We start from the raw sequence: 144,179 nt of genomic DNA, 5'->3' as shown, positions 1-144,179 counted from the left end.
AGTGGGAAGGTAACGGCGTTCCATGCAGTCATGCCGACCACATGACCTTGGAGGTGTCTATGGACAACGCTGGTTCTTCGGCTTAGAAATGGAGATGAGCACCAACCCCCAGAGTCGGACACGACTGGACTTAATGTCAGGGGAAACCTTTACCTTTACCTTTTAATACAAGACAGTTTGAGACTATGTATAACATTTTACACTAACTGTTGAAAGTATTAGTATGTTTGTAAAATTATATAGTTCATGTTCATGTACCTTTAACTGGTAGTATGCTTGTACCTTGAGCTTTGTCAATTAGATACAGGTGGAGCTATGTTTGTCATTTATATATTCTTTGCACTCTGCCTGTATTCTCTCTCTCTGAGTTTTGTTTTGTTCCTGTGTTATGTTTCTGTTATAGCATTAAAGTAAGTTGCTTTTATGCTACAATGTAGTTTTTATTTTTGACCACATTACTTTGGGGCTTTGTTTCTGCTGACTCTGCAACTTAAGGTTTTTACTTTTGCGAACAGGTTATGGGCCCAGAAAACTACAAAGCCAATGTGTTTGTGGTGATGTTTTATTTTGAAGTATGTGGTTTGAAAAATTGAAAAGTTTTTTTTATTGAAGGCAAGTTTTCAGTTTTTTGCTCCTGTTGTTTTGAAGAGCAGCGAAGTTTAAAGCGACAGCTTGCTGCTGAATGCTGAACCTTGGGAGAGACCTGGAGGCATGAAGAAGATTTATAGCCTGCTACGGTGGAGTGTTTGTTTGTTTTGCCTTCTACGTGCTTGTGCAACTAGGGCCAACTTTTTGTTGTTTTCTTTTTATGCCTTGCATGGAAAGTTTTTTCTTCAGTAAATATTTTGGAAGCTGAAAGAAGAAACTAAAAGTCTGTGAGTTAGACCCTGCTTGTATTCCAGAGAAATACAGCGAAGTTTGGAAGAAACCAGTAATTTCATGGAGGAGTGAGTATAGACTGGCTGGTCTGAAATTCTTTTTCTGGAACTTTGGAGCCTTAAAGTAAAAGAACACAATGGCCTTGCCGCCTGTTCAAGTGAGTTCACTCCCGTTTGAGAGACTGAATGATAAGAATTGGCTGAGCTGGAGTGTTAGATTTAAAGCTTATCTGGTTTCTCAGAATTTACGGAAAATAATTGAGAATTTGCCAGCTCAATTAACTCCTGCTGAGCAATACCAAGATGAAAGAGCATTGGTGCTGCTTCAGTTGTCTGTGACGGATTCTTTGTTGGTTCACCTTCATAATATTACTCATGCACAAACTGCATGGAATCTGTTTAAAGATATGTTCCAAAGACAATCAAGTGGCTCAAAGATAATTCTTATGCGCCAGCTGTTTAACCTCAAACATGAGGAAGGCACTCCAATTCAATCTCACATTACAAAAGTTGTGGCTCTTTTTTCGGAATTGAGAGCAAGAGATATTATTTTTCCTCCTGAACAACAAGCATTAATTTTAATGGGGTCTTTATCTCACTCTTATTATGCGTTTATTGACTCTCTTCATGGAATTCCAGACACGGATCTCACGATACCGTTTATTTCGGGGAAAATAATGGAATTTGAAGCTCAATGAAAATTGAGAATTGTTGCTTCTATACAGAAGAATCCGGGAACTGTTCCTAATGACACTGCTTGTAATGACACTGCTTGTGTTGCTAAGTCAAAATCACAAGTTGTATGCTATAAATGCAAAAAGAAAGGGCATTATGCTAAGAATTGCTGGCAGAATCCAGGACAATGGAAAAACAAGCAAGTGGAGAGACCTAGTTCTTCAAAGGATTTTCAGCATGCTTTCCTGGTGATCTCTAAAATGGATACCATGAACTCTTTCATCATTGACTCGGGCTGTTCTCAACATTTGGTAAAGTGTAAGAAACTGTTATCAAATGTGAGAGACTCTGATATAAATTTTATTTCTTTGGCAGATGATAGAAAAGTACAAGTAATTTCTTGTGGTGATCTTTATATTGATCGTCTGAAATGTACTTTTGAGAATGTGTACTATGTAAAAAAATTGTGTATAATATTCTCAGTGCCAACATACTTTTGGATGAAGGTTTTGAGGTGTCTTTAAAGAAAGAAAAGTCTATGCTGGTTGATCCTCAAGGTAACGAAGTGAAACTGATACAAGAAAATGGATTTTTTATTTTAAAGTCATCTGATAATGCTAATATGTCTGCTTGCATTAATCAGATACCTGATAATCCCAGGCCATTACATAACAAATGTATTCATGAATTTCATAGAAAAATGGGTCATTTGTCATGGCAGTATCTAAGGCAGACAGCTGAGTTGTGTGAGATTCCTATTCAAGGATGTAAGAATTTTCTAGATTGTGAAATTTGTGCATCAGAAAATCTTAAGAAAGCTCCTATTGCAAAATACAGTACTAGAGTTTCAAAAAGGATTTTAGAGCTTGTTCATATTGACATATCTGGTCCTCACCCTACTTCTGTAGGAGGGTTAAAATATTTTTTGATTTTGGTAGATGATTTTTCAAGGCTGAAATTCACCTTCTTTCTAAAAACTAAAGGTGAAGTTTTTCAAGAACTTTCTGTTTGGCTGAAGTTAATGCAGACACAGTTTCCTAAGTACCCGGTAAAAGCTTTTCAGAGTGATCGTGGTGCTGAGTTTATGTCCAAACAAATGCAAAATTTGTTTAAAAGGTTTGGTATAGTCCACAGGTTAACAAATCCTTACTCACCCAGTGAAAATGGTGTTGCAGAAAGGTGGATAGGCGTTGTAAAGGTTGTGGCTAGAAAAATGTTAAGAGATGCTAGTTTATCTGATGGATTGTGGGCTGAAGCCGTGGCAAATGCCACCTATGTGCTCAATCGTTCATTTTGTAGAAGTGTTAATAGTATTCCTTATGTATTGTTTTTTGGGAAAATTCCTGATTTGAGTTCAATCAGAGTTTTTGGAAATGACTCATTTGTCTTAATTCCTTCTCAACAAAGACATAAAAAGGATGCTATCTGGAAGAAATTGAAATATCTTGGTCCTGCATCTGAATCAAAAGGTTGGAGGTTTTGGTGTGGTGACAATCGAGTGATTGTGTCTAGAAATGTGAAGTTCCAACAATATAGTGGTTGGGAAAGGATACATTCAAATAAGGAAGTGTTTGTGCCTTTTGAAACTGCTCAAATGCACACACCTCAAGTCACACAGCCAACTACACAACAAGTTTCACATCAGACTGCTACACAAACAAATACACAGGTGCAATCAGTGTCACAACAGACTGCACAGCAAAATATACAACCAAGCACTTCTCAAGATACACAGTTGGGAACACAAGTGCGAGTGAAGCAAGAATCTACTACTAGTCAATTACAAGTTAGTAGTCCTGTGAGTAAACAAAGTGAATCTCAAAAGAGAAAAGCTGAAGTTTATAGTTCAGAAAGTACTAGCTCTAGTAATTCTGAGAACGATGAGACTAATGGAGGAGATAGTACTAGGACCATTCCTAGGCGCAGTTCTAGGAAAAACAAGGGTATTCCTCCAAAGAGGTACCATTGTGAAGTTGTGAAAATACAGGAACATGACTGGTCTGAACCTCATAGTTATAAAGAGATGTTGAAAAGAGATGAAACTGAGAGAAATTTTTGGTTAAAAGCAATGCAAAGTGAATTTGATTCTTTGAAAGATTTGCAGGTCATGGTGAAGTCTGAAACACCTGACAATGTAAAAGTTCTAAGTTGTCGTTGGGTTTATAGACGTAAACAAACGAAGGTTGGTGGTTTTTTGTATAAGGCCAGATTAGTTGCCAGAGGCTTTGAACAGATATATGGAGAAAATTTTAATGAAATATTTAGCCCCACAGTGTCTGGGGAAGCACTAAGAATATCCCTTGCAATCGCTAGCAATAGGAATTTAAAAGTTAAACATTTTGATGTGAACACTGCATATCTTCATGCAAACTTGGAGGAGAAAGTTTATATATCTGCTGTCCCAGGTTTTGAAACTGACCTTCCTGAAGGGTCTTATCTTCTCAAGAAAAGTCTTTATGGTCTCAAGCAGAGTGTGCGTAACTGGAATTTACATTTGGACAAAGTGTTAACAAAACTGGATTTTGTTGCTAACAAATTTGATCCTTGTTTGTACTCAAAAGGAAGTGGAGACACGCAAATTTTTGTTGTAATATATGTGGATGATGTGTTATGCATTGGTTCTGAGGAACAAATTCAGGAAGTATTTCAGAGTTTGAACAAAGAATTAAAAATTAAAAATCTTGGAGATGTTAATAAATATCTTGGCATAAATATTGTTAGAAATGAAGGAGGTTTTGAGTTAAACCAAACTGACAAGATTTATGATCTTTTGAGAAGAACAAGAATGGAAAATGCAAACACTGTTAATACACCCATGGCACTTCAGTTTTTACAACATGTAGGTGGAGAAGTGTTCGATAATAATTTCATTTATCGTTCAGTTATTGGTTCTTTATTGTATATTGCAAATAACACAAGGCCTGATATTTCTTTTCCTGTTGGTATTCTAAGTCAAAGGATTCAAAATCCTTCACATACAGACTGGGAAGGAGTGAAAAGAATTTTGAGATACTTAAAGCAAACAGCTGGAAAAGTTTTCAGAATTTGTCCAGATGATAAAAAGTCTTTAACAATACATTGTGATAGTTCTTTTGCAAATTTAAAGGAAAATAAATCTATTACTGGTTTTGTGATAAAATATGCAAATACACCAGTGTGTTGGAAGAGTAGAAGACAGAAAATTGTAGCACTAAGTACTGGAGAAGCTGAGTTCTCAGCTTTATCTGACGCTTTGACATCAGCAGAATGGTTAGAATCTTTAATTAAAAGTCTTAACATTGATTTAGAATTGCCAATGCAAGTTTTTGTTGATTCTCAAACTTGCATAGCTTTGAGTAACAGTCAAAATATGAAAACAAGGTCCACATATATTAATGTCAGATATTCAAATGTACAACAATTTGTTAAAGACAAAAGAATTGTTCTCAATTATATTCCTTCAGTTGAAAATGTTGCTGACATTTTTACCAAACCTCTTTCTTTTGAAAAACATGAGTTCTGTAAGAAATTGAATTTATAAATGTGAACTAATATAATTTTGTGGAGGAGTGTTGAAAGTATTAGTATGTTTGCAAAATTATATAGTTCATGTTCATGTACCTTTAACTGGTAGTATGCTTGTACCTTGAGCTTTGTCAATTAGATACAGGTGGAGCTATGTTTGTCATTTATATATTCTTTGCACTCTGCCTGTATTCTCTCTCTCTGAGTTTTGTTTTGTTCCTGTGTTATGTTTCTGTTATAGCATTAAAGTAAGTTGCTTTTATGCTACAATGTAGTTTTTATTTTTGACCACATTACTTTGGGGCTTTGTTTCTGCTGACTCTGCAACTTAAGGTTTTTACTTTTGCGAACACTAACTGTTAGCATCATTGCTGTACTGCCCCATAAGACCTTGCAAGGCAGCCAGCTGAGGCTCTGAAAAGACTTTTGTGGAGATGCTGGGGATACTGCGTGGCTGGCAATAATGTGCTTTTTGGCATCTTATAGTCCTTTTATTAAGGCTGGAGCTGTGAATAGAGGCACGACTTTGTACTACTGTTTACTTGTAACAAGAAGCATGTATGTGACAAGTGAACCAGAACATTATTCAGCCTGCGGTCTACTTGTCTTAAATTAATGCCTTCTGTTTGCACTTTTATCAACTAAAGCTAATTTACAAGTTTATCTCCACATTTTTTGCATTCTAAAAGTAGATGCAATTATTTCACATATTTCACAAATTTTAACAGATGACATGATCAACTGATACACTAAAATACAAAATATGATAAATCCCCAAGATGAATTTGTACATTCAAAATATCATATGTCATAATTTTCAATTCAGTTAGTTCCAGTGTAATATGATACTCCAATGAGTATCTGGCAACCAGAGTTCAAAACCTTGTTCAGGCTGTTGAAACCCATTGGTTGACCTTGGGCAAGTCAGACACTTTTCAGCCTGAAAGGAAGGCAATGACAAATCTGCCCTGAACACATCTTGCCATGAAAGTCCTATAACAGGTTTGCTTTGTGTATGTATATAGGTGCCTTCAAGTTGCTTGTTGACTTATGGCAACCCTATAACTTTCATAGGCAAGAATATGTAGAGCTATGGTCACTATAAATTATAACAACTTGAAGGCACACAATACTTATTTGTACAGTGACTTATTTGAATATAATAAATAAATTTCATGCCGGATGATAGGAATAGTTCTTTTCCCATTCCTTCACTTGTAACAAAAAATATTTACGTTACAGTAACAAGGGACTTTGTGTTCTTCAGTATACGTTTTGCAAACCTAATTTTAAATAATTGCTTAGAGAAATACTATTTAGTGGAGTTGGCAGACGCTGATCTAACCAAACTGCCTGTAATGCTATCTCAGAGTACTGAGCTTGAGTAACCTGTGTTCATTCTCTACAGCAGTGATTCCTAAAGTTCCAACTCCCAAAATTCCGGATTGTTAGCCAAATGGCTTCTGACAGTTGAAGCTCAAAACACCTGAACGACCAAAGTTTGGGAACTACCATTCTAGGGGATCAGTTTGGGACTTCAGGGTCTCCGTGGTAACTATTAAACTACCACAATGGTTCCCAACCTTTGTTCCCCCAGTTGTTTTGGACTTCAGCTCCCAGAAATCCCAGCCATTTTACCAGCTGTTAGGAATTGTGGGAGCTGAAGTCCAAAACACCTGGAGGATCAAAGGTTGGAACCACTGAACTGCCAGAATCCTGGTTCATGTGGAAGACTCTTTTTTGTACAATTGTATATATGGAGACCTTCCCTCTGGAAATATCCACAATCCATGTGCAAACAGAACATTGGGGGTGTTCTATGTAATCCTATCTTACCTCTTTGCATTGCCTCTTGTTGAAAACCCAAGATAATTAATATTAAGTGATTCCAGCTCCACAAGAACAGCAGGTTTGGGGCCTGGTGTGTCAAGCTCCCAAAGGGCTGAACTAGGCCCCTTCCACACTGCCATATAAAATCCTGATTATCTGCTTTGAACTGGATTATATGGCAGTGTAGACTCATATAATCCAGTTCAAAGCAGATAATATGGATTATTTACTTTGATAATCTGGGTTATATGATAGTGTAGAAGGGGATTAGGACACAGATGGGATGAAGGCGAAGAAGAGACGTGTTTATTCATTCACCCTGGCCAAAGTGGATGTCAACAGAGTCCATCGCCATGGGACTTTTGTTGGTTTGGTTTGCTTAGAAGACGACTGTGCATGAATGTATATGTGGAGATCAGTGCATAGCAACCAACACTTAGTGCCCTTCCACACAGACCTATATCCCAGAATATCAAGGCAGAAAATCCCACAATATCTGCTTTGAATTGGGTTATCTGAGTCCACACTGCCATATATTCCAGTTCAAAGCAGATAATGTGAGATTTTATTCAGCTGTGTGAAAGGGGCCTTAGTCTTCACAGAAAGCAGTTTTGATCCAATGATATGGTTACCCGGACAATTGGTGGCCTCTTATCTGTTACAACCTTCGTTCGCCTTCACAGTCATTGTAACCATGTCATTGTCATTGTACCATGTTGTCATCTGCCTGCTACACCGTTAAGGTCTTCAGATTGTTATTCATTTGATTCCTTCCCTATGACTCTGTTTCCATTGGTGCCCCCATTGGGAGTACGTGACTCCCAACAGTTTTGCTCGTAGGTTCACTGGGACACATGAGCTCACTCACCACAACAAGGTGATGATCCAGTAAGGAAAGTGTGGAACGATGACTCCGGAGACTGTTTTAATCCCAGCTTGATCCTGGAGACCTACTGGGGTGACTTTAAGCAAATCACCCTCTCTTAGCTTCAGAGAAAGGCAAAAGGAAACCTCCTCTGAACAAATCTGGCCAAGAAATCCCATGATATGTTTATGTTAGGGATACACAACAATAAAGGACAGATCAGAATGCATAAATAGGAGGTTGTTAGCAATTTGATGCCTGTGGTCATGCAGTTAATATGATGACTATGTCCATTAAACACTTACTCACAAGTATGCCAATTCTAGTTCTGGCTCTGGAGAAACTACTATTGCATGCATTTGTGTGTAAAGTTGTGTTGCATGGATTTGCATGTGAGAACCTATGTGTGCTGAGGGAGGGAGGGAGGGAGGGAGGGAGAGATGGTGCATGTAAAATTGACCTAAATACAATTGTTTGTTCAACTAGAATAGACTCAATCAATGGGATCGAAATACATGTATCAGTCTGTAAACAATTTAATGGCTCTACTCTTAAATAGCAATTCTATTTAGGCTAATCTTATACCGTATATGCCATTTGTGTTAGATATGTTGTGTGTTTGGCATGCAGGCTTGCATTTTTAACATTTCACTGCCTTTGAGTAAGTGACAAGTTAAAAAATGTTTATGACAACTTCCTGGATCACAGTCCAACATCTGGTTTTAACGGGAAAAAATCTTGAAATCATTGTTCATGGCTGCTAATAAGTCATTCAGACGTATGAATATCCTCTAAGCTTATGAGGTATGATGCAGACCTAACTGCTCTTCCTTGCTTCTGACCAAACAAAGGCCTCCTGAGTGTACCTCTTAAGCTGCAGTCCATGGTTAAAACAGTGGTCTGTGTTCCAGAGATATCATAACTAAGTAAGAACTTCTAAAAAGAGTATTCATAAAGTTTTGCAATATAATCCTGGTATCAGACTTGCCACTTAAGGGTAAAGCAATATGAGTGAGATGTGATAAAATGGCACTGTACCTATGTTTCTTTTCACATATTTATCCTATTCAAGCTGTGTGGAGATTTACTAATAGAAAAATAACTATGCCATGCCATCTCTCAGTTCACTGTTCCAGCCAGATTTGTTTTGTTCCTGGCTCCCTTTTGGTCTTGGAACTGAGAATGAAGAAGAGTGGCCAGATCAGCCAACTGTACAAGGGTCAGGAATGGCTTAGCTTTCTCCTATGCACTCATTTTACTACTGAAACTCCCCCATGTCACCATTTATGGTGGACTGCATATACATAAAAAAGAAAAAAAAAGATAACAAGGAAAGCACAATTACAAACAAAATAAAAGTTACAATGATTTCCAATTTTCTTTACAGAGGCTATAGGTCTTAATACCTGTATATGGAATTTAGCTTATTCAGCTTAACATAAAAGTACTTCATACACTTTTTCTACCCATTCAAACCTGTGAAATTATTTAAACCTATAATTATATTTTCTTTTGTCTGCAAATAGGCAGTGAAGAATCTTTGGTCTTTTAAAAATGCCCACCAATGACTTTTATTTGATAAAAGTGGGCATTTAAAAAAAAATAGCCATATCAGTTAATTTTGAGAGCCAGTTCTTTTTTGTTGATATTAATTCACACTTCCACTTTGTACATATAACAGTCTTCCTGCTGTAATCATATGTTGTCTTCCAAATTTTCTTTCAATTTACTCTTCAATCAGTCCCAATAAAACAGTTCAAATGTAAATTGAATATTAACTTTCAATATCTGTATTAAGGTATTATTTGGACTCAAAGGTTTTAATTTTTTTCACAGATCTGCCACACATGATAAAATGTCCCTACATGATTCTCACATTTCTGACATACATTTGAAACATCTTTATACATTTTTTCTGTAATTATATACCATTGATTCATTATTTTGTAAAGATTATCCTTAAGATCATAACAAAAAGCAATTTTCAAACCCTTTGACCACATCTTTTACCATAGCATCTATATCCAATATCAGATATTTATCTTCCATACCACAATTTAAGCAGTTTATAGTTTTACCAAATAAATGTTCATCATAAATACATAATAGTAGTTCAAATTCTGATTAGTTTTCTTTGGTGAGGCACCAGCATTATTTGGGGAAAAATGCTAAAAACCTTGTAAAACTACAACCCCTTTGATTCCATGGTTTCAAGCCATTACAGTTAAAGTGGTGTCAAACTGAATTAATCCTACATTGTAAATGCAACCTAGAGCTCTGAGAAACCAGGGTTCAAAGTCCCACTTGACCTTGGAAAACCATTGGATGACTTTGAGCATGCCACATTCTCCCAGTGTAAGAGGGAGGCAATGACAAACACCTCCAGAATAAATCTTACCCAGCAAACCCCATGCTAAGTTCACTTTTTGGTCCCCGTAAGTCAGATGAGACTTGAAGGCACCTGACATTTGCCCCTCATATCTACAGGATGCTTTGGAACAGTTGCTGCAGACTCTGCAAGGAGTCTTCCCTACTAACTACGTTCCTCATTTTAAAGTTTCCTAAAACAGAGCTGAATGGGAGGGACAGGTCTGCATGGGGAAATAGTGAACTGCCTCAATATTTGCTCCCTTGGGAGACGCTGACTACAGCACTTAAGCATGTTGTAATAAGTGCTTGCAAAGCAGTTAAAAAGAGATCTGGGGGAAAGTCTGTTTTTTTCTGTTCAAAGAAAAATATAAGAAACTTCATGTGATTGTACTTTAATGTGTTATTAAAAAGCAGCACTCTCTAGGGAGTTAAAAACAAAGCTAGAAAAATGTGGCTTTTTCTTTAATGCACAGATTGGAAAGCCTAACACTTCACCAGATAAATATTTTCTAATTTGTTTGAAAATATTTATCTGGTATTTCCTATAGGAATGAAATACTGTATCATTGATGCTTTGTGCCCATCATGACATCACCAAGGACAACACCCTGTAGCATCATTGGGGCTGTCCTTTGGCCTTGAAATCTAAGGGCTTTGGGATGCTGGGACTGGCAATGTATCTCTGAGCGTGACCCTTAGAGTGGATCACTGCTTGGTCATTCATTGTTGTTGCCTAACTATGTACCCAGTAATTAACAACATAATCTTTTCTCCAAGCTGCAAAACCTATTTCTCACAGTTGTCTCTCGCTCTCTGTATGTATATATAGGGTGAAGCAACAGTCACCTGGTAGATGCATTTATTAATATAAATTACATGCCTGTAATTTAATAACAAAAATAAAGAGTTAAACTACTAGGGAAATCAATTTTAAATCAATTAATACCTACACTGACATGTTATCCCAGTCTTTTCAATGGATGTTCAGCATCTATCACTGTCAAGTGTATTGTGGTTCACCCTGTGTATATATAAAGAAAGAGAGAGTGGTTTGTGTGTATGTGTGTGAGAGAGAGTTGTGATAGTTGTAAACATGGATAACTCTGGAGAGCTGCCTTGCTCCAGCTGAATTTTCCTATGACCTAAGGAATCAGAAATGTCAGTCGTTTAAAAAAATAAAGAAAGAGAAAAGGAAGAGCAACAAAGTTAAACAGAAACTTCTAAAAAAGAGTGGTCTTTAGGGTTATTATACAGACTGACCTCTTGCAACCTGATGCTCTTGGAATACATTTTCCATCATCCTTAGACAGGTCTACCACCATGTCTTAAAAGCACCAGTTTGGAGACACTTTTTCCTCCATGGTGATCATCTTTGGCTGAGGAAAATATCTATTGGATTCCTTAGACAAAGTACTGTCTTTGTTTTCTGTGACCAGTTTTTGCCATCTTAATTTAAAGAGAAGCTTTGGTTCTAAGAAAAGAGAGGACATTACGAGGCATTTTCTAATAAAGCTGATGCAGACTGTAGCATGTTTCTTTGACAGAAATTGCTTTAATGTTGGCTTTAAAATAACAATAGCAGCAGCAGCAGCAACAGTGATTGTACAAGGAATTCCATTTGTTGCATTGCTTTCTGGATTTATCCAAATAGGTTTTCTTGTCAAAAGTAGAGGCAGTGGATATCAAAACAGAACAGAATGGACTCAATCTTTTAAAAGACATGCTATGTGAGCTGTCATGGTCTGAATGCTGGATATCACTCTGGAGATCATGATTTGAATCCTCACTTGACCATGAAAACCCACTGCATGACTTTGGGCATCAGTCTCTCAAACTCAAATAAAAGTAAAGGGGAAACCCCTTTGAATAAATTTTGCCACAAAAACCTAATTATAGGTTTGCTTTAGAGTTGCCATAACATGGAAACAACTTGAGAGATACAATAACATTGTGATAACCATGTTTCAATAGATAATCGGTAAAAGGCAAGGTAGTTTCAAAACCTTTTCCTGTTAGCCATCAAATCAGATCTTCACTGTTCAGACACATGTGTTTGGCTTTCATATAGAGTTACGTTTTCAAACCTGCAGTGCCTCCTCACAATATTTTTTGGCTACATGACCATAACTAATTCCCATCAGACATTTAATTTTCACATTAGTTCTATATATTAGATTGATTTGACAATATGCTGGAAATCTGTTAGAAAATGTGTTGCTCCACATAGAGCCCAACATGGTACATTATCAACCATGTTTTAGTCATTCTTGAACCTTTTGACATTCATACCATTTGGATGTCGATAAATGCTCCTATTGGATTGGCACTGTGTGCCTTTTTCCAGCTGTACCTATAATAATATATTCCTGAATTATATGGTAAATTAGGAAATAATAGAGGAAAGAATCACACTTATTGCAAGTTGCCTGTAGTCATCTTGTTTTAATAATAGCGGCAACAACATCAATAACTGTATTTCTTTCCCACCTCTCCTCACAGTTTGAGGTGGGATACAACATTACCAAAACACACGATCAAAATAAACAATCACTCAAAAACACTCCATAGAATACACATATTAAAACTTTCGTAAAATATATATTAAAATACACAAAACAAAAGTTAGACATAGAGTGGAAGTTTAAAATTCATCATTAAAACTGTCTGGATAGACTTGCTGGAAGAGATACGTCTTCACTTGTGTCTCAAATTCCGACAGCTGATTTAGCTGTCAGAGCTCTACTGGCAGGTCATTCCACAGTCATGGGGTGGCCGATTAAAAGGTCCTCTGGGTGATGGTTTCCGGTCAGGTTCTGGCAGGCTGGAGCAGATGCCCCTTCAGTTTTCGGGATGGGTTGTACAGGAGAAGGCGATCCTGTAGGTAGCATGGACCCAAACCATGTAGGCTTTAAAGGTCAAAACCGACACCTTGTATGTTATCAAGCAATTTAGAGCAGCATTGGATAGTGAGATCCAAGCAACTGGGTTAAGCCTGGTGAGAAAAAAGAAGCCAATAATTTCTAGAATATATTTCACCAAGGAGAAGCAGAAGCCACTGAGACATTTTATTTAATTTCAGCAGAAAGTGATGCCACCCTGCGATAGTTCGCCAAAATAAGCTGAGATACATAACATAGCAAAGCATGTACTTTTATACAGTTTTCAGGTTCAAAATTCCCACCATCCCTGGCTGGACCCAGCCTTGCTGGGATTGGCAGGGGCTCCCTGGAGAGGTGGGAGTTTGGCTTGCCTTGTCCAATGAGAGAGCGCCACCTGCCTTCGATGCAAATTCTCCCTCTGTTCAATGATGAAGGAGGGGCTGGCAGGTCTCTAAACAATGGGGGAGGCGATGGCTGATGATGGGATTAGGTGATTCAGGATGTCCAAAGGTTGCTCAATTCTTACATGGTCTGGCTTTGCCCTCTGAAGCTTAAGAAAGAGTCAATTGAGTTATTGCAGATGGTGATCATGATATGTCCAATAAGCAAGAATGTGTACCTGGGGCTGGCTGGTGGCACCCAAGTCAAAAGGACTGCTGGCCAGAGTTCACAACGAGGTCACTTGCTTCACTTTATAAGACATCATAAAATATAATAAAAACATGATAAAATTGATATAAGACACATATAGGGTCCATAATGGAGGAGAAAGGGTATTCAGCATCTCCATCATGGTGGGAGACAGACGCAGTTTCATCCAAGGTGCTACTGGGGGCTCCGATCTCCCCTGCGCTTCCCATGGGGGGAAACGTGGGGGATCACACATAAGGAATCCATAGGGGCTGAGGGGGACCCAAACTTGTGGAGGCCTGCCCCTGTGGAGATCTGGGATTACACACAGTTGGGGCCCACAAGGGCCTTTAAGGGGCTCCTACCTCCCTTATGCCTTCTCATGGGGAAGAAATATGAAATTATAGAAAAGGATAGTAGGGGAAGTGTCCCTGGGGTCAGAGGCAACGCGCCCACAGATGAGATGGGATAGGAAATCTGGCACAAGGGGATTATGGGTTAAGTAGTTAGAAACAGAGAGAGGAGGGGGAAATGAATGGCAAGGGCAAAATGGGCAATAGAGTCTAGTCTAAAGGAGCAGAAAAATGTGTGTCAAAAGTGATACAGAGAGGCAGAAAGATAGGCAGAAGAATACATTTCAAATTTTGAGAAATAAGGGCAAGATTGTAAAGCATATTGTTTAAAATTGGCTTTTTTCCTTTGCTAACCTTTAGCCTAGATATGTCTCAACTCTAGACAAAAGGGAATCCTTTTGCTTGTGAGTCATTGACTAGTGTAGGAAAGGATTAGGAGAGTTGTTAATTCTTGCCTCAGGCTAAAAGGTCAAACACCTTTTGTGCCAGGGTTTTCAGTAAATTACAGTAAACTCCAGTAAAATATCTCAGTTGCCTTCTGCTATAAATATATGAAATGTAAAATATAGAATATAACCCTTGGTCAAAAGTACACAGGTTTAACATGGGAAGCGTTCCTTGTAATTGTCCAAGATTTAACTCTTATTACCCAGCTTGGTGTCCTTGGCAAAACTATAAGTTCCCCCAATTAGAAACTATCTTCTATTGTTGGGGGGGGGGGGCACCTTCGACTTCATGTACTTTGCCTGAAAACTAATTGGCAGCCAGTGAAATGACTTCAGGATAGGTATAATATGCTCACTCCTGTATGTTCTTGTAACCAATCTGGCTGCTGTATTTTGACAGCTTACCTGTTCTGAGACCTGGGTTCATCTACTCAGAGGAGAGCAGGGCAGCCCGGACCAGAACGAACATGGATATAAGGTAGCCCAATGTAACTCGCATTGCAGAAATCCAACCCTGAGGTTACCAGCACTACCATCTAGGAAGGGGCGCAGCTGGCATATCAGCCGATGCACTGCTATATTTCATCAACACTGTAATTTCTAAATACAGTAGAGTCTCACTTATCCAAGCCTCGCTTATCCAAGCTTCTGGATAATCCAAGCCATTTTTGTAGTCAATGTTTTCAATATATCATGGTATTTTGGTGCTAAATTCCTAAATACAACATAACATTACTGCGTATTGAACTACTTTTTCTATCAAATTTGTTGTATAACATGATGTTTTGGTGCTTAATTTGTAAAATCATAATCTAATTTGATGTTTAATAGTCTTTTCCTTAATCCCTCCTTATTATCCAAGATATTCGCTTATCCAAGCTTCTGCCGGCCCGTTTAGCTTGGATAAGTGAGACTCTACTGTATTGTGAAAGTTTTGGGAAGCATGGTCTGTTCCCTCTCCTGATTACAAAGGGATTAAGGGATTTCTGACACAGCAAAGACTTCTGTATGTAGAGCTATCAGTGTGAATGCCTTGAGGCAATGTCTTTCAAGGGTTGATTGTAGCCAAACCTCTGGTGATATGGCACCTAGGATGCCACAAGAAGACATAGGCGATGAGTGAAAAAATCAGGATCTTTCTTTCCCTTCCCAATCCATTGACAAAGGAAGAGGATAGCTGAGGTGTCTTGTATAGTAGAGATTCAGCCTGTGGTGGAGCTGGATCCAAAAAAGAGAAAAGGGGCAAAGTGCTAATGTTGGTCTATGAAGGGAATTCTGCAGAATCATGAATTCCCCATTTATATCATGGGCAGTAGATATATGCTGGAGTTTTAATGTAAGTTGTGAATGCACATCTTATATTTAACCACTCCATTACTTGAATCATAATATTAACTAGAGTAGGCTATTGGATTTATCTACATTTGGACCCACAATTCAACCATTGATTCAATTAGTCTGTTCTAACCGGGGAGAGCGTGGATGAGCTCCCTCTATCAGCTCCAGCTCCATGCGGGGACATGAGAGAAGCCTCCCACAAGGATGATAAAAACATCAAAAACATCTGGGTGTCCCCTGGGCAATGTCCTTGCAGACGGCCAATTCTCTCACATCAAAAGCGACTTGCAGTTTCTCAAGTCGCTCCTGATACACAAAAAAACACAAAAAACTGGAAGTAACCAACCAAATTCCAGTCTTTGTGTGTAAACAATAAATATTATAAAATAGAAATACCATAACATGGCAGTCAGATGATTTTAATGAAGCTGAATACTGGGTAATCCTCTCACATTGGAAAAGTGGGGTGCATACACATAAGAATGTGCTTTAAAAACTAATCTGTTTGACAACAGTTGAGAATTTATCTGTCTGCCCAAAATAATAAGTTTAATGTACATTTTGCAAGATTACTAATTTGAAAGGAAAATGTGAAAATAAATACAGTTGATTTTTAAAATCAATCAGTTTATTTTCACTTTACGTACATATAGAGGAATATACTATGGGTTACACCAGGAAATAACTAGCTAGTTATTATGGTGCAAACAATAGTGAAAGGGATTGAAACAGACTCAAAGGTGCTTGAAAGATAAGCGTTTTAAAAATTCAAACTATTTTTGTGTGAAGATGTCTTCATCTTGAGCTGAAAATGCCACACTCTGAGGTATACGCCAGTGAAGATAGAAGACTCCTCAGTTTGAGAGAAATTTGAGGGGGAGGGGGCAAGTTCCAAGGTCTTTTTGGATTCCACAACTGGACAAATTATTTAGAGTTGCAAATTGCATGACAGCCTGGTACTAAGGATTTGCCAGTTTACATGGTGTGCCTCTTATGCACATCTATTGTAACAGGAAAAATGCATTTCAGATTAGAATGAGATGCATTGTATTTAATCTGGAGCATACTGGACAGCAGTCAGCATTGTGAAATCGTCATGAAAGAGCTTATTGTAAACCATATTCCTTAGGGACAAAATTACTGGTAGCTAAATGTGAGGTCTAAGCAATTAGCTTGTATTTACATCCTCTCTTCCATTTGGTTCAACTTGGCTCTTTGAATAAAGAAAAATATAAAATGTCAAAATAAGAAATGTCAAGAATATAACTTATTGCCTAGAGGTCCAGTGGCAAGAAATACAAATGGGAATCCCAAGTGTTGTTGGGATCAAGGCAGTGATCTGGGATCGTGGCAGGAGAGACTCCATTGGATGGTGCCTTGGGTAATGTGCCTGCAAGTCCATGGTGGATCTATTCCCACGAAATTATGTTGAGATATAAATATATATGAGGAGCCTCTGGTGGCTCAGTGTGTTAAAGCACTGAGCTGCTGAACTTGCAGACCGAAAGGTCCCAGGTTCAAATCCGGGGAGCGGAGTGAGCGCCCGCTGTTAGCTCCAGCTTCTGCCAACCTAGCAGTTTGAAAACATGCAAAAGTGTGAGTAGATCAATAGGTACCACTCTGGCGGGAAGGTAACGGCATTGCATGCAGTCATGCCGGCCACATGACCTTGGAGGTATCTACAGACAGCACCGGCTCTTCGGCTTAGAAATGGAGATGAGCACCATCCCCCAGAGTTGGACACGACTGGACTTAACGTCAGGGGAAACCTTTTCCTTTTTTTTATAAATATATATACATATATTTATGGGTGGAGATAAACTAGATAATGACCTATCAATGTCAGAAGAAATTATTTGAATAAGAGTGAAAACACACATTTTAAAATGTTAAATATGGTACAGACAGAACATTTATGTATTACCTCCCAGCCCAAAAGGACTCCCAAGATAATGAACAAATAAAAGCTAGTTAAATCAATATAAAGATCAAATAATTTAAAAACACATCAAATACTTCTTTAAAACTCCTTAAAGCAGTCTACAAACTGCTACCCTAAAACCCAGTTTTGAAACAGTCAACATTTCAAACATTTGACTGCCACACAGAACAACATTGGTTTGGCTGCCTGCTGAAAGCTTCGAAGAGATGGGGCCAGCTTATCTTGTTTGAATGGAGTTCTACAGTCGTGGTGTTGCTCTAGAGAAAGCCCTGTTACATGTGTTCACCAACCTAACTTCATATGGTTTTGGGACATGCAACAGGGACTCCTCTGAAGATCTCAAATTTTTGGCAAGCTCATATTGGAGGAGGCGGTCCTTCCAGTATGTTGACCCCAAGAGATTTAGGGCTTTGGAGGTCAATGCCAGCACTTTGAATTGTTCAGTGCAGCATGGTAATACCCAACAAAACAATACCCAGCAAATGGAGAGTCACTACAGTCCTTGTATGTGTGTTTCTAATTACAGTTAGAAAATGAAATGAAAGCTATGGGACCAATTCAGGCAAGCCATTTTATCTTGAAATGTATTCTAATTAAAATGAAGAACATCTTGTCATTAAGCATAACATAAGACATGTCGTGGCTTGAGGGAAAGGGCAAGCTTCTCCTTATCATTTTTAGTATAGAAACTGACCGGAGTGGAAATGTGAAACTTCCTGGTATTCAGACAGAATGCTTCATCACACCAGAGCATGGATCCACTTTAAATCTAGTTTCTACCTCCTGCAAAATTCTGCAGTTTGTAGTTTGGAGAAGCCCAGGACCTGTCTGGCTGAACTGTTTAAAGGCACCTCCCTAAAGTGGATTTAAAGTGGGTCCAAACTCAAGTGTGATGAAGTCCATCAATTCCTCCAGAAGCAGGAGACTAATATATTAACTATAGGATGGGTTGTAGGGAATTCAGGTAGAAATGCTGTGAGAATGAATTAGCTGCCTGAGGCAATTTCCCTGGTAAGGTTGTCTTCCCATTACTGTTCTCTGTCAGAGAATGAAATCTTTTCCCCCATTTTTTTGAAGCTTCTTCAAGAGTTCGACTTGTTAAGGCACAGTGTTGTCATTTTTCTGTTTGGAAAAAAAAGTTCATTTGGACTTAATGCTATGTTTTCTGGAGGACACAAAGCAGGAATTCATCTCTGGTCATTTCCAAACATGACCACTATAGTACACTGCTTTCTTTCACCACTGAAGAGAATGTTATCTGAAATAAGTCACCTTCTGCCTTATAATGTAAATTAGTTGATAAGAATATCATTAGCAAGACAATAATTAACAGAGTGATGAGAAACTGCTGCTGGAAATCAAGTACAAAGTCATAAGAAGACATAAAGGATGTAAACGTTTCTAATTTTAGTTAAAGCTTAGATAAATATAATGGAATTGCCAAGATGGTGAAACTTCTCCTTTCTCCCCACAGCAAACAGTCTCTGGTCTGTAGCACACAAAAATTCCCTTTCACACCTATGTCATAGGATGGTGTGGGTTTTGTTCAACTGCAAAGCCCAGCACGCCTAGCCAACATATTCAGTGATGATGAATTCTGGATGCTGCATTTGTTTTATCTATTTTACATGTTCAGCTATTGTAATGCTGTGTGGATTCTGCATGTAATGCTATCTGGCTACAATGTGTGTCATAATTATTGATAAAAAGTGATGCATCTCCTTCCAAATCTATTGCTTCTTCAAAGTGTTCTGTACAAAAAAGAGAAAAATAGTAATTTTATTCTAATACAATATGTAATCCTGTCCCACATTCTCCTCATAACCCACCCCATGTAAATATATACTAATGTGTTTTCTCAGAGAATTTCAGCACACAATCATAATAGAAAAAGTTGGGAAGGTTACTTTTTTGGACCATAGCTTCTAGAATATCTAGCAGACATAGCTGGGGGATTCTGGATGTTGTTTTAAAAAGCAGTTTCTCTGTTCTGCATTCATGTTTCTATTTAGCATAATCATTTATGGTTGCATTGTTCATTTGCAAATGGCTCATCTTAACAGAGTTCTGAACATATCTCAACATACATTTTGTGATTGGCTTCACAATGTTGGCCCCATTTTAGGAGGCAACCCCTGGCAATGAGACCAGGGAGATGCCTGTTGGCAGAAACCCAGGCAAGTGATTTGCCTGAGCTGCCCATTTTAGTGAGTTCCTGCTATGGCGAGCATTCAAAGTAGGCCTAATTGAAATTAGCCAGCAAGCAAGGAGAGAAGGTAATTTTCAGCCAAGGAAGATTTTATTATCTGCAGATAAGATGCTAGCTAGTGATACATTCACAAAGTAGATAGCATCCAGAATACAGTTTCACAGCCCTTTTTATACACAAGTTGGCAAGCTGCAGCCAAGCCTTGAATTCTGACCAATCGCAGAGAGGGGCTTGGCTCACATGCCAGCATGGGCTGGGACAAGGGATAATTAAGTGTCGATGAATGGGGTTCCTTTTACTGAACAGAAAAATAACAAAGTGATTGAGGGCATTTTCTGGCCCTACCCAGGAATTCTATTGTCTTATGAGATGAACATGGCATGGCCCCTTAATAGGGCTGGGCTGGCAGTTCCAGACCCCAGAGAAACAAAACATCATATATTAATACAATCATGCAAAAATGACAGAGGATGGGTTTGGCTGTAGACATACAGATTCCTTCCAATGCGAAAGGTCCCATTTATCAAAGGCGCGGGTGGTGAAATTGGTTCTTCCCCAAGGGGTCAGGAAGAGGTGATTGCCCTGCCCGAGTAAGCTATTGTGTTGCAATGTCCAGGTAAAGTCCAAGAGATTGGGTGAGGCTGGAAATTGATGAGGAAATTCCCAGCTTGGTTTCTTTCCCCCAGGCTATGCAATTGTGTGGGATGCAAGACGTCTTTGGGTTCAGGAACAAGGTTTCCCCCAAAGGGAAGGAATGGGGTCTCAGGAGCATAAAACATTATGTTAACACAACATATAGACAAAATAGGAACACATAGGAAAAAACATGGAGCATTTAGGGCAAATTATATACACGAGAGACATAGTTTTCCAAAGTACCTTTAACAAGCCAGGCTTCTCAGAGGGAAAGGGGGAAGGAAGGCAGGCAGAGTGGATGAAAAGGAGGAAAGGGGGGAAAAAGTGAGAAAGGAAGGAAAAGAGGGAGGAAAAGAGAAAGAAAGGAAGGGAAGGAGGAAGGGGAATAAGAAAGAGAGAGAAAAGGAGACTTCAGTGAGTGGGGACCTGGCCCAAGTAAACTAGACATCCCAAGGACCCAGGGTTTTCTCATGCAACAACAATGTAGCCAGAAGCTCAGAAGGCAAGAGAGAGAATTGCCGTGAATAACCTTTGCTGGTGGTAACACATTTTATTTGAGACTATAATTAACTGAATTACATCTATATGCCAATGAAAAGCTTTTTCCTGATATAGCAACTACAGAGACTTGAGAAATTCAATTTATGTGGCTTCATAAAACAAATAGAGAAATTCTGGCTCCAAAAGGAGTTAACTGTCCCTAATGGAGCTTACATTTTACTGTCACTTGTTTTGGTCTTTACATGGTTAAAAAAGGGAGCGTGATCTCCATCTGCATTGAGATTCCACCAGACCAACAACAGAAATGACATCTATAATAACAGAAACAACATCTAATATAAAATGTAGGCCTGTGACTCTAACACCATCGATTTTATTTTCTTCTCCTGTATTTTAACATCCTTTGCTTGATTAAGCCAGTGAAGCTTTGAAAGCTTGCATGAAATGTCTGGCAAAATTTGATTGGCCAATAATTTTTTTCCTTCTTTGTTTCTGATTTAAGTAAGCTTTGTTTGTATTTAATTATGTATTTAATTAAATTTAATTATTCAAAGCTATCTTTATTCCAATGCAGCTATAAAAGATGGGCCCCAACTACACTGTCATATCATAATAATAAAAATAATAACTCTATTCTTATAACCTACACCCATCTCTCAGAAGGGACTCGGGGCGGCTCACATGAGGACAAAGTCCAGCATAAAAACAAAGAATACAAAGATACATAATTAAAACATGTAACAATAAACAATACAATTAAAACAGTTAAAAAGTAAACATCATAATATAACATCAATCAACATCAAAACAGTGCTGGAAAAGTGTGCATATTCAGATATTAGGGGGAAGGGGCAAGGCTTGTACAAAAACGATGACCAAAAGGGTTGGGGCTGGGAATAAAGTGCTGGGAAAAAAACCCCATTAAATTAGGGTTGGGCAGCCAAGATCAGGAGCTAAACCATTATTCAAAGCCACATTGGAACAGCCATGTTTTTAAGTCTTTACGGAAAGAGGACACGGAGCTTGGAGCTGCATACGGTCAGTGTAGACTCATATAATGCAATTTAACTGCACTGAACTGCGTTGTATGTCTGCCCTGACCATATAATGTAATCTGAAACTGCATTATATGGCAATGTAGATGGGGCCATGATTAATTCTTGATCTCTGACACTATATCAATTAATGAAGTCTCCTGGAGACTGTTAATCTGATTTCTCCTGTATTTTCCCTTTTTGTTTATTGGCCTATGTTGCATCTGCATATTGATGTTAACATTTTGAGAAATCTTCAAACAGCAGCTTATGAGTGTATCTTACTTACATGTAATTTAACATGAAATTAGATCAAATACTTTTAGAGCAGCTAAGGACAGAAGTATATGGGAACAGACAGCAGGCATAGGCTCTCTAACTACTTTTTCTGTTCTCCTCCATCAGTTTTTCCCTTTCCATGTGTGTTAGGCCAATGATTGGGGGACTTGCAATGCCTTACTGCAATATGTCTAGAGGGCACAAGGTTGGGGAAGGCTGTTTTTTGTCATGGTATTCCATGCCATGAAGAACTGCTCCACCAGGATTTTGCATGGCACAGTAGGTAATAGTGGTAGAATGGGAAGAAAGTGACAATTCCATTTTAAACACAATCGAGAACTACAGAAAGAGTAGTTCTGTACAGAAGAGTGTACACTTCCTCCCACCCATGCTGTCCATATACAGTGTTCCCTCACTTATCCCGGGGATTACATTCCAGGACCACCAGCAATAAGTGAAATTCTGCAAAGTAGGGGCACTTTATTTATTTCAATATTTACACATTATATTAGTAGTTGGATGGCCTTTCTCCCCTTTGCAAGCCTTCCTGCGCTTCTTCCTCTCTGGCGCCTGCCAGTTTCCCTTTTGCGCCTCCCTCTTGTCGGCATCCAGAGTGGCCCGGCTAGACATTGACAAGAGGGAGGGCGCATGCACAAAAGGGAAACTGGCACCTTTTGTGCATGCACACCTCTAAAAAAAACCGTGAAGCAGTGAGGGAGCAAAAAGCGAACCGCAGAGTAGGGAGGGAACACTGTACCCTGGAGCACCTCAGCTATCTCTAAACAAAGCTCAGAAACATTATTGGACTACAATGTCCATAAGTGGAGTTTGCAATTTTCCCATGGTCTGTATCTAAAGAAATAACTTCTCCATGCAAATGTTTTGTCTGACTAGGGATAATCACATCTTGAAGTGCTGAATCACTGTTTCCATGGACACAAACAGCATGCTTCTGAATTTCTCAGAATAAACAAAATAATTTGGGAAACTCTTAAAATAATTTCAGTTCTTAAAAAGTATTTGACCTGTCATATGGCATATAATAGCTTTAAATTGTTAAGTAAATTAATTCAATTATTCCTGCAGGATAAATATATGATTACTACTAAATCACCTTTTGCCAGCAGAATAAATTGTTAACCCTGGCATACTCAGTTTGCAGTGGAAACGCTGTTACAGTATTTTGGCAATATGCTACGTCTGAAGAGCACTGAATGGCAGCCACTTCACCACCTGCCAGAGCAGATTACAACTAAGGATCCCACCTGAATTAAATGACATTTGCCTTTCAAAGCACAACAGAGGGACAGAAGTATCATCTGTGTTGTCGAAGGCTTTCATGGCCGGGATCACAGGGTTGTTGTATGTCTTTCGGGCTGTTTGACCATGTTCCAGAAGTATTCTCTCCTGACGTTTCGCCCACATCTATGGCAGGCATCCTCAGAAGTATAATCTCTTCCATAGGAGTTCCTGGCATCCAAGATATTCTGTTCTGCTTCCATTAAATCTCCAGATCCAAGAGAAGCTGTTCCCATGAAGAATTTGTGAAGGTTCATATCGAAGAGTAGTGCCCGTTTTGTCTATTCTCCTTGCTTGCAGACTATAATGGGCTTGAACCCGATTAAGTGGTAGTCTGAAAATAGAGCTGGAGAAGCTGAAAGTTGCATGTGTGTTAGCAATTGTTCTCCAAACCACTGAGTTGTGGAATATTCCAAAATAACAGATTTGATTATGTAATGGCACCGCTGTCAGAACTTTACACTGCCCACAAATGAGTACAATTTGATCGCCATCAGTACCCACAATTGTGACTGGTGAATCTTGCAGAGTAGCCAGGATTGATATAAGAATCTTTGTTGAAGTCACTATCTTATTTCATTAGGATTTTTTCTCTTGTTGTTCTATCTTTATTTCTGCTGGGAGTGCATAAAGTTATGGCCATGTTATGCTAGAGTTACATCAGCATAGTTGCGGTGATGTAACTGTTGACATAGAACCACTAGCAGATCAACCTATAAGCCTCCAGTCAAGAGTTTTATCTGGTTCCCTGTACAACCCAGTTTCAGCACTGATTGGATAAGTGCAAGAAAAGGAACACTAATTTTGGTTATTGCTAACAGTAGTACTTGAACTAGCAGTCTATAATATAATGAAAAGACATCTAGTTTAAGAGAACAGACTCACAATATGCAAAGGCAACAAAAGTAACCAGAAGGCTTGAAAGAAATTGAACATCACTGTTCCCCCAATAGCCTCTTGCGCTGAGAAACCAGTGAATTCATTTCTACTGCATCCATCTGCTGATGATACAAGACTCAAGGATTCTTCTACTCAAGGAAGAGTGCTGGGGGAACTGGGACAACTAATTAACAAGGTCTTCAGTTACTTTCATTGTTACTTTGGTGTCCAACACTTGGAAGGGAGTGTTTAAGGATTCTAAATAAAGAAACTAAAACAGCTGCCCAAGAATTCTGGCAGGTCTTTTCCAGTCCAAGAATATGAGACTCCTTTAGCTGAAAGTGTAGAAGTTGAGCATGAGATTTAAATACAAACACCAGTGATCTCAGGCTGAGGTATAAGCTCTCTTCTATTATTATTATTATTATTATTATTATTATTATTATTATTATTATTATTATTATTGACACAACGATGTTGTATGACACAGCAAACAAGATAGACATGCTGGATTTCGTTTCACAAAACCACAAGTCGAACACTTCCCAAGTGTCTAGGACTGTGTGATGTATTTTCGGATGATGCGTGCAGATCCCAGCAGGGTGGCCTTTTGCAGTTGGCAGATCGTAATTTTGTCAATGTCTATTGTTTCCAAATGCCGGCTGAGATCTTTTGGCACGGCACCCAATGTGCCCATCACCACCGGGACCACCTGCACTGGTTTCTGCCAGAGTCTTTGAAGTTCAATCTTGAGGTCCTGATAGCGGCTGAGTTTTTCCTGTTGTTTTTCATCAATGCGACTGTCACCTGGGATGGCGACATCAATTATCCAAACCTTGTTCTTTTCCACAACTGTGATATCTGGTGTGTTGTGTTCCAGAACTTTGTCAGTCTGGATTCGGAAGTCCCACAGTATCTTTGCGTGTTCATTTTCCACGACCTTTGCTGGTTTGTGATCCCACCAGTTCTTTGCTGCTGGCAGGTGGTACTTGATGCATAAGTTCCAATGGATCATTTGGGCCACACAGTTGTGCCTCTGTTTGTAGTCTGTCTGTGCAATTTTCTTACAGCAGCTGAGGAGATGATCAATGGTTTCGTCAGCTTCCTTGCACAGTCTGCATTTTGGGTCATCAGCTGATTTTTCAATCTTGGCCTTAATTGCATTTGTTCTGATGGCTTGCTCCTGGGCTGCAAGGATCAGGCCTTCTGTCTCCTTCTTCAGGGTCCCATTCATGAGCCAGAGCCAGGTCTTCTCCTTATCAGCCTTTCCTTCAATTTTGTCAAGGAACTTTCCATGCAATGTTTTGTTGTGCCAGCTGTCAGCTCTAGTTTGTAGTGTGGCTTTCTTGTACTGGTTTTTTGTCTGCTGTGCTTTGAGGAGTTTCTGATTTTTGACTTCAATCAAAGCAGGTTCTTCACTTTGCTTTACATATTCTGCCAGGGCATGTTCTTCTTCTTTGACTGCTTGTTTTACTTGTAAGAGTCCTCTGCCCCCTGATCTTCTAGGCAGATAGAGCCGGTCAACATCACTGCGAGGGTGCAGTGAGTGATGAATGGTCATGAGTTTTCTTGTTTTTCTGTCCAAATTGTCCAGTTCCATCTGTGTCCAGTTTATAATGCCAGCAGTATATCTTATGACAGGCATGGCCCAGGTGTTTATGGCCTTGATGGTGTTGCCTCCATTGAGCTTGCTTTTGAGAATTTTTCTGACCCTTTGTGTGTATTCTTTACTGACCACAGTCTTCACATGTTCATGCTTGATGTTGTCCAGCTGTAATATGCCCAGATATTTATAGGCCTCTGGCTGGTGACACTTTATTGTTTGGCCATTAGGCATATTTATGCCCTCACTTTCAATGATTTTCCCCTTCTTCAATGCCACTGTCGAACATTTGTCCAAACCAAACTCCATGTTGATATCAGTGCTAAAAATTCGGACAGTGTTAGTCAGAGACTGGATTTCAGTTTTCGTTTTTCCATACAGCTTCAGGTCATCCATGTACATCAGATGAGAAATTTTGTGAGAATTCTTAGATGTTTGGTAGCCGAGATTTGTTTTTTGTAAGATTGTTGACAGAGGGATCATGGCAATAATGAAAAGCAGAGGGGACAATGAGTCTCCCTGGAAAATTCCTCTCCTGATGTTGACAAGTCCATAGCTTTCATTTCCAACAAACAGTTCAGTTTTCCAGTGCTCCATCATGTTTTCAATGAAGGTGCCAACGTTTTTACTAATCCCGATGGCGTCCAGGCACTTGATGATCCAGCTGTGTGGGAGTGAGTCAAAGGCCTTTTTGTAGTCAATCCACGTCATGTGAAGATTAGCTTTTCGGCTTTTACAGTTCTCCAGAATCATTTTGTCAATCAATAACTGGTCTTTTGTGCCCCTGCTTTTCTGTTTGTTGCCTTTCTGTTCATCTGGCAAAATGTTTTTTTCTTCAAGATAGTCTTGAATTCTGTCAGCTATGATGCCAGTCAGTAGTTTAAACATAGTGGGCAGACACGTTATTGGCCTGTAGTTTCCTGGTGCTGCTCCTTTTGCTGGATCCTTTTGTATCAGGTAAGTTCTTCCAGTTGTTAGCCATTCACTGATACTTCCTTTCTGCAGCATCTCATTGAATTGTTGGGCCATTTTTCCATGTAAACTAATCAGATGTTTGAGCCAAAATCCATGAAGTTGATCACTACCAGGCGATGTCCAGTTCTTGACTTTTTGCACTCGTTTGCTGATCATTTCAGTTGTTATTTCCATCTGTTCCATTTTGTTCTGTGAGAATTTTCCTTCAAACTCCTTTATCCACCCAGCGTTTTTGTTGTAGTTCTTATTATTTTCCCAAAGCTCTTTCCAGAACTTCGTTGTTGCAGTTTTCTCTGGCTTTATGGTTACTGTGTCTGTTGTTTGGTTCAGACTCTGGTAGAACCGTCTTTGGTCTGATTGAAACAGTTGATTTTGTCTGTACTGGATGATTCTGGCTTCATATCTTTCAATTTTTCTGGCTGTTGCTGTAATTTGTTCTTTCACAATTTCCAAAGCTTCTTCAATTTTTCTAGTGTTCAGCCAGTACTTTCGGATCAGGTATTGCTTGATTTTGATTATTATTATTATTATTATTATTATTATTATTATTAGTATTCTGCTTTTATCTCTGAGATAGAGTTGCAAAATGGCAAATATTTGATCTTCTACAGGCTTTAATATACCTCCTTTCAAAGTAGTAACAAATAAAAAAAATCCTTCCATAATAATTCATTTTTAGCAAAACTGCTTTCTGACAAAGCCTTTCTATATACAGTGACATTTTTAATATGGAAGAAAATATAAATATATGCACCCTCACCTGCACTCTGAAATTGTACCATCTAGACAAATTCATGTATGTGAAAACAAATTAAATTAGGGCAAGATGTGGTCTGCTTTAATGGAACAGAATTACTGCCACAGGCCAAATCTTTAATTTTATTTGCAATAAAATGATTAAATGTTACAATGTGTGGAGCAGCTGAAGGAAACAAATGAAGGCATGAAAGAGTTCTGTAAAAGCATCCACGATGTGTCAAAATGGAGTTCATCATACTAGAATTAGGGTCATCAAATTAAACTGATAGTAAGAGACACAGGACAAATGAAAGTGCGTTTCCCCATGCAATACACAGTTAAACTATAGAATTTCCTTCTGTTATATTGCTAGCTTTGCTGGATTAATAAGAATATTGGATAAAGTCATGAACTGGCTATAACTGGCTATTAGTCACCATGTCTGTATATCACTTATAGTACCACATAGCAGGGAATAAGCACATTAAGAAGCAATTGCGTTCATGGGCTTGGCATCTAGTTGGCCACTGCAGGAATTCATTGCAGGACAAAATGGACTTTTGGTTTAATTCAGTATTTGTCTCTTTATCTTCATGTTCTACAGATTGGGAGTAATGATAAAACTGGCCAGCGTCCTTATCTTTGTGCTGAACTGTGGACAAAAAAATACATGGTAACAAATACCTAAATCCTATATTCGACAGAACTTACAATGCCTTGCCCTAGAACACATACCAAAGAAGGCGGTGGCACTTGGAAGATGCAGCACATTTTACATCCTATAAACATTTGGCAAGCAGGCAGGAAGCCATTGTAGCTTATTCCAAATGAAACTTATTGGGCTTTACGGTGTCAAATTGAGTCTTTGCTTTACTTCAGAGTAGATGATACAATTGAATGGTGCGAGTCTAAGCTTAAGTATGTTTTGACTATACAAAATGATCCCACATGTAAAATGCTCCTATATTCTGAATTTCTCTAGAACATATTAATCTTAAGTTTATCTTAGGCCCTTTCCACATAGCTGAATAAAATCCCACATTACCTGCTTTGGACTGGAATATATGGTAGTGTGGACTCAGATAACCCAGTTCAAAGTAGATACAGTAGAGTCTCACTTATCCAACACTCGCTTATCCAACATTCTGGATTATCCAAGGCATTTTTGTAATCAATGTTTTCAATACATCATGATATTTTGGTGCTAAATTCGTAAATACAGTAATTACTACATAGCATTACTGCATATTGAACTACTTTTTCTATCAAATTTGTTGTATAACATGATGTTTTGATGCTTAATTTGTAAAATCATAACCTAATTTGAAGTTTAATAGGCTTTTCCTTAATCTCTCCTTATCCAACATATTCGCTTATCTAACGTTCTGCCAGCCCTTTTATGTTGGATATGTAAGACTCTACTGTATTGTGGGATTTTCTGCCTTTATATTCTGGGTTATATGGCTGTGTGGAAGGGCCCTAAGATATGGACCAGATTCCATGCAATCTTGAAAGCCAAGGACCAGCTCTGCTTAATATTTGAATGGGAAATGGCCAATAAATACCAGGCTGTCTTTCAAGAACAAAGTGAGATCAACCTGTGTTACATCTACTGTGTAGCCAGCCAGGGTTTGCCAAGTGTAGGCATTGCAGCCTGTCGAATAAGGACTAAAGAGCAACAATTCTTCTATATCAGATTTCCAAACATTTTATGTTGATGATAGCACTTTTTAGTTTTACTAGCAAACTAGAGGTTAAACCAGGCATAGGCAAACTTGAGCTCTCCAGGTGTTTGTGGCTGAAGGGGAAAAGGAAGGGGCTTGAGGCTGTTAGGAATTGTGGGAGTTGAAGTCCAAAACATCTGGAGGGCTCAAGTTCGCCCATGCCTGGGTTAAACCAACAAACCCTTATAAGATACAGACACATACATTGAAATAAGGAGCCCCCGGTGGCGCAATGGGTTAAACCCTTGTGCCGGCAGGACTGATGACCCACAGGTCAGAGGTTCAAATCTGAATCGGAGAGCGCAGATGAGCTGCCTCTGTCAGCTTTAGTTCCCTTTGCGGGGACATGAGAGAAGCCTCCCACAAGGATGGTAAAAAACATCACAAATCTGGGCGTCCCCTGGGCAATGTCCTTGCAGGTGGCCAATTCTCTCACACCAGAAGCAACTTGCAGTTTCTCGTTACTCCTGACATGAAAAAAAGTAACTTCCTCCAGGGGAAAACCAAGAATGAGCAACTTGGATGTTCCTAAACAGATTCAGAAGTGGAGTGGGCAGATCAAGACAACCTGGCAAATGGTACTATCTAGAAGAATCCTCCACCTTATGCGTCTATGGAGCAGAACAAACAACTCTGCATTTGTCTGCTTGCTCACAATGCCCTGCCTCATGCACAGAGGAAGAACTGTTTAAAGCTACAATGCGGTCACTGTTGCCCGTTTTTGGTCAAAAATTATTTAGCTGCTTGTGTTCCCTCTATTTTATCAGCTTTGTACTTATTTATGCAATATTTTTGACATAAAATAAATTGTAATGACAAAATGTATGGGCACATAGCATACGTCATGAAAAGCTTCCATTAATTTATTTTTAAAATAATATGATTTATGGCTTATTTCACATGGACGCAGAGGTTTCTCCTTATGTTTGTGCGACACACTTAACCAACCTCCATCTCCCAGAAGGACTCAGGGCGGCTTACATGGGGACCAAGCGCAGCATAAACAGAGAATTCGAAGTTACAAAATTAAAAACACATAACAATAAACAATATAATTAAAACAATTAAAACCAAAAAAGTAAAAACATCATAAAATACATCAATCAACATCACAAACAGGCAACTAGAAAAAGTGGGCGAGTTCAGATTTGAAAGGGAAGGGCAAAGATTGTGCACTGAATGGCCTTGCATCTTCAAAGTCCGTCTGCTTCCTGCCTGGGGGACTCTTTTGTTGGCAGGTGTCAGCAGGCCATGATGGATAGTAATAGTAATAATAATAAGGGGAAGGTGTCCTCTCAGTCAGGCAGAAATTGTTCCCACCCCTTTATACCAGGCATGACTGGGCTCTCTCCAGAGCCACTTCCGGCGGTTTTGTCCACCAGAAAGAGCAGCAAAGGCTGACTTCCTCTGGCGAATAATAATGGTGCGCAATGCCTTTCCGCTCTCTCTCTCTCTCTCTCTAGGCTGGTGCTCCAGCTGACCAGGCCATAGGCCTTTCGATCTTCCCGGCTCCAGAGTAACCAAATGCCGTACCCCCCACCTCCCTCCGCGCGCTCTTCCGCCCCGACCCCCCCCCACCCCCGCGTCAGCCTTTGGCTGGCCCCTGGGACGCGGAGGGGGGGCGCGCGCGCGACAGAAAGAGCGCGCAAAGGAGGGGAGGCTCTCGTGCTGGCTCCCCCTCCCTCCCGAGCCCTAAAAGTGACGTCATTATCCGGGCTCTCCGAGGCGGCGCTCTTCGCCTCGCAGGTCACAATGGAGCCCAAGCGGAGCCCAACCGCCTCAGAGGGAGAGCCCAGGCCTGCTCAGGGCCTAGTCTGAGCCGCAAAGCCAGGCCCCGCTTGGCCGCCCACCGTTAACTTTCCCTTTTCCCTACTCGCTTGGCCTGGCTGAGTCGCCCTCACCCTTGACACTGTGAAGCAGTCACGAAGCCCCCCTCAGTTCGCAAACACAGAGCCCGCGCTCCTCCAGGGAGGGAGGGAGGGAGGGAGGGAGGGAAGGAAGGAAGGAGGGGAGTCCGCGCGGGGAGGGGAGGAGGGGGTCACGCTCGCCGCCGCGGACGCTGTTTGGGTGCCGCCGCTGCGTGGACACGGAGTCTGCGCCGCCGCTGTTGGCCGAGCCCTGCTGCCAGAGCCGCCATATTGCCCGGCACACAAGACGCCGCTCTCCTCCTCCTCCTCCTCGTCGCCTCCGCCGCTGCTCTTCTGGCTGCTGCTGCTGCTGCCGCCCCTCCTCATCGCGACGCGCCTTCCTGCCTCGTTGCTTGGACCGAGAGAGAAGGCAGAAAGAAAGGGAGAAGAAGCGACGCCTCCTCCTCCTCCTCTGGAGAGAAGGGCAGCCACGCAGGCCTCACGGGAAGGGGAAGAGGAAGGAAAAGGGGAAGCGCCGGTCCTTGCCTTTCTGCGCCGGTGACGCAAAGCGAAAGGGGAGAGAAAGAGGAGGGCTCGGCCTTGGAAGAAGGGCTTCTCGAGTCGGAAGGAAGCTGCCGCTGCGGGAAGCGCTACCACCACCGCGGCCCGGCATGAGACGCGGCCCCGCTGCTGGCTGGTGCCGCTTGGGATGAGAAACTCCTGGGCCACACCCGCCTCCGCCGCCGCCCTCCTCCTTCGCCATCACCAGCAGCAGCAGCCGCGGCGCCCCGGAGCGGAGAAGGCCTCGGCGCCTCGGGAAGCAGCAGCAGCAGCAGCGGGGACAGGGGACGCTGTGTGGCGGTGAGCGAGCCAAGCGAGGGCCGGGGCTCCTGCGGCCTAGCGGGGAAGGCACAGGGAGCCCTGTGGGGAGGGACGGGGCCGCAGGGGAGCCTTATGCGCGTCGGGGTTTCGGGCAGAGACGGGAAAATGGCTGACGACGGGCGCCTCCTCGTCCTCCCTCCCTCCCCGCCCGTAGCCGCAGAGCCGGCGAGGCCTGGGCCGCTTCCCGAGCCTTCTCACGCCCAGCGCCATTTCTGAGGCGAGGCTGTAGGCCCGGGCGAGGCCAGGAAGCGAGGCCCCGCTCGGGCTTGCCTCCCCCCAGCCCGCCCGGCCCCCGTTCGTTGTCAACAGGGCATTGTCATGGCCTCGCCTTTCCAGCTAGGCCGCTTTCTTCTCGGTGAAGCCGGCCTAGGCCCCGTTAGTTCGCTATTTGGGCCCTCTGTGGTGCTTTCTGGCCCCCTTCGCCAGTGGAGGTCCAAAATGTGCACTATATACGCACTTAACATTATGCAAAAGCCTCCCGCTTTCTGTCTCCATTGATTGCACGGTTGGACTACTTTGCCTTTTAAAGAGCGTTTTCTGTCATTGCGGAAATTATAGAGGCATTTCTAATTCGTCGACACACTGCCTCATTAACACTCAGGGGCTCTTGGTAAAATACTTAAATGTCTTTATAATACTTTTAAAAATCTTTATAAAGCTACCACTGAACTCCAGTTGGTTATGATGAAATGTGCACATACACATAACAACAACAACAACATAAAACTTTATTTCTATTCTGCCCTATCTCCCCGAAGGGACTCAGGGCAGATTCCAGCATACCACGGCAAATATTCAATGCCTTCATAAAAACAGACAAATACTGACCTAAAATCCTAGAAAAACCCCACCTATGAAAACAGCATTAAAACCTAACATCAAATTAAACCTAACGTCAATAAATTGAACCAACAAGGCCAGACAAAAATTATATAATGCCATAAAATCTGAACAAATGTCCACGTTAATTTACAGAAGCCAAATTGAGTTCAAAAGTTGTGTGGGTTGATTGTGTGGCCTATGGTGGTAAATTGGGCTGACGGAGCCCAGATACAGAATAGTTTTCAACCAGGACCCGATAATAGTCACATATATAATTGATTGTCAATACAGTCATGGCCTTATTAACACTCAGGATTTTCTTTGTAAAATATTTATCTTTTAGAATGCTTTTTATCATCATAAAGCTACCACTGAACTACAGTTGGTTATGATGAAGCAGGTTTGCCAATATGTCAGCATTGTGGAAGTGTTTTCTATTTTAATGTTAATAATATTAAAATGGAAAACACGTAAATAATGCTGACATACTGGCAAACCTGCTTCATAATACATAATATCAGGGCCTGAACATCACCCCATCTGTGATATTGGAAGCCAAACAGGGCCAGCCCTGGTTAGTACTTTGGTGGGAGACCAGTAACAAATACCCAGTGCTATATTTCAGAAGAAGGAACCTGCAAAACCACCTCTGAGTATTCCTTGCCTTAGAAAATTCTATGAAATTCTTGGGGTTGCCCTAAGTCGACAGGTGACTTGAAGGCACATACGCAGAGTATATAATAATGTTTATTAGCTGTCAGTGAAAAGGGAAATGTAAGGCTACAGTTTTTATACACTTCTATAACCCCCTTGAACTGTATGGGATTTATGAATAAAATCCTGATTATATTTTACTCAGATTGGATTGTACGAATAGCAAAAGTATTTTGTGAATATTTGGATTGTAAAGTAATTTAAAAATTGATTTTAATGATCATCTTTGACTTAGCTGTTTTGTCTGTATCCCACTTTTGTACAGCGTGTTGTGAGCTGTGCTTCAAATATAAGTTCTGTTTGGATGGGCCTCTGTACTGACGTAGACTTAAAATGTGGGGGTGTGGTTCTGTATAGTTGGCAAACTAATATAGAGACAGGGAAGGCTGTGTGTCATTTAAGTCTATCTAGCATAGCTGGTGTCAACTTAAACTTTAAAATGTCTGTTAATCAGTTCTTGTTTTAATTCAAGTGCATCACACAGTTTTTTATCTGGAAAGGATTTTTGGAATTATTGGTTTCATTAGTAAAATTCATCAGCTCCATACGATTCTGTAAGATTTAACTCATGGGTAAATTATCAACTTGTAAGTCTGGTATAGATTGCTTTAATAATTTCTTAAACTGTTGGTGGGGTAGATGCTTGAGGTTTTTCTTAAAATCTTTCATCCTGCCCCCTTAAAGAGGGCAAGGACTTCACTTTAAAAATTAGATTTGTGTGCTTAGTTACCAAGTGGAATATTTCTGGCCATATCTGAAGCTACAGAAGGCATTCAACTGAAGAATTGGGAATAGCTTTGACAGAGTCATTAGTACGATATATGAATATAACTTGTTATAAGGTGTCATTCACTTTCCTAATGTACTTGGTGATTGGAAGCTCCTAATGTATAATCTTATTCTAAACATGGAAGTGGGCACTATAGAGTCAAAATATGGTTCTCATTTAAGTAAAGGAGTATGCACACTTGCTTTGATGTTGAAATCACTGGCGCATGTGTTCAACTAGTATGTATAATGAACTGGTAGATAATTCTTAAAACAAGATAACTTTTTCAGTCTTTGAATTTACTTTATTTCCCCTCCCTGTATTTCTCATAATTATAGATCAGTGATGTGGGAATGTGCTTTGCCCCATATGTCTTTAGATTGCAATTCACATTATCCTTCACTAGTGGTTATGCTGAATAGGTATTGTGGTTATTACAATGCAGTGACATCTAAAGCATATAGCTTTTCCCATCCTCCACACCAATAATCACAGAAATGTTATCTCTGTCTATTTGTTATTAGATAGCTTCCAGCCTTTTCGGTCTATTACTAAATGTATCCTAATAAATATTTCCTCTTAACTTTACAGCAATATGGATCTTCAAAGAACCAATCAAGGAAAAAGAACAGAGTGCTTTGTTCTGTAGAACATCAACTTTACAAGAATTATAATATATGCCCAGCACAGTATTTATTTATTCTCTTCACCAGGGAAGGCAGTATACAGATCGCAGAAAAACAAGACAGTAATATATACATATTTGTTTTCAAAATTCCAATAAAGTTGAAAAGCCAGTACTATAAACACCTGTGCTAGGGGAAAGAAATAGCTAGCTATCTTGTCAAGATCATATTCTGTAATTGAAATGTTACACGGGGCTTTGTGTAAGGATGACTAGGTAACATTTACATTTTTTAAAATGGAGCACTTTTTGGAATTCCTTGGAGGAGTAACCAGTCAAAAAATTTCTTGAAGCAATTGAGAAATAGTTACATGCACAGTGGTTCTCAACCTGTGGGTCCCCAGGTCTTTTGGCCTACAACTCCCAGAAATCCCAGCCAGTTTGCCAGCTGTTAGGATTTCCGGGAGTTGAAGGCCAAAAACATCGGGACCCCAGGTTGAGAACCACTATGCGAATACAAAAATATTCTTGGTTGTGATGCTTTAAAATCTAGTGTTGAAAAAAATACTGTTTTGAAATGGGCACAATAACATAGTTTCTTGTAGATTTCTTCTGTCTTGCATTGGTTTTTGAGATATCTTATTAAAATTGCTTGGTATTTTGTCATACTCAAATGTACAGCTTTCTAGGGAAGGGTGACATCTTTTGGTATTTTTGGAATGCTGTTCAAACTTAGATTATTAATTCACATGTACTACATCAAATTGTCAATCTCTTACAATTTCCTGTTATGACGGGAAATATGTGTCTGTGGAGTCCCAGTGTATTTTTAAAAGTTTCTTAGTTAAAGGAAGGGATCTCTGAGAGTATAATTGTAATAGATGTTCAGTTATGTGTCTTCTGACATTTATGTGTATGCATACAATTGCATTCTATGTTCAGTAGATGTCTGTGGAATTAGGCTTGCCTGGTTTCAGTGTGGGTACCAATTATTTCTACTGATACTAAATCTGGAATGCAGCATGATAAAGGCATGAGTTAAACAGTTGTTGGAGCAAGGGAGAAACAAAATAGAAAACTGATCTGTACCCCCCCTCTCACCCTGTCTTGTTTTTGAGTGTTTGGTTGCCTTGTCATGAGACTAAGACAGAACATTTCATATTTGTTTAGAAATAGGTTTACTTTAACTTAATGTAAATTGCAAGGAGTAGAACTGATTTTTAAACAATTTCCAAGTTTTAACTTTATTAATAGTGTCCTATTGTACTCCTCAGGAGATGATCTTGTGTTAAAGTTAGTCTTGCCATTAACAAATAATACATAAAAAGAAAACCATATAGCAAAATATAAAAGATTGATACCGCTTTCCTACATAAAATATATATTTTAAAGTTAAATCCTATTGCTTTTCTGGGAAGGACTGCTGATTCACTAATACGTATGTGTAAATGATAACTGGTTGTTACTTTGTTTCTGGTTGTCATATGATCTCTAGGTCTTTTTGTTGTTTGGTGCTATCAGCTTGTATTTCTTTATCAATTTTGCCTTGTGATCCATAGCTATTTGAGTACATTCTCGTATTTTGTCTGGAGCTGTTTCTTTTATAGGCCTTGCAATGGTGTTTTGATAATTGCACTTTTAAGCCTATATAACAGACATGGGCAAACTTCGGCTTCCAGATGTTTTGGACTCCAACTGGCTGGTAGGACTTGTGAGGGTTGGAGTCCAAAACACCTGGAGGACTGAAGTTTGCCCATGCCTGATATATAATCTCGTCAGTCATATTATTGTCTTTTGTATTGTGCCAGTTATTACTCTTCTGTTCTTCTGTCTGGTTTTTAGTTTTGTGAATTTAACTTCTGCGATTCTTACAACCAAGCTACAGTATACAGTATTTGCCCATTCAGATGTTACTATATGTATACATTGCCTTCTAACACCTTGATTTGCTGTTCACAATTCAGGAAAAGTTGATGTAAATTTTTCTGCACTTTCTATATTTTGATGTTTAGATACTTTGATGTATAATGTCTGCAGTAATATTTTTAGCCTTGCTCAGAGGATTTCTTTTGAAATATTTAAATTATGTCTAAAATATATTCATTTATATGAACTGAACAATGCTTTACTTGAGCAATAACTATATGCTTCCAAGAACTAGATTTTTCACCTTCCAAAATTTTGGTATGATGGATTTTTTTTTCCTCAGCGTTTTCTGTTGCAAGAGGGCATGATTTGATTTTGACATGTAGCCTAAATCATCAGGCAGACATACTGGGGAGGGATCTGGTGTAGAACACTATTTTTTCTTGTTGTTTGTAGATGATAAAAAGGTCTTGTTTCATGCATGACTGTGGATGATTGAATATCTTGGCGGTTTGGGTCTTTTTACAATTTCATGCAGCAGAACTTGCCTATTTCAGTAATACTAATTTAATAACAGTGCCAATGTTTGGCTCAGCTAATGTACTTAGAATGTTTTATATGTGGATGTTTCTTTTTCTGCTTAATAGTGTTGAAATGGAGCCTCCGGTGGCTCAGTGTTTTAAAGCGCTGAGCTGCTGAACTTGCAGACCAAAAGGTCCCAGGTTCAAACCCAGGGAGCGGAGTGAGCGCCCGCTGTTAGCTCCAGCTTCTGCCAACCTAGCAGTTCAAAAACAGGCCAATGTGAGTAGATCAATAGGTACCGCTCCGGCAGGAAGGTAACAGTGCTCCATGCAGTCATGCCGGCCACATGACCTTGGAGGTGTCTACGGACAACGCCGGCTCTTCGGCTAAGAAATTGAGATGAGCACCAACCCCCAGAGTCAGACATGACTGGACTTAATGTCAGGGAAAACCTTTACCTTTAGTGTTGTAATATCTTCAGAAGTCTTTTGTCTCCATTTTATTGGGGTTTTTTTTTTGGTTAAAACTTCATATCTTGTATTAACAGCAGTGGTTTCAATTTAAGCACTGCTACAGATACTGAAAATACTTTGCTCACATGATGGGGAATATCACTAGAAGCATGTGTCTTGCCCACTGTTTTGTTATTGTTAGATGCCTTCTAGTCAGCTCCGACTTACTTTGATTTGTTTGTTTATTGAATTTATAATATGCTTTTCTCTCAAAGTGAGCTCTTGTCTATCCATTCATCTTCTGAGGAATGCTGTCTTCCTCTTTCTAGTGCCCTCCATCTTACCAAGTGTCGTCATCTTTTCTAATGAGTCATATATTCTCATGATTTGACCAAAATTCAATAGCCTCTGTTTAGTCTTCTTGACTTCCAGATAGAGTTCAGTTCTAATTTGTTCTAGGACCTTCTTAATTGTCTTCTTAGCAGTCTACAATATCCTGAGAACCCTTATCAGATGAATGGATTTTCTTCCTATCAGGTTTCCTTGCTGTCCAGTTTTCACAATTATACATAGAAACACAATGACACAGACCATCCTAATTTTAGTATTTGGTTGACTATCTTTATACTTCAGGATGTTATCTAGTTCCTTCATAGCAGCCTTTTCAAGTGCTAGTTTTCTTCTGATTTCTTGATAGCAGTTAGCACTCTGTTTAATGATTGATCCAAGATATGGAAAATTTTGAACTATTTCTGTGTTTTAAAATTATTTAAATATTCTGTGATTATTATTTTTGTTTTCTTAATATTTAACTGTAAACCCATCTTTGCACTTTTGGCCTTGACTTTCCTCAGTAATTGTTCCAAGTCTTTGCTATTTTCTGCTAGTAGTATGGAGTTGCCAGCATATCTTAGATTGTTGGAGAATTTTCATATCTCTTTTCTCTAAATCCTGCATTATGTGTGATATTTTTGACATATAGGTAGGGTGATAAAATGTAGCTTTGACTGACCCCCTCGCCAGTTAAAAACATTTCCTCATGTTCTGTCCTAAGTACAATCTCTTGTCATAAGTAGAGGTTACGTATCATGACAGTCTGGTATTGTGGCAACTTCACTTCTTTAAAATTGATCCAGAGCTTTTTATTATCTATTGACTTTCTTGTAGTCTATAAAACACAGACTGTTTTTCTGTTGAAATTCTTTGCTATGCTCAGTTATCCAGTGTTTATTTGCATTATGATCCCTACTGCCTCTTCTTTTCCTGAACACAACTTGGATATCTGGCATTTTTCACTCCATATACAGTAGAGTCTCACTAATCCAAGCCTCGCTTATCCAAGCCTCTGGATAATCCAAGCCATTTTTGTAGTCAGTGTTTCCAATATATCGTGATATTTTGGTGCTAAATTCATAAATACAGTAATTACAACATAACATTACTGCGTATTGAACTACTTTTTCTGTCAAATTTGTTGTATAACATGAAGTTTTGGTGCTTAATTTGTAAAATCATAATCTAATTTGATGTTTTAATAGGCTTTTCCTTGATCAGTCCTTATAATCCAAGATATTCGCTTATCCAAGCTTCTGCCGGCCCGTTTAGCTTGGATTAGTGAGACTCTACTGTATGTTGAAAATTTTTGTTATGGAGTTTTCATAGAATCATAGAGTTGGAAGAGACCTCATGGGCCATTCAGTCCAACCCCCTGCCAAGAGGCAGGAAATCGCATTCAAAACACCCCCAATAGATGGCCATCCAGTCTCTGCTTAAAAGTCTCCAAAGAAGGAGCCTCCACCACAGTCCGGGGCAGAGAGTTCCACTGCCGAACAGCTCTCACAGTGAGGAAGTTCTTCCTGATGTTCAGGTGGAATTTCCTTTCCTGTAGTTTAAAGCCTAGTCTCCAGGGCAGCAGAAAACAAGCTTCCTCTCACATATTTATACATGGTTATCATGTCTCCTCTCAGCCTTCTCTTCTGCAGGCTAAACATGCCCAGTTCTTTAAGCCTCTCCTCATAGGGCTTGTTCTCCAGGCCCTTTTTCATTTTAGTCGCCCTCCTCTAGACACATTCCAGCTTGTCAACATTTCCCTTCAATTGCGTTGCCCAGAATTGGACACAGTATTTCAGGTATGGTCTGACCAAGGCAGAATAGAGGGGTAGCATGACTTCCCTGGATTTAGACACTATAGTCCTGTTTATGCTGGCCAAAATCCCATTGGTTTTTTTAGCTGCTACTTCACATTGTAGGCTCATGTTTAACATGTCCATGAGGACTCCCAAGGTTGTTTTCACATGTACTGCTGTCGAGCATCACAGTGCAAGCATCACTTTGCTTGCACTGAAGATAAATGCAGTAATCTTGTGATTACTGCGATCCCTGATGTCCCTTTTCAGGTGATTGAGATGTTTTATGGACTTCATTAGGTTCTCTGCTAGTGTCCTCCACAGAGTTTTGGACTTGCCTAACAACTGAGGGAAGATTTGCTGACTACTGATGGAACTCAGTGTGACTTTCTTTTTCAGAGACCTCAGGATGTGTACAGAACCTGTGAAAATGAAAAACCACTATTACACGAAAGAATAAATTATTTAGGAATTTCTAGGTTTTCAGCAGGTCTCTGGTTGACTTCCATTGGAAACTGACCAAATCACACCGAACGACTTTGAGATTCCTAGAGGACTGCTCTCTCTAGAAATCTCTAGGTCCTCCAGTATGACAAGAGGAATTGACCATAAAGATTCATACAGAGAAAACATTTTATCAAATCCATGAATAATAGAATCTATAAAAGTCAAAACCACAAATGTGGGAGGACAATTATACTTTTCTTTTGTGTTAATAGTATCAGTTAAATACTTTTGAGTACTATTGTTCTGGACAACTGAAACAAATATACAACCGTGGAATTGTAAGAAGCAGATTCTGGTGTCCATAGCTCAATAATCCTGGTCATAAGGAAGAAAGAGAAGGGAAATAAAATGGTCTTTGACTGATCAGATCCTTAAGACAGTTTGGCTGCCATCTGAGGAATTAGTAATAGTGAGAATTTTGTAGATGTTTGTCACAAGGAAAGAAGTACTGCCAGAAAAACTGCACTGTCCAGAGTAAAATTGCATTTGAACCTTCAGTGTTAGAGCTTTGCTTCTCTGATGTCTTACTTAATGACCATTCTTTTCGTAATAGATGCCTATTTGAAGGCAGCTACAAATAGAAGTAGATATGCTCAGGAAATCGTTTAAGACTCCCAAGACTTCCATAATTTAGCAAATAATATTTGGAAGTAAGAATTCTTTTACTGGAAAAGTGATACTATCCCTGATGTGTTAGTTCCTCGGCTAATTTCCGAAAACCATATTAAAAGATGAGCAGTCAATGTTTATTGCAGGAAAGCTAATCTCTCTTTTCTAGTTGAAGTTGACCTAGTGGTAAATATTTGCTTTATATTCTAAAGACACATGAAATACTGTGTTGTGGGCGCTTTTCTTGAGGATATTCTTAAAGGCTGAAGAAGAAACAGAATGAAGTAGACTTTCTTGTGACTTATTGAAACTTAGGCTGTTATTTGGCATAAACGTGTTATTCTTTTCATTGTGATATGAAACTTCAGACCTCACTATATATCTGACAGTATGGATTTCTATTGTGTTCGTTAAAGGAGATTTAGCTCTATATGTCAGAGGAAGGTCTTAAAATAACTCGTTTTATCCATTCATTTAATTTACAACGTATATGCCTTTTAAATATAACACTTTTTATAGTTAAAAGGCTCTGGTTCTGGCCCAGCTTACCTGTCGCCCACCTCCTTCACAGGCACGACTGGTGGGGACGAGAGACAGGGCCTTCTCGGTGGCTCCTTGACTATGGAACTCCCTTCCCAACGGAATTAGATCAGCGCCCTCCATTCTGGCCTTCAGAAAAAAGTAAAAATTTGGCTATGGAACCAAGCCTTCGGGCAATAGGCAATAAAAGGAATGATCAGCGATTATGTGCAGTAGAGATTGATATTGGAACAGCCCTGGACTATGATTTTCGGATTATGTGATTTTAATGTTTATATTAGTATGTTTGTAACTCCATGATTTAATGTCATTGTGTTTTATGATTTAATTGATAGTTGTATGTCATTATTGTTTTATATAGGCATTGAATTTTGCCATAATATGTTTGGGAACCGCTTTGAGTCCTCCACTTGGCGTGAGAAAAGCGGTATATAAGTGAAGTTAATAAAAAAAAAATTAAAGCAGTTCATAAAGATGAAATCAGATTTCATACTGCTGGAACCTATGAAGGATCCAGATACTGAAGAAGTTTTTTCTGAGATTAACAGTGTACTGTTCAGAAGGCCTTCCCTTAATTCTCAGAAAACTTGAAAGAGGAGAATCTGTATTAGGGTTGTGCATTTGTATGAAATCGTTTATTGTTCGTTTCATTCGTATGACACCATTCCGTCTGCCGTTTACGAAACTGTTCATACGAATGAGCTCTTTCGTTTTACCATCCAATTACACAAATGCATTTGTCCTATTGGTGGTAATGGACGAGCTGCCCACACTCTCCTCCCACTCAGTTTTAAGGCTAGAGGGGTCAAGATTTGCCACACATGGAGGGCATATCAACCAGTTTTAGCCCACTAACTCTTGCAAGGTTTGGGTCATCCCCCAAATTTTAGAGATTTGTTTTCTTTCTATAAATCTCCTTAAAAACATTCCATTTTTCCCCGCTGGTCCCGCCCTCTAACCTAAGGGCTTAAGATACCAATGATTCTGAGACCTCTCGATCTGTGAGGAGATCTGGGCTTAAAGGCAGGAGCTTAAGGCACCACTGATTCTGAGATGTCTCCCTCTCGATCTGCGAGGAGACCTGGGCTTAAAGAATAAGCAGGCTGCAAGCACTGAGACAGGCAAGAGGCAACAAGCGGCAAGCAGGCAGAGGAACGAAGGGCAGCAATGCAAATAGTTTTGTGTTGCTTTCACTCTTGTTTAACTACTTCATCCATGTGGTGGCAGCTCTGCTGTATCATTCAATATGAATGAACGGTACAGTACAGATACATGCATGAAACATATGAGACAAATACCGAGCCCAACCCTAATCTGTATTCACTTCAACATTGTAGGTGGATTTGTAAAAGAAAGCTCTGGGGTATCATTCATTTCTATACTTGGAGGGGTACTACTGTCTCTGAATGAAGCTGAAGAGCTTGCCAATTTCAGATGGTAGAGAAAATAAGTGGGGTAGGGGATTCTGTATGGTTTGCTAGTTCTTAGATATTCATGTTTGCTTTGAAGAAATACTTTTTAGAATTCTATCCCATCTGATTTCAGATGAATTCTGGGCAGCTTGCTGAATTTAGTCAGAAATAAGTTAAACAAAAACAGCCCCTTTATTTTACTAATACATTAGTAATAACACAGCCCCAAAGTCCAGCAATAAGTTGAGGTAAAACATATGAAAATCATGTTCTGATTTTAAAAGCAGAGACGAGTAAAATGTAGCTTAGATTGGTTTCCTTGGGTATAGAACTCAGACACACTTTTGGCTAAAACAGAGAAAGCTGAGTTGTGCAGAATATGCATGTAGGAATGAGTAAATTTAAAACAAGGCCTTCTCTGCTATCTTGAGGGAAAGATACTCTCAGATATCCAAGCAATATGCAGCCTTGGCCACCATAATGCCCTTTACATATAGCTATTGGACACTAAGAAGTATTGGTTATAATTTCATTCTAGGAATTCTGCTATCATGCTAAATAGACTTCGCTTATGATTCAGTATTGTTGGGTGCCTTCAAGTTGTTTCTGACTAAATGGTAAACCTATCATGAGACTTCTTTGGCAAGATTTGTTTAGAAGGGGATTATCTCTCTCTGAGGCAGAGAGAGAATGGTGTGCCAGAGGTCTCCCAATGGGTTTCTATGGACGAGCAGGGATTCAAATCCTCATCTCCAGAGTTGTAGTCCAACACTCCACTGTATGATGTAGTACAGAAGATATTTTAAAATAAATGTTTAATCTCATGTTATGTTCAAAAATCATAGAGCAGCATCTTCATCTTAAAGCAACTTTATGAAGTAACTTACATTGTTTCGATGGCATTTCCTGACTTCATGGTGCTTGAAGTGGCAAACTGAATTAAAAATTTTCACATTGGAAAAAGAAGAAATTTTCTAATGTAACAAGGTACTTGTTCTTAACTTTCAATTGATCCACATTTCTCTGACATTGACTTATGATGACCCAGTCCTTGGTCTTTCTTTGCAAGATTTCTTCAGAGAAGCTTTGCCGTTGCCTTCCCCTTGCAGACAGTTAAAACAACACTGAGAGCCACTGACCTGAACGAGTCTTTAATACATACCCATTTACTCAAATCTAATGCTTACCTTTTTTGGCTAAATTATCTTGCCAAAATTGTGTGCGTTGCATTCACAATAATATTTGGTAATCTTAATCCTGAGCAAAGGGGAAAGCTGTTCAGAAGCGCCTGGAACTCCTATTTGGGGGACCTGTAATTGAATTTCCATGGCCCAATGTCATACTCTCCTGGGATTTATAGTTTGGTTTGAGGCATCAACATTCTTTGGCAGAGAAGGCTCAAGGCCTTGCAAAACTACAGTCCCTATGATTCCATAGCATTGAGCCAAGGAAATTCAAGTTTTTAGAGAAGGAATCGTAAACAGGCAGCAACAGTAATATGCATCTTTTTTGGCCAAATTCTAAGGAGTGCACTTTTTGCCACTGCACGTTACATTGAGCAGCAAATACTTTTTTCGGTTTCACTGTTTTGAAAATTGAGGTGCAAGTTAGATTAAATGGCGCATTAGACTTGAGTAAAGATGGATATATTTGCAGTCATGCCTAGGCTCGGCCACTGAGGAAAGGCCCTCATTCTATCATAACTACTACTGGTGAGGCCTCGGAGGTAGAAAAACAGCCTACATCTGCTGGACATAACACACTCCCTCACTGCCATCCTCTTTTGGATTGTAAAGCTGGGGACAGGGAAGTGACAATTGTAGCCCGCTCATGAAAATCTCCATGCACACTGAAGACACTATATGAAAACCATTATCATCATCTACACAGAATTCAAAAGTTCACATATTACAAATTCTGAGTTCACAAACTTGTTCTCTCATTTATCAGAAGATGTCAGATGAGCATCTACTGCAAAATTCTCTGGGAAAGAAATTCTAAACTGTTACTGGGTTGGGGATTTTCGTACTTTGATTTCAGAGAATAAAGAGTTTAACAAATAAAAGTTGTTTATATTGATGGAAAGCAAATAGAACATGAAATGTCATATGTTTTTACAGGAAAATGTGTGCAGAACTTGTGGACATATTTTGTTGCTTTAGCCTTTTCCTCTCATTCACATTTTCAGATCTAAGTTTAATTTGAACATTTAAAGATTGATCAAACTCTTTCTCTACTACTGTTAAGACGTTGGTAATTGAAATGATTAGTGACGTTTTTCATATGTGCAATAATAATGATCCATATGAACAGATCAATGACTTGTGGGACTCCACACAATATTATATTTGTTGCCCATGGATGCATTTACTCAAATGAAAGCATTTACTTGTATGACTGTGGAGGACTGTATTATTAATAAGTAAAAAGCTTTTTAGGTTTTATCTTTTTGTTAGTTTTGTTTTTGTATACCTCCTAACTTGTTGATTTCAGTTATAGGAGCAGGAGTTGGTTCCAGTGTGGTGTAGTGGATTGATCACTCTGGGAGACTAGGGTTTGAATCCCCACTCAGCGATGAAATCCCTCTGGGTGAATTTTGGGCAAGCCACACTCTCTGCCTGAGTAGAAATCAGTGGCAAACCTCTTCTATAGAAATCCTGCAAAGAAAACCATTAGGATAGAATGATTGTATGTTGACGTTGGCTTGAATGCATAATACAATAACAGTGCAAAAATCTTCTCAAATACAAAAGTCATGAAACAGTCATTTTAATAACTGGGAAAAAGTATTAAAATGAACACTGTGGTTGTTAATGGAAGCAGCTGATTCACAGTTGCAACTGCTTTGAAAATTAAAGCTTCCTGCACAATAGAGCAGAACAGGTGGCCTGCAGTAAAAGGTTGCATGCCCTTTTCTAATGTTCCATTTCTCAGTCCCATTTCTCTGTCTCTCCCCTCCCCCAATGTCTTAGTATTCAGTACTCTCTTAACATGCTAATTCTTTGTAATATTGTTTTGCAGATTTCCTTCTCAGTTTCCCCCTCTCAAGATTTGTGAACCTCCTCAATCTTTCAAGTTTCCCTGTAGAGAGGGGGAGGGGGACAAGGTAAACCTATTAAATGAAAATGGCACAATAGTATGTCCGTATTTGTTTGCATGTATGTCTTTGCCTTCAAGTCACCTGATGATACATGGGAACCCCATGAATTTCATACTGTTTTCTTAGGCAAGAATCATCAGAGATGGTTTTGCCAGTTCCTTTGTCTGAAATATAGTTCATGTCTCCTAATATTCATTGGTTGTCTCCCATTCAGGTACTTACTAGGGCTGGCTCCACATAGCTTCCTTTAGCAAATGGGATATGATTTCTTTAGGGTATTTAAATCATTTTAATGGAGTGGATTGTTATGTGCTTCAGGTTGTTTCTAAGCTACGGTGACTCTTAAGTTGACCTTATCATAGATTTTCCTGTTAAGAGTTGTTCAGAGGGCTTTTGCTTTTCTCTAAGGCTGAGAGTGTCTGACTTGTTCAAGGTCACCTAGTGGTTTCATGACTGAGTGGGGACTTGAACTGTGGTCTCGAGAATTGTAATCAAAGCTAAATTAATGAAAATAAAGCTAGCAAAGATTATTATTTATGAAACCCTATTTTAGTAGGGTGCCATTATTAAAGTAAATTGAAATTTGGGAATGCTAGCACTTACTTCTACAACATCTTAATATTTCTGCTTGTTTAGTTCAGGAACTGCTTATTCTATTTCTCACATGTACCAGCTAAAAGAAAAAAATTGCACCAATAATTTTTTTTGCCTCGCTTGGTAAAGTGCAGTAATAAGTTGTTCATGTATACCAAGTAATTTCCAAAAGGGTTCAGGAAGAATAGTGTTGAAGTGCTTTGAGTTGTGACCTGCTCAGCCGTATTCTAAATTGACACACTCAATTGTAAGTAATGGATAGAATTTGAAGGGTTCTTTTCCATTATATTTGTCTTCTATGAAAGAAGTTTGCCGCTTATGGTTTCTTCCAACTCTGATTCTAAGTAAACTGTCTACATCTTAGTAAAATATTCAGCAGTATTTAGTCATCAGAAACTACTGTTCATTAGTTTGGGGTGGGAATGAAGACAAGATCACATTAGCGTTATAGACTGGAGGCTTCCATATCTCTATTGCTCATGCAGAATTTTGGGAAATGTAATTTAGGGATGCTGTGGGCTTTTCTAGCTGAAAAGGAAGGCCCTAAACTATATTTCCCAGGAGCAAACTGGGAGATAAGGAGACAAAAGCCTTCATTTTAACGCTAATGTGATCTTGTCCTGAATCTGTAATGTGTCAGTCTCACTTCTAAAATGGTTGTTTTACGAAAACTTCGCTTTTTCTAAATTTCAATGTACATTTTATAGTTCTGGGATGATTTCCCAGAAGACACGGGACAGATAAGAATTTCCTTTCCAAGATTTGAGATAGTGCTTCATTATCAGAGATCTGACATCAGAGAGGGGAACTCTTGTTTGAAACAGACAGAGCTCCGCAGTGCAGTGTCTAAAGCCCTCTTCACCCTCTGCCATGCCGCCAACACCAGGGTAGGCTTAAGTCAGCCAAGGTTATTTAAATCTTTCCCACCATTGTTTGTAGTGGGTGTAATTTTTTAATACTGGACAAATAAAAATAATAAAAATATAATCTAGCAGGAAGGGAACAGCGAAAGAATATTCTTTTCTGCCTTTCTAGCAAAAGTTGAGTGGGGTTTTGGAAATATCAGTACAGAGGACCTTTTCATTGGCTATCCCAAGACTGGAACGACTTGCCGAAAGAGCTCCAACAGCTAAATGAGCTGTCAAAATTTTAAAACCATCTAAATACCTATCTCTTCCAGCAAACCCACCAAGCCAGTTTTTAAGCATAAATGTTAAACTTGTGTCCTTTGTTTAATCTCTGTTTTGTGTATTTTAATATGTACTTCATAGAAATGCATTTTAATATGTATCTTTTATAGAAATACATTTTAATATATGTATTTGTGATATTTTTACAATGTTGATGTGTTCCAATTATTCGGTAACCTGCCTCGAGCCACGAGGAGAGATGGATAAGAAATAAAATGATAATAATAATGATAATAATTATTATTGTTACTCTGACCAAGCTGTTAAAGTAATTGCTCTGCTGATCGTTATAAAAAACGTGAAAGCTATGTGACGAGTCTGAGTAACAAGCCTGCCTAATTAGACTTTTTCTTCTAAAATATTGATAACTTAGGTTAACTGTAACACTGCATTTCTTATCAAAACATAAATATATTGCCTGTTTTGGGGTTTTAGATACATATACTTCCATTATAGGTTTGTGGCTTACACTAAAATACTGGAAATCCAACTATTTCACGAAATATTTCACAAAATATTAAAGTATAAATGGCCAGCCAGTAACTTAACTTGTAAAAGTCTCTGTTACCTTCTCTTGTGAAACTTTTGGTAAAGTAACTCCCTCATAGTGGCCTTCCTTTAAACAGTTGTTTACCCTAATAGTTGGCTTACTCATAGATACTGAAACAAAGTGTGCAAGAATTAGGTTAAAAAAACCAGAACGTTTAGACAGTTGTTCTTTGAACACGTTCAACTCTTTCCATTATGTTAACTGTAGACTGTCCGGTTTTAGAAAAGAATTTCATTCAGAAATACATGTCCTTAAACACAAAGTCTATTACCCCCCCCCCCCCAATTATTTCACACAGATGTGCTAGTTTTCTTTCTGACCATTGATATTTTGGATGTCTTACTTCCAGTGCAGATACTGCTATACTTACATTATTTGTTTTTAGAAGTATATATGGTGATTTAGTGCTGATTGTTTTCACCTCTAAATAAGAGAAGGTTTTACAATTATCCTTTTCTGTAAAGTAAGAGTTAAGACGTTTGTTTAAATAGTTGCAGTGGGAGCTCAGTTGTAGAACACATACTTTATGCAGAGGTCCTTGGTGTGGTCACTAGAATAGAGGTTTCCAAATATAGGTTTCCACATGTTGGTAGACTTTGACTCCCCAACTCCCTGGTTGGAGACCAACAACTTCTCAGACCCATATTTGGAAAGCACTAGCATCTCCTTTTAAAAGGAACAAATAATACATCTGACAGGAAGTACTGCTAGGCAAGGACAACTTTTATCTAGAAGATGTATAGCCTACCTTTCAAAGAGACACATGCATAGTTGATATAAGGCACTTTCTGTATATGCTCATATGCTTTATGTATGAAGCACACTAAGGAGAAAATTGATGAAGTAAATGAAGAAAGAACTAAGATGGATTTTCTTTTGTATCTTACTTTATATGTCTTTGATATAAATTCCAGCATTTTTTTATCAGTTAAATTATTGGATTGATTTCACTTCTTCAATGACTGCCACTAGAGGGAGTTCTCTGAATCTTAGTGTGCTTGCTACTCTGATTAGTAAGAAACAACTGCTGAAAGATAAGATAACTTGGTAATATTCCCTTATTCTAGTCGCTAGAATAAATATTCACTAAGATTTGTTGTAGAAATACACGGAATATTTGTATTTTTTTCTTTCTTGCACAGCATATTTTGTAATAATTACATTGAGAAATATTAAAAGAATAGATAATTTTATACAGTAAATGACCCCTAATATTAACCTAGAAATGTATAATCCCAACATAGACCATATTTGAGAAATTTTGTTTTACTAATACATTTTCCTGTAGGTGGATAGAAATGCATCTATAAACATCATCCTATAATGCCGGTTATTAATTTGTGAATCAGACCTTTTCCAAATATAAATTCCAAAATGTATATGTATTTGTTTTGCCTTATAACACTTGCTAGAGAATTTTTATACTGTTCTGTTTGTTTCTTAATATTGTTGTCACTCCTCTAATTCTTCTCTTACAAAAATATATTCATATCTGTGGTTGTGAACTTGTAATTGTATTTCAAGAGTGAAAGCTTTAAAAAATTGGAAGTATGGCAGGAGTAGGGGAAATACAAGTAGCAGTAGATATAACCTATGAAATATTTGGAAGTGACATAGAAGTTATTGGGCAATTGTAAACTGTGGTTATAAATTGGTTATAGTTTAACATACACAAATAATTTCCATTAGGATGTATGAAAGACGTTAAATGATGTATTTTCCCACTCTTTAAATCAGGGTTGGCGAATTGCATCTCTACAGAAGTTGTTGGACTGCGGTTCTCATCACCTGAGACAACTTTACCAATGGTGAGGAACACATTTAGTTAGCAGATATAATGTGGGTTACTGGTAGGTTTTCAGTACTCCAGCTGTAGCTGTTTATTTGCCCACACAGAGTGCAGAAACAGTTAATGAGTGGATCTGTCACTGAATTAAATAAATCTTATTCTTGAGTTCATAAGCACGTGGAAAAAAGATGGTAAGGGGCATCTCCATTAGTGTATTCCTTCTGATTCCCACAACTTCTGCCATAATCAATTATCACTCCTACAGCACTGTCTACATTTTGAAAGCCCGTGGAGCAAGCAGGAAGGGGAGTACCCGTATTTCATCACAATAGTAATCGCTATCACGTAGTAGTCTCAAACCCCTTCCCCCCAAGGTGGGTTGGCAACTATTACCACCATAATAGTCGTACTCTTTGTTCTCTTGCTTGGGTGAGTGCATCTGCGTGCGGTTTGGTAATGGCACAGTGGAAGACAGGAAGGGACTTCAAAAGGTCACCACTTCTTCACAGAGAATCATTGGTTGCCTTCTCCCCTCTTTGGAAGAGCTTTATAGGTCCTCAGCCTTAAGAAAACTCAGAAAATTCTTCGGGATACATCTCATCCAGCATATTCTTTTTTATTTTTTAAATTATTGCCATCTGGCAAACAGTACAGAGTGACAAAGACAGAGAGACAGAGAGATAGCTTTTATCCTAGAGCTATGGCTATGTTGAACTCAGTGGTTTCGCATTGATGTGGCATTGGGGGCTGTATGGTGGTGGTTGGGGTGTGGAGGAATGGATGTGTTGTTTTGTGGTGTGTGCTGGGGAAGGCGTTTCATTTAGCACAATCACAATAAAGCTATTCCTTTCTATTCTAAGTGTGAGATTCCCCATAGAGCTGGGAGTTTAGTCAAGTCCTGCAATTCCAAGGAAAGGGAGCAGGCGGGCAGGGGAGTGAGTTCTCTTGCCCGATTGTGAATCTTGGTTAAAGAGAGAAGCATTTAACTATTGTAAAATTAACACAGATTATTGTGCAAAAGCATACCTATCTGTTTTCAAATAAGTGAAGATTTCAGTGCTGCAAATGTTCCCAGCTGTATAAGAAGTACAGTATATATAAATATTTCAAAGTGGACAGGGGCTGCTTAGATCATCTGGCCAAATGATGCACACCAGAAGTAGAACAAGAAGATTTTGTTGAGGAAAACCTTTCTGTGACTTTTTATAGCATTGGTCACAATCTTCTTTTGAAGTATCTTTCTGGGTTGGGACTTTGAAGCATTACTGAGGGGTGATTTCAGAAATTCATGTGAGGGTGTCATGCTGCCATGTGTCCCATGCTACTTACTATACACATGGGACAGATAATTTTGTGGTCTTCTGGGCTTCAGTGTTCACAGTATGTTAATGATGCTGAACTTTTAAGTCTCCTTTCCATTTACTCATCCTTTGCTTTGTCCTAAATTAGTGTCTGATGTCCCTAATGGTTTTATCAAAGGCAAATAATTCAGCCTTAATCCAAATAACAGGTGTTTTTGGTGAGTTGAAAGGAAGAGCAGGATTTAGGGATTCAAACTGTTGTGGATAGAATGAGACTGTCCTTGAAGAAAAAAATGCTGTTAGTGTGCACACCTGGGTTATATTTGTACAGTTAACTCTAGTGTACTAACTCTGCTTGTTACTAGAGATGTCTTAGCTACCGCTGGTGACATATGCCTCACTTACATTGTATCTGGACTGCTATAATGGTCTTTATGTAAGGATCCAAAATAAATCTGCATATACAAATGTTAACAGATTTTATCCAATTCATGGTTTGTTAAACTATTCACGAACAAATATTTCTGTCTATTGGTTTGAGGCGCAAATATCCACTATCCACCATCACCACTATTGCTTGTTGTTGTTGTTTATATCTTTTCTTGTTCCCAAGTCTGGGCCTCAGGACAAAGGGTAAAACAGTAGCAGCTTTAAAACTTGTGTCATACAGATACGAAAAATATACCATATTATCCGAATCTAACACTCACCTTTTTATGGCTAAATCACCTTGCCAAATTAGGTTGCGCATTAGATCCGCGTAATATGGTATACTTAGTACTGAGCAAAAGCAATAGGAGAAGCTGTTCCAGGAGCACCTGGAGCTCCTATTTGAGGGATGTCATCTGTAATTTAATTGCCATGGCTCAATACTATGTAATTCTGGGATTAGTTTAGTGAGGCATCCACACTTTTTGGCAAAGAAGACTCAATGCCTTCTAAAACTACTGCCCCCATGACTCCATAGCATTGAACCAAGGCAGTTAAAGTGGTTTCATTCTACAGCGGAGAGATGCATCCCAAGGTTTGCCTTTCCATTGCTGGAAGATTTGGTTCTAAGCAAGCAGCAACTGTAATGGCCATATTACAAAAAGTACATATTTTACTGCCACACATTATATCCGTAAATACTTTTTTTTTGGTTGCAGGGTTTTTAAATTTGAGGTTTGCATTAGATTTGATGGTGCGTTAGACTCGAGTAAATACAGGTAATAAAACTAAAAATTGAACTAAAATCCCATTAAAAAGAAAACGTCAGAAAAAGAAATAACCACTTAAACATTAGGAAGAATGTTTGACAGTTGAATATGCTGCTTTAGGGTGTGGTGAAATCTCTGTCTCAAGGTTTTTAAACAGAAGCGGAATGCCCATCTGTTGGGAGTGCTTTGATTGTGTATTCCTGCATGGCAGATTGATATTGGACTGGATGGCCCTTGTGATCTTTTCCAGCTCTGCGATTCTAGTACAGTACATTTTGAAAAGCCCCTTTCCCCCTTGAGCAATCAGCCATCAAAGGCATGCTAAAACAAAATGTCTACGCCTGCCTACAAAAGCATAGCAAAGTGAATTCCAGTCTGACCTCTGCAGCAGGGCAGTTCCAGATCCTGAGAACAAACATAGAAAATACCTCCTCTCATATTCCCACTGTTAAACTTTTGGGCGACTCTCTCCAGGCTACACTCCTTCTCACTAAGTCATTAAAAGCATAACCTCCTTGCCTGAATCTGGAACTTCGTCTTATTTTCAGGAGTCCCTTTAAGGCATTCTCTTGGTGTTGGCATACTGACTCTTGGGATCATGGAGCTCTTACAGGAGAATGGTTCATCCAACTGCTGTGAGGCAGAGTCAGCCCTATAAATGCAAGATTGTTATAGGCACGAGGACCTCAAATTCTAGGAGTGTTCGGCCTCACTGGCTCTAGAATGTTGTCCGTTGTGGGCTCAGAGGAGGGTCTTACAATGAGTAACTTTACTGTTGGCTTCTCGGTCTCTTAATCTTTGTTCAGACCATTACAGGGCTACTGCACAACCTCTATGCTCCATATAGGATCCTTCTGATAACAAACAAGACTATTTAGAGATGTCTGGTATGTGAGGTGATTGCTGCAAGAAATGTTGACTTAAAAAAAAACAAAATAGAAAAAAATCAGTTGTACCTATTTTTGTTTGATCGTGCTACAGTAAGGTGGTATTTGTTGGCATTCCTTTATTAGATTTATTTATATATATAAATGTAATGTGGCACTTTATTATGGAGTAAACAGCAAAACCACTGAACCCAATCACACCAAATTTGGCCACAAAAGACATAGTCATCCAATCTATGTCTTTCAATAAAAAATCCCTAGAAAAATAGTCCAAATTACAGAGGACGAGGAAGAGCCTTTCTTCCCCTTAACTCCCAGTCAGAAAGGTAGACCCTGCTGCCTTTAGCCCCTCCCCCCGGCTGTGTATATGGCAGTGTAGACTCAGTGCCCTTCCACACAGCTATATTACCAGAATGCCAAGGCAGGATAATCTACAGTATCTGCTTTGAACTGGATTATCTTGAGTCCACACTGCCATATAATCCAGTTCAGTGTGGATTTTATATAGCTGTGTAGAAAGGGCCTCATATAATCCAGTTCTAAGCAGATAACATAAGATTATAAATATAACATGTAATAATTACTGTGGTATAATAATACAGAACAATATAATCTCTAAAACCAGGACAGTAAATAAAGAGCAACACTCTGAAAGCAGGGAAATTGGGAATTTCAGAAAGGAAACAATCAGGGCTAGCTAACACCTCCCAACAAAGAATTCCCCCAGGCAGGAAGCATGCAGGCTTTGAAGCTGCAAGGCCATTAAATGCTAATCAAGGTGACTAATTGTAGCATTCATACTTGCCACACCGAGACTATTAATTGCTATTCAAACTGGCCAACCAAGGATTCCGCAAGGTGGAAAGCGGCCAGGCTTGCAAGCAGCAAGGTTATTCAGTGCTATTCAACCTGGCCAACCAAGATTTCCCCTAGATGGAAAAACCCCCAGGCTTTGAAGCCACGAGGCTACTCCGTCCCATTCAACTGGCCTAGCAAGGATGCCCAATGTAGAAAGTGGCCAGGCTTTTAAGCTGCAAGACTATTCAGTGCAATTCAAGCTGGCCAAATAATTATTCCCCTACAAAGGAAGTAGGCAGGCTTCACAGCGGCTCTTTGATTGAGGTTGCTACTCCAGCTATTTCAGAAAACGGCTAGGCTTTGAGGCTGCAAGGCTATTCACTGCTATTCCACCTGGCCAACAAATGATTACCATATGCCACAGCAAAGCGTGGCCGGGCACAGCTAGTACATTATAAGTAAAGAAAGTTAAGATGCAGTTGAATTTGAAATTTGCCTCTGACGAAAACAAATGATTTTGGTCCTGGTTGTGAGTCACTGATCAGGGGAATTAACTTAACTATTAAATTACTTGATAGTCAGAGAGTATATTTCAGTCCTACAAACTATGGTAGGATATTAGAAACATACAATGTTTCCCTCTTTCATAGTTTGCTGTAACATTTATATTAGGTAAACTATGGTTAACAGTTCCTTCTAAATGTTTGCTTTGAAACCTACTAGTTTAGAGGCAACCTTAGTTAACATTAATTATAATCTTCTTTTGAACAAACTAGTAAAATGTGGACTAGACAAGATGACTGTTAGGTGAATTTGTAATTGGTTAAGTGACCGAACCAAAAGGGTGCTCACCAATGGTTCCTTTTCAACCGGGAAAGAAGTGACTAGTACAGTACTGCAAGGTTCGTTCCTGGGCCCAGTTCTGTTCAACATCTTTATTAATTACTTGGATGAAGGTTTAAAGAGCATACTTATCAAGTTTGCAGATGACACCAAATTAGGAGGGATAGCTAATACTCCAGAGGACGACAGGATCAGAATTCAAAACGACTTTAACAGATTAGAGAAGGGGTTCTCAAACTTTTAGGTGCAGAGTCCTTTTTGAAGCAAAGATTTCTTGTTGAGCCCCAAGAAATGTTTATAAATTATATTATATATTATATGTAATGTATATATATATATCTGACATGGGCAAACGTTTTGACATATTGTGTATTAAAATTTGACAGATAGTCTGTGTCAGTGACAGATGGATGAAGAGTGTGTGAACTAATTTTAAAAAGCATGTAATGCAAAAAAGGAGAGAAAGAACAATACAATATTTAAAATGAAAAACAATTTTAACCAACATAAATGTAACAGTATTTCAGTGGAAGACCCCAGGGACCATCCACGCCAACCCCCTTCTATCCATGCAGGAAAAGCACAATCAAAACACCCTCTGCTTCAGAGTCTGGTGGAAACTCCTTTTTTTGGAGGCTTTCAGACAGGCTGGATTGCCATCTGTCAGTAGTACTTTGATTGTGCTTTTCCTGCATGGCAGGGGGTAAGACTAGATGACCCATGTGGTATCTTCCAACTATGATTCTATGCTTCTAATTTGAGCGTTTTTTCCCCTAATATTATTAAATGTATGCTACAGGAAACCCAGAAATAAATTAGGGAAGTGGCAGATGTGAAGTTACAGGCTATACAAACTCACTACACACTTTTGCTATTCTAGACCATTATTTGAAGATCTTTGAACTTAGCTTTTCTGATTTGAGTAACAACTCTTTGTTTAGGATGAATGTCTGATATTGGAACATCCTTATGTTAATATTTAATTTCAAAGGAAAATTGGAAAAAAATAGCTGAATTGGGACATATGCACACATTCCAGACTATCAGTAAAATGCATAAATAAGAATACTGGTTTCTTGGGATGCTACATATATTTAGATCTTCATAATTGCACAAGCAACACAACTCTTTAAGGATTTACGGTCACAATTTATACCTTTCTGTATCCTATTACATTCTGATCATGTCCCCACAACAGTGTGACTGCTAATATACTTATGGCTTTAATGTTGACTCAATGGATCTCTCTGAAGAAGTGGACTAAAATCCATGCTAATTCATCCTTAAAGCTCATGCCAAAATAAATCAGTCTGGAAAGGTGCTGCTACCTTTCTTCCAACCATTTTCTTTTTTGTGTCACTTAAGTAACAGTGTTTTCACATTTTAACTGTCTCATACATTCACTATTGGACTGTTGAAAATTAAGATCTAGTCATCCTGAAATAAAAAGTTTTCAATTAAAATGTGGCATGTCAAATTGGGAATAAAATTTATTGGACCTAACACTCCAGAAATTGTTGAACACCCACTTTCAGCATTTCTCACCATTGATACACTGACTAAGGTTGCTGGGGTTGCAGTTTAGTAGTATCTATATAGGCACACTGTTTACTCTCTGAGGTAAATACATTTTCTTCCAACTAGAGTAGATCTGTTGTATCAGTGGGACTTATATAAGTGTTGATTTTACAAGTGCCATTGATCCATTATGGCCTGTGATTGCGTTTTGCCCCTAACAATAAATAGCTGTAAATATTCCCTTGTCAAGAATTCCTAGTAATCAAACGAACAGAGTCCTCAGATTAGTGGATATATATATCATAAAATCAAATCAAACAACCAACATTCAATGTTGACAGGCATTCCATTGCTTATTCCACCATGAGTAGATCTGTGAATTGAGATGGAGGCAGATTCTTTTGATTGAACAGGTCTGCTCTGGTTAGGACTAAACAAGTACAGTAGAGTCTCACTTATCCAAGCTAAACGGGCCGGCAGAAGCTTGGATAAGCGAATATCTTGGATAATAGGGAGGGATTAAGGAAAAGCCTATTAATCATCAAATTAGGTTATGATTTTACAAATTAAGCACCAAAACATCATGTTATACAACAAATTTGACAGAAAAAGTAGTTCAATACGCAGTAATGTTATGTTGTAATTACTGTATTTACGAATTTAGCACCAAAATATTACGATATATTGAAAACATTGACACAAAAATGGCTTAGATAATCCAGAACATTGGATAAGCGAGGCTTGGATAAGTGAGACTCTACTGTATAGATACCATTATTTTCTTTTTAATCTTAACTACATTAGTTTGGATAAATTAACCTAATATGTGGATCCAATTCTGTTAGCCACATATTCCAAAAGCAATAAATCTCTAATCTTAGAAGTTCGGCAGATTGCTGAGGAATACCAGGTGTTGTAGGCGATATTTCATAAATCTGCAGTGACAAACCACCTTTGAGTATTCCTTTGCCCAAGAAAAAAACTAAAATACATCAGATCACCTTAAATTAGCAGTTAATTTGAAGGTCTGCACATGTGTGTGAATGCACCTGCATTCTAATTTGGTTAGGTTTTATGGCTGTTATTCATCTATATGCTTTTAAGTGAGATTGCCAGTCTTGTCTGGAGGGGATATTGGGATGAGTGCATAATCTTAGGTGTCCCAAACTTAGCAAGGGTTAATTTTTTGAAGTATAGTATTGTAAGCAGTAGAGTATGTTCATCATTGGTATGGAATCCTCCTATTACCAGTTTCACAATTTTTAAAGCCTGAAGAAGGCTTCCTATCTTGATAAAAGAGACATTTAATTAGGTCACAAGATTTGTGTCCATCAAATGTTAGTCTCTGTAGAAGTAAAGTTGTTTAGATCATATCTGATATGAGGAACTGGGTTTATGCGTGTAATGTTCAAGATTGGGTTCAAAGCAAAATTAATCATTTATATCGAATGTATCTTTTTCAGGTTATGCAATGGTCTCTGCAAGATGGCTTGTTCTTGAGTTGGAGCTTTTTAAAACAGACATATGCTGGTACTTCAACTTTATTAAGCGGACTATAAGTTTTTCTCTCTCAACAACTACATAAGCAGACAAAATTGCAAAAATCTGCCCAGTTTCGAGTATGACAGCCACGACCCGTGGCTCTCCAGTTGGAGGGAATGACAGTCAGGGTCAGGCTCCTGATGGACAGTCCCAACCTCCTCTCCAGCAGAATCAGGTATGCTATATACTCATCCCAGTAATCAAATTACAAATATTTTGACTGAATTATATTGATAAAAATCATGGTACATTGTAATTCGTTGATAAAAATAAATTCCAGTAGACATATATTGCTAGAGATGACACTTACTGCTGGGGTGGGCAGCTGACAGGTGTTAGAAGGCTGTATTTGCTCCCCCAAGGGACCTCAATTTTTAAAAAAAGATCTTAAGTTTTTTGTTAAAATATTTATTTATTGATTCCAGAAAAAACTTCTCCTGGGTCTAAAATTGTAGATGGTTGGAGAGGATGCAATCTCTCCAATGCCCTTAGGGTGTAAGGCAGGGAGTTTCCTTGTCACTGACTTACTGCATGAAATATTCTCTTTAAATATTTATTGTCATAAACTACAGTCCTCTGAGATTATCAACTTTTGGTCGGCTTTCCTAAACAGACATTTGTGCTTGCTAGGACTTTGACCTTCCTTTTGTACTATTGTTTAAAAGCAGCTATCTTACAGTCAGTAGTGTTCTTGAAGAAAAGATCTTTAGAGACAGTGTGAAAGAAGCTGAAAATCAAGAGGTTCATCTCTTGTAGGAATTTGGAGGAAAAACTTTTATCACATTACTTTACTATTTAGCTCAGCTCTATATAGGCCTGTTTATCGATGGCATTATTATTAATGCTAATTATCACTGTTTCAGTGGCCATCAGTTCCCTCTAATCTCCAAAATTTTCTTATTCATATAGATTTGCCAAACTATTTATATCTCAGCATGCACCCAGTGAACTCAGGGTAGCATGTAAGAAAATAAATTTAAACAATTTAAAATGTGGAGCAGTAAAAATATAACATGTATTAAAATATGTCAGTTGAAACCACTTCTTGCATCGAATGGCGTAGGCTGTTATTCCCGAAAGCCTATGTGTTTCCATAGTACTGTTATTTGTGCAGAAATCCAGTCACTTATGAAGGAGATTTTTTTTAAAAACGGTTATACTTATTAAATGGGTACCCCAGAATACTGGTGCTTTGATAAATTTTTTATTATGCAACAAAAATACTTGTATTTCTGCCTGACTCAGAAAAAATAATTGTAAATTGTTCAAAAGCAGAATGAAAATATTAAGTTAGACTGAAGTCTCAGAAGCAAAAATAAATACTTTCACAGCAATGTGTGACAGGATTTGGGGTTGTTATAACACAGAAGATATAACTTGATTTGTGGTGTATATTGACTCAACTACAAATAACTGTACATACTTTCTCTGTGTACACTGAAAAGGTAGTAATTTTGCACTGTTGTTCAGTAGGTTGATTTCTTAGCAATTTTGTCTTTGGATTGTTGAAGGAAGCAAACTTTCTCAATATCCCGTTTTCTGTTGGTCCTTGCCTTCACACTGCTTTCTGGTTTTTTAATTTTTCTATTTGCATAATTTTTATCCCCTTGTGACAGGTTTGAAGATATACATCAGAGAAAGCTTACTCCGTAAAATAGTGCAGTATTTAAAGTTTGGCTTTTACACCTTTTGGAGAACGTTCTGTCGCCTAAGCTCGGAAGATTGATATTGTGTTATTTTTCTTTCATCTTATTTATTCCTTTTTAAAACAATTGCATGAATCTAAGATTGAAATTATAGAAAATACAGAAACAATTGACTTTTGTTTAAATAATATAGATCTTGAAAGGAAACACTTAAAAAGAAGTCCTTTTTCTTGTTGCTGCTTTTCAACAGTAGTGTAAGAAAAACCGGATGGTGAAAAGTAGTTTTTCCCTCAGCAAGTAGCATGCTTGGAATGCAAAGTGATTGCCCAGTTGAATGCGTCAGACTACTTTGGATTGATCCTGAATTTTTAAAAAAGGTTCCCAGATTATGCTAGATGGCAACTGTATGCTTCCATATGTTAGAATTTGGGATCTAGTTTTGCAGGGACCATATTAAAGATTTTGATTATTTTTGAGATAACTTGTATGTTTAAAACACAGAATTAAATTTAATATGTTCTCGGGAAGAGGGAATGTGAAACTGCTATATTAAATTATATACTATAAACAAAATGTAGTCTAAATGTAGTAAAATAAAAAGCATAAGAAATGTCTTTTGTGCCAAAGAAAGTAAAGGAAGAAGTGAAAAGTAGGGCAGAAAGGAAGTAGGTCTATCTTATTACAAAGGCACGTAAAAAGTTTTTTAAAAGTATACATAATATGAATCAATAATTCCAAAAAAAAGAAAGAAAAAACTGAGTAAGGAAGAAAACACAAAACTACCAGAACTGGAAATCTTGTACAGAAAAATAGGATATATTAATATACACTACTTTTGCATTTGGCTTAAGTACACATGTGTCTGTCTTCATCTGTTTAAAAAATGGATTTGATTGATTTACTGAACTGCATCAATTTGAATTCAGACGTCTTCACCTGATTCTTCAAATGAGAATTCCCCAGCTACTCCCCCTGATGAACAGGGTCAAGGTGATGCCCCACCTCAACTTGAAGATGAAGAGCCTGCATTTCCACACACTGACCTGGCCAAGTTGGATGACATGATTAACAGGTTAGTTCTTCAAAGGCCATGATTCATTTTTTTCTGTTTATAGTAAATTATAAATATTTGCTATCCATTTCATCCCTTGTGGTATTCAAAATGTCTCTCTTGTACAATTTTTGGAAATATAAAATATTTCACCTTTAAGGATTTCTAAGAAGTATAGTTTTTTTCCTGAAGCAGTGCTGTAATTTGTGGTTCAAACTTATTCCATCTTTTCTAGATAGAAACACTGAAAATTGACAGTTTTTGGATTTCATGTAACATTGAAATATTATGTCCTACTGTTTTCTTAGACCTCGGTGGGTTGTTCCTGTATTGCCTAAAGGGGAATTAGAAGTGCTTCTAGAAGCTGCTATTGAACTTAGTAAAAAAGGTAAGATGAAAACACTTTAGAATAACAATTCTTAAGAACAGTATCTAACACCTGTTCATATCGACTAACTTTACCAACTACTATATGTAGGATAATTTTCTAAAAAAGATAAGTGTTTATAGAAGAGAAACTAAACATCTCCTCCCCCCCCCCCCCCCCCCAGTATGTTTTCTCTTGATTGTATTTAATTGGTATATCCAAGGTTCAGGAATTCTAGTACTATATTGGATGAGATTCCACATGCCATGAGTTCGCTAAGTGGCCTTGAAACACTCCACCTGAGCATCCAAATGCTATAGGTGGGCACTAATAATGACCTAAGAAAATGTGTTGTAAGATTTGCATCCAGATGGACCCCTGTTGTCTAGAATGGATTGAAGGTTCTAGCCAGGTTTTATTTATATTTGTCTGCAGAGACTGGATTGGATGGGTACATTAGCACCCGGTCCCAGCTATATTAGAGTCCTTTGTTTTTCTATTGATTTTGGTAGGCAGTTCTCATATTTCTTACCAAGAAAAAAACCTGTCTAGACAGTGATAGTATTTTGTCTACCTTTATCTTTTATCACATCCTTCATTCTCCTTTTCCAGCCACTTAATCCTTTCTCAACAAATCTGGTTATAATCTTTTTCTCCCATTTTTCTATTCCATTAACCTTCCCATCCAACTGTCAAGACTTTCCACCCATCCAGCAACATTACTATTATTCAGTTATCATTGGGCTATGCAAGGGGTTCCCCTTTAAGATTATTTCCCTACAATGTTTCCATCCCATCAAACCTCAGATAGATGTATTGTCGAAGGCTTTCATAACCGGAATCACAGAGTTGTTGTGTGTTTTCTGGGCTGTAGGGCCATGGTCCAGAAGCATTCTCTCCTGACGTTTCGCCCACATCTATGGCAGGCATCCTCAGATCTCTTTTTTGTGTTGGGATGACAGAGATTTAGCTACATCCACATAAACATGGGAAAACATGTTAGCATTAAGAGTGATAATGTGTGAAAGAAAACTGTTTTAAATCTTGCATATGTATGTATGTATATCTGTAGACATCCATGCAGTTGATAATTCTTCAATTTAAACATCGTGGGCTTCTGAGGCAACTATTGACTAGATTCAGTTAGTAAGCAGCAACTCAGATGAAACTGAAGCAAAAGGAGACGTGCAAGTAATAAGGTAGAGAGAAGATCTAAAGAACTGAATATAGGTCAAGACAATTCAGACAATTTTAAACAATAACTCAGAGAAACCCTTGGCCCCCGGTCCATTGTCTTGTGGTTTCCACTACAAGGGGGATTATTCTGTGGACATTTTTTTTCTAGTAGAAGCAAGCTGTCAGGCAATTTGATGGTCCAGTGGGTGCCTGATTTTTCTGAGAAACAGGACTACTTGCCCTGTGGTACCAGCCAGTTTTGCTTCCTTGTGACTTCCTTGTGTCCGGTGTGGACCAAATTAGCATATTGTTTGGTGGGCTGATAGGAGCCCAGATCTGCCAGGTAGCAGGGCACACTTGGGTCACCAGCCCTCAAGCAGTGTTTCCCAAAAGAACTAAAAGTAGCTATGGCCAATTACAATATCTGACTGACCAGGATTTGTGAATGTCTGTTAAGTGAAAGCCTTTTTAAAACTTGTAATCTCACTTCTGAGATGGGGTGTTTTCTCAACCATTAGCAGGAACAAGGAGTCCTGGTGGAGAAAGTTGGGAAGGAGAAGGGCTGCCATGTTCACCAAACCTTAGGTCTCAGTGGAAGTGGAGGAGGACACAAAGGTCAGAGGTGGTCCTCCTAATGTTTCTGACATACAGTTTCCAGCAGTGCTGTCCGACATAAGTGATAAGAGATTATGGGTATTTCAATTTAGAAATATTTGGAGGATTACAATTGTCTACACCAACTGTACATTAACACAGAATGTCCTTGAACTCTGAACATTATCCACCTCTGTCATAAGAAACGCAATGAAGCCAATATGCTGCTCTCTTTTATCACAAGTACACAGCCAGGATGTAGCTAGCAGATCTAGCCTAATTTATAACCACAAACCTCTCAGGATTTATTAAGACCTGACCTTGCTGTGCTTTACTGTGTATAAAAGCCTTTGGTCACGACAAAGCATAGCAAGATCAGAACTTAGAAAGTCTGAAGAAGTTTATGATTGTAGGTTAGGCTGAATGTGATAGCTAGATTATTGCTATGTACCTGTGATGTAACAAAATATTCAAATGACAAACCCCTTGGCTAATTTAGAAGAAAAACAAAATCTGGGTGGTGTTTTTGAGATAAGGGAATATGCAAAAAATTCACCCGTATAGACTTTTTTTTCAAATAATTTTTATTAAAGTGATTTTATTTTGAGGATTTTTTTGTCATAAGAAAATCATAAATGGAGAATTGAATGAGTAAATTACTTCTAAGAGGACTGGAATATATTGAGCTATAGAGCCATCATTGCAATCTTGCAAACATTTTAATTTCTAAGACCATATTTAAGAATTTTACCAGTGGCAACTTTCCCCAAATTTCCCAGCTCTATGGTAAACCTCAAAGGATTTTAACTCTCAAAATTCTTAACAACAAATCATCTTCTGTCTTTTCATAATGTAATATGATGTCTGGTTTGAATATTTGATGGTACTCATAAATAATGACCACAACAAGAAAGAGAATAGTAGTTAAGTCCGCTTCTAAAGAGAGTGACGTTCCCTCAGAGGAAGGGGAATAAGTAAATTAGAGTTTTAGTTCAGAGAAGTAAATCTTAGGGTTTGAAAAAAGATGGGAAATTGTATATTGTCTCCTGATAAGACAGAGGTCCCCCAGGTCAGTCGCAAGTCTGATCGGGGTATTGGGTGGCAACCTGTGCTTGGCGGGGTCGCACTCCCCCTGAAGGCGCAGGTCCGTAGCTTGGGGGTCCTCCTGGATTCGGGGCTGACGCTTGAAGCTCAAGTGTCGGCTGTGGCCGGGAGGGCCTTTGCACAATTAAAACTTGTGCACCAGCTGCGACCATACCTCGAGAAGTCTGATCTGACCATGGTGGTCCATGCCTTAGTTACCTCTAGACTGGTCTATTGCAATGCGCTCTACGTGGGGCTGCCTTTGAAGACTGCTTGGAAATTGCAACTAGTACAACGCTCGGCAGCCAGGTTTCTAACTGGAGCAAATTACAGGGCACGATCAACGCCTCTGTTTAAGGAGCTCCACTGGCTGCCATTTACCTTCCGAACCCAATTCAAGGTGCAGGTTCTTACCTACAAAGCCCTAAACGGTTTAGGACCCGCCTACCTTAGAGACCGCATTTCCCCCTACGAACCCGCACAATCTCTTCGCTCGTCGGGGGAGGCCCTTCTCTCGCTTCCACCACCCTCGCAGGCGCGGTTGGTGGGGACGAGAGAGAGGGCCTTCTCTGTCGTGGCCCCCCAGCTTTGGAACTTGCTCCCTAGGGAGATTAGGCTGGCCCCCACCCTCCTCTCCTTCCGGAAGAACCTGAAAACCTGGCTTTTCCGGAAAGCCTTTGATGAGTGAATTCTGTTGGTTCAAGTTGTCTGCCTACATAATAATAGACCCACTGATTCGCCTTCTTATTGTCATTTCTAGTACTTTAATGACTATGTCAATTACGTAACTACCTTCCCCCGATTTGACACATTCGCCCTTTGGCCTAGACTTGTGTTTTATATCTGTTTTTAACGCTTTTTCCTGTAATATTGTTTTTATGATGGTTTTACTGATATTGTTGATTTATTGTTGTAAATTTATGTGTTTTGATTTGTTTTATATTGTGATGTTGGGCTAGGCCCCATGTGAGCCGCCCCGAGTCCCTACGGGGAGATGGGGCGGGATACAAGAATAAAATTATTATTATTATGTGCAAGTTTTATCTACTGTCATTTAGGAACTTCCTCATTTAAAAAATGTAATGGATGTAAGGCCAAAACATAGTGTTGCAGCTCCCCTCTGTCCTAGCTATTATTTTTATGTATTTATGTATTTATTTTTATCCTACTTTTCTCCCACAAGTGGGATTCAGTATTGAACACTGGAAATTATGAGGTTGGAAATATCTAGAAGGCTACATTTGTCCTTCCCCTGGTTACATCAGTTGTATTGTTGCTAACCTAAAGTTAAGTAATGTACTAAAAATAGTCTTCTTTTAGAACTGTGGATGTATGCATATAGAATCTTTATTGATATTAAGGAACTTAACTAGCATTTATGCAACCTAACAAGAATATAATTGATATTCAAGGTTTGTATTCATAATAATTTAAAACTGCTTTCTTCTGAAGCAAAATTTGAATGGTTAGTGGCACATGGTGACTATTGAATTTACAGAAACAAACTAAGGGTTTTTATTGATCTTTTTTTTACACAGGCCTTGATGTCAAAAGTGAAGCATGTCAACGATTTTTTCGAGATGGCCTAACAATCTCTTTCACAAAAATCCTTACGGATGAAGCAGTGAGTGGTTGGAAGTTTGAAATCCATGTGAGTTTGTTTTAGCTACCAACTTTTGTGAGCATGATATGAACAATTTCAGTCTTTGCAAAATTGATTTGAATAGCCAGATCTGTTGAGAAGGCTATCTTCTCACTCCCTTACTATACAACTCCTGTGGTTTAATAGCATTTTGAAATAACTTCATACAACTGGAGTCTAAATAATTTTCTTTGTTGTGATAAGAATTAAAATACCAGTATCAGGATTTCAGTCTCAGACAAAACTAATAAATGATTTTGCCCCTTAACAGAGATGTATAATTAACAACACTCACCGTCTAGTTGAACTCTGTGTGGCAAAGCTGGCCCAAGATTGGTTTCCTCTTCTTGAACTTCTTGCTATGGCCTTAAATCCTCATTGCAAATTCCATCTTTACAATGGTACACGCCCCTCTGAAACTGTTCCTGCTGGAGTTCAGTTGGCTGAAGATGAACTTTATGCTCGTCCTCCAGACCCACGGTCACCGAAGGTGTGTTGATTGAATTGTTGAACCAACAGTGAACATTTGATGCGCCTGTCTAGACACCTGTGGACAGCTGCTTCCTGGGGTGTCAGTTTACCTTTTCAGTTTTGGCTAAATCAAATGTATAGGAATCTTGTGAAGCAGAAAGTGGTTTTGTTTTTGTTTGTTTTGCTGGTCATTCTAAATAATTTATAAGGACAGCATAGCTTATTAAACATTTGCTACTGCTAGCATTTTGCTTAGTCTGCACAGGATGGCATTAAAATACAGTTTGTCTCTAATGTCATTGGCAGTTTGAAACTGTTTTCATAGCACATCTTCATGTGTATTCTAAGTAGTATGTTTCCTGGATATTATTAAATGTTCAGCATTGAATAATGATGACTGTGGATACTTGAATGTAGGCAAAAATTGTGAATACAGCCACTTTTAAGTTGGCTATTCTTAGTGAAATTCAGTACTCTTGATTGTAAAGTAGTAATATACAGCTTTGAAACTTGGTGATTTCATTTGTGAACATTAATTGAATATACCTGTTGCCTGAATTTAAACATGGCCTCAAGGAGCCAGAAGCAAGGAAGTCCGTGAAATATCCATTGCCTGTGCACATGGATCACTGCCTAAACCTCACTCTATGGTTGAGGAAGCAGGCCACGTAACTGTGCAGCCATTTCCCCAACCTATCTTGATTAGCATAAATTATGTTCCCTCTTCTCATCTTTAATCATGGTTATTTGTTAGGTTGGTGCCAAAGTTAAACTTGGTCAGTGCTAACAATATGGAGTTGATTTTTTAAAAAAATCCTGTGGCTGAGTCAGGCCTGAGAAGCATGAACTATGATAAAGTTGCTACAGATTCATAATCCTCCCCAGTGTAAATTAAAACTAATGAAAATTTTATAGCCTCTTTGTAACATATGTATTGGTATATCTGTAGCACTTGCTTGTATGGAGTCTCAAATATGGAGTGTCTTAGTTCATAGGTTCATATACTTGAGTTCAGTATAGCTGAGTTTATAGAAGCCCGTTATGTTCTTTTTTCAATGACTGGACACATGGAAGTCTTGTGCCTAATTGAGCAATATTCAGAACATGCTAGAGTAGAAAATTCCAGTTTTGAGTTGTAGCCCTGTCCCTTACTCTACCTTAGCGTCTTCACATCTGGTACAAAAGAAACCTTTTGCTTTCTTCTCTCACAGGGTAACCAACTATTTTAATTTAATGTATATAATGTTACTTTTCTAAAATTTTGTCAAATTCCGATTGCATTATATTTTTTTCAAATGAGAAAGGATTTAAAATTAAAGGTAAAAGCACAAAAAGAACAGTCAATGTTTAAAGTGCAGTGAGTTCTGAGCAAAAAAGATGAACAGAGCTTATTCTTTACAACATAAATCTTTGTTTGGTGGTAGAAATTACTTGTAAAGCAGGACAAATTGTTTTTCAGGGTTGGCTAGTAGATCTCATCAACAAGTTTGGCACATTAAATGGGTTTCAGATCCTACATGATCGTTTTATGAGTGGATCAGCACTGAATGTTCAGATTATTGCAGCTCTCATCAAGTAAGTTCTTTTTCTAAGTAAGTATTAGGGATGTATCAGCTGAATAACAGCAGAATCCTTCAGGTTGATTGAAGTCTCCTCTCATTATGGATCTTGGCACAGTTATTACTATTTGTAGTTTACATGTATGTACTTTTACTTCTTTCAAAATGTGAAATAGTTTTCAGTTTTCTACTAAGTTTTGAAACTTTATTTCTCATATCTGTAAGAAAATTTAAAAAGATGAAATAATGGTTTATATCAGATGGTGGCTTTGATTTAGGGCAAAGGTGGATGATATATCATTTTAGATATTTTTCCATAAATCCATAGAAGATGGTGGGACTTATAGTCCAAAAGTATCTGAAAAAACTAAAAAAAATTCTCTCTCGACCTAGCAGATAGTGCTTCTACTTACACTTACTTTTTCCCATTCTGTCATGGCAAGATCCCCAACTTTCAAAGGCACTTTTTCATGGCGGGAGGAGAGATAGAGGTCTTAAGTGGATAAAATTGGAACCCTTAGTCACATAAGCTGAAATGTTTTCTTCTCAACATGGGTAGGGAATGTTGAATCCACAAGCTGCAAATATTCCCCATAATTTGTGTTGTCATAGGCTTTCATGGCCGGGATCACAGGGTTGTTGTATGTTTCTGGGCTGTATGGCCATGTTCCAGAAGTATTCTCTCCTGACGTTTCGCCCACATCCATGGCAGACATCCTCAGAGGTGGTGAGGTATGGAGAAACTAAGCAAGGAAGGTTTATATATATCTGGAAAGTCCAGGGTGAGAGAAGAACTCATGTCAGTTGGAGGCCAGTGTGAATGTTATACTTGATCACCTTAATTAGCATTTATTTATTTATTTACAGTATTTATATTCCGCCCTACTCACCCCGAAGGGGACTCAGGGCGGATCACATTACACATATAAGGCAAACATTCAATGCCTTTAACATAGAACAAAGACAAGACAAACATAGGCTCCGAGCTGGCCTCGAACTCATGACCTCTTGGTCAGAGTGATTTGTTGCAGCTGGCTGCAGCTGGCTGGCTGCTCACCAGCCTGCGCCACAGCTTGGGCCCGGGCATTGAATAGCTTCATCTCCTGGCTTCTTCTTGCCTGGGGGCATCCTTTGTTCAGAGTCATTAGTTGCCCCTGATTGATTCATGAGTTCCAGAGGAGTTCATGGAACAGAGGAGTTGCAGACATGAATCAACCAGGGGCAACTAACGACTCTGAACAAAGGATGCCCCCAGGCAGGAAGAAGCCAGGAGACAAAGCTATTCAATGCTAATTAAGATGATTAACTACAATATTCACACTGGCCTCTAACTGACAAGAGTTCTTCTCTCACCCTGGACTTTCCACAGATATATATAAACCTTCCTTGCATAATGTGTTGTCGAAGGCTTTCATGGCCGGGATCACAGGGTTGTTGTATGTCTTTCGGGCTGTGTGGCCATGTTCCAGAAGCATTCTCTCCTGACGTCAGGAGAGAATGCTTCTGGAACATGGCCACACAGCCCGAAAGACATGCAACAACCCTTCCTTGCATAGTTTCTCCATACCTCACAACCTCTGAGGATGCCTGCCATGGATGTGGGCGAAACGTAAGGAGAGAATACTTCTGGAACATGGCCATACAGCCCAGAAAACATACAACAACCCAGTCCCCAGAATTGTTTTGGAGATCTTCAAGAGCACACTTACCCCCTTCTTTAATTTTTTAAATAATCAAAATGTCACATTATGCTTTCTAGGGCCGTTTGTTTTTCATTTCCTTCTTCTAGTCCACTTTCAGCACAGGTGATTTTGTAAAAGCAGTAGGTAAACCTGGAAATATGAAGACCTTTTATAAGGAAGTAAACAACATCCTTCTGTTTTTAGAGCAACTCAGTTCCTTAAAAAGCCCAGTGAGAGAAACAAAAGATATGTTCAATTTGCTCCCATGTCCCCAGAAAGCAGATGGATCATTTTGCGTAAAAATATTTTTAGTTTTAAGTTTTAAAATTCAGATGTGAGACCTGATGAGAGGGGGATTATAACCACTGGACCTCAAGACTGTTGTCTATCCCACTCTTTAACACAAAAGTCACTATTGTGTGCAGATAAATATTCTCAGAAGTGTGTAAAGAAAAGAAAAGAAAAGAAAAGAAAAGAAAAATGCAATCCAAAAATAACACAATTGAGAATAGATATCTTCTTTTAAAAACTAAATTCTATTGTATGTCCTATTTAACCTGTATGCAAAAAGAATTATTAGATTTTTTAGATCTAAAACGGTCAGATCTTGAGCATTTTAGTACTCAGAAAACTGAAGGCAAAGTTTGAAAGCTAACATTTGGGATTTTTCTCAGTAGAAATTTATCATTGGGATAGGAATGCAAAAACAGCTCCCCAAGGCTATGCTTTTGCAGAAACAGCATTCTTTCTGAGTCATGTACTTCCAGTAGTGTTTTTTCTGGCATAGAAAAAAATAGTACATCTGGATTATATAATCTGAGTTGGGCAAAAGATTATATTATAATGCAGTATAATGTTTGTGACACAGTGATATGTAGATGTGAGAAACTTCACATGAGAGCTCTTACCTCTTGTAAATAAATTTAAATAAGATATGTATACACGACCCAACAAATACTATTTTATTAACCATTCAGAGGTTTTCTTGCTGCAATGCCTTATCTGTATTGATAGATAACAGCAATAATATATTGACTAGCCATCCTGAAATATATGTATTCTGCACCATTTGTGGTTGTTCCCAATTTTAGGGTAAAATTTATGGTAATTAAACTGAATGGAAAGGGGTCCCTGGTGGCACAGTGTGTTAAAGCGCTGAGCTACTGAACTTGTGGACCTAAAGGATCCAGGTTCAAATTCCAGGAGCGGATTGAGCGCCCGCTGTTAGCCCCAGCTCCTGCCAACCTAGCAGTTTGAAAACATGCAAATGTGAGTACATCAATAGGTACCATTCCGGTGGGAAGGTAACAGCGCTCCATGTAGTTATGCCGGCCACATGACCTTGGAGGTGTCTATGGACAACGTCGGCTCTTCAGCTTAGAAATGGAGATGAGCACCAACCCCCAGAGTCTGTCACGACTGGACTTAATGTCAAGGAGAAATTTAAAAAAACTGAATGGAAGAGCTTGAGCAGCTCACAGCAGCATCCATATTTTTACTCCCTCAAAAGCTGCCATGGAGCAATGCTATGTAAAGCTGCATGGTTGCCTGAGAAGGGCTTCTGTGTTGAATTGCAACTTTCATTAACCACTCCTATCTAAAGAACAATGTGTTAGCATATAACATTGCTATATTGGGTGGAAAGAAATGAATTGCGAGAAGCTGAAGTGATGGTTGTGAATCTTGGCTCTCAATTTCTGAATTGGTTTTCTAAGTAGTAATAGCAGCAGGTGTGCCAACCTCCCTTTTGTTTCATTACTGGTGAGCTGGCCAAATGGAAACATTTCAGTTTTAGCTTGATTTTGATATCTTGCTTTTGATATCTTGTTTTCCTCAATTTTCCTAATACATAATGGAACTGTTCTATTCAGTATTGCCTAAAATATAACTAAGTCTTTTCACTGATCTTTTTCCTCCCATAGACCATTTGGACAGTGCTATGAGTTTCTGACACTGCATACAGTGAAGAAATACTTCCTCCCCATTATAGAAATGGTTCCACAGTTTTTAGAAAACTTAACTGATGATGAACTCAAAAAAGAAGCCAAGAATGAAGCCAAAAATGACGCATTGTCAATGATAATTAAATCATTAAAGAACTTAGCCTCGCGAGTACCAGGACAAGAGGAAACTGTAAAAAATTTAGAAATATTTAGATTAAAAATGATTCTTAGGTAAGATTCTCTTCTACAGTTTGGAGGGTGTGGATTTGGGGGAAAGTATCTTGTACAGTACTCCTTTTCTGATGCGTTATTTTCCTCACAGGTTGTTGCAAATTTCATCTTTCAATGGAAAAATGAATGCACTAAATGAAGTTAACAAGGTAATATCTAGTGTGTCATATTATACTCATCGACATGGCAATCCTGAAGAAGAGGAGTGGCTTACTGCAGAAAGAATGGCAGTAAGTGTATTTACACACATCTGCATGCAATAATTTATACCTTCATTTATTTATTATAAATATTGGAAAATCTCAAATAACATTGAAGCATGTTAAACAGCTTAAAACATTATAAATAATTTAAGATAAACATCATAATGAATTAAAAACAGATTTTAAAGTGTTTAAAAGCTTTAAAACTGAGTACAGGCGGTCCTCGATTTACGAACAAGATAGGTTTTTTGCATAAGTTGAATTCATAAGTCAGAATAGGTACATTTTTTCAGTGTAACTCCAGCCAAATACATATATTAGCTTTAGATAGCATAGGGAAGGGTGAACACCCTTGTGATGTTTCCTTTGCTGTCTGTGCCCCAGTTCAGAAGATTTCACCTCACTTTTTGGCCCTGTGATAATTAGATTTTGAAAAATTTGGCTTGTTGTGGAAACAAAGATTGGTCAGAAAGCTTCAGTGGAGACACCTTTTCCCCATGATAACTCTTTCAGGAGTTGATTTCCCTTCCGAGGGGTAGATTTCTCTCCCTGTTGTCTCATCCCTGTTTGTAAGTTAGATATTTGTAACTTGGGGAGTGCCTGTACAGAAGTATTTGGGAAGAATTAACAACTTCGTTGAACAACCAAGTTTACACTGGGAACTAGAATGGAAAGGAATATTGGTCACAATATGTCCTTTCCAGTATGCCAGATGAGTGTCATTCTACAATTGGCTGAGAAAGCCCTTTCCCATGTCCTAGTTTACGTATTGACTTCACTGGTGGGACACATAGGATGCCCACCACCACCAAAGCTCCCTCATCAGGCAGGCACATACTGGGAGAGTTGATCCTTCAAGTTTCAAGTATCCAAACCATTTGGGACTTTAAATGTCATTATAACTACAGTACCATCAATTAAGACCAGAAACGTATTAGCAATCATTGGGATTTGTATGACATATGCTACCAGTGTGGAGTGTTTTGAATATTGTACTACAGTTCTGGAGACCAAAATTTAAATCCCTGCTTAGCCATGGAAACCCACCGGGTGATCTTGCTAACAACACATTTTCTCAATACCAGAGAACAAATCTTGTCAAGAAAACCTCATAATAGGTTTCCCTTTGACTTGCCATAAGGCGGAAATGAAATGAAGATAACACAATGACAGTTAAACTTTTGCAGTATTGTCAGTTTCCAAGTCTTTCTCAGGGACAGTCCCACATAGTGCGCAATACAGTAATCTAATAGAAGGTTTAACAGTGCATGGACTAATACTAAATTATCTCTGTCCAGGAAAGAGTGTAGCAAAATTATGTGAGATACAGAGTATCCAGTGTCAGCCAATATTAGGGGTACAGTTTTGGTGTTATTCCTGTAATATGCATTTAAAGATAAATAAACCAAAGGTTGTTTTTTTTAAAAAAGAAAGAAAACCTAATACTTTTCATCTTTAAATTTAGGAGTGGATTCAGCAAAATAATATATTATCGATTGTGTTAAGGGATAGTCTACATCAACCTCAGTATGTAGAAAAATTAGAAAAAATTCTTCGTTTTGTCATCAAAGAAAAGGCCCTCACTTTGCAAGATCTTGACAACATTTGGGCTGCACAGGTAAAAACTAGACAACTTGAATAATGAGAGGAAGTTGGCCTTACATTAACTGTAACATATCTGTTGGGATTTAAGTTGTTTATGTTTTGCAGCACTAATATTAAGCTAAAATTTGAATTTTCCGATTAACTCTTGGATTTTGAAATATGTTGCTGTTACGTTTTGCTTGATGATGGTTGGGGTTGCATGTTGGTTCAATGTTTCTTCTTCTCCTCTTTCCTCCTCTTTCTGCCAAGTTGATCCTTGTTCCTCCTCAGCTCCCCAATCTTTGGTAGGAAATACTTTTCCTTTTGGAATGGAGAGGGAGCCATTCTAACTTGACTTATGATTTTCCTCTCAGGTACTTCAGTGAGAAATCAGAGAACTGAGGGTTAGAAGGTGGGGTTCTTTTGTTCTAGTTTCTGTATGCCATAGTTTCACTCTCTGGATTTTTACTGCTAGAGAGCCAGGAAGTACAATGGGCAAAGGACAGCTTAATCTTGCCTTCCATTTTCTGTGGCTTGCCTCTAAATAAAAAGATAAACCACAGCAAATTATGGGCTAAACCAACCATTCTAATCTGCTGTCTTATCAGGACAAGCAAAGAAAGCCATCTCAGAAATGTCCAATATATTTTGAGTAAGTCCTTGTCTGAAGAAAACATTTTTCTTGTTCCCAAATAGTGTGTTATTTTATATGTGTTATTTCCTGATATTATTTTCTTTAAAACATTTCTAATGATCACCACACAATCTTCTCTGTTCTTCCGTTCTATCGTTTTCGTATGCTTATGTTTATCGAACTCTCTTCTGCCAAAATTATTTATCTTGCTTATCATTCTGACAATGTGACACTGCTATTTTAATGTGACTGTCAGCTTTTTTGCTGCACTGGTAGCACATGCTTCTTAACCTTACCTTGAAAATCTGTGGATTCCTTCTCTCTACATTTCTTTCTGTTCTTTTATCCTAACATATTGCCTCTTTAAGTCCTTCCTCAATCTCACCTTTTCCAGCAAGTCTTTGGATTATATCCTAGACTTTTATACTTTATTGTAACTTAGCTAAAGCACATGTAATTTAAACAAGCACATATTATTCATGGTCTCTGTGAATCATATAACTGGGTAATCTGCGCCTGCGCAGAGCACTGTTCAGAACCTTCTAGAATCACTAGGCAGAAATCATTTGGCCATAACCCCGCCCACCATCCTGAGGCTATATAATTGAAATAAGCACATATTGTAATTGAAACAAGCCCATATTCTTTCCTATTCATTTGTGACTCCATTCTCTCATTCCTCTGCTTATTTTAGATTGTAATCCCCATTAAAAGGGGAATATAATAGTCTTAAAAACCTCTGATTTTGACCTACTACACCCCCCCCCCCCCAATGAACCCGCACGATCTCTTCGCTCGTCGGGAGAGGCCCTCCTCTCGCTTCCACCACCCTCGCAGTCGCGGTTGGTGGGGACGAGAAAGAGGGCCTTCTCCGTCATGGCCCCCCGGCTTTGGAACTCGCTCTCCAGGGAGGTTAGGCAGGCCCCCACCCTCCTTTCTTTTCGGAAGAGCCTGAAAACCTGGCTCTTCCAGAAGGCCTTTGATTATTGATCCTTGTAGGATCGACTTACTTGCCTACTAAGCAATAGACCCTCAGGTATGCTGTCTCAGGATTACACTTAGCACTTTAATTAATACACTTACTACCCCACCCTGATGACTTGCCATTTTTTCTGCACCTTGGCCCAGATCTTTTGATCCAACTCATGATTTTAACATTATTTTGTATATTGACCTTTTATGACTGTTTTATCCATGTTGATGTTTTACTGTTGGCTGATTTGTTTATTGTTTTTGTTTTGATTTTGTGCTGTTGCGTCCGGGCATAGCCCCATGTAAGCCGCCCCGAGTCCCTTCGGGGAGATGGGGCGGGGTATAAGAATAAAGTTATTATTATTATTATTATTATTATTATTATTATTATTATTATTATTATCAGTGCTAGTCAGCATAGCCAGATATAAGAAATCATGGGCACAGCAATCTAAAAACATCTGGAGTAAGACCTACCTTCCTGTGTTTTGTAATGTGCTATGCATATAGATAACAAATGAGAACGAAGAGTTATATCAATATTTAACAAATATTAACTTATTAATACTCATATATTAAAATAGCAAATAATTACATGAACTCATTGGTCATTAAAGTATGCCTCAGTTCCTCTCTGTAGGATACTTTGTGAATAAATTGTAAGAGAAATTGAAATTGTTTATAACACGTATCTTGTTACAAGGATAACAATGTTAACATTATTTATAATCAAGGCAGGGAAACATGAAGCCATTGTGAAGAATGTACATGACCTCCTTGCAAAATTGGCCTGGGATTTCTCTCCTGAACAACTTGACCATCTCTTTGATTGTTTTAAGGTAATTGTTTACATGTTATTCTTCTTCTGGTCATTAGTGCCCTATGGACAAAGTAGAATATAAATTTAATCCTTTAATTGCTGTAATATTTAAATTGGACAAAGATAATGTGAAAGTTTATTGTGATGTGAACATTTCTTGTGCCCAAAGATCAAAGTTCCACCTTGTAATGGAATATTTTTGCAGGAATAGTTCTTTAAAAATCCAAATCGCTGAAACGGGTGTAGAAAATAAAGACGTTACATTTCATTGAGGATTATAGCTTGTTTAGCTGAAACATTTGTAGGCCTTTAAAAACATATTTTTACATAATCAAATAATTCATTATTCACCCCTAACTTATATAGAATTTTCCTGATTTCAATTTAGAGGTTGCTTTATGTATATTCTAATTCCTCATTATTTCCACTGAAATAATGAGGAATTAAATATAGTAGAGTCTCACTTATCCAACATAAATGAGCTGGCAGAACGTTGGATAAGTGAAAATGTTGAATAATAATAAGGAATTAAGGAAAAGACTATTAAACGTCCAATCATGTTATGATTTTACGGATTAAGCACCAAAACATCATGTTTTACAACAAATTGACAGAAAAAGCAATTCGATACACGGTAACGTTATGTAGTAATTACGGTGTTTACAAATTTAGCACAAAAACATTGCAATGTATTGAAAACATACTAAAAATTGACTACAAATAAAGATAGAATTGCATAAAATGAACTTACAGTAACAACATTGTTGGAAGTAAAATCCGTTATAAGTTCAGTCCTGTGAAGATTTTAAAAAATCTGTGATCCTTGCCTGCCTAGAGAAACAGCTGTGAATCCGGGCAAGAGGCAGACTGCATTGGATAATATAGAACGTTGGATGAGCCAAGGTTGGATAAGCGAGACTCTACTGCAGGGGTCCCCAAACTTTTGAAGCAGAGGGCCGGTCCACAATCCTTCAGACTGTTGAGGGGCCGAATTATCATTTGAAAAAAACAAAACAAATTCCTATGCATACTGCACATGTCTTATTTGTAGTGCAACAACAACAACGAAAAAACAATTCAATATTTAAAAATGAAAACAATTTTAACCAACATCAACCTATCAGGATTTCAATGGAAAGTGTGGGCCTGCTACTGGCCAATGAGATAGTCAAGTTAATTAGGATTGTTGTTGTTGTGTGCCTTCAAGTCATATCAGACTTTGGCCGAGCCTAAGTCTAAAATTAATTATTTATTTACTGCATTTATTTACTACATTTACTACACCCTTCTCACCCCGAAGGGGACTCAGAGCAGCTGTATGTACATACAATATATTATATTATTAGCATAACACAATATTAGCATTATATATTACTATATTGAACTATACCACTATACTACTATATAATATGTAATATATAACATATACTTAATATTATTATAAGGTATTACTATTAGTATTATATTGTATAACATAATATTATTATCAATATTATATGTATATACAATATATTATATTATTAAAACAGATATAAAAATATATTATAAAACTGAGGGCGGGGGCCAGGTAAATGACCTTGGAGGGCCGCATCCGGCCCCCGGGCCTTAGTTTGGGGACCCCTGCTCTACTGTATACATAAAGCAACCCCTGAAAATGATCTAAAGTGATCTTCCCATTTCATTGTTCAGTATCTGTATGTTAATCAGTGCTGGTGAAGTTTACACTTACATCTGTATACATGATTTAAATAGTTGAATGTATTATTTTTATGGTAATTGTAATAATGTTGTTTCTGTTATACTCGCTTTTACATACCATTGATTTTGGGTGGCATTTTTGGATGGACTGGTGATTTCCCCTTGGTTTTTAGGCAAGTTGGACAAATGCAAGCAAAAAGCAGCGTGAAAAGCTACTTGAACTAATTCGTCGCCTTGCAGAAGATGATAAAGATGGAGTGATGGCACACAAAGTACTAAACCTTTTATGGAATTTAGCACATAGTGATGATGTTCCAGTTGATATCATGGACCAGGCTCTCAGTGCCCACATTAAAATCTTAGATTATAGTTGCTCTCAGGTAAATAAATATATTTTACTGTCTGGCTGTTGATATTGTATTAATTACACTTTGTGTAAATCTGCTTTCTCTTTCTGCTGTCTCCTTTTTCTCTTGCTCTGTTTATATATTTCTACAGCAGGAATCATTTGCTGTTACATCTGTATCAGCAAACTGTGATTTTTATTTCATTCCCTTTCCCCAACCATTTATTTGTCTTTTCTCTTCCGCATTGGGTAAGGTTAGTCATCTTGTAAAAAAACGAGTAATTCATCTTAGCAAGCACCCACAAATTCCAAAAAGAATCTCAACCAGATTTTCTGATTTCACTTTAAAGGGCAAGCTTTTACTATATGGTTGGGCGAGTAGGTGCAAGTCTTTTGGATTGTAGCTTCCGACCACACTCCCAAAAATTGTAGACCTAAACATCTGGAGAGCCATTGTTGACTTCCCCTCTTTAAAATAATAGTTCAAGTTGAACCAGTTCAATGTTCTGTTTGTTGACTATTTCTTCCTACCTGTCTTAACTCCACCCCTCCATTGAATATTGTGTTCAGCAAAGATGGACTCAGTTTTCCAGTCTTTTAATCAGATGTTTTTAAACATGTCTTAGCTGATAACTCAGATTTTAAATGAAGTCATTGATTAAATAGACATATGAGTAATTTTTATAATAGATTTGTCTTGGAATCCCTTCTGATGGTTCTTGTTCGCAGGATCGTTTTTGAAGAAAATTGATTACAACGTTGTATACATTTGCCTTCAGGTCGCCTGTTGATCTATGGCAACTACATGAATTTTTTAGGACTTTCTTAGGCAATGCACTCAGAGGTGGCTTACCATTTCCTTCTTTTGAAATATAGCCTACAACATGTTGTTGTTTTTGACTGTCGCTTATCAAAGTACTATGACTTTTGTTGCAATCCCCTTCAAATATGAAGGCAGGGTCGATCACTCCCTTGAATAGACGCTTAATTAATATGCATTGCTCCTAAATGCCTGGGTTTCTTTTAGCTATTGGAGAATACACATGATTGTACTTGGTAGAAGACACTCCCATTTATCTTGCTGTGAAAATATCAATACAGCCAAGTGAATATAGATGAGTTGACAAATAGGCTCCAATGAGAATGCCTTGAAAAATTCCTGGGGAAAGGTTTGTCTGCATTTTTAAAGCCTCCCCCCCCCCCCACTTCTTAGAAAAAAATGGGAAAACAATTTATAGAATATTTTCTTTTAGAATGAAGAATAAAATATTCAGGGCAAGACGTTCATGTATTTATTTCCCCACATTCTTTCAAAAATATCCTAAAAGCACCAGATCTTATCTGATCATGTAAGCTAAGCAGAATCTGCCTTGGTTAATGTGTGAAGGAAGTCTACTAACAAATGCCAGATGCTGTAAGCTATATTTGAGACTAAAGAACTGGCAAAACCACCTCCAAATATTCCATGTCTTAGTAAACTACATTAATTTTTCCCCTAAAAACACTATATGAAATTCATACGTTTGCCATTAGTTGAAAGGCAAACTTGAAGATACATATATGTGCAGTATTTCACATCCTTCTTAAGCCTAGTGTTTGCTTCCTTTTTCAGTCCTTTTTATGGGGATGAGTGTTTTCTATTTCGCTTTGAAGGAGTTGGTGGATGATAGAATAATTTTCTTTGTTTTACTAATGTTTTCTTCTGTTATTATTAGGGTTTTTACCAGTTCCTCATAAACTGTCAAAAGCAAGTAGATTTCTTATAGCGCATATAGTTTCTGGGGTGGTGCTTGGTTTTTTTTCTTTTTTTTATGGTTTTTCGATTCTTAGCCCATTCACCCAATTGATAGAGCAATTACACTGTAATGAAAACTGGGAGCCAGCAATGGGCTAAACTTAACTTATGCTAAAACTTATTAATTTGTTTGGCACTATTTTTTTTAAGGATCGAGACACACAAAAAATACAATGGATAGATCGTTTTATAGAAGAGCTTCGCACAAATGACAAATGGGTCATTCCTGCACTGAAACAAATTAGAGAAATTTGTAGTTTATTTGGTGAAGCTCCACAGAATTTGAGGTGAGCAATTAAATGTGTAACTTCTTTAATATTTTGAGTTAGACAGACTATATTTGAAAGCCAGCATGGTGTGGTGTTTTGAATGTTGGGCTATGGCTCTGGAGAACAGGTTTTGAATTCTTGTTTAGCCATAGAAATTCACTGGGTGACCTCAAATGTCAAGGTCCCAAGCCATTGGGAGCTTTATATGTCATCATAACAGCCATCCCCAAAACCTGACAAGGATATGTAATATTTAAGAACTTAATAGGATGTTAATAGCATTCATGTAGTTGAAGTTTTTAAAGATAAGAATGCAGAGTAATTCACCTGATTCACTGGACCGGTTATTAGGAATTGTGGTGTCCAAAACACCTGGAGGGCTGAAGTTTGCCCATGCCTGTTCTAGAGGCACCTTCTGCCTTGGGGGAAAAAAGTATTAAAAGAACCATACATTAGGCCCAGTGCCTTAGTGTTTTAAGTTAGCTTATTTTTGAGATCCTTGAAAAAGTGGAATGTTATTGAATTCTAATCTGAATTGACTAGCTCAATGAATAGCAATGCAAAGAAAATAATAGTTGTGAACAATGCTGATTTTTTTGAAGAATATAAAGATGTTTGTTTCTTTATGTATTATAAACATTATTCTATGTTATAATTTTAATTTTAAATAGGTTTGTTCTATATATGCTCAATTTTGAATGGATTTCCAGTTTTATATATGGCTTCCACTCTGCTCATATTGTTTTCCTTAAAGGAACTGGAGCAAGAAAGTAATCTAGCAGCATCTTCAAGACAGATTTATATTTTAGCATGAACCCTTTATGGAAACATTCTACTTCCTTAGGGGCAATGATAGAGTGAAATGAAAGGCAAAGGTTTCAAAGAAACTGTTGTGGGAAGAATTGGATTAATATATTTGAAGGCTCATCTAAAATATAAATGCCTTATTCAGCTCATGCTAAAATATACATTGGTTATTCTTAAAAGTATTGCAAGGTTCCCTTTTTCTACCTCTTTTCCCCCTTTCATGTTGTAACAGATTAACACAGCTTTTTCTTTGAAAAGATTGTACAATTAGGACAGGACTTCTTTACCTATTCTGGGTTTTTTTTAACTACAGTCAAACTCAGCGAAGCCCCCATGTGTTTTATCGCCATGACTTAATCAATCAACTTCAGCACAATCATGCTTTAGTAACTTTAGTTGCAGAAAATCTTTCAGCATATATGGAAAGCATGAGACAGTATGCTAAAGGTGAGTTCCATTTAAATTTGTTTTGAATTATTTTAAGAAACCCATCTATTCCACTCTTAAATGTTAATAAATACTGGAGGCTGAGAATAAAACCATGATGATCATGGTGGTCAGAATTAGTTTTACAAAGGCAGTGAAGAAGTAGCATCCTTCAGTTTGTGTTTTGTAAAATTAAAACTTACACTTTTCTATTCAGTGTTACAAAAGTCTTTTAAGTGTGTAGGTGTGTTTACACACATTAATTTATATTTGAGTACATGATCATTTAGAATAGTGTCAGGAGACAGCATCAATTCAGTCTGTTATTACTATTGAATTTTATAACAACGTGTATTTGAATTTATATCATTCATATATTATTAATAATTATTAGACATATTTATGAACAAAAATTTTAGTGTTGTAAAAACTGAACACTTGTGAACTTTTTTGTATTAGGTTTAGTATTCAGCTAATAATTTTTTTAAAGAAATCAAAATGGTTACTGTAATATAAACCTTTACAAACATATTTTTACAGAAATAAGAAATATTTGTAAATACAGAGAAATGTATCATTTTTTGCAGCTGATAAGTCGCTAATATGGTATTCATTGCCCTTCTAATAAATAAGGCACTTGTGAGATTTTAAGCCCACTTTCCTGACAGTGAGCTTCATTAAACACTGTAGAATTTCATTCTGACAAAAGGTGGATAAGGGGCCCTTTTGTTTCCATATTTAACACAGTAATTTTTATTAAATTTTCAGAACATGGAGAATATGATCCACAAACTGTAAGACCAGGGAGTAGATATAGTCATGTGCAAGAAGTTCAAGAGCGGCTAAACTTCCTACGGTTGGTTTAAATATATATATGTTTACTTTGAATAAAGATATTAAATAAATGTTCTTTGAAACTTAAATATAAATACATTTTACTGTTGTCTGCAAAATAGTATTTGTCTTCTATGCTGATTTTATTTCTAGGTAATGTTGCAACAAGAATTTCAGCTAGAAACAAGTCCCCTCATATATCTTACACATAGATATTCCTTTTGTATGTAGTATGTTACCTGTTCCCATAGGACCAGTACCTGCAGTTTCACCTGCTTGCATCTGACAAAATATGTCCTCTTTAGGAATTTTCTAAGTCCTTCAAGGCAACTCTGTGATTATTTCTGGAGGAAGTCATGCATTTGTTTGTTTGTTTTTATCCATGGCTTCCTGTTTCCAGTGTAAGTTTAGGACTGTATTCTCTATGTATGCAGTGGTTGTACTGTATTTGTATATCAGCAGCCAACTAAATTCATTTAATCCAATACCAGTTTTCTGATTTCACCTAAATGAAGTACTGAAGCCCTTCCTAAGTAATGTAAATGTTACTGGTTCATAGCTGTACTGCACACAGAAGACTTGAAGGCATATTCTTGTGTTTTGTTTTGTTGTGAATATAGTCTCATAATAAGTATGTTTCCTGTTTTACCAGTTAACTGTTTTTAGAATGTTTTATTGTGTTAAGAATTGAAGCAAAACATGCAGTATAGGGGACAAGGGAAAGGGATCATGTATAAATCCTGATTTTCTTTATCTTATCTGATAACAAGCAGTCTGAAAAGATGTCGATCAGCATTCCTAAAGAGATGTCTATTTGGTGGATATTATGTTCATCACAAGTGTTTCCTTACAATTCTTCCTGTGTTTCTTTTATATTAGTACATTACAAATTCATTAGAATAGAATATTTAATAATTATAAAAAGCACATAAAGGATTAAAAATAGCTGTGAAAGCCAAAAAAGAAAGAAAGAAGAGCTAGGTCAAAGTACCTTTTCCAGTGCATTTCAATTATATCTTCATTTCGATTTTTTTTGCTTGCTTCAAAATTACCTGCATTAATAAAGTAATGCACCTGTTAACTTCTAAACTCCCACACTGTTTTTAGTAATGTTGCTGGATAAAGATTATAATATAAGATGAAATAAGCTCATCCAGTAAAATAAAAACACACATTTCTAAAGTTGGATATATTATTTTAACACGAAATATAAATTTGGAATGAAACATAAAAAGCAAACAGTTGCCTCTGAGTAGTGTTAACTGACATGGGTAGATAACTGACATGGTGCTGGTTTTGACCTTTAAAGCCCTAAAAGGTTCAGGTCCAACTTACTTATCTGATCGCATCTCCTCATACTAACCTGCCCGCTCTTTAAGATCTTCTTGTGAGGCTGTACTCACACTTCCACCACCGTCGCAACAGTGAGGGAGAGGGCATTTTTGGTGGCCACCCCGACCCTGTTGAACACCCCCTCAAAAGAAATTAAAACAGCCTCTCCCTTTCTTCTTTCAAGAACCAATTAAAAACTTTCCTGTTTAGACAGGCCTTTAGTGAAGGCAACTAAGCTGGAATTATAAGAAATATCATAATGTTTATGGACTGGGACAAAATGCAATATAATCTGACATGTTTCACAAGAATGTGAATGTATATTATTGTTGTTTTAAACTGTTTATTTTATGATGCTTTATATTTATTAATGTATTTGGATTGTTGTTTACATGATTTTAATACGTTGTAGGCGTATTCCTCCCCTGTGAGGAGGAAAGCAGGGTATAAATGAATTATTATTATTATTATTATTATTATTATTATTATTATTATTATTATTATTATATGCATATCTTGGCTACAGGATGTCCATACCAAAGAACTGCTAAAATATCATTGGATAACTTAAGGGTAATATTCTTGACAGTGTTTCCACACATGTGGCTTTGAAATAGGCTGCACTTGGAGAAGAACAGTGTTTATTTAGGCCGCTTGGCATTAGACCAAGATAGTTTTCTTGAATTTTATAGCAATGTTTCTGATACCTTCTGACTGGTTACTGTTTTTCTTATAGAATCAATATGTTGCAGATTTCTGTGAGTTAAAAAAGTCAGAGTAAAGAAAGATCAAGTACACAAAGTACATATTATGAAAAATACTATCTTCTCTCTCCTGGTGCGCTAGAAGAGATCCCAGACTATTTGAATGCCTTTTCTGAATGTAGAATTATGTATTATTCCTAACTCTAATGTGTTGTTTCTCTTTGTTTTGTAAAAGATTTTTACTGAAGGATGGTCAGCTATGGCTCTGTGCTCCTCAGGCAAAACAAATATGGAAATGTTTAGCTGAAAATGCAGTCTACCTGTGTGATCGTGAAGCCTGTTTTAAATGGTATTCTAAACTCATGGGAGATGAGCCAGATTTAGACCCAGACATAAATAAAGACTTCTTTGAAAACAATGTTCTTCAGCTGGACCCTTCACTCTTAACAGAAAATGGAATGAAATGTTTTGAACGTTTCTTCAAAGCTGTAAACTGTCGAGAAGGGAAGCTTGTTGCGAAAAGACGGGCCTATATGATGGATGACTTGGAACTAATTGGATTGGATTATCTTTGGAGGGTATGTGGCTTGATGAGTGGAAATGCATCTAACTTCTAACCACTCATAATTTTTAAAAGACTATTTTAAGAGAAATGGGGGAAGCTAGTCTTTAAGCTAGGCCAATTAAAATAAATTATATGTACTTAGAAATTGTATTATATATCATACTTTAGCTCTTCATAATGAAGATTTGTCGTGTATCATCAAGAGGGAGAGAAAGAATACATGTGAGACAGAATATTTTGAAGAGGGCTTGTTCAGAGTTTAAACCAATACTTGCTTGTAAAAGACCTCAAATATCAACAAATAAAAATACAATCCCTAAATATTATTGTCAGTAATAACCGAAGTGGGGAATGAGTCAAGATGAAATCTTGTTTCATTTTAATGTATTGACCTTCAGAAATAATCCTAATAATGAAACAATTCCTCTCCATGCATGAAAGGCCAGGGTCAGTTCTGAACACAAATAATGGCCAAATACTCAGGACCCCCTAAACTTGTAAATATGAACAGTATCATACCCTTTTTGCTGAAATGCTCACCTTTTTTGGCTAAATGACCTGGCCAAAATTATGGTACGCATTAGATTTGCATAATATGGTAACCTTAGTGCTGAGCCAAAGCAAAAGGATCTGTATCTGGAGCCCCTATTTGAAGGACGCCATCTCTAATTTAATGGCCAGGGCTCAATGTTATGCAGTCCTGGAATTTATAGCTTGGTGAGGCATCAGCATTCCTTGCCAGAGAAAACTACAGTTCCCAGGATTCCATGGCATTGAATCAAGGCAATTAAAGTGGATTCATTCTACAACATAGATGCACCCCAAGGCTTTCTTTTCAATTGCTGGAAGTTTTGATGTTCTAACACTTTGGTTTTTAAAGAATGAATTCTAAGCAGACAGCAACTGTAATGCCAAATTACAAAGAGTGCACATTTTGCCACTGCACATTACATTCAGCAGAAAATTGGTTTTGGGATTTTGAAAACGGAGGTGTACATTAGATTTGATGGTGCGTTAGACTTGAGTAAATATGAGTAATCTAAATTAGTTGACTAACCATTCTGTGCTTTCATGTCTAGCTTCTAATATGGGTTTTGCTAGAATGTACTCAGAATGCACTGGGGGAGCTGACATTTTTCACTATACCGTAGATTAACAGTAATGATTTTAATCTTAAATATTTGGCAAAAATATTCCCAATAGGTAATATTTAAATGGTCATTGACATAGAATGTGTCTTCTAAGCAATGTATTTGGACTTCCAAATGTTTCTTCATAGATTATGAAGGATAAGGTTAATGGATTGGCTGCACTGCAATTAAGTGCAATAAAGACATCTTGTGCTGGTCTACTGAAGTTAAAATTGCACAGTTGAATTGGGTAATACGTTGTTGCCAAATAGTTTTCTAATATTTATCTTAGGTCTTCCTGTTTACTTCTCATGCTTCTATGTTATGTGTTTATCTTTTCCCACATAAATCCTATGGTGTATCATTTGGATCCTGAAAGTAAACTTAGGGAATGTTGGTAGACAATATGTGTGTTTTATGTCAGATTATCTTTTGTGAAAAGATTGTTCGGGGGAAGGGGAGTTTACACATTTACTAATTTGACTAGCACTTAGCCAAGAGTCTGACTGGGGCCATTTCTAGTGTTCAAATGTATCTGAAATTAAATAAGGTTTTGTTTAGAAATATTTGCTTATCATTAGACCTGGCAGCTTTACTGAAAATAGTGGATGCCATCCAAACCACCTCTTCTGGACAGGCACCAGAAAACTCTTGTGGTCAGTATTGGGAAAAAACCCTCTATGCACTCTTTTTCTTCATGTTTCTTCTGTATAGCTAGTGAGGGGAACTTTTATCCAAGGTTTTTTGTTCTAGGCAGCATCTTGGATATTTATATTAGAGAGGCTGCTACAGAAGCTACAATAAGTGAAAGATGTAGCATTAAACCAATATATAATCTCTCTCAAAGGGACCTTTTCTCAAACCGTAGTAGTTTCACTTTAAAGTTTAATATGTGACATGATGAAATCTAAGAATGTACTATGGACTATTTTAAGTAGAACACAAAAATATATCCTTTTCTGCTGTAGGTTGTCATTCAAGGAAGTGATGATATTGCTAGTCGAGCAATAGATCTACTAAAGGAAATCTATACCAATCTTGGCCCAAGGTTACAAGTTAATCAGGTAAAAATATTTAAAATTCTCAAAAATAGATGACACCTGTCATGTCTATACATGAAATCCTGCTTTCATGGCAATCATATTAAATGTTAATTGTTCTTGAGGTGGAAGTTTGCTCAAATGTATTTCTTCTAAAATGATTAGCATTAAAGTTGTTAGCTGCCATGTTTTTCCAACTGTCAAACAATCACTGTGTGTGTTGTGATAAAATAGAAATATGTGTTAGAAATACTAGGATTGCTTGTATATTTTCCAGAATTCTGCTAGATGCTAGAAGAATTAACTGATTTCCCCATTTAACCTGTGTGATCTTACATAAAGAAAACTGTACTCTGATTCTAAGTATTTCTACTTGCTCTGATTTTAGTGAGACTTTATTTTAACACATATGTAGGGTTTGCAGATACAGTAGTTGCAGACAAGATCCAGAATATTTAGGCTATTTACTCTTCATATCAACTGTAGTTCCTCAAATATGTCTATTGTAGTGTTGATCAAAACTAAATATTTTAATGGTCTTTGGAAATGGGCCAGTTATTTTATTTTTGCAAGTGTCTGTTTGATTTGCCAAAGTAATCACACAAGACTTGACACTCTTTCATATGGTTCTTCACAGATAGAAGAGGAAGCAGAATTGCTCTGCTGACTCTGTTCCAACATTGAGTACTCGAGGAATTGTGATGAAATGAAGGGCCTCTTTGTGAAACCTGTTCATACATCATTTTTTAAAAAGCTATGCGCATGGAGTTGTAGGGCTGGGTGCATGGCATGTGTCCTGGTCACCTTTCCTCCCATAGGTATCCTTCATGGGAAGAACATGTGCAGAGGGCTCCAGTTGTCTCCCATTTACTACTTAATGATCTGATGATCAAGTCCAGCTGCCCATACTTTCTTTCCATTTTTGTAGGTAGTTATCCATGAAGACTTCATTCAGTCCTGCTTTGATCGTTTGAAGGCATCTTATGATACTCTATGTGTTCTGGATGGAGATAAAGACAGTATTAATTGTGCAAGACAAGAAGCGATACGAATGGTGCGAGTGTTGACTGTTTTAAGAGAGTATATAAATGAATGTGACAGTGATTACCATGAAGAGCGAACAATTCTACCAATGTCAAGGTTTGTGGCAATCTTAAAACTACTGTGATTTAGAATTTAGTCTTAAGTGTAATTCCTAATAAGATTAGTCTAAATTGGTGCACACAGTCTTCCAAATAGGGCATGGTCTAAATAGCCTAAAGACACTAGATCTTTAAGTAAGCAGCATCAGTTTTGGATGAAATATGGTCAATGAATACTAGGTGCTGCAGGCTATATTTCAGGGGAAGGAATTGGTAAAACTACCTCTATGTATTCCTTGATTATGAAAATCGTATTGAAATTGAGAAAAATCACACACTTTCCAAAAATTCATATGTGTATCATGTTTTAGAACCACAAATGTTGTGCTTCTTTTTTTTCTTTTTTTCTGCTGCATGCATATGAGCAAATGTGTGGAGGAGAAGCCAATATATAGGCAATATGCTATAAATAACTTTTACAAATGTAGTTCTTTTCGTCTTCTCAGAGAGATATCAGCACATTTTCTGATCTGTCATCTGCTTTGGAATGTTCATAAGCCTTTTAAATGACTACACTTTATTCTGGTGGTATTAAGTTATTTAAACATAGAAAGTTGTTACAATTATGTTTTCCTTTCCTGTATTGTCAGGGCTTTTCGTGGAAAACACATCTCTCTTGTAGTTCGATTTCCAAACCAAGGTCGGCAAGTGGAAGATTTGGATGTTTGGTCCCACACAAATGACACCATTGGATCTGTGAGGCGTTGCATTCTCAATCGCATTAAAGCAAACAGTGCGCATACAAAAGTAGAATTGTTCATTGGAGGCGAGCTAGTAGATCCTGTAGATGACAGAAAATTAATTGGACAGCTAAATCTCAAAGATAAAACGGTAAATACAGTTGAACACCCAGTATTGATAGACTTTTACTGTTTTCCGTGCTCTTGCTTGAAAGACAAATGATAACATAAATCTGATTGGGAAAAGTGGATAAGCTTTCAGTTTTTGGTTTAATACATTCAGATAACCTTGAAGCTCACAAATTGACAGTGCGTTACAGTTCTATATGGCATACACATTGACAAATGTTTCCTGATTCCCTCCTCAGCTAATTACAGCCAAGCTTACACAAATAAGTTCCAATATGCCTTCAAGTCCTGATAGTTCTTCTGATTCCTCTACTGGTTCTCCTGGCAACCATGGCAATCATTATAGTGATGGTCCAAATCCAGAAGTTGAAGGTTGTTTGCCTGGAGTTGTAAGTAAAAGAATGCACACAAGTTAAACTATAACACTGAACAAAAGTAGAAATTTGGTGTCAGGTGTTAATTGCTAGTAACTCACAGTAAGTTTTTACTTTTTTTTTTAGATCATGTCATTGCATCCTAGATACATCTCTTTCCTTTGGCAAGTTGCAGACCTAGGCAGTAGCCTAAATATGCCACCTCTTAGAGATGGTGCACGTATCCTAATGAAATTAATGCCACCAGGTAAATTTTAATTTTATTAGTTTATATAGACATGTGGTTTAATCTGTTGTACATCCTGTTTAAACTGGATCCACTGAAATGAACAGAATATATTACTTGATATTAGTGGATTAGAAATAAATTTCCTTTTATTTACATGGGTCTGCTTTAGGCAGAATAAGTGTTGGTTAATCTGTTGGTTTCAAAGTAGACTTGCAAAGTAATACCCCATGTTTGTTCCCATAAGTAACCCCACAGAACAAACCACTTCTTAAAGTATGACAGAAAGTTAATGTGGGATTTTAACACAAGTTTTTATTTGCTGCTGTATCTGTTGTATTCAGCTCATGTTAAAATTCCCAAACCACTCCTTTATTTGGTTTGTTTTGTAAAACAAGCTTGTTCTGGAAAACTTTCTGGTGTGTACCATGACTTGATACTGCAGATTCCTTGGAACAAAAGCACGATTTGATCTTTTAAGAAAGAAGATATACACATCTAACAGTATTTTGTCTGTGTTAAATGAAAATTAACTGTACTTAACTCTTTTGATGTATTTCAGTCTCTAAAATGGTGTACTTCAGAAATCTACATTGTGCTGTTTATGGGAAGAAACATCTTTAAATTGTGCTTTTTTTTCAGATAACACAACTGTAGAGAAGTTAAGAGCTATATGTTTAGACCACGCAAAACTTGGTGATAGCAGCCTTAGTCCATCCCTTGATTCTCTTTTCTTTGGTCCTTCTGCCTCACAAGTGCTATATCTGACAGAGGTTTGTAATACCTTCCTCTTTTTATTTTGAGATTGGATTCACTGAATTCAGGGATCACAGTACTCAGAGCACTGAATTTGGGGGATATTGTTCTGTGTAAATGTACACCTGTTCTATATACCTTCTGTGCAGCATAAAAATAATAATTACGTGGAACCATCTTCATCTGCAATAGTCCAGTAAAATTAGTTTAAAGGTATAGTGACTATATATCCTTGTCTCCTTTTTTCTTTCTAGGTAGTTTATGCCTTGTTAATGCCTGCCAATTTACCTCTGGGAGAAGATGCTACTGACTTTCAGTTTAACTTCTTAAAAAGTGGTGGTTTGCCTCTTGTGCTGAGTATGCTGACCAGGAATAACTTTCTGCCAAATGCAGATATGGAGACAAGAAGAGGCGCCTACTTAAATGCTCTAAAAATAGCAAAACTGTTGCTAACTGCAATCGGCTATGGCCATGTGAGAGCTGTGGCAGAAGCATGTCAGCCAGCTGTAGAAGGCACAAGTCCAATGTCACCGGTAATGTCAATTTGTGTTTTAGCAGCAACTTTGTACACGTTTTGGTTGGCTGTCAGCAGTTTGCAATCTAATGACAACTAGTACACTCTCACACAGAATAAGCAGTGCTTAGTTTTTTGAGAACCTATGCTCATCATGTTTTCACTAATTTTGTAGGAGACAGATTAAGATACTCTTTCCACTTTAATTTTCATGTGTGCAATTGAACTGAGTTCCCTCATCTTGCAGCTTGAGCTCCTAAAATTGAAGCTGGAAGTGGTTTCTAGACAATTTTTAGGAGGCACTACTAGGATGACACAGGTGAAAGTTGGCCCCCGATAGTTGCCTGCCCCTGATATCACTAATGAAGTTCATTATGGACTGATAGAAGGAAATATAAATTACAAAGCAGTGCTAACAACAAACACAGAATACATGCAAAATGAAAACCCTGTGGAAGACATTACAAAGAAAAATGAAGGCGGTAGAGTAAGAAGATCTTTAAACCTTAGCCTGTTTGGGAGATTCTCTTCTGTAAATGATGTCCTAGCATTTTTTTAATAGATGCAAGAATATTATATTATACTTGAAGTTCAGAGGTTGCATAAACTTTCCTGTTTGGAGTGGAATGTTATTCTGGATGATAAAACAGAGAACTATATCGACAAACCTTGTTTAGTTATTTTATTTTTCTATAAACCTTCACCTGTTAAAATAATAGAGGATGCTAACTTTAATCATAGCATTTTAATTTGTGTTTTTCTACAGTAAAGTATAGTGGAATTTCATCTCTCTAGCTTATTGACCTTTAGTATTGAATAGAGGTTTCTTTCTTTTAAAATATTCAAAATGAATTATTCCAGATCAATCAAGCAACTCATGACCAAGCAGTGGTATTGCAGACTGCTCTCCAGAACATTCCCAATCCAACATCAGAGTGCATGCTAAGGAATGTTGCAATACGTCTTGCACAGCAAATATCTGATGAGGTTAGTGCCATCTTCTGTTTCTGTGACCATGTTGAAAAACGTTAAGCAGATAGCATTCTCTTCTGACGTTTCGCCCACATCAGGAGAGAATGCTTCTGGAACATGGCCATAGAGCCCAGAAAACTCACAGCAGCCCAGTGATTTTAGCCATGAAAGCCTTTGATGACAGGTTAAGCAGATTTCTTCTGGTTTGGTCCTGTAGATGCTTTTTTCTTTATATAAAACAAAACAACAGAGTATGATGTGTCTAGTTTGAGTCTTTTGATGATTGCACATGGTCATTCCCTTTGTACTTTATAGTCTTGTGGTTGCTATTTGTAATAATTGAACTTGCAACGAGGGAAGGTGTGTCTATAAAATGAACCATATCTCAATCAAGACCTTGTATTTAGAAGTTCTCAGGGTCTTGGTCTGCTATATGCAATTAGACAATCACAGAAAAGACCTCCGAACTTGAAATATTTGACTTGGTTAAAAAAAAAAACATTTTAACCAGGTATAAGAGAGTTTCTTATTTCCTATTTGTTTAAGGTTCCTGTGAACCTTAAGGAACATAAACATAAACTGCTAAAGAACATAAACAGTTACAGGATGGGCTTAGAGTTGTATTTATTAAAAAATACTAATTTCTTCATTTTTATTTCATGCTCACATTAATGCCGAAAGTATAATTTGTAGACTAATAATAATACCATGTATCTGTTTGTAGGCTTCCAAATATATTCCTGATATTTGTGTTATTAGAGCAGTGCAAAAAATAGTTTGGGCTTCAGGATGTGGATCAGTACAGCTGGTATTCAGCTCAAATGAGGATATTAGTAAAATCTATGAGAAGGTAAGAAATGTTAAGCATCTTTTTCTTTCATACTAGTGATCAATAAAAGTATTAAGACATTTGACTTCAAATTGTTTGTTTTCAAATTGTAAATGCTTTAAGTGATATCAGACATTGCAGCAAAGTATCACTGGTCTAACTACTCTTAAAAGCTGGCACAAACTCAATGATAAATATAGCCATTTAGAACAAAGTCAAAGGATCAGACAAAAAAGGATTATTGAAAGAAATAGATTAAAGGTGTCACTCTAAACCAGTTTGGCTAAAAGTAGCCACTGCCTACAAGACATTCATCCAGCTGCAGATAACCTGAAAAACACATGGCTGAGGTTCTTCAAGTGGTCATCTGTGCCCTCACCCAAATGGATGTTTGTGCCTGTGCCAAGGAGCCATTCGGAATGTTCTATATCTGAGTAGTTCAGTGGGAAGACTGCCCCTTCTTTACCTACTGCATATGTTCAATACTGCCAAGTTACAGAGACCGGAATCCAAGGATACACAGTATTCGAAAACATAGCTGTATTAGTTTGGAATATCAGTATGTAAAGGAACTTTGTAGCAATTTGGAGGCTGAGAGAATGAAGTTGATAGCATTTGTACCCTTTCTGCTTTCTCAGTTGAACTGTGTGAAGACTCTAGAAACAGACCTTTATAGGCAAACTGTTTATGTCAATAGTATACCCATAGAAATGCAAAATTTGTTGACAGTGAGGCAAGGAGTTCCGTTTTAAAGCTGGTCCTAGAGGAACAAAGACCGAAGGTAATATATTGCCTAAAGGATAACCATATGAATGGTTTGAATGTAGTGTGACACTAGCTGGAAATAAATGGGAATGTGACAAGGTGGCCAAGGGGATCCTCATGAGGCTGGGGTACTAACTAATGTTATAGTTTATGCAATATACCAGGACCATTGCCTCTGTTCAACCCACTATCAATGGACTGGAGTTTGTGGATATATTTGAATTCTGTTATTGCTCTTTCTAGTCTTTCTTTGTGCTGCTGTTGTTCTTGTCTAAGGAAGTTGTTATAAGGTTAGCAAGAGGATACCCAGCAAGACTGAAGTGTTCTGCAATTGTTTTTTGTGTATTTCCTAATGTCTGCTAGCTGTCTAGTTTATCCCCTGGCTCAGAGATTGGCCTGTTTGCCCAATGTATAGTGTGATAGGGCATTGCTGGCGGGGGATAAACTATATCATATTAGAGGACTAGCTGTGCCCGGCCACACGTTGCTGTGACGAAGTCTGGTGGTATGGGAAATAAAGTATTGAGGAATTAGTGGTAGTTAAGGTACAGGGTAAAGGTTTTCCCCTGACATTAAGTCCAGTCGTGTCTGACTCTGGGGGTTGGCGCTCATCTCCATTTCTAAGCTGAAGAGCTGGTGTTGTCCGTAGATTCCTCCAAGGTCATGTGGTATGACTGTATGGAGCGCCGTTACATTCCCGCCGGAGCAGTACTTATTCATCTACTTTCATTTGCATGTTTTTGAACTTTAGGGTTGGGAGAAGCCGGGGCTAACAGTGGGGGCTCTCTCCGTTCCCTCAATTCAAACCTGCGACCTTTCGGTCCAGAAGTTTAGTAGCTCAGCGGTTTAACATGCTGTGCCATCAGGGGATATTATTTGTTAAAGGTTGTGAATATACAATATTTCTGGGTTTTTTGTCTGTTGGAGGCAAGTATGAACGCTGCAATTAGGCAAAATGATTAGCATGTAATGGCCTTGCAGCTTTAAAGCTTGGCTGATTCCTCCCTGAGTGCATTTTTTGTTGGGAGGTGTTAGCTGGCCCTGATTGTTTCCTGTGTGGAATTCCCTTGTTTTCAGAGTGGTGTTCTTTGCGATGTTTTATGTGCTCCTATTGTCTGTGGCCCTCAGAAAACAGAGGATTTGCCAGAGTTTGGTGATGGGAATACTTTGTTGGGAGGTGTTAGCTGGCCTGGATTGTTTCCTGTGTGGAATTCCCCTGTTTTCAGAGTGGTGTTCTTTATTTAGTGTTCTGATTTTAGAGATTGTATTGTTCCGTTTTATTATACCACAGTAATTTTTATATATTCTGATTTTAATGTTTTTGAATACTGTATTCATTTTCACGGTTCACAGCAACACAATAATAATAATCATAATAACAGTAATGATAGTAATAATAATGACTTTGGTAATACACACTGCTTTATTCCCTTCTCAGCTTCCTTTCTGGAATATCCTTTCTTGGGAGGTGTTAGCTGGCCCTGATTGTTTCCTTTGTGGAATTCTCAATTTCCCTGCTTTCAGAGTGTTGCTCTTTATTTACTGTCCTGGTTTTAGAGATTATATTGTTCTGTATTATTGTATCACAGTAATTATTTCACATTAGAGTAGATTCTCAGTTATCCAATATTCGCTTATCCAGTGTTCTGGATTATCCAATGCAGTCTGCCTTTTAGTAGTCAGTGTTTTTGTAGTCAGTGTTTTAAATTCATTGTGATATTTTGTGGTAAATTTGTAAATACAGTAATTACTACATAGCATTAGTGCGCATGGAACTACTTTTTCTGTCTAATTTGTTGTATAACATGATGTTTTGGTGGTTAATTTGTATAATGATTACCTAATTTGATGTTTAATCAGCTTTTCATGAATCCCTTCTTATTATCCAACATATTCACTTATCCAGCGTTCTGCCTTCCTGTTTATGTTGGATAAGTGAGAGTGTACTGTATATTTATAATCTTATATTATCTGCTTAGAACTGGATTTTATGAGGCCCCTTCTACACAGCTGGATAAAAAGCACACTGAAGTGGATTATATGGCAGTGTGGAGTCAAGATAATCCAGTTCAAAGCAGATACTATAAGATTATCAATGGGTTATATAGCTGTGTGGAAGGGCCTTGAGTCTGCACTACCATATAATCCAGTTAAAATCTGATAATCTGTATTTTCTAGGCCTAAGTGAGGTCTAACTCTACCTGTCCCCTGGACTGAGTGGGTTGCTAGGAGACCAAGTGGGCGGAGCTTAGCCTTCTAACTGGCAACAATTGGATAAAAACAATTATTCCTCTCCCTCTAATTAGGACTTGATTTTTCTTTTTGTTGTATCAACCTAGAGGCATGGATGATGGGTTGTGTTGTCAAATTTCAAGGTTGGGGGGCCTTTAGTTATGTTGTTTTGTTGGTCGCCAGGATTCCATCACTCTTTTATATATATAGATGAGTAAGTGCAGATACCTCTAATACTGTGGGTGATTTAATTAGGTCCTTTGGTGACATTTCCTAAGAAGATATATGGACAGAGTTGGCATTTGGTTTGCTGCAAGAACTTGTATCCATTTTGGCATCCATGTTGTGTGTTCCTCCTGGAACTAAGTGTTTTAAGTTGGGAGGCTGTTTGTAGGCAAGTAAAGGTCTGCCACCAAGAGTGTTTGAGAGGGCAGCATTATTGTCCAAAATAGGTTGTAGTTCCATTCATTTGCATGGGTCTGCTTTAGGCAGGATCAGTGTTGCAAAGTAGACTTGCAAAGTAATAACCCATGATACATCTGAGTAGTTTCATTGGGGAGCTGTATGTGAGTACTAGTGGGATTCTGTGATTTCTTGTCCTCAGTCTGTTCTGTAATAGATTTGTCTCAGTACAACTCTTGCCCTTGTTGGTTTGTTTCTTTTCTTACATATGATGGGTTTGCCTAGTGAAGAGGTAAAGGATTCCCAATACAGTGGTAGTTGATGGGGCTGACACCAGTGAATATTGAGAAGTAGAAGAAATAGCCAATGCCAAGAGCACTGTTGATCCCGTAGAAGGCTTTGTCTAGATCAATGTCATTATCAGTATAATTTTTGGTATAAAACTATTGATTTCTTGTGGACAGTGGGGACCATACAAGATTTTTGTGGTTTGGATGCAGTTGTAGAAACAAAAAGAGGCTTGTTGATAGTAGCCTAACTTCAGTTTGAAGTGACTATTCCCAAGAGTAAAGTTTCCGCTGCAAAGCTCATTTTTTTAAAGCTTGAGAAGTGAAGCTTCTACAAACAGAGTATTGTTGAACCAAGTGTCCTTCACCAGGACACTCAGAATGTCCAACAGACCAAGAAACTATGTGGATTCATGCGGAACAAAATTTAAACAAAGAGATTGAGGCCATAAAAAGAGGAATGAGGATATGGGGTGAAGTGATAGAATCATAAAGAAAATAAAGAATTAGAAAGTAAATAGATGAAGCGTAAGGTAGGAATCTACTTGTCCACACAGGAGAGCACTCAGAAAAAGCAATCTGTTGTCAGACAAAGAGACTGAATGAAGTAGACTAGTGATCTTGGACATATGCAATAGACACGGAGGGGGTGAGATTCCTGTCAAGATACGCAGCTCTAGAATATTTTCATTGGGTGCAAAAACTCATTTGTGTGAGGCACAGAGATGGTAAAGAAGGGCAAAACATTTCTGCTAGTGCTACACTTACTTTACATAAAAGGTTTAAAGTAAAATCATTATGAATTTCCTACACCCCCCTCTCCAGTCTATAAACAGACAATTCACAGTACCACATGTGGGAACTGTACTTGTGAAGGGAATGCTGGACAATCTATGAAGGTCTTGCTTCCTCGAATTGCCCAAACCAAGTGGAAGATATTCAGCACCTAGAAAATGCTAAAAATAAACCAAGAAAAGAAACCCAGGTAGAAGAAGAAACAATTGATCAGAAATCTAGGTAGTTGCAGAACAGAAAAGAAAGCTATAGAAATGAGAGTTGTTTTCTAGTTTTTGATGTTATTATGGTATTACTTGCAATTTCAGAACTGTTTCATAATATGGCTTTAGTTCAGGCATGGGCAAACTAAGGCCCGAGGGCCAGATGCAGCCCCCTGGGTACTTACCTCAGGCCCTCCTCATTTTCCCTGTCTTCTTGGCAGAAGTACACAGCAGCCCACTGTGTCCTTATGGCAAAAAGATGGGGTAGGAAGGCACATAGCAGCTGAGAGCCCCCCAGAGCACTCTCAGCTGCTGCTTGTCTTGCCCTCCTCCTGGCATAATGCCAAAAGGACAGCTGAGGATTTTTGGGCGGGGGGAGGGTTGGTGCAGTCGCCGTGTGTTTTTAATAAAATTTAGTGCATTTTTATAAACTAACATACAAATATTTTTTTTATTTATCATTGTTCAGAGTAGGGGTTGGCCAATTTTACTAGATCCTGAGGAATAGGAGCTATCAGAATCACCCAAAAACACCCCCAAGCAAAACATGAAATGATAAAAGGCCAAGTTGGGGTGGTTTCAAAAAGAGGAAGTACCGTATATACTCGAGTATAAGCCAACCCTAATATAAGCTGAGGCACCTAATTTTACCACAAAAAACTGGAGAAATTTATTGACTCAAGTATAAGCTGAGGGTGGAAAATGCAGCAGCTACTGGTAAATGTCAAAATGAAAATAAACCCCAATGAAATTATATTGAGGCATCAGTAGGTTAAAGGTTTTTCAATATTTACTGTATTTCAAAGAAAAACAGTAAACTAGCTCTGTAAGTGGAAAAGTAGGCTCAACAAAAACAATATGATATTAATAATAATAATAATAATAATAATAATAATAATAATAATAATAAAAACTTCATTTGTATCTTGCCCTATCCCCCCATGACCAGCTTCCAACCATCTTCACCAGCTTCCAACATAGTATCAGGCAAATATTCAATGCCTACATAAACAATGCAGAGCTAGATATAGATCTATAATTATATATACTAATTTCACATATGCATTTTGCCCTGAAATGCTTGCTAATCCTCTCTCTATATATGCACATTTCCCTCCAGCAATATTTGCAAGCCCTTTATATTTGTTTATATCTATCTAGAAATCTCTGTATATGTGTGCATTTCCCCTGCAATATTTGTAAGCCCTACATATATATATTCATATCTATCTATCTAGACATCTCTCTATAATATAGATAATTATATCTGTATAGGATTTGCAAAGACTTGCAAACATGTGAGGCAAAAATTCATATATAAAATAATGTATACACATGGATACAGATATACAGGTACATTAAAATCTCTAAATATCTATATGTTTATAGGATTTGCAAAGACTTGCAAACATATGAGGGGGAAATTCATATATAAAATTAATGTATATAGATAAGATAGATAGAAAGATAGATAGATACAAATATAAAGGTACATATGGATTGGAAAGGCTTGCAGGGGGAAATGCCTATATATCTATAGCAGAGATTAACAAATATTTCAGGAGAAAATGCTTTTATAAGATTAGTGTGTGTGTGTGTGTGTATCTTCTTCCTGACTTGCAAGAGCTTCTTTCACTTTTCAAAATATTCCCTTGGTTAAGAGCGAGGGAGGCTTTGGAAAAGAAAACACTGATGGTCATATATTGCAAGCAGTGGCCTCCAGGCTCTGGCTTGACCTTGACCTGATTATAAGCTGGGGGAGGCTTTTTCAGCTCATAAATAAGGGCTGAAAAACTCGGCTTATCTTGAGCATATACTGTATGTTAAACAGTTCAGTCCATTTAAAAAGGTGAACTGAAGCACTTGAGAAGTTTGCAGAAGAGACAATTTACTTTTTAAAAGAAAGAAGATGGCAGAGAGGATTCTAGAAGATTACTTAAGAACAACTGCAGTTTGTCTAGTCACTATACAGAGATTGTTTTTATTGTTTCCATATTGATGTCATTTTAGTGCTGTTTCAAAATATGTTCAGTTCAACATGCTAAAAAATTCTGATTACATATTATCTAACTTCACTTAGTGCAGATATTATCTTCGCTTGATTTTTCTTATATAATTTGAGTGTTGTGTGAAAATCGAAGTATCAATTTATCATAATCTATAGTCATACCATATGACTCAACACTCCTCATAATATCAGTTTCAGTTGTATATTTTAATCAAATGTTAACTGATTGTTTTCCGTATTGTAGAAAATAGAATTTCTGATACTTGTTTCAAGATTTCGTTTCAAAGAAATAATACATGTATTTATATGTACCTTAAAGTACTAATTTTTGGTTGATATTTCAGACTAATGCTGGAAATGAACCAGATGCAGAAGATGAACAAGTTTGCTGTGAAGCACTTGAAGCGATGACTCTTTGTTTTGCCTTGATTCCAACAGCATTGGATGCACTTAGTAAAGAAAAAGCATGGCAGACATTTATCATTGACTTGCTATTGCACTGCCATAGCAAGTAAGTTGTTTAATTTGTCTTCCTCTGCAGGGGTTTGTTAGTGTGATGCAAGTGCACCAGTTCAAAATGCAGCTGCTGGATTTCGATTTCTTTTGTCTGTTTTATGCTCATATCAGAATGGCCTATCTCTGCAGATGAGATGGCGTTACATTTTATTTATTTAATACCCTTCATTTTCTTCAAGAAGCTCAACTCAACCTCTTACTTTTTTGGCAGTTTTAGATTAGAGTAAGGAGTTGATGACTGGCTCAGTTTCACCCAGAGGTTTATAGGTAACACTGTTCAGACTAGTGCTACTCTGAAATTGAACCTTTTCCACCACAATATAATTTATTCATTAGTCACTTTTCAAATGAAGATGTCAAGAATAAAATGATAGCATAAATATTAAATATGGAAATTATACTTCATGCATGTATGCATGTGAAAGTTGATGGTACATAAACATTATAATTTAAGAAATGTTAAACAAATGAGGTACTTTTGGAGGGTTTTCTTCCATAGAACAATTGTTTTTGTCAAGAAGTTCTAGAAAAGAGCTAAATATAATGTCAGCTATACACATTTTTGATTTTTGGTTGAAAATATTTAATAGAGTAGACATCAATTTACTTCAGTGAAATTTGTAACTAGCTTCCAAATGTCTTTACATTTAATTTTGAAAGAAACCATTCTTTACTTCATTCTTCTGACATGTAGGTAACGTATGTCTAGAAATGTTGCTGATACAGAATTTCATTGCTTAATAGTCACACTTGTTATCCCTTTTTTTGGTTGGGGCAAAGGGGTGTGCGACTATTATGTGATGAAATAAAATTGATTCCTTGTGTCAGCTGGTTTCTGCTTTAAAAAAAAAAGTCTTATCCCCAAGATGAAGAGGAGGAAGAGAGAGCTCACAATTTGTTTAAACTGTCTTCAAGGGGAAGAGAGAGGAGGGGGAGCTTCCTGTTTGGTTTTGTTTTATTTAAAACTTCTTGGCACGGTTATGTGAAGAAAGTGAGGAAAGCCCATTTTGGGACTCCAAAAATGGGGATGTGATTATTATGCAATGAAATACAGTATGTTCTTTTATACAGTAGGAAGTTCTGCTGAGAACAGCAGCCAGTAGAAATTAGTAACCAAAATGAAGTAATTGCCTTTTGTAAGAGTAAGCATAATGTTAAAGATCGTCTTTTATAATAATCTTAAAATAAAATTAGAAAATTTTCATTGGATTCTGCAGTCTTTTTAACCGCGAGTTATCTTTATTAATGAAACTATCTCTTATTAAACATTTCCAGAAGCGTTCGTCAGATGGCACAAGAGCAGTTCTTCTTAATGGCTACCAGATGTTGTATGGGACAAAGACCCCTTCTTTTCTTTATAACTCTGTTATTTACTGTATTAGGGGTAAGTGGAGTAAAACATGTATTTTTTTACCATGTAAGAAATTCCTGATAAAATCGGTTTATTTCACTTTCCATACACATAGATTTTCTTTCCAATAGCTCAGTGCTAATATCAAATACCTGTGTGAAATGCTTAAAATGTTACATGACAAAATCATTTGCATTACATAGTTCAAAAATGATTTTCATTCTGTTCATTGTACTCAGCATGTTGACTTTCCTTGGAGATAGTATCACCATACAAGTAGAATAGAGAGAAATTTAGATGGTTGCATGCGGTAGTCATGCAAGTCTAGTTTGCTGTGTTTACGTGCTTTTGGTAACTATAAATGCAACTTCACACAGTGGTGTCTTTTGATGCTTTTGTTTACATGAAAATGAAGCTCATATAAAAAACTTATAATGGTTAAAAAAAGGCCCTGAATTCAGTTATGTTCTTATGCTAGTGTGTTTTCCTCTACACAAGCAGTTGGATATTTGTGGAAAATAGTGCAAGGATTCATACTGATTGCGCCATTGCCAGGGCAAGCTTTTATGTATTTTTGAGCGTTGGGCACCAGAATATAAGAAGGCAGTCAGAGGAGTACTTACTACAGATCTGATTCCCTTCTTGGCACCCTCCTTTATGTCTTCTCCGTTTCCCCTCTCTTGTGCATGCTTGAGGCAGTGACAGTCGATCTCTTTACAGAGATTTCAGCTGCTCCAAAAGCCTCTCTTTATTTAAATTAGAATCAGTAGGACCTATAAAGATGGCAGTTCATAAGCCAGAGATGTTAACACTGAGAGTGAGCAAGAGCAGAAGGAACTGGGAGGGATGGGAGGCAAAGTAGCAGTAGCAAGCATGTGTATATAGGCAAAGATGCGGACAGTGGCAGTACTTTCCCCACAATAATTTTAGGCCACTGCTAGCTTTTTGAGTGTTTTTAATTCAACATAGTAGCACAAACAGAGCTTTATTCTCCACCAGTTTTGTATTGGTTATAGGCATAAGTTGGAGATGCTGCATGAAATAATATGTTTTTAAGTGTGTGCCTGCACTTCAGTTAGTAATAATGTGATTATCACAACAAACATTAGTCAGTATATGATAGTCAGACAAAAATTAGCTGACAGTCCTTATGAAACAAAGGTAGACTATAAAATAGATGATGGAAAGAAAAATGAAAACTGTTACAACAACATCTTTGATCAGTGATGGAGTTCAGCCTTCATGTGTAAACTTGTCTCGGGTATGCCATATTTTTTCTTATCAATTGTTGGAGGTGACATTGCTTTTCAAGTTGCAAATTTCTTAAATTTCTTAATAATTTCTAGGCTTTTTTAAAAGTTGCAATTATCTGGTGTACAATTTTGGTAACAGAACTGCGTCTGTTTACAAGTATTTACATTGTGGGGGATGATGCTTTGAATTGAAGACTTAGTAGAATCCAGTAGAAAATGGATGGTGCAACGGAACAATTCCTACCTTCTCTTCTGTGGGAAAGCGTCCTTCACCCAGATACTTTCTCATACATGCAGGGACCCTCAGGAAAAATCTTGAATGTGTCAAAGAGGTTGCATTGAGGTGGGTAGTTGCCAAAAGATTGAACCAAGATGGCTTGTGTGAAACATCTTGATTTTATACAGAAGTGTCAATTCGTGAAAATCTCCCATTATTTCACTTTTTAAAAACCCACTATATTTTTTGTAAGAAATGCTGTGTGTTATTAGCATTAATGCAAATACCTTTTCAAACTAGCTTATTATCTCTTTCTTTTATAGAGTACTGCGCGGGAGCGTGCTAAGCATTCAGGGGATTACTTTACTTTACTGAGGCATCTTCTTAATTATGCATACAATAGTAATATTAATGTACCCAATGCTGAAGTTCTGCTTAACAATGAAATTGACTGGCTTAAAAGGATTAGGGTAAGTTTTTGTTGTTAACTCTGCTGATTGTATTCCTTTTTAAAATTTTATGTGTTCACTGCTTTCATGTGTGAATTGTTAAAATGGAAAGTCCAGAAAAAATCTTTCCAATAAATGAATTACAACAATAGTAACTAATTATAAAAGTGTGTTTTAATGTGTCTGGTTGTTCTTTGTTGTTAGGATGAAGTGAAAAGAACAGGAGAAACAGGTGTAGAAGAGACTATTTTAGAAGGACACCTTGGAGTAACAAAGGAATTATTGGCATTCCAAACCCCTGAAAAAAAATACCATATAGGGTGTGAAAAAGGAGGTGCTAATCTCATTAAAGTAAGTGGTTGCTGTATAAAGAAGTTTACATTATTATGAAACCAAGTAGTACGGTTAATAGGAATTCGTAAATTTGTGTAAGTTATTTAGGTATAGGTAAAAGGTTTTCCCCTGACATTAAGTCTAGTCGTGTCCAACTCTGAACCATATGTTATATGCTTAACTTCTAGGTAATTCCTAATTTAATACTCATTTTCCCCTTCTTTTTCAGGAACTAATAGATGATTTCATCTTTCCCGCTTCTAATGTTTACTTACAGTACATGAGGAATGGGGAATTGCCTGCTGAGCAGGCCATACCAGTTTGTAGTTCCCCAGCCACCATTAATGCTGGATTTGAGTTGCTAGTAGCACTAGCAGTCGGCTGTGTCCGAAACCTCAAGCAAATAGTAGATACTTTGACGGAAATGTACTATATAGGCACTGCAATAACTAGTATGTATTATTTCATAACTTATATTTTGTATTGTATAAAGTACAAATATTATGCGGTGAAATATATTGGTAGAAATTGATGCATTCTGTGTACCTTTGTATTCTTAAATCATTTTTCCTTTGTCAGAAGTTTATACATCTGTTTGAGATGACAGCTGGATATATTAAGCCCTCTTTTTCTAAGGCAAGGAGTGAACAGAAAATAAAACCTAGGGTATTTAAATGCACAGAGAAAGTCTATATAATAGAGGAAAACTAGATATCGCTTTACTTTATATTCTCTTTCATCCCTTTCCCTCTCCTGTAACACTACAGGCAGTCCCCGAGTTACAAACACCTGAGTTACAAACGACACAGTTAAGAACGGGGCTGAGACAACAGGTAGTGAGAGAAATCTACCCCTAAGAAGGGAAAGAGCTCTCATGGGGAAAAAGAGTCTCCACTGAAGCTTTCTCACCAATCCTTTTTTCCACAAGAAGTCAAATTTTTCCAAATCCAATTCTCACTGGAACAGAAAGTGAAGTGAAATGTTCGGAACAATGGCACAGACAGGAAAACAAACGCCACAAGGGGTGTTAACCCTTCCCTATGCTATCCAAAGCACTATCTATCTATATATGGCTGGAGTTCCACTTAACAATAAACCTGTTCCAGCTTACAAACAATTGCAACTTAAGAACAAGCCTATAGAACCTATCATGTTTGTAACTTGGGGACTGCCTGTACTTCTAAACACCATTAACCTCTAAGACATAGGGTAGGCATAGGGGACTCTTCCATAGAAAGGGATTGTCAAAAGGGCTCTGAAAGCCAAAAAGCTTGGGAACCACTGCTTTAGAGTTTTTGATGTTAAAGGCTTTCAGTAATCTGTAACTTATTTCTTTATGCACATTATCCTTCCCTTACCAATTGCATGATGATTATTTATTTTTATCCCGCTTTTCTCTCAGATAATCCCACCCATGAGAGAAAAGCGGGATAAAAATAAATAATCATTATGCAGTTGGTAAGGGAAGCATCATGTGCATAAAGAAATACCACTTGCACCATTTTGGTTCTAACTCCATGTGTTTATAAGCACCATCTTAAATATTAGAACATAAATGTTTACAAATATAGGATGCATTTCAAATAAAAGTGATGGAAATTGCTTTTTAGTTTTCAGCATCTTGGCATTGTAATCATTTTCACTATGTTATGACATCTGATTTGGTTGGATTTTTAGGTGTAACTGTAAGCATATTGCCTAATAGTTCAAAATGTTCATTATTTTATTTTTTTGAATATTTTCAAAAACATTTGTTGTCTCCTAGCTTGCGAAGCACTAACAGAATGGGAATATTTGCCGCCTGTTGGACCACGACCACCAAAGGGATTTGTAGGGCTAAAAAATGCCGGTGCCACTTGTTACATGAATTCTGTCATTCAGCAACTGTATATGATTCCTGCCATCAGGAATGGGATCCTTGCAATTGAGGGCACTGGCAGTGATGTAGATGATGATATGTCTGGAGATGAGAAGCAAGACAATGAGGTATCACTTATAAACTGCTTTCACATTTTACGTCTTAATTTTTTATTTATTTTTATCGTGGTGTTAATAATGGTGGCCTATGTTTTCAGTGTGTTTTTGTGTATCATTGGCCACAACTTAAAACCTCAACTTCTGAGTATTTTATGTGTTTCTTTCACATTATAACAGTATCAGTGATTTGTTACTCTTTTGAATGGAAGTTTCCTGGCTTTCCCAAGTAATACAGTAGAGTCTCACTTATCCAACATAAACGGGCCAGGAGAACGTTGGATAAGCAAATATGTTGGATAATAAGGAGGGATTAAGGAAAAGCCTATTATGTCAGAGTAATTGCAGTGCAGCAGTAGTTGGATGGAATCAGTGGAATGCAGAACGAAGAGACATCAGAGACGTTGGTAAAACTATATACAAAGTTTTACTGTAAGCAGTAATAATCAAGACAAACAGACTTGCAGACGAACACAGGATTTGACTCTCAGCAGACAGCACTCAACACAACTCAGAACAAAAACAGAACTGATACAATCAGTAATGCACAAACACTTGTGTCTGGACACTCCCCAGTTCCAGCCACACATCAAGGACATCACAGCTTCTTAGTAATTAACTCTTTCCAGACTGTAGTACATTCTGGATGATGCAATCAGTATGCAATACAGGCAAGACACAAATTTCATTTAAACACTACCAATACACAAATCCCACATTAACATATTACACATCAAATTAAGTTATGATTTTACCAATTAAGCACTAAAACATAATGTTTAACAACAAATTTTACAGAAAAAGTAGTTCAATACGCAGTAATGCTATGTAGCAATTACTGTATTTACGAATTTAGCACCAAAATATCACGATGTATTGAAAACATTGACTACAAAAATGCGTTGGATAATCCAGAACGTTGGATAAGTGAGTGTTGGATAAGTGAGACTCTACTGTACCAGCATGTTCTCCTCATTCCTCCATTATTTTCATTTCCCCCAACATTTCAAACAGTGTTAAAGCTAAGAATGGTTAGCAAGTAGCTTGATAAAGGCAAGTCACAGAGGGAAAAACAGAAGGAAGTAATTTGTAAGAGATTAGTATGTTCCACCTAGAAGTTGAGTTTCCAGTTTCAACGCTTGTGTGAAGAAAGGGTGGGAAAGAAAGTGAGCAATTGTTTGGCAGATGTTCCCTGTTGCTTGCCTTTATGGTGACACATACATTTATCACTGTCTAAATCAAGTAGTTTGTCTGCACAAAACACTATGATACCTGTTTGCAGGTTTAAAGTAACAGAACTACATAAAGGGTAATGTCAGTAGAATGAAGCTGCCTGAGTTGTCATTAAAAGGAAAGTATTATTTGCTGTTTTCAGAAATTTTTATAATTAGGCTCTACTGTGAACAGGCTAAATAATAGATCATGATAAATTATTTTGATATACGAATTCTAAACATTTGTGGAAAGAAAATAAGAATATCCTCCTTAGGTTATTTTTTTACTGCAGTATAAGCTGCCAAATGCATATTATGTATTTCTACAGTTAAGCACTAAGAGAGAACATGCCTATCAATTACAGTTTCCTTTCAGAATATGTTAGGATTCACTGGTAGGCATGGAGTTTCACCTTTATCTCTGGAGCACCTACCTCTTTTTGAGCATTTTGTGAAACATAGTGTGTTATTTGTGCTCTTTTGTCATGCAGAACACATTTCTAGACCGTACCATATGTATATGTTTTTGCCATGTTGTGTAGCATGATGTCACAGTGAGAAACCGGAGAAAATTGTGTTATAATTTTCTTAAAAGAGTCTTGCTTCTTCATACGATTCTAAGTTGCCTTCTTGGGTTTGATGCCCTAAAATCTTTATGGGGTAAATGATATATGTATCCACACTTTGAACTACTATAATTCTACATTTTCACAGTTAATACTTTTGGGATCTGTACACATGGTGTAATGTTTCTCTTCGTTTTATTTGGTTATTTTACTGTTTTGAGCATACAGACCATGTAATGTGACTTTTTATTTTGAAGAGCAATGTTGATCCACGAGATGAAGTATTTGGCTATCCACATCAGTATGAAGATAAACCAACTTTAAGTAAAACAGAAGACAGAAAAGAATACAATATAGGTGTATTAAGACACCTTCAGGTCATCTTTGGTCACTTAGCAGCTTCTAGGTTACAATACTATGTACCAAGGGGTTTTTGGAAGCAATTCAGGTAAATGAGACGTTCTATGTTGAACTGTGATTATGTGATGTCTCAGTCTTACAGTATGCATTTAATGAAATGCCTGGGAATGTAATATACATGCTCACATAAAGCACACAAAATGTTTATTTTAAACAAAGTAGGAAGTAAGATGAAAGGACTCAAGGAATAAAATGTTGCAGTGTTTACATGAGGATTACTTGAAGATATCACCATGATCAGATAAAGCCATCTTGGTTTCTGTGTAGCTCCTTTGGGTCTGGTGTAAGAAGAAAGGCAGGATAGGAAGTAAATAAACAAATGAGCAAACTATTGGATTGGGCAACTCAGACATGGCTCATTGTATAGAAGGTGCACATAACACAGCAAAAGGGAAAGCCAGGGTTCATGTTATGTGAGAACCATGACTGAAGAATTCAACTTATGTGCAGAAATTCCTGTGTGAAGAAGAATCACTCACATGAACAGTATACTCTACAAATAAAAATAGGCATTGGGGTTATAGCATCTTTGTGAAACAGGATAGACCTCTTTTTCATGCTTATGCATTTCATCAATATTGGAGAAGCATCTCAGGTGACCCTCAAGAAGTGAGATTGAAAAAGAATTTGAACTTGGTAAGAATTTACAGTACTGGTGGAAAGAATCCTTTTGAAAAAAACTTAAAAGTTGGCAGGAGTTGTAAAGTTCTGACTTCCACCAACATTTCCCTGAATGCTTCCAGGGAACATTTCTGGCATTTGCTATGTGGACATTTTAGCATCATTTCATAAGATACTCTGGAAAGACAAGACTATGGAGAGGCAACCAGAGCTCCTATGCTGCTTCTGCCCTCCCAAAGCCATCATTTTAATAATTGAACTGTAGGAACCCATCCCATAAATGTTTTTCCATTTTGGAGGCTGAATCACACATGGCTGCCCGCCCCCCCCCCCTCCACACACACACACACAAATACTTATTCACAATTTTCCACTTGCTGTTGGAATGAGAAATTATGAGATTGATGTTTGTTTCCTCACTACCCCCAATAAATCAGACTGATTCATAATGATAATAATAACAACAACAAGGGACTCGGGGCGGCTCACATGGGGACATGCCCAACAACACAAGTTAAAACACAGAACACTCAATTAAAAACATTATATATGCCCAACAACACAAGTTAAAACACAGAACACTCAATTAAAAACATTATAGATACATAAATCAATAAAACATATCAACAGAATTAAAACCAGAACGATAATAATAACTAAACATTCAAAGAGTAAAATTGTGTAGAATTATGAATAGGACTCCTAAGAGGTATAAGGGCGATCAAAAATAGGGGTGAAGGAGCAATCTGATTAGTCACTTTTTATTGGCTATACAGCACATTGGAGGATTGCGACATAATTGTAACATACAAATTAAGTTACAGCAAATGTCTAATGTGTTTGTGTTATTTGGATTGTTTTTTGCCATTTGTTATACATTTATTCTGGTTATCTGATAATTCCTTTTTCCATTTTAGGCTCTGGGGTGAACCTGTAAATCTACGTGAGCAGCACGATGCTTTAGAATTTTTTAATTCTTTGGTGGATAGCTTAGATGAAGCTTTAAAGGCCTTAGGACACCCAGCAATGCTAAGTAAAGTTTTGGGAGGATCATTTGCTGATCAGAAGATCTGTCAAGGCTGTCCACATAGGTAAGTTTGACATGGAAGTATACATTTGTTTCTCATAGAATAAACGCCTGTTAAAGCGATAATATACATTTTTTAAGAGGCCCTTTATTCTGGCCCGTAACTGTACAGAGACCATTCCCTGGATGGTATAAAGTTCGGTCACATTGCAGTCATCATAGTAGATGTGTTGCTAGGCATTACTTGTTTAACAGAAATGTTAAATGGGCAGAAATAGTATGAAAAAAATAGAGATGGATTCCTACAAAAAAGGGCCAGTTAAATAGGTTATAGAAAACTTTTATCCCAACAGTTACTTTATGCACATGTGAAATGAAACAACCAGGTCAAGTAAATAATAACATTTCCAACCTTCTAGAGACTACATGAAACTACCTTTCAAAATGCATCCAAGGATAACGTTTTCTTTCACCACCCTCCATCTTTCTTATGACTTGTTTTGATAGCCAAACTTTAAAAAAAATGTGTTCTTTTTTAACATACTGGAGGGAGCTGATAAGGCAGGATTGTTTGTTCCCCTCTGTTGCATCTAATTCATGCTTGGTAATGGAGTCTCAAGCCAGCTGCTGTTTGCCTTCCCTATAGTCGGCAGGCACAATATTCCAGTACGAGTGGTGAAAAAAATCTCACCTTTCCCCACCATTGCACTGTTTACTGCAGACATCTAAAAGAGTGACACACAAAGAAAAGGAGATATCAGAGAGAGAAGGAGTAGGTCCAGCAGATGCTGAGCGCCCTTCACTTCCTCAGAGGCCAGAGCAGTGGCAATCGGGGTGCAGGAAGGGCCTTTCCTCAGCAGCTGGGCTTCAGCACAATGGAGTTGTGCTTGTCTGGTCTTTTCTCCTAGAAACCAGAGCAGTGGCCATTAGGAGGGAAACAGAGATTTTCTTCATTTTCAGACAATGATACATTCATATTGAAAGAGTCTGAGAGACAATTACAGGAATGCATTGATAAAACCTGTTTTCTTTCACCTCGAAATATCAACATAATTAAAATATTGAAAATAAGTATTTTGCAGGCCATATTGTATATCAGATAAAAGTTTTTTTATTTCTGCATACTCATATAATAATATATAATTAATCTTTTATTTTAACTAGTTAACATTTCTGTATAAAGGGTGATGCATCGCTTTGTATGCAGTGGTCAACTTGTACGGATCAAGACAGTGGACTCCTTGGCTGCTTTATTTTAACTCTACATGACCTGTTTCTTATACTTTCCCAGAGTTATTAATATTGCTATATAACATGCATATTTCATTAAATTTGGGGGATTATTCGTTCAGCATACCTAATCAATTCTTTCACATCTGTAGGTACGAATGTGAAGAATCTTTTACAACTCTGAATGTAGATATAAGAAATCACCAAAACCTGCTTGACTCCTTGGAACAGTATGTCAAAGGAGACTTACTAGAAGGTGCAAATGCGTATCATTGTGAAAAATGCAATAAAAAGGTAATTCAAATATAGTATTCTTCTGTTTTGAAATGCTCAAAACTTAGTAGTACTTAATGTGGTGCAAGAAGAACTATTACAGTTTTTTGTCTTTTGGAATAACTATTTGCATATACATACACAATGAGATATTTTAGAAAAGGGACTTATATTTAAATACACAATTCATTTATGTTTCTTATGCAATAGTTTAAAGGTAATTTATTCTTTTCATAATTTTGCAATAATTCATATTGTTTTCATAATTTTGCGCATGAAACAAGTTGTCACTGTTTCAGCCACCCTAATTGACAATTTCGGCTTTCTGACCTAGGGATGCTCAACCTGTATTTAGGTGGCTTCATTGCAAAGGAAAATTAAGATCTGCCTGTCTCAATTAATAGCCACAATTCAGGGTGACTACAAACCAATCATCTTTGCTTTATTATGATTTCAAGTTTGTGATATGGAGTGCATGTGATATTGTGGAATGCATATTGCCTTGATTCATTCCAACGTTATGACTTTTTCACTTCGTAATGGAGCAGTCAATTTTTTTGGTATGGATAATTCATATCTTTGTTTCTTAGGTTGATACAGTGAAGCGCTTACTGATTAAAAAGCTGCCTCCAGTTCTTGCCATCCAGCTAAAACGATTTGACTATGACTGGGAAAGGGAATGTGCAATCAAATTCAATGATTATTTTGAATTTCCACGAGAGTTGGACATGGAACCTTATACAGTGGCAGGAGTAGCTAAATTAGAAGGGGATGATGTAAATCCAGAAAATCAGCTAATACAGAATGAGCAATCTGAAAATGAACACTCTGGAAGTACAAAATACAGACTAGTGGGTGTGTTAGTGCACAGTGGACAAGCCAGTGGTGGACATTACTACTCTTACATTATTCAGAGGAACGGTGGAGACGGCGAGAAAAACAGGTGGTATAAATTTGATGATGGAGATGTAACAGAATGCAAAATGGATGATGATGAAGAAATGAAAAATCAGTGTTTTGGTGGCGAATACATGGGGGAAGTATTTGATCACATGATGAAGCGCATGTCATACAGACGTCAGAAGAGGTGGTGGAATGCTTACATCCTTTTTTATGAACGTATGGACACCTTAGACAAAGATAACGAACTAATAAAATATATTTCAGAACTTACAATGACCACTAAACCCCATCAGATTAAAATGCCATCTGCCATTGAGCGAAGCGTACGGAAACAAAATGTACAGTTCATGCATAACCGAATGCAGTACAGCCTAGAATACTTCCAATTTGTAAAAAAATTACTGACTTGTAACAGCGTCTACCTGAATCCTCCTCCAGGTCAGTGTTTGGAATTTAATAAAATGAATAGATTAGTGTTTGTGGGAGGACATAGCATTTACAGTTTTGTGCTTTTGTGCTTCTCTTTAATCTTAAGTTTATCTGTATTTTCTTGTGATTTAAAAATGCCAACAAAATTATTTTTAATATGTAAAATGAGTTAAAAAAGGATGAGGTAATCCTTTCTATCTCATTTTAAATTTTTGCAATTCTGCATTTTGCTTAGGTTTTTCCTGCATTTAAATAGTAAACATAATGTGTATTTAATGAAATGCTGTGATGCAAGTTTACATTCAGATATACTACAGAGTTAAAAATTAACATATACAGTCACTCAATATTAAAAAATAATGGAGTGTCTTTTAAATGTCAAAGTAATATGCCAATTTTCAGTAGTAATAAATATTATGAAATAATAATAATATGCTGAATCATAGCACCTTCTATTCCATTTTTTTAGGACAAGATCACCTGTTGCCTGAAGCAGAAGAAATAACAATGATTAGTGTTCAGCTTGCTGCTAGATTTCTTTTTACCACAGGATTTCACACAAAGAAAATAGTCCGTGGCCCTGCCAGTGATTGGTATTTTGAATTTAAAAATATGTTTTAATGTTTTAATATAGTGTTCATATGTTAATATTTAATTATCTGTAATTGAAAGATCAGTGCATTGGGATGAAGCTTCAAAATAGAGCACAGCTTTTATTTACTTTTAATTTCTTTTTTTGCAATTAATTTGAAAAAAATGAGTATATTAACATTGCTGAACATTTAATACTTGTAGTTTTAACTGCCATTGAGTCTCAGGAGTATGTAATGAGAAAGTGTAAATCAGGAGTAAACAACTAGTATCCTCTAGACCAGGGGTTCTCAAACTGTTCTCCGAGGAGCCCTTGAGGCTCCACAGCTGATAGTGAGGGGCTCCATGGTGCCATGCTGCTTCCCAATTTCTCCTATTTCCTCCTCCTGAGAAATATAGGGAAATCAAAGTTTTGGACTGCCGGATATAGCAGCAGCAGCAGCGTCCTCCTGAGGCACAGACCCTTTCTCCCCCGCCTTGCTGTCCAGACTCCCCCTCCCCCGCTTTCTTTGCTTCCAAAACCCTATATCCCTCCTGCTGCTCAAAGGGTGCTTTGTGTTTTTCCTTCATGGCAAAAGGGGTTTGGACTGGATGGCCTCTGTGGTTTCTATTATTATTGATGTTGTTGTTGTTATTATTATTATTATTATTATTATTATTATTATTGACACAACAACATTGTTTGACACAGCAAACAAGATAGATATGCTGGATTTCGTATCATAAAATCACAAGTTAAACACTTCCCAAGCGTCTAGGACTGTGTGATGTATTTTCGGATGATGCGCACAGATCCCAGCAGGGTGGACTTTTGCAGTTGGCAGATCGTAAATTTGTCAATGTCTATTGTTTCCAAATGCCGGCTTAGATCTTTTGGGACGGCACCCAATGTGCCGATCACCACCGGGACCACCTGCACTGGTTTCTGCCAGAGTCTTTGAAGTTCAATCTTGAGGTCCTGATAGCGGCTGAGTTTTTTCTGTTGTTTTTCATCAATGCGACTGTCACCTGGGATGGCAACATCAATTATCCAAACCTTTTTCTTTTCCACAACTGTGATGTCTGGTGTGTTGTGTTTCAGAACTTTGTCAGTTTGGATTCGGAAGTCCCACAGTATCTTTGCGTGCTCATTTTCCAATACTTTTGCAGGTTTGTGATCCCACCAGTTCTTTACTGCTGGGAGGTGGTACTTGAGGCATAAGTTCCAATGAATCATTTGGGCCACATAGTTGTGCTTCTGTTTGTAGTCTGTGTGTGCAATTTTCTTACAGCAGCTGAGGATATGATTAATGGTTTCGTCAGTTTCCTTGTACAGTCTGCATTTTGGGTCATCAGCTGATTTTTCGATCTTGGCCTTAATTGCATTTGTTCTAATGGCTTTCTCCTAGGCTGCAAGGATCAGGCCTTCTGTCTCCTTCTTCAGTGTCCTATTCGTGAGCCATAGCCAGGTCTTCTCCTTATCAGCTTTTCCTTCAATTTTGTCAAGGAACTTTCCATGCAATGTTTTGTTGTGCCAGCTGTCAGCTCTAGTTTGTAGTGCGGTTTTCTTGTACTGGTTTTTTGTCTGCTGTGTCTCTGATTTTTGACTTCAATCAAATCAGGTTCTTCACTTTGCTTTACATATTCTGCCAGGACATGTTCTTCTTTGACTGCTTGTTTTACTTGCAAGAGTCCTCTGCCACCTGATCTTCTAGGCAGATATAGCCGGTCAACATCACTGCGGGGGTGCAGAGAATGATGAATGGTCATGAGTTTTCTTGTTTTTCTGTCCAAATTGTCCAGTTCCGCCTGTGTCCAATTTATAACGCCAGCAGTAAATCTTATGACAGGTATGGCCCAGGTGTTTATGGCCTTGATGGTGTTGTCTCCATTGAGCTTGCTTTGGAGAATTTTTCTGACTCTTTGTTTTATTCTTTGCTGACCACAGTTTTCACATGTTCATGTTTGATCTTGGTCAGCTGTAATATGCCCAGATATTTATAGGCCTCTGGCTGGTGACACTTTATTGTTTGGCCATTAGGCATATTTATGCCCTCACTTTCAATGATTTTTCCCTTCTTCAATGCCACTGTCGAACATTTGTCCAAGCCAAACTCCATGCTGATATTAGTGCTAAAAATTCAGACAGTGTTAGTCAAAGACTGGATTTCAGTTTCCGTTTTCCCATACAGCTTCTATTATTATTCTATTATTATTATTATTATTATTATTATTATTATTATTATTATTATTATTATTATTATTACTACTACTACTACTACTACTACTAAAGGCTGTGTGCCCATCTGTTGGGGTGCTTTTATTGTGCTTTTCCTGCATGGCAGATAGGGGCTTTTAATCAATTACAAGAAAAATCATGTGGAACCAAGGACTCTAATTAGACATTTGGGGAGCCATGTTTTCTGGCTCCAGGAATGAAATAAGATTGAAACAGTGAGGATGTTGTGGCCCCACCTTTCTTCCAAGGAGCTCATGGCTTGGTCCCATTCCTCCACTACTAGTTTTATCCATCCATCAATCCTGTAACTTAGGTCAAGCAAAGAAAGCAGTTGCCTCTAAACATGGAGAAAGCTTCATAGCAGTTTAGAACTTCAAACTCCCTGTAGTGGTCATTTTACACACTTAACTGCTATCTTACATTGACAATCACATATGGTCCTGTGCCTTCAGAGAAGACCATTTTGTAAAACTGTTTCAAGGAATTGAATCTGTGTTGTATTTGCTGTGGGCTAGGTAGACACTTCATTCCAATACCTATCTCTGGCAGTTTAACTTTGCTAGGCTCCAGTGCTATATAAGTATATAAGGCTCACAGGAGAAAGGCAGAGTGATTTTTTTGCTGTAATTTGTCATCCCCCTGCTATATTCAGTACCCCATAAACTCTGCAGTATGTATGAACAGTTAATAATTTGTGATCCTGTTACTAACATGTAGTGCTTTAACTAATTAAAATAATTAAGTCGTCTGGAAATGTGATGTCATCAATTTTTATTCCCCCCTCCCCTCTCCAGGTATGATGCTTTATGCATTCTCCTTCGTCACAGCAAGAATGTACGTTTTTGGTTTGCACACAATGTCCTTTTCAATGTTTCAAATCGCTTTTCTGAATACCTTTTGGAATGCCCTAGTGCTGAAGTGAGGGGAGCGTTTGCAAAGCTTATAGTGTTCATTGCACATTTTTCATTACAAGATGGGCCGTGTCCTTCACCTTTCGCTTCACCAGGACCTTCTACACAGGTATGCTTAGTTTTTCAACCAGAATGCTATAAATAAAGTTTGTTAAATCTTAACTCTGCATGGATATAACATTGATCCTACTTTAACATCAAGATAATATAATTCATCTTAAAGGTTTAGGAATTTATGTTGGGCTGTGTGCTTCTGGTACTTGATTTTTCTTGAAGAATTCAGACTCATATTCAGCTACTTCAGTATTAAGAGTCAAAAATTAAGAATGTATGAATATCCTACATCTGAGTTTGAAAATAGGGGAGCTAGCAATAGCAGTAATTTAGTATAGTGGACAGATTAAGAATTTGATGTTGCCACAGTGTAATTAGTTGTTAGAATTATTTCACTTAAAGCCTAAAGTGGTATGGCTGTTTTACACTTCAGTTCCTGAATTCCTCTCTCTATGCTGGCTGGGAATGTTGAGAATTGCACTCAAAATAACTTTTCAAAGTTTTCATTCCATCATGCTCTGATTTAAGTCTGGCTGGTCCCTTGAAAGGCCTGAGTAAAGCCACATAATTTGTTTGTTTATCCATTTCATTGAATAAAACATTTTAAATTGATAATGCTATTTTTGATTTCTAGGCCTTTGACAATTTAAGTTTGAGTGACCACTTGCTGAGAGCTGTATTGAATCTTCTTAGAAGAGAGGTGTCTGAACATGGGCGTCATTTGCAGCAATATTTCAACTTGTTTGTGATGTATGCCAATTTAGGTAATGTGCTTTCTTTGTCTTAAAGACTTTCTACATTGAGTGGTAACATAAAATTCATTTTGTCATAGTTTTTGGATTTCAATCCCTCCTATTCGCTTAACATAGCCTATTCACATGAAACATACGTAATTTTTATTCTAGCCTGCTGGATGTTTAATGATGCTGTTGAAATAGTTATTGAGGGCTTAAATAGGTGATTTAAAGGATATATTTTAGCAGTCCTTTGAATTCCTCAGTGAGAAGATCAGTAGTCATGGGCATGCCTTTGTGAAATCTGTTGCTCTGAATCGTCTCCAAATCACATTACCTAAAGAAAATGTGTCCCATAGGTTGTTAGGGCATACTTTCTGTTTATATTTCAGTTTATATTCATATTTTGGAATTAGCAAATAGTGGTTATGAGTTCCAACAATGTAGAATTATATCTAGGATCTCTCTTTGGCTGACAGAAGGGCTCTCCAGCCTTCACAGATTGCACATTCCCCATATATCATAATTCACATGATTCAGCTCTAAGCAGGACAGAATGATGGATGGGAAGAAATGGTTATGGAACTTCTACTCTGCCAGACTGATTATATATACTGAAATATGAAATCAAGCTGTTTCAGTGCTCTTTATGATCATTATTAGAAAAATGACATCCAAGTACTTTGTCTGTTTTTTTCCCAAAAATTGAGAACAACAAAACTCTCTTGGGGTTGCTGAGTAAAAATTTAAACAATCTAAATAATTCAAGAGATTAAAAATAATTTTAAAGAGACAATCTGAGAATTAGTAACATAAATAATAACTATGTATTAGCAACTGTCACCATCCAAAAAAGATTAATAGGATAGGCTCAATGGAAGAAAATAAAAACATTTTGCTTTTGACTGTCTCTTGAAATGTTGCCCTTTTTGTCCAGATTCTTCCCCCTGAAATAAATGAATTAGTTTAATGCCCTCAGGGAATAGTCCCTGATTGAAAAGATACATAAAAGTTCCCATACATTAAGGCGCCTTGGAAAATTGTTATCTCAAAGCTTTCCTAACTAATGTCAGGAAGGTTTATTGGGCTATCTTTGCTAACATTTTTAAGCATATACTCTCTCTTTAAAGCTATTCCCTAATCTGAATGTTTAAAGTCCCACCTCCAACTCTACCCCAGTATAACTGAGAGCTTACAGAATATATTAAAGGCCTCTGTCTATACTTTACCTCACTTGCTCAAAAATATTTCACAACTCTCTCCTGAACTATTCTATTAAGATAGTTGCACAGTCTGTTGAGGACCTAAAAAAACTTAAGTTATAAAGTGTACAGATGTTGAATTTTCCAAGCTGTGTGCCAATTAAGAATGCTATTAAATAGGATGAGAAAAAGGAATGATGGAAAGTGGCCTCGTGTCTATTAACAAGATCTAGAAAAGTTAACAGTAGGCAAATTAAAGCTCTTTTTTCAAAACAACAAATTTCATAAAAATGTCTGCTAAATAATGTTTACTCAGTACTTACTGTGATTGGTGTTTGAGGGTACAAAGTATCATTTATGGATTTCTAAGTTTGGAAACAGATGCATAAAATCTGAGGTGTATGAAATCACATTGTATATGATTTTCCTAATAGCCTAGAATATTCTTAAGTTAGCTCTAATTATGTTTCCCCTTGTACTATTTTCTGTTTTAGGTGTGGCAGAAAAAACACAACTTTTAAAACTCAATGTGCCTGCTACATTTATGCTTGTGGCATTGGATGAAGGCCCTGGCCCTCCGATCAAATATCAATATGCTGAATTGGGTAAACTGTACACTGTGGTGTCCCAACTAATCCGTTGTTGCAATGTGTCATCACGTATGCAGTCTTCTATCAACGGTACTGTTAATTTTGAAGCTGATAAATGCTAATAAATTGTCCTCAAATAGGGGTGGCAGTTTACTATTACAGTAGTCTCACTTATCCAAGCTAAACAGGCTGGCAGAAGCTTGGATAAGCGAATATCTTGGATAATAAGGAGGGATTAAGGAAAAGCCTATTAAACATCAAATTAGGTTATGATTTTACAAATTAAGCACCAAAACATCATGTTTTACAACAAATTTGACAGAAAAATCAGTTCAATACACAGTAATGTTATGTTCTAGTTACTGTATTTACAAATTTAGCACCAAAATATCACAATATATTGAAAACATTGACTACAAAAATGGCTTGGATAATCCAGAAACTTGGATAAGCGAGGCTTGGATAAGTGAGACTCTACTGTATTACAGTTTGTTAATCATGTTTCTGTTACACTGACCTGTGTTCAAGAATTGGAAAATTTGCAAAACATTGAATATATATATTCAGTTACCAAGACATCATAGAGGTAAAACCCTGGGATGCAGTTCATTTTGAGGCATCACAAGTCACAGTCTAAAATAGCATCCACAGTATTTGGGGCTCTTGTTACTTGTAGTGATGAGATTTATATTATACCATTGGGTATCAACCATACTTTAAGTACACAATATCCAGTGGTGTGATTCTATTATGATGTTGTATTCATCAATACCTAGTTTTAGATAATAAGTAAGGGAAAATCCAGCTCAGTTTCAAGTTGTGTGACTGGATTCACAAACAATAGAATACCACTATCTCCAAAACTAAATGTGCTACACTTGCTCAACTGAAAAAAATGGACTGTATTGCATAAAATACAGAATATATTTTTAGCTTTGGTGCTTGCTAAACATCTTGAGAGGACCCAACTCCTATCAAACTAATTCTGATACACTGTATGAGATACTGTTAAAGTGCTCGGGTTAGATTTAGCTTTGCAATAAACTTGGGAGTGTTTTTTGCTGTGAAATTTTATTACTTTTTTCTTATTTATATTCTTCTGTAACAAACATGGGAGAGTCAGGGCTTACTTAGATTTCTATGCTATTCATGGAATATTCCTTGTTGTCTAAACTGTTTTTGGTTACCCTAAAAGGTTTTAAGGGAAGACAAATTAATGGTTTGACTAGCACAGACATAGCTAGCAAAAACTTTTACTTCCAAGTACTATATGTGTATAGTCAGGAATATTATCATTTGCTGTGCTGGAGGTTTGTTGTGAGTGATGGACAGTATCAACAAGTTGGAAGACACTTTTCTCGCGCTTGTCAGCATAGTTGATCCTAAGACTCTTCTCCACATCTTTGTCTTATGTAAATAGCTTTAATGGTTATATGATCTCAGTTGTGACACTAGGTGAACATGACTGTCAGACAATCTTAATTCTAAGTGAACACCTACAGAAGTTCACATCATATGGGAAATCATGTAAATGTCAAGTAATGTGCCATATACACATTCCTTGACGTAGTTCTATAACATGACAGCATCAATATGAGTATGGTACTATATAGTACAAAATAAAAATAAAATAATATGTGTTTCTGTCTAGGTAACCCTCCACTTAGCAACCCATATGGTGATCCTAATTTATCACAGCCAATAATGGCACTTCAGCAGAATGTGGCAGACATTTTGTTTGTGCGAACTAGTTATGTGAAAAAAATCATTGAGGACTGCAGTAATTCTGAAGAAACCATCAAATTGCTTCGCTTCTGCTGTTGGGAAAATCCTCAGTTTTCATCTACAGTTCTCAGTGAACTACTTTGGCAGGTAAAGGAAAAGGTGCATTTAATTTAAATAATTCGTATATACCGTAAAAGATATTTTAATGCACTGCATTATGCTATTTCACATACACATTTCAACCACAGGGAGAAGTCATCTGGAGTTCTGAGGTGTTGGGCAGATAACACCCAGCTCTGCTTAATCTTTTCCACCTAAAACCTAGTCCTAAACCAGTGTCTGTCATCAGTTAATAGACTGGATGAGAGCAGACAACTTTAACCTTTGTTCAGACAAGTCAAAGGTGCTCACGGTCAATTGCAAGGCAGATCAGGGAATAGGGATTCAGCCCCTGAAGAGACAAATGCAAAGTTTGGCAGTACTTTTAAACTCAGTGTTCAATGCCCAGGTTTCTGAAATAGCCAGGAGTGCCTTTTCACATTTAAAACTGGATTACTGCAGTGCATTCTACTTGGGGTTTCCTTTGAGAAATGTTCAGAAATTTCCTCATGGTCCAAAGACCAAAGCCAGGTTATTAACTGGTGCTGGTTATAGAGAGCACACAACTCTCCTGTTGTAGTGTGTTTCCAGCACAATTCCAAATGATCATGAACTAGAGCCCTGTATGGTTCAGGTCTGGGCTATTTGACAGATTGTATCTCCCTGTATGAAACTCTTCTCTCAGTTCCACTACCATTGCAAGCACACTCAGTGGGGATGCGAAAAGCGCCTTCTGGGTGGCTGCCCCTGGCCAAAGAGGTCAGAATGGCCCCCTTCCTATTGTCATTCCAGCAGCAGGTTAAAGCCTCTTTATTCAGCCACGCTTTTAAGGCGTGCAAACCTGCACAATCTCTTAAGATCTTCTGGGGAGGCCTTTCTCTCGCTCCCACCTCTGTTACAAGCACGGTTGGTGGGGATGAGAGGGCCTTCTTGGTGGTGGCCCCCTGGCTCTGGAACTCTCCCCCCAGGGAGATTAGACTGGGACCCAGCCTGTCCACTTTCCATAAAGAACTAAAAACGTGGATGTTCCACTGTGCTTTTGACTAGATAGTTCCCCAAATAATTTTGGCCCCCAGCTATGACCCAAAACCAGTTCTTGCACATTACCACTGTTCCCTAACTAGAAATATAAGTGCTCTCTTTATATCATTCCCCTAGCTCCTATTCTTGCCATCTGGCTTCAGCACTTTGTTTATTTATTTATTACAGTATTTCTACCCCACCCTTCTAACCCAACAGGGGACTCAGGGCTGCTTACAGTATAAAACACATATATAACAATCATACATTCACATTCAGTATAAAAATTAATTTACATTTAAAACATTCATAAAACACATATAAATATACATTTAGGCAGATTTCAAGTATGAACCGGGTCTGTCAATTATATCCTGAAGCATATGTTCCAGATGGTGCTGCCATTATTGTTCAAAAGCCTGGTCCCACAGCCAAGTCTTAACTCTTTTTTGGAAGGAAAGGAGAGAGGGACCCTGCCTGATTTCACTTGGGAGGGCATTCCATAGGCGGGGGGCCACTACTGAAAAGGCCCTGTCTCTTGTCCCTGCCAGCCGCACCTTTATTCTTTAGCCTTGCCCTTGCAAATGAATTTCCACCAGCCTGCCCACCTGAGCTCGGAATTGTGCACTACTCAGACTATTGACAGTTGTTAGATGTTGGTTTTATATTGTATTATATGTGGTTGTTTTTATATTGCTGAAATTGTTTTTATGACTTTTGTTGTGTTAAATTTTGACCATGTTGAACTCGGGCTTGTCCCCTTGTAAGCCACCCCGAGTCCCTTCGGGGAGATGGAGGCAGGGTGCAAAAATATAGTTGTTGTTGTTATTACTACTACTACTACTACTACTACTACTACGACTACTAGAGGGTTTAAGAATAAGCCAGGGGGTGGTATATGGAGTTTCAATTTTAATAATGTATGTTATATTGTACTATACGTCAAAATTACTGGAATTTATATATTAATATTCTCTAATTTTGTCTTTAAGGTTGCATATTCATACACATATGAACTTCGACCTTACTTGGATCTGCTCTTGCAAATTTTGCTAATTGAAGACTCTTGGCAAACTCACAGGTTAGTATTTTGGATTCTTGGGTTGAATTTTTTGTTTTTGTTTCTATACATATATTTTGGCAGAAAACCATGATTTACTGGAAACTAATATAAGCACATGTAGGAAGTGCAGATTGAGTTCTCTCATTGACAGCATATCATCTGAAATCTGAAATGAAACGGGAAATCAAAAAACAAAATATGTCAAATTCACAGTTTTCACTAAATATAAATATTTTTGCATTCATTACGCTCCTGGTTGTTTAACCCTGAAGAACTGTAACAAACATATTTATTTTCCTGTGCATTTAATGATTGTGTTTTTAAAAGAATGCACAGATTGTGAGTCATACTGTATCAGAACACGACTAAAATATTCAGAAAGGCTTGCTGTCATACTTGCTCAAGGAAACTTCCTGCGGCTCAGTGTTTTCTATACCATAGCACCAGCATTATGTTTATTTTGCTCAGAATAGTACTTGCCTGCCAAATCTACTCTTGTGTTATACTTAATATGATTGTTTAAATTTTATGTACTTTGCTTGTTATTGTTCATTCACTTAATTTAAATTGTCTATATCCTTTACCTTGTTGCGAACTATGTTTAATTACTTGTGATATTTTTATCTAGTTTCCGCTCCTACCACAGACCTTTTAGGCTTTTGGAAAGTTGACAAATGTTATGAAACAGTGAGAGCGTGGTGAAATTACATGATAAATTGAAAAATTGGGGAAAATAATTTATTGGTAGAAGGACACATTTGGTTCAGTGCTAAGTTTCACTAAATGTATTTAATGGCACTACTGTGCCAATGATATGTGCATGCAGATCTCCAGACTTTGAGAAATTCTGAGATTTTGGTTTATTGGTTGAGAGGAGATATGATAGCTGTTAAAATATTTCAAAGTATTTTATAAGTAAGAGGGAGCAGGCTTGTTTTCTGCTGCCCTGGAAACTAGGACTCAAAGCAATGGGTTAAAATTACAGGAAAGGAGATTCCACCTGAACATTAGGAAGAACGTCCTGACTGTGAACTGTTCAGCAGTGGCACACACTGCCTCGGAATGTGGTGGAAGTTCCTTCCTGGGAGTCTTTTAAATGGAGGCTGGATAGCCATCTTTCAGGGGTGCTTTGATGGTGTTCTTCCTGCATGCAAGCGATTGGACTAGATGGACCACGTGATCTCTTACAACTCTATGATTCTTTTCAGGATTCACAATGCACTTAAGGGAATTCCAGATGACAGGGATGGGCTGTTTGATACAATTCAGCGCTCCAAGAACCATTATCAAAAACGGGCTTACCAGTGTATAAAATGTATGGTGGCTCTCTTCAGCAACTGTCCAGTAGCCTACCAGATCTTGCAGGTAAAACACATTTGATTTCAACAAGCTATTATCAATGTGTTGTCGAAGGCTTTCATGGCCGGAATTACAGGGTTGTTATGTGTTTTCCAGGCTGTATGGCTATGTTCCAGAAGTATTCTCTTCTGACTTTTCACCCAAATCTATGGCAGGCATCCTCAGAGGTAGTGAGGTATATGGAGAAACTAAGCAAGGAAGGTTTATATATCTGTGGAATACAACTATTATCAGTTGCATTCTGCTTTAATTCCATTAAGAGTTTTGCATTTTCTCACATTTCAAAAAAAGGAAAACCTTGCTGTGAAAAAGATGGATAGGGTTGATGAGTGATCTGCGTATGACCTAATTCATGGCAGAATCACTAAGCTAAAGCAACTGTTTTGAATATTTTAGTAAAATAAAATGTCAATCCCTGCCATTTTATCTTGTTTTTTATGGCTACATCAGAGGAAAGGTGGGATAAAATGAGATGAATAAGAATAACAGACTGGAAATTGTATGTCTTATTAAAAAGCTGTGTTTTACAAGTGTTTATGAATATTGAATAATTTATTTTTATCCTTTCAGAGCAATGGAGATTTGAAAAGAAAATGGACTTGGGCAGTAGAGTGGCTTGGGGATGAGCTTGAGCGTAGGCCATACACTGGCAACCCACAATATACTTATAACAACTGGTCTCCACCAGTCCAGAGTAATGAAACATCAAATGGTTACTTTCTGGAGAGATCACACAGTGCAAGAATGACCCTTGCAAAGGCTTGTGAGCTGTGCCCAGAGGAAGTAAGTAGTAAATGTACACCCTGTAGTAATTCGACATACATTGCATGACAAATAGTGACTAATAAAATGCTTTAAACTGAGAATTATATACCAGTTTGATAGAAAAATATTAATTGTACTATAGACTAATATGCAGTTGTTAAAATTTCAAGTTTATTATATTTTTGACATGTTAACTTAACAAGTTTGTTTTGTCTGATTTTGTAAACTACTTTTCAAAATGAAATCCACCTTAACATTACCATTATAGTTAAGGGACACTGGCATTGTTAAAAGTTGTAGATTATATATATTCAGTTTGTTGTTTATATTAGCTGTAACTAGGATGAAATAGCTTCAATTTACTGAAAAAGGAAAAAAAATGTTTTGAGCAACAGTTCTGTCATCTCTGGCCATTAACCACGTGGGTATGGACTGATAGCAGTTATAATCCAAAACATGTGAAAAGCATATGTTTGGAGAAGGTCAGTATAGAAGGTCTTTAACTTGTTGATTGGTCCTGCATTCATAACCAAAGGTGCTTGCTTTACCATTGTTTTACTCTCCATGTTTTACTCTTCATTATTTTTTACTGTTTTTAATCCTGGTATATTACTTCTATTGAATATACTAGACTTGCTCAATATTAGGGGAAGGGTGGCCTCTATCACTGATAGACTGCATCAATGCCCAGTCATCAACTGTTAAGATCGGTCTTTTTAAAGACATTGCCATGGGTTCGCTATCTGAAAGCGGAAGGAAATGCAGATGCTTCATAAAACAAATATTTATTGAGTGCTGTTCTTCCAATTCTGTCTGTGTATGGAAAAGGCATTCTATTCTGAAGTTGGACAGAATAGAAGCCCCTTTGATTAGCTATTACAGTAGTGTTTAAAACAATACTGGTCTATAGGGACTTTTCATGGGAGAGGACCATGATGTTGTATCTAGGTTTTGTTTGCCAAGTTGTTGTTTAGAGGAGAGAATTAACAAAAAGACTGAAGTCTCAACTAACAATCTAAATGGAAATTGTAGAACTTTCTTTGTAGATATTAATATTTTAAGAAAAGTTTTAATGTGAAATAATCTGCTATGAAAAATTCAGTTTAATTTCCATTGAGGAAGAACTGGAAAAGGATATATGAAGAGCAGGAGACAATGTGAGAACAATGTGAGCACAACTCCAGGCATTCTTGGTGGACACTGATTTTCTAGATCTGGCACAGTCTGCCTTCAGGCCAGGGCATGGTACCAAGACAGCCTTGGTCTCCTTAGTCGATGATCTACGCCGGGAACTGGACAGGGGAAGTGTGTCCCTGCTGGTTCTGCTGGACCTCTCAGCAGTCTTCGATATCGTTGATCACGGTATCCTTCTGGGGTGCCTTGCCAGGATGGGTCTCGGGGGTACTGTTTTGCAGTGGCTCTGGTCCTTCCTGGAGGGTCGATCCCAGATGGTGTCATTGGGGGACACCTGCTCGACCCCACAACCATTGTCTTGTGGGGTCCCGCAGGGGTCAGTACTGTCCCCCCTGTTGTTCAACATATACATGAAGCTGCTGGGAGAGATCATCCGGAGTTTTGGGGTGAGGTGTCATCTGTACGCAGATGATGTCCAGCTCTGTCACTCCTTCCCACCTGTCACTAAGGAGGCTGTCCAGGTCCTGAACCAGTGTCTGGCCACTGTGTCAGACTGGAAGAGGGCGAACAAATTGAAATTGAATCCAGACAAGACAGAGGTCCTCCTGGTCAGTCGCAGGGCCGAACAGGGTATAGTCTGACTTGGCCATGGTGGTCCGTGCTTCTTTGTTTTCTCCTCGCGACATACCAGACATTTGTAAAGATGCAACTAACCAATAATTAATCTATCATCCCCAAATTTTTCCTTTTCCCCACTTTCCTAGTAAATGTTTAATAAAAATTATTTGGAAAAATATATAGGTAACAGAATTTAAAAAACAAAGGCTGAAGTCTGACTGAACTCCGAGAAGTGACACAGGTTTCCACAGAAGTATATTTTTCCTAATGAATTTGGTAGCTAGTAGAGTAGTGCAGTACAGCTACACACAAACAATATATGAGTTTCTGCTTATATAGAAACGTTCTGGATATTTAGGAAAATATTTATTCCAAAAATGAATAAGAGACATCACCCAAACACCCTCTCACTAAGGCCTGCATGTCAACAACCTTATCCGATGAAAAAGAGATTAAATACTGGAAAGTCTGATTTTGAAAGAAAGCGGGATTTCTGAAATCACTATCAATTCATTTGTCAAATGAGAACAAAAAGGACCCGCAACCTTGGAACTTTTCCCTTCTACAGTGTTAACCATATTCAAGTTTGGGGCTATTAATCATCAAGTGGAATGTGTTAAAAAAAGAAGCAACCTTTACATTGCGGACATTATACTCTTGTGCGCCTATCCTACTTGTGGATTTCTCCAGTGTATTTGGTTGGCTATTATGTGAAAAGAATGTTGGATTCAACAGATCTTTGATCTGATGCAACATGGCTCCTTTTATCTTCGTACTTGAACCCCAAAATACCTTTGAGGGAAGAGAAAGGTTGAGATATTGTCCCTCCCTACTCCCACTACTAGGAATCTCTCATAGTCGGATTTGGTATGCTTAATATGACTGATTAAATTTTAAGTGTTGATTAACGATAAAAATAATACAAGTATAAGGTTAATATGACCTGTATTTTATAGTTGTTTAATCAGTCATTTTCCTTTTTAGGAGCCAGATGATCCAGATGCACCTGATGAGCATGAGTCCTCTCCACCTGAAGATGCTCCATTGTATCCCCATTCACCTGGATCCCAGTATCAACAGGTGAGCCGAGAGGCATCTTAGACAGAAGCCTTATCAGTTCATTTTAATGTCCTGTACGTTTTGCTTCAGCTTGCTTTGAAATACTTACACTGTAAACTTCCATTCTTTAGGCACAAAGATAAGTGCCACACAAGCATAGAGTTCCGTGACTGGTGACAATCTGTCATCTGTAGTAGGTTACCGTCTTAGAAGGAACTGCCTATATGTAAGCTACTGTGTTTGTAGCTTACATCATGGCCAAGTTTGAATCGACAGCATTCCTCAATATAACATGTTCTTCTATTGAGGAGAAGTGAGCCATTTTAGTGAGCCATTTTAGAAGTCAAACCTGTCTGTAGCAAAATTCTCAAATCTTCACTTAAGTGTTTTTTAGAATGATCTACTAATTAAAAATCTGAACTACACAGAAATAATTCTGCTTTGCTTTTATTTAATTATTAAACTTAGTTTTCCCTTTGTTGATGTAATCCAACTCAAAGTAATTCCAGTGTTGGATTTTTAAAAACCAAATATGACATACAGAATAATTGAGCTGAATTCCAGGTTAAGCTTCCCTTAAATATACATATATTTATAAATAGATCACTAGCTATAGAAAATTTAAATGATAGCAAATATGCCCTTAGCCATGTTTTGGGAGTCATGGATAAGTACATTATTTGTTCCCGTATCTTTCCTGATTCATTAATTGTCTATTCTTAATCTGTTAATTTCCTTCCCTGCTCATTTGCTTTCATTTTGCTTTCTTTACTGATGTTCTCAGCAGAACACTTGGTAAGTGACACAGACCCAGTACCCTCAAAAGTTCAATCACATTTTGTCCACCAGCTCCCTTCTCTCTGTTCGTGTGGTGTCTTCACTTTTCTCACAAGAGCTGGCTTTTCACTTCCTAACATGCACAGTAGTTATATTTTCATTCTAGTTGTAGGTTCATATTACATGAAGGTGTTCAAGTATACATTAGCCCATATAATTGGTGTTTTGGGGCTTAGCATAGTTGATACAAATTGACCATTCAGTTAAGTTTGACACAAGAGTGGAAGAACATTCACAATTACCACACCCTGTTTTATGTAGTTATTGTAAGTACTTTTGCTCCACCACTTTGTTTTTGAAGACTTGCCTTAATTAAAGGTCTTCATATAGGTTGGTTAGCATTCTTGCATGAGGTTAGACTTAATTGACAGTAACTACACTTTGATTTCAGGGTAAATTCGTTTGATTTCTAGTTTTATTTAACAGGTAAGACTTCTCTCAAATTATTTAAAATGTAAAATGTTTTGCTGACCAGTTCACAGAGTTGCCCTTTTTTTAAAAGGGCGGGTGGGAACAATTGTTTTGACGGCCCCTTTGGTCTCTTGCAGAATAACCATGTGCACGGACAGCCCTATACAGGCCCAGCAGCACATCATATGAACAACCCTCAGCGACCCGGCCAACGAGCACAAGAAAATTTTGAAGGCAGCGAAGAGGTTTCACCCCCTCAGACGAAAGAATAGTGGAAATGCACATAGTAAACTTGCTCCATCAAGACTGTGCACCCAGGCCTTACAGTCCAACTTTTCTCTGTGTCTGGCTAATATTTAGAAAAAACTATTCCTAATCAACATGGAGTGAAGAGTCTATTCACTGTCTTATCTGCAGAAAAATTGCTGTCAATATATAACCTGCCTGCAGTGGAAAGTGTATAGTGTTTTGTAATAAATGGCCTGATGCTAATGTGTAAATGGCAAAGGTGTATATAGTATATTAATGTTTGACTGTTAATTCTTAAGCAAGAAACATTTTTGTCTTGATGAGACTCACAGATCTACAACAATTAATTTCTTGATATATCTGCTGCGCTCTACAACCAGTGTTGCCTGCCTCATAATGGCAGTTGGATCAACTCCTTTCCCCCGGAAAAAAATAAGCCTGTCCATGTCAACCAGAGAGAGAAAAATAGTTTCATGTAATTCTTTGCCACTGGAGTCGATTTTACTATGAGCGACGTAATGACTGGTAACCTTTTAATTATTTGGTTGATGTGGAAAATTGGTGATGTAACATTGTTTCTAGGTCTTTTTTCATTGCCTTTTTTCATTCTGGTATTAGGTTAATCACTTTGAAGCTATAGTTAAGCTGTAACATTTAGCATGGCTTCACACCCGGTTAGTGTAGCCAGTGAGGAAAGAAATTAACAGGCGTATTACTGGGACGACTGTGTTGTTCGGAGCCTTTTCCTCTGAGATCTAGATTATAAAACAGGGAGCGGGGAGGGTCGGGCAATGTGACAAACAGGTGGTTTCAGTTGCACATCTAATGTTCCTCACATCTAATGTTTGACAGTTCTTTCTCTGGGTGGGATAAAAGAACACTTAGTTTTCAGTAATAGGAAATTAAAAGATTTAAAACAAATATGCAAATTTTTGCTATGCCAGGATGCCTGGAGCATAATAGACTGTATTTGGTGTGCTTGTTTGTTTCTTTGGTAGAGCTTATTCGATAACACTTTCCTTTCTACTGCATTGCAGTGAAGTGGAAGTCAACAAAATCACACAATACTTGTGAGTGCCACTGCACCGAGTTAGACTTGCTGGTTTTCTGCTCATTCACAATTCTACTTGAAAGCAAGAATTGTATTAGCTCTTTATCCATTACAAGAGGAATCGTTAACCTTAGAAGCAGGATTTGATTATTGAGAAAACAAACTACTGGTTAGTCAAATACAAACCTGAGGTATCTCTCTATTCCAAGAGTAAACATTTGTTTAAAGACTTCAAGGAACGCATCAGTAAATACTGTATTTAAATTAAAATTGGTAACTTGAATGTGTGTAATTATTTTGGAACTTGTCAAAAAAACCAAATACCCCTGCAAAACAGATACAGCCCACCCTATACTATTTAAATATTTGCTGTTTTATTTTATAGAAATTATTTTGCTGAATTCACAAATAGAATTTGATTTAAGAAGACCATTTTTGTCCTGTGGTGTGTGTGTGGTTTTTTTAAAAGGCTGCACAGCTAGTTGGATTCTGTGCACTATCCTGAATTCTGAAACTTAAAGAGTCGGATTGAGATTTGGTGGACAGAAATTTGACCCTTGACAAAGAATAAAAAAAGGAAATCTGTAATAGTTTCTTAATGTGACTATCTTGTACTTTTTGTATGTTTTATATATACATATATATTTAATGAGCACAAGCTTGATGGTATTTTTTACAACTGAGTTAAAACAAACAACGCTGCTTATCAAAACTAGGATTTATAGTTGAAATGGACAGTTAGAAAATCACACATGTTTTCTGTTGCATTTAGTATAATGAGACAGTCTTAAACCCTTTTTAAATACTCTTATGTAGCAATGATCATTTTATAACAGGTATTCATGTTAACTGTTATGTTTTTAATAGCATTTAATTTGATTGGTTGACAACATCCGAGTGAAACGTTCCCAGTTTAGTTGGGTATGTTTAGTACTGACTTCAATCAGAATATTAGCCTGTTTTTGTATTTGAGCTGCAACAGTTCATATACCCTTGGACCAGTCATTATTGTTAAACATGACATTTCAAGGACTATCTTTGCATACAGAAACATAGAATTTGTTACTTCCACCTTGGAAAAATGATGAAGCATGATGTGATTGTGGATTTTTTTATTTTGAAAAAAACTTACTTTCATAATGCTTTAATTTGTTTTTCCCATCTGTGGGGTGAAGACATTTCTGGATGATCAGTTTGGGAGCATAGTGGCTAACCTTTCCCCTTAAAAAGAGACTTTTCTAAAATGATGACCTCATTATAAATGTGTAGCAGAAACCAGAGGAAGGAATTGCCTTTCCTCCTTCAAAAACATCAGACTTACTCATTTTTAGTTAAAGTGTTCTAAGGAATAATTAATGCATGCTTTTGTCGGAGCTCTAGCAGCAGTGCTGCAAAACTGTAATGTAATACCTCAATATTAATGGCACACATTAAAAACAAGTCCTCAAAGTGCCTAAATGTTTAATTTTACTTTCCACTAATTATTGAATCCTAACTTTATTTGTTAACAGTTAATGGGAAATCCCTGTCTTCCATAAAAGTGATCCATCCAGCAGCAAAATAGTCTTACCTTTTTCCTAATTCTCTAACGTTGAATATTAAAAAAAATTGTACACCTGTAGGAAATTTTTTTAGTGCGTTTGTAATCAGAATGTGTTTATGTGAATACTTTCCTTCATCCTAATAGTTCTATGTGCAAATGAATCCTTGCCATTGTCTTAGTGGGTGACGTTAGAGTTCTCCTTTTTTGTGTATGTGAGCGCTGCTAAGCCAACATAGTTAAGTAGCCATGCACGGCTGCCAACTTGCTGGGTTTTTTTTTTAAATGTATCACTTTGGGGGAGTTTTTGAATGCCAAAAGTCATGGGAGCTTCCGTTTTCCGTTTGAACATAGATTCTAGTTTTTAGTGATTATGGAAAAAAATTGAAAGCATGTCTGCAGTGTCCTCTCAAGATTCAAAAAACCAAAAAATAAATAAAAAGAATCCAAAATGAAATTTTAAACCTCATGATTTTTAAATTAAGTAACGTCTTGTAAAGATGACTATGAGTTTTGAAGTAGCTTTAGAAACATATGTACTGGTTTGATTGGGTTCCCAAGCAAAATTAGGATGTAATTAGTAAAATGATTTGGAAGCCATTTAGGTGTATAATTTGTTTCTGTGATTAGTAAATTACAAAGAAGGATGAACATGTATTTGAAACTTCTGTATCAGTATAAAGAGGCAGGAGTTGAGTAAGCCTTGCCCTTCTAGACACGCATTCATGTAGTAGATATAAATGCTTTCGCCACCCTGGAGGTGAGTTCAAAATGGAATTGCACTTTAAAAATTCGCTGCAAAATATTTGTGTTTGTTTCCATGTTTTTCTGGATCATATTAACTTCTTTTAGTTTCTACTTTTTCTGAGTTTCCTGGCTGGCACAATACAGAGGACAGTGACCTGCATAGCTCCCTTGTAGTGGAGCTTAAATAAAAATAACTGCTATGTTCTTGGGACAAGCCCATCTCCTGCGGTTTGTGGAAGAAAACTTCCTTCCCCATCTTCTATTACTTTGTGAACTTGCTGGCAATGTTAGCAACTATTATATGACAAAATGTCTAACTTGTTTTCCTTACTCTAAAATATTGTGTTATCGAGAAAAGTCTTTGCTGCAAGAAAAACACTTTACACAAATGGAAAAGTCGATTCTTAAATTTAAACACATCTTTCTCCTGAGTGGAGATTATGACAGTTTTTGGAAAATACAAGTGGTATGAGGATGGGTTCTCACTGATGCATGTGCACGACTTTGTAATGCCCCTGTAAGTGGTGTCTTGTGCATGAAGGGATCATCATGAATCACATGCTTTGGCTAAAACTTTATATGAGGGCTGGAAACCATCCAGAATCAAGTATCTATGGCACTGCTTCTTAAACTGTGGGTCCCAACCTATAAGGGTCTCCTTAACTCAATGTTGAGATCAGTAAAAGGTTTCTGACTGCCACCCATTTATACAAATCTGTTAGCAACAACATGCAATGTTTACAGTGGACCCTGCAAAAAATGCTTTAGTTGTACTTCACGAAAAGGAAAATCAGTTTGTTTAGCCTTGATAATGCAGATTTATTTTTAGTAAACGTTTGGTTTTTATATCTATTTTATATACTTATATTCCTGGGATCACGTAAAGATTTATTGGGCAGAAAGGTACTGCAAGTGGAAAAAGTTTTTAAAGCCCTGATCTATGGCACATGAAGCACTGGAGGAAACGGAATCTCTAAGGCAGAGCTTTCCAAACCTTTCATGTTGGTGACATGCGTTTAAACATTAATCCTTTTGCGACACGGTAATTCAGTTTTACTGGCAAACCAGAGGCTAAACCAACCCCTCATAAGAGTTTCATTTTATTTATCTATCTGTTTATCTATCTATCTATATCTTTTCTGTATAAACAAGGTTTGGAATTTTTTTCCTTTACACTTCATATGTCCTACGGTTGATTCTTGTGTAGTTTCTTCTATAGCTGCTCCATATGGTTCATCACAACATCATTGTCAAGAGAGTTTTCTTTTCGTAATTAGAAATGTATCCCTTTTAGTTGCAATTGTTGCAACTCAGTCAACAAATTGTGTAAATTATAAAAGTTATAGCAGTACTTATACTTGAACATCATCAGCCTTTGTTTCTGGCTGTCGGAGCATTTTTCACGCGACACACCAAGGGACTATAGGTGACACACTAGTATGTCCCAACACACAGTTTGGAAAGCTCTGCTCTATGGATTAGACAAATGCAGCTTCCTTGAACACAGCACACACACACTGTCCATGCTTTTGTGCTTCTCTCTTCCCATGACATAGCCCTTCCTATTCAGCAATTTGGTTATGCAGAGGCAAGAAGGAAGCAAGAAACATCCTCTGTTTGCTTCTGCAAACAATTTTTAGAATCAAATGTGCTTTTCCGTGGTGTTCAGTTTTCATTGTTGGTGAATTCAATTATTTGTAAACGACATTCGACTATTGTCACCGTTTTTGACCAAGAGGAACAGATTGCTGCTTGTCTTCATATTCATTCCCTAAAAGAACAGTAAACATTTCATCTTTTTAAACTGTGGCTAAAAGGTGAGGAAGTTTATTTGAATGCCTTGCTCACACACAATTTAAACTAGATCATCTAGTGATTATCTAGTGCATGCAATAAGTTTGCTGTTGCAGAAAGCAAAATAATTGTACCTTAATTAATAAAAATTGGTACAAATCGGTCCCTTTCATACTTTGTTCTCATTGTGATTAACTATTGTGCTTTGTGTCAGATGTTAGTGACCAACAAGTGGTATATATGTGACCACCGAAATACTAAATTCAATGGAATTTGAGCATGCTATGTTATGGAACTACAACTGGGCTTCATTCCTTTGTGTAACTTTAAAACATAACTCACTACAGCAAGAACAAGATATGTGTTACCAGAACCAAGGCATGGCTCGTTCCTGTTCACTACCTTGTGAAGATAACTGCACTATGTGAATTTCTGTTATGCCCAGATTCACAACATGACACTATCCCCAAAATTCTGTACTACTGTGGAGTTGAACCATAGTGGATTCCTAGATGTTCAAATTGCAAATACAAAAATACAGTATTTTAACTCTTAATATATTAATGTATCAACTGTAAATATCCGAAGGATAATCCATAATTAAGACCTGGTAGAGCACAGTGGTAAGAGATGTGGTAGAAATCAGTTTCAAGTTTAAACTCGAGATATCTATGAACTCAATATGTGTGGCATGCCACTCTTTACTGACAAATTGTTAAGGATGGCAGATGGGCAGTATATGCAAAGAAACATGAACACTTGAAAGTACTATTAAAAATTACATACAGCAGCACCATCTATGCCATCAAATCAGCTATCTGGTGACAAATGCTATTTTCAAGAGACACTCTTTAACAGCCCTGCTCAGGTTTTGTAAACTCATGACTGTGGCTTCATGGATTGCGTCAATTGTTTGAATAATGCAGTGTTTCCATTTGTTGTCCACAACTATATTGATCCTTTTAGTAGATGACTCTAAGTGCCTGCCCACAATTGTTCCTTTTCAAGATGTATCACTCCAATTAACATACGAAATGTTAGCAACCACTAAGAGCAAGTGCATATGTTTTCTTAGTATCATTTCTTGTGGCCATCTGGCTGAATATGGCTCTGATTCAGTTCTAGTGATGGGATGGCTATCTCTTGATTGCTTAGCTGCTCATATATAGAACAAAATATTTTCATGTGTGCATTTTCTGTTGATAGTATGTCGTCTTGAATGCTGTTTAAGAAGGGTCCTGATTATACAGAACGTATGAATCATCTTTTAAGCCTCTGTCCCCTGAAGTGGCTTCATAGAACCCTTTGCTCAGAGTTGCTTCATTTTCCAACCTTCTCTTTTCAACAGTGTTTTCATAGTTGTACCATGCTAACTATTGGGTTAGACTTACTAGCTATTGTTTATTTTTCAACTTAAACCTATCTCTGATGTTTCTTCACAAATCCTTTTTAAAAGGAGCATAATGGCTGCTCTTTGCTATATATATTTTAAGTTTCCTTTTGCATAATTCTTGCAGGATCTAGTTTGTTCAAGAAAAGTTATCCCAGATGCTTATGAGTTCTCCGAGTGCTACTCTACATTGATTTTTGACATAATTAGCGATTTGCTTCATATCGTTTCATTCGTGGACACCATTCTTATGTTCAGTGCAAAATCTTATTTCCCTTCTTTTGCTTAATCCTGTGTTTGTATCCCACAAAGAAAGCTAATTTTCAAGTTTCCTATATATTTCTTAATTATGTGAAATGGTTATTGAAGTATACAGTAATTTGTAATATTTTGGAGCCTTGCTCAATAATACTTTTAGACTACCAGTCCGAAGAAGAAATGCAGAACAGTGGTCTTCAGTGTGTGTGTATGCTTTCAAGTAATAGTGACCCTATTTTACAGGGTTCCTAGGCGGGTGTTTTGCCTGTACCAGCACCTGGTATTAATTGCAGTCTCCCTTCTGGTTGTCAGCAACTTCTTTAACCTCAGATGGCTTTTCTGCAGAAGTGTTTCCCCTGTCGGCCTCCATGGCTCCAAACTGGAAACTGCTAGTTGTCCTTCAAGGCCAGTTTTTCATTTGCCCCTAGTTGTGAATAGATTTTCATATATAGGGGAATACATATAATTTGACCCTCTCTTGAAATCTTCCAACCCTGTGTGGAAAAGTTCAGGCTTTTAGAAGATAAGGAGAATACTCATTTATAGATTGCTTTGGAAACATTTCAGACTCAGTGGGCAAAACTCAAAATGGAAATGTTTTCCTCTCCCCCTCCAGAAATCCCACCTCAGTCTTCTCTCTCTTCCCAACTTCATACAACATTTGAAAAGGGGCTACAACTGAAAATTTCACCTTCTCTCACCAAAGATGTTAATTGGACATACAGTAGTCTCACTTATCCAACATAAACGGGCTAGCAGAATGTTGGATAAGCGAATATGTTGGATAATAAGGAGGGATTAAGGAAAAGTCTATTAAACATCAAATTAGGTTATGATTTTACAAATGAAGCACCAAAACATCATGTTATACAACAAATTTGACAGAAAAAGTAGTTTAATACGCAGTAATGCTATGTAGTAATTACTGTATTTACGAATTTAGCACCAAAATATCACGATGTATTGAAAACATTGACTACAAAAATGCGTTGGATAATCCAGAACGTTGGATAAGTGAGTGTTGGATAAGTGAGACTCTACTGTAATACAATTGCTCCCCCCCCCCCCCCCCCCCACTTCAGACTGGTACTAACCGCTAACCATTTTATTTTAGGATTTTTCATTCAAATGTGCATTATGACTCAAAAACATGGAGCTGTACTGTACTTAATATTTGAACAAGATTTAAAAGAAATTGGATGTTCAATTACATTTGTCTCTGCTTCACTGAGGAAAAGCAGAGAGGAAAACGATGCATTGGCAAAATACTTAGCATGAACAGCAGGCTAAGTTTAGTTAATACACACAAGTGCAGCTCAACTATGATTTTTATATTGAAGTTGGGCCCCTTTAATGCAAATGTGAACTTTATGCCTTTCATTTCTAGCTAAGTAATCTTACAATCTTCTCATAGTCTTCCATTGTAATGCATTTCCTAAGTGGTCTTTCAACTTCCACTGTTTGCGTGCATCAATGTAAACAAAGAAACCTATGTTGCATGTACTATTTCTGTTAAACAAGTTCATTGTAAAAAAACTCCAAAAACAAATTCTTAAAAATCGGTGGCCTCCTGCTTCAACCTACCACTGGAGACCTCTAAAAATATTACCTTCAAATATAAAGGGCTACATCATTCTATTGGATTTAAGTCAAGACTGCCTTGTGTTTAGCCCACTGCTAATGAAGCTTGTCAAAGGTGCCTCCTGTAATTTTGAGAACTTGTAAAAAATACAGTTGCTGGCAACAGTAATGACTCATTTGAAAATGGGTGCCAGAGCTTGATCTGAGAAATAGCAGGAGCCTATAGGAGGATATGCCTACACATCGGCATAGAACTTGACACACAGAAAAATTAAGGTCTGCTTTTTGGATTTTTTTAATGAGTTAATTGATCTATAACCTTTGAATGTTTTGATCAACATTATGAAATTGCACTTTCCTATTATATTAGCTATCCTATTTGGCAGAACAGGGAAAATGATGTTGTGCACAAAGAATCTATGGAAGTTTCGTATTACAGCCACTCTGAACAATGTTTTTGGCAATCTCTTCAAACTAAAGTTTGTTTAAAATTACACTAAGTAACAAAATTTGAAAAATATTTCTGTTCCTGGATTGAAAGTTTTATTTCCCATTTAATCGTGTACTACTTACTTTGAAAGTACAGTAGTCTCTCACTTATCCAAGCCTCTGGATTATCCAAGGCATTTTTGTAGTCAATGTTTTCAATATATCGTGATATTTTGGTGCTAAATTCGTAAATACAGTAATTACAACATAATATTACTGCGTATTGAACTACTTTTTCTGTCAAATTTGTTGTATAACATGATGTTTTGGTGCTTAATTTGTAAAATCAACCTAATTTGATGTTTAATAGGCTTTTCCTTAATCTCTCCTTATTATCCAAGATATTCGCTTATCCAAGCTTCTGCCGGCCCATTTAGCTTGGATAAGTGACTCTACTGTAGTTATACTCCAGAAACTTCGTTTTTGTGGCTGCCACAAACTGTTGAATTGGTTGACTCTTGAAACTAACAAAATGTGCTGCAGGATGTCCCGCAAAAACAATGTTTTTGTAGTTTAATAAACCTTTTCCATGTTTTTAATGATAGAACCAATTAGGAAATGGCATTTGTAACTCGGGAGATAAAAATTGTGTTGCATAGTGTTACATAGTATTATCTATCTAGTTTCAGGACTTCTGTGTGTCTACAATGCTTTGACAAATTATTACCAAAAAAAGTTTCCACACATGTTTACCAGTCTTACATAAAAGATGACATTTATTTCTATATGAATATATTGAACTGGAGGTTTAATTCTCTTTCTCCTGGACAGTCTTGGTTCCACGCAGTCTGCCAGTACGCCGGGCCGCAATGAGACCGACCTTGCGACCAGCTGGAGCATCCCTCCTGATGGTTGAAGGCTTGCCAATATGCTGGTGGTTTCCACCACCAAAGGGGTGTTCAACAGGCTGTGAAAAGAACCACCGGGTCAGGAGCAGAGCAGGAAATGATTTCAAATACAAAGAGTAGCATTCTGCAAGGCAAAACCTGTAACCCTTCAATCAGCAATACAGTTAAGGGCATTTACTTAGAGCCATGGAATGGAAGACAGAATAATGTGAAGACACTTTGATGTAAAAAAGGTTACTTTGATCAAGATGAAAAAATAGCACGCATCACTACAACAAGAACTAATGTTGTATTTCGCCTTTACATTGATTAGTTGTCTTGTTTTAGTTTTGAATCAAATGTTTTATATGTAGAAATTACCTACAAAAAGAAGCGGCTTGACATTAATTATGCAGGCATAATGTAACATTTGGAGCATTGGCTATGTATTGTCTTCTATGTGAACTAGAAAACTGGTAGAAGTGTCTCCATTAGCAATCTGGGACCCAATTGAGGAAGAAGAGGCACCTCAGCCGTTCCAATTGGCCTTTAGCACCTCCATCCTAGCACTCTGTGCCTAAAGTGCGCATCTCACCTCAGCCGAGAGCCAGCAGCTCCGTCAGCTTATTTTCCTTTTAGACTGTGCTCTGAAGCATTGGATTATAATGAAAAATTGCATAGTTTGGAAGAGACAGCAGATTACCAATTAAACAAGCCAGGCAAGTGCAATAAATGGAAGAGTTACTTACATTCATAGCTACACCCCGAACTCGTGGCCAGCAGTTCCTCTTTGCCTTATATTTGTGGTACGCACGTCCAGCTTTCAAGATTGGCTTGTCAATACGGCCACCACCAGCAACAATACCTGTAAAATGTAAGGAATTTTTGTGTTCCCCTTTCTAAAAAAGAATAACTCCAAAGAGAAGTACTGAACATTCATAAAAGATAAAATACCCCTGGTCATTAGCTTAAAAAACAATTAGCACCAATTTAAACAACTCACTACCCTATATACAGGCATGTCTTGGTTAACAAAGTATCTGAAAAAGCAGTTTATTTTTGCAATTTTTATATACCCATCCAGTTCCTGTTTTCTGCTTCATCCTTAACTTAGTTGAAAGTTATAGTATGATAAAAACTTGGGTAGGGAGGGAATTGGATTCGACTAGCCAATACTACTGTAGCCATGTGTACTGCCTACAACGGTAAAGGTAAACAGCAGCCGCCCCCAAAACATTAGGGATGCAATTACTTCATGATATGCTGTAATGACATCTGGTGTGGTCTACAATCAAGGTCCACCTCCCCACATTAAGGAGGTTAGGGGACTACACTGAACTTCTCCAAGGCTAATTAATGCTACTATATAAATAAAGCAAACACTCTGACAAGAAACAATGTACTTGCTCTTCTTACATAATGGCTTGCATATAAAATAAATGAATAAAGGATAAGCCAGAAATCTTTTGTAAAAACACTCATATTTCACCAGCTTGTAAAATTTTCTGCATTAAAATGCAAGCATTTAAAAGGGAGGGAAGCTTCCCATGCCCCTTGATGTTATTTTGTATTTCTTTCCAAAGCTGTGGTCCTCTGAAGTATCCTGGGTGAGAGACCCTTTTTACAACAGGAAATAATTTCCTGTTTCTTCTCTGTCATCAAAAATGATCAGGGGGGGGGTGTTAACCTACAGTAGGAACACACCAAACTATGCAGAAAAAAAATGCAAAAAAGCAGATTAAACATTAAAATGCCCAACATTTTTAATGCCCAACATTTAGTATCTTCAAACACCCTAATGCTGTCCAAAAGGTTACTCTTAATTCAACTGTTATTCAAAGATTTCATGATGAAATTGCTTCAATAGAATCAAGGGTGTGTATGTAAAAATGGACCCTTGTGTCTCCTATAGTTTTGTGGGAAATGCAAAATATTTTTGAAAGGAGTAGTAGTTGCAGTTTTGTAGTGCCCTGAAGCACTAATGCAGTCTCCAATTCCCAACTGATCTTAATGTGTCCCAAAATTCATTTTTGATTTATAAAAATCAAAGAGCTGGAAGAGACCACAAGGGTCGGTCATCCAGTCCAGCCCCCTGCTCCAGAATAATTCTGCAATGCAGACGGTATAAATTACTACAATTTCCTATTCTAACACTTCCAACCAAACATTTTGGGGTTTGAAAAATGTGCCACACATTTCAGGCAACACTTACCGACAACTGCTCTGTTTGCAGAGGAGATCACCTTCTTGGAACCAGAAGGCAGTTTCACCCTGGTTTTTTTGGTTTCAGGATTGTGGGAGATAACTGTGGCATAGTTTCCAGAAGCACGTGCTAGTTTGCCACGATCTCCAGGCTTCTCTTCAAGGCAGCAGACAATGGTGCCTTCGGGCATAGTACCAACAGGCAGGACATTGCCAATGTTGAGTTGAGCTACAAGAAATTAAAAGATTTTTTAAAGAGGCAATGTCACTCTAGGCCAAAATATCACCCAAAAGTCCACCTTTCCAATCTAATTATTTCTAAAAACCATGCTCCATTTCTTATCAGATGTACCTACCTTTCTTGCCACAATAAACAAATTGCCCAGTATGAATGCCTTCTGCTGCAATGAACAATTCTGTTCGTTTCTTAAATCTGTATGGATCACGGAAAACAACCTTGGCCAGAGGAGCTCCTCGACCAGGATCATGAATGATATCCTATTGAAACACAATTTTGAACATATTATTAACTTTTTTTGTGTCAGGAGCGACTTGAGAAACTGCAAGTCACTTCTGGAGTGAGAGAATTGGCCATCTGCAAGGACGTTGCCCAGGGGACGCCAGGGTGTTTTTGATGTTTTACCATCCCTGTGGGAGGCTTTTCTCATGTCCCCGCATGGAGCTGGAACTGATAGAGGGAGCTCATCCGCGCTCTCCCCGGGTGGGATTCAAACCTGGCAGCTTGCAGATCAGCAGCCCAACCTTCAAGTCACAAGGCTTTAACCCACTACTCTACCGGGGGCTCCATTATTAACTAACTAATAATAAATATTAGGAACAGTACAATTCTTCTTAAGTAATTACTTTCATTGTTGCCAGGAAAAAAGATCAAGTACTGTATTTGATAAGACAACTATTTAATCATATCACATGGCCAAAGTTCCACTTCCACATATTTAAAATCCACACAGCAGTGATACATAATAAATACTGGAGTTATACTGGAGTACAAACTGAAGAACAGTTTTTTTAAAAAAAATCAAACCTATGTGTAAGTACCAGTAATCCGATTTATAAAATTTTATTTGCATTAAAGTCCCACTATCTTTAACAGTATACTTTCAGGTCTTCAACCTTTAGTATGACTCTCAAATATTTTCAATGCATATCTTTTTTTAAAGAAAAAAACTGAATCCTGAATTTGTTGTTCTGAAATAAAATATTACTCTCTTGATATCCACCTGCAGATAAGATTAGTACAGTAGTCTCACTTATCCAACATAAACGGGCCGGCAGAATGTTGGATAAGTGAATATGTTGGATAATAAGGAGAGATTAAGGAAAAGCCTATTAAACATCAAAATAGGTTATAATTTTACAAATTAAGCACCAAAACATCATGTTATACAACAAATTTGACAGAAAAAGTAGTTCATTACACATTAATGCTATGTAGTAATTACTGTATTTACAAATTTAGCACCAAAATATGATATATTGAAAACATTGACTACAAAAATGCGTTGGATAATCCAGAATGTTGGATAAGTGAGACTCTACTGTAGTTCCAAATTTTCTTCTATTTGACTACTCTTAATAATTCAACCAGGATACATGAAACCACAAAGTAGTGAAGCATACTATTACCTTTACAATACCCTTGATGTAGCCATGTCTTTCAGCAAAGTCAACTGCTCTCAGCTTTGCTGCACCCTTTCTGTGCTTCACATGGGCCCTGAACACAGATCCTGCACCTTTTCTTTGACCTCTGATTACACGGCCCATTGTGTCCTGGACAACAGTTCCAAAAGACAAAAGCTTTAGAATAAAGGATTTAGTCCACGATTTTTTTGAGTATAGGCAATCCACAATTCATCAAGACGATGGGTTTGTTCTTAAGCTGAATTTCTTTGTAAGTTGGAACAGGTACATTTTTAAGTGGTTGTATAGATAGACAGCATAAGGAGTTAAAAACACTGTGGAGTTTGTTTTGTTGTCTGTGCCCCTGTTCAGAAGATTTCACCACTTTCTGTCCCTGTGAGAATTGGATTTTGAAAAAGGTGGCTTGTTGTGGAAACAAGGATTGGTGAGAAAGCTTCAGTGGAGATCCCTGTTCCCCAAGACAACTCTTTCAGGAGTGAATTTCCCTTCTGAGGGGTAGATTTCTCTCACTTCCTGTTGTCTCATCCCCACTTGTATCTATAAGTAATTTGTACGTTGAATGTTTGTAACTCAGAGACTGCCTGTACTAATCCTGGATGGGCTTGAAAGCCTTCCAATACTAGAATCCACTCCCAATTTAAGTTGCTGTTGTTCAGTTAAATAACTAGGACCCAGAAGTCTTTGATCTTATGCAAATCAGCTAAAAATGTGCCAGTAGTTCCAGATATAAATTCTGCCTACCACCATCCCTTTAGAAAATGGAATATAGTTTTCATTAGAATGAAATAATAGAATCATAGAATCCTAGAGTTGGAAAAGACCTCGTGGGCCATCCAGTCCAACCCCCTGGCAAGAAGCAGGAAAATCTCATTAGAAGCAAAAAATGACTAAACCGATGATCATGAGATGATGTAATGTATTGGAAAAACCAATAGCACCAGGTAAAGTGAAAGACAGTAGGGAAAGAGGGAAATTATCATGCAGCTAGAATGATTCAACCAAGAAAGCCACAGCTCTGAATCTGCAAAACTGAGCAGGTGAATACATGATCAGGAATAATGGTAGTCCCTTAATCACAGGTTCACCGGAATTTGACATTCACTTGATGAGCAACAAAGTTGGAAACGTCCTATACTGAAAAAACAAGTGCTCCAAAACAAGACACGGTTCACTACAATGCAGAGAGGAGAGTATACAGGTTGAGTGTCCCTTATCCAAAATGCTTGGGTCTAGAAGTGTTTTGGATTTTGAATTCTTATGAATTTTGGAAACTCCCTATTTGCATAAAGGCAAAGGTTTCCCCTTGACATTAAGTCTAGTCATATCCAACTCTGGTGGGTGGTGCTTATCTCCATTTCTAAGCCGAAGAGCTGGCGTTGTCCGTAGACACCTTCAAGGTCATGTGGCCTGCAGGAAGCGCCGTTATCTTCCCATCAGAGCAGTACCTACTGATCTACTCACATTTGCATGTTTTCGAACGGATAGGTTCACAAAAGCTGGGGCTAACAGCGCAAGTTCACCCCGCTCCCAGGATTCTAACCGCCGACCTTCCAGTCAGCAAGTTCAGTAGCTCAGTGGTTTAACCCGCTGGGTCACTGGGGTGGGGGTAGTATACACGTAATCTTTGAGATGGGATCCCGGTCTAAGCACAAAATTCAGTTGTTTTAAAATATTTTAATGCAGTGTTGTCTATATTTTTGTGCACAATACAAAG

General features: G+C 37.6%; 2 protein-coding genes across 5 annotated transcripts in view; one reads left to right on the top strand and one right to left on the bottom strand.

The window, feature by feature from the left end:
- Positions 1-32,155: 32,155 nt before the first annotated feature.
- Positions 32,156-130,563, top strand: usp9x (ubiquitin specific peptidase 9 X-linked). Of its 4 annotated transcripts, none has more exons than XM_016992435.2 (46): positions 32,156-32,295; positions 50,452-50,522; positions 58,513-58,766; positions 61,164-61,309; positions 61,597-61,676; positions 66,047-66,159; positions 66,422-66,640; positions 68,081-68,196; positions 71,785-72,036; positions 72,128-72,266; positions 73,705-73,857; positions 76,164-76,268; positions 78,121-78,327; positions 80,239-80,375; positions 81,478-81,611; positions 82,359-82,446; positions 84,696-85,038; positions 87,124-87,219; positions 88,124-88,335; positions 88,928-89,168; positions 89,386-89,535; positions 89,647-89,767; positions 90,389-90,519; positions 90,757-91,035; positions 91,878-92,003; positions 92,713-92,838; positions 99,854-100,020; positions 101,301-101,409; positions 103,170-103,316; positions 103,500-103,646; positions 103,858-104,080; positions 105,394-105,614; positions 107,640-107,830; positions 109,341-109,514; positions 110,833-110,974; positions 111,544-112,294; positions 112,755-112,878; positions 115,889-116,114; positions 116,694-116,823; positions 118,490-118,675; positions 120,237-120,469; positions 122,422-122,510; positions 123,701-123,857; positions 124,422-124,634; positions 127,353-127,448; positions 128,813-130,563. In XM_016992435.2, exons 3-46 carry the CDS (start codon positions 58,671-58,673, stop codon positions 128,945-128,947), a joined length of 7,671 nt encoding a protein of 2,556 aa, XP_016847924.1. In that variant the 5' UTR covers positions 32,156-32,295; positions 50,452-50,522; positions 58,513-58,670; the 3' UTR covers positions 128,948-130,563. The 4 variants fall into 4 exon arrangements, with proteins under 4 accessions (XP_016847924.1, XP_003218990.1, XP_016847923.1 ...); XM_016992436.2 differs by lacking the exon at positions 32,156-32,295 and adding an exon at positions 46,370-46,386; XM_003218942.4 differs by lacking the exon at positions 50,452-50,522 and having other exon boundaries at positions 32,159-32,295; positions 120,237-120,457.
- A 7,899-nt stretch (positions 130,564-138,462) lies between these two features.
- The window catches only part of LOC100551532 (large ribosomal subunit protein uL2), a 6,740-nt gene continuing 1,023 nt past the window's right edge, over positions 138,463-144,179 (bottom strand). The window contains exons 2-6 of the mRNA XM_003218958.4: positions 142,451-142,594; positions 141,160-141,301; positions 140,814-141,032; positions 139,351-139,466; positions 138,463-138,681 (exon numbers count right to left, since the gene is read on the bottom strand). Coding sequence (XP_003219006.3) covers positions 138,523-138,681; positions 139,351-139,466; positions 140,814-141,032; positions 141,160-141,301; positions 142,451-142,588 — 774 coding nt within the window. The 5' untranslated portion in view covers positions 142,589-142,594 and the 3' untranslated portion in view covers positions 138,463-138,522. The remainder of the gene's footprint in view (positions 138,682-139,350; positions 139,467-140,813; positions 141,033-141,159; positions 141,302-142,450; positions 142,595-144,179) is intronic.

The sequence above is a fragment of the Anolis carolinensis genome, chromosome 3 (genome assembly GCF_035594765.1).
Source record: "Anolis carolinensis isolate JA03-04 chromosome 3, rAnoCar3.1.pri, whole genome shotgun sequence".
Classification (NCBI taxonomy): Eukaryota; Metazoa; Chordata; class Lepidosauria; order Squamata; family Dactyloidae; genus Anolis; species Anolis carolinensis.
Note: the sequence above shows the minus strand (reverse complement) of the source record. Positions and strands in the feature narration are given on the sequence as shown.

Excerpts from the sequence above, each read along its gene's own strand:
- usp9x (XM_016992435.2), top strand. The coding sequence starts at position 58,671 with ATGACAGCCACGACCCGTGGCTCTCCAGTTGGAGGGAATGACAGTCAG. Across the intron at positions 66,160-66,421 it reads GTTGGAAGTTTGAAATCCAT|AGATGTATAATTAACAACAC; the intron begins GTGAGTTTGTTT and ends GCCCCTTAACAG. Across the intron at positions 80,376-81,477 it reads GAAGCTCCACAGAATTTGAG|TCAAACTCAGCGAAGCCCCC; the intron begins GTGAGCAATTAA and ends TTTTAACTACAG.